The following is a 108,565-nucleotide window of genomic DNA, read 5'->3' as shown; positions in this document are numbered from 1 at the left end:
AAAATACAAGGCTTTCGCAAAGTCTGTGTGTTACTCAGAGTCCCTATATGTCTGCGCTGTGATTGAGCTCTAATCAGGAACAGGTGCACGGTAATTAGTCCTAATGGTGCTGCGTGTGGCCATGAAAGATGTAACCAGACAACTGTTTGACATATCAAGCTTGATATTGGATGGTAACTCTATAGTAATGATGTGAAGTGAAAGCACCCAGCAGAGTCACACCATAATAAAGTCGCCAGAGGTCCATAACCGGGGTCCGTACCATAGGATACGGACCCGCTCACCAGCCAATCAGAGCGCAGGATTTGATGGAAACCGCACCACGAAAAAAATAAAGTAGATTCATTGAAAGGACTTGATGTTACATATCCCTAGTATTTGCACCCTTTGTAGGACGGGTGGGTGCTACACAGCTTTTACAGCAGGACACATCGTCAGTTGTGTACCTGAGCGTCACCGGGTGTTTCGGCCACTTAACACAATACACCCTCTGCTGAGGCAGGCCCACCACAGGTTGATCAGGCCTGGTGTGTGTCCCGCTGCTAGCTGTTCCTAGCAGCCCAGATGGTATCGCCTCTCTTCAGCCATAACCAATGGCTTGTTCTCTCTGCAGTGTTGGCCAGTTCTTTGATGGCTTGTCTGTGCACCTGCCCCCTGACTCCAATCTCCCTAAGGAGCTTTGCTGTTGTGCTTGCCACAAAGCCCCTGCAGCCCACCTCCACTGGACGCACCCTTATCTTCTAACCTTTGTCCTCTGCCTCAGCTGCAAGGTCAGAATAATGCACCTTCTTGCGCTCAAAGGCTTCTTCAAGGGCATCCTCCCAGGGAACTGTTAGCTCAATGATGTAGGTGAGCCGGCAGGAATTAGACCAGAGGACGATGTCTGGACGAAGGGTTGTTATTGCAATCTCTGGAGGGAAGATGAGCCTCTGGTCTAGATCCACTCTCATCTGCCAGTCCCTGGCTGCATTCAATGGGGACAGATCCACGCTTGAGGGCCCCCCCCATGCTTATCTCCCTCCCGCACAAACAATGGCTGGTGACTGTGCGCATTCTGGATGCTGACGAGCTTGCTGTTAGTTGCTACTCTCTTGCACTCAAGTTTGTCGGCCAAACACTTGAGAACTTGGTTATGTCTCCAAGTGTATCTGCCTTGAGTGAGGCTAGTCTTGCAGCCAACCAGAATGTGTTTGAGTGTTGCAGGGGTTGTACACAGGGGGCAAGATGGGTCCTTTCCAAGCCACAGGTGCAGATTAGTGGGAGAGGGTAGGACATCATATGTAGCTCGGATGATGAAACTCAACCGGTTGGACTCCATGCCCCAAAGCTCGCTCCATGTTAGTTTCTTCCTCTCAACCCCCTCCCACCTCATCCAGCGGCCCTGTTTGGCTTGTGCCACAGCTTTGGAGCATCTGGCTGCTTCTTCCTGTCGTCCCACTTCCTCCACCACCAAAGTGTGACGCTCAGTTATAGATGCCTTCTGCCAGAGAGGTGTCATAGCTCCAAGGCCAAATCCTGCTCTTCCTTGTTGGACGTGGCCCACTACGTCCCGGTGCAGGAGGGCAGATTTGGCCTGTAGCACCACTGTGGCAGGGGTCCACTTCCTCCCAGTTGCTAGGGTAGGAGCGGCACCTCTTACCATGGGGTCCCGGGAGTCGGCAAGGGACATGTCCAGCCTCACCTTCGCACACTTAAAATCTTCCACCAGACTTGAGATAGGCAGTGACAGGGCTCCTTTACAGTACAGCCCAACACTGCTGACGCACTTCGGAAGCCCAAGCCATTTCCTCACATACGTGTTCACTAGCCTTTCCAAGCGATTGGCATGACTAAGTGAAACCTCGTACATGGTCAATGGCCACAGCAGCCTGGGTAGCAGCCCAAACTGGTAACACCACAGCTTCAGCTTCCCTGGCATTTATTGACGTGAAATACATGACACAACACAATTCAATGGTTCATTCATGGTGCTGTAATATTATTATTCTATTCAGGTTGATTTTCTGCCCTTGCAAATATTTTGCTCATAAACTCATCAGGAGCTCGGCTTTGAGGCAGTGACTAAATATATATATATTTCGCTAATAGCTTACCTGTACATTTCAGGGATGCTCTGGATCTTTCTCCACTGTCTCAGACATTGCTGCTAAATATTTGGCACCTGAAATGTAGACTTTGGGAAAATTGGAACTTGAATAATTTATAATGTACACAAACTGCATCTTAATTAGCCTACAGTCTTCTGGGGTTAAAGGCATTAGTCATTTTTTCCATACTCTGCAATGTAAGAGTGATCAAAAATAAAGCTAGCAAAGTTGAATATTATATATTAGATATATGGACGCGAGTGTTTTACTGGGAAATACACCATTCGTATTTTTCATCCGAGCTCCATCCGGGACATGGAGAACCAAAACCGGGACATAAATCTCTATATGTCAGTTGTGATTAAATTGATGAATTGTTTTGATAAATTTGGGCACTTTTTGTTTGTGAATGTGTTGATATAATAAAAAGAAAATCACGCGCTGGCTTGAAGATATGAAGTTTATCTTCTCGTGTTGATAAACTCACATTTTTCATATGAAATGCATCACAGAGATCTGAGTGACATTTAAATAATATTGGCTGGCTTTGAGTGGTATATCAGATATATTCCATTCAGCTAGCATGATACTGAACGAGTTGAAGACAAGTAGCTGAATGGAATATATCTGATAGACCACGAACAAAAGCCAGCCAATATTATTATTATTATTATTATAATCCATAGACACTCCTTTCGGGTGTTCAATGCACGTTTCTCTTTCAAAATTCTCTCAAAATCTTCCGTATTTTGTAACAAAGCAAACCTGGCGGCCACGTTTGTTTACGAATTGTCCCAGTCGCTCGCTAGCGTGGAAGTTTTACGTCTCAGACGTGTGACGTCATGATGTCTTGACAACCATGCAATATCGTAAACCATATTCAACGCTCATTCTCCATTGGATAGAGTGACGTAATACAGGTAGGATAAACGATATGCTAACAATATCGCATGCTATCGAACCAAATGAATGAAACCCGCTAGAAGGGAATAGAACGCATGTTTTTATTCCATCGATAAAGTGTCCTGTATGGATAATAATTCCTGATATTTCACTCCGATGATGTCACTCCCAGTGTTTTCCCACAGAAAACGTAAAGAACATTACACAGCGGTGTGAAGACATGAAGTTTATCTTCTTGTGTTGAAAAATATATCACTTGTTTGCTTTGCTCACTCGTGATATATACATTCACCACCCGAAGTTAGCTTCATAACTTTGCTCAACCGTGTAATGTCTTGTAAAATATAGAAAACTAAGTAACGGTTGAAGTCCTAGGATTTGAGTTATACTCAAAAAAGTACTGTTACGGTGATGGAAAGTAACAAACTCTCTCCACCGTGTCAGTATACTGTGGTCGATGTAGGTATGCGTGTAATTTCCAAGAGACCGTTATTTTTTTTTTTCTGCAGTAGTTTAAAGAGGTTGATTTTAATCGTGATCGCACACAACCCCGTCCTCTCATCACCTTTCTTCTCTTCACTGCCCTCAATTTCTCCCCTGTGAGAAGGCACTTGGGTTCTTACTATAGGCATAACCATTTGGCTAAACAGTAACTCAGGTTAATTGGCCGTTTCATAAGCAATGCACCTCAACAAATACGTATGTCATGTAAGCATCCTGACTCTTTCTGCCTTTATATCACAGCTGATTGGTTCATCCACATTTGAACTATTGTGTTAAACCTATTTTGGTTTGCATTCTCAGTTATAATGTTTAACAATTTGTTAAAGCACTGTAAGCCATTTGAAGATCTGTGACTGTGAGGTGACAACAGTGGTGCTAGCCATGCATGGCCCACTGCTTACACAGTATTGGTGCACATCTTGATTTCTTAAGCCTTTTCTTAAACATGGAAACAATGTCTGCCGTCTCACCCACCCACGGGGACAGGAGGATGGGGATGATTGCCCAGGGACATGCCTGATTCAGCGTTCCCTTCATCCCTCCCCCCTCGTTATAGGCAAATGGACTCTGCCCCCCTGCTGCTCCCTCTGAACCTCACGCTTGCCTGATCCGTCCTTCAGCTCAATCACACGTTTTCCCCTCATCTTCCTCTCCTCGATGCTCATCACCCTGCGTTTCTCTTTCACACCTCAGTGAACACGAGTTCTCCGGGGACAGAGTTCCAGCACACCGTCTTTGCCATGATAAGAGCTGAACGTGCTAAAACAACAAGTCAGTGAGTGGCAGAGTAGTTTTATATGACCTTCTGCCAAAACCCACAACGGTTCTGTAATCTTCACAACTTCCTTGTTGCCTACTGAGCCTGCAAGACTAAGTTTATTGCTGCTTTGCTATCAGCAGAGATTTCAGGCATTGTTTTCCTTCTGGCAGTCCAGAATCTCATTACACAGAAACTAAAGACGTGAACTTATGGCCTCTTAGAAAGCCTACACACACACACACACACACACACACACACACACACAGTGGAGTTCAAAAGTCTGGGACTAGATTTAAAATCTGAGGGAAACTATTTCCTTAAAAACTGGAAATAAGTTGAAATTATGAAGAAAAAATATCAAACGTCAGCAAATACGTCACACTGATCATGTTAATTTCCACTGAAGCACGTGTTCCACAGGTGACACTTAGATGGACACTGGGATGAAATTTCAGCATTTTCTGAATTTTCTGAAAGATTAGCTGTTGCAGATCAAATAATTATTAAAGCGAGACGGCCTTTCGATTTCATAAAATCGGTGAAATTTAGTTCCGTCTGAAATGTGGTCATTGTGATACATGTTTATTTCTGTAATATCTCACAAAATATCAGGCCGTTCTGTGGCTGGGAAGTTATTTAATTTGAGGGGATTAAAGCAAATAATGTGCATAAAATCGCTCGCTTCGCACAGACAGAGGAAGTCCGTGTGTGTGTGTGTGTGCGCATCTACATGTTTACCTTTGAGCGTGCGCTGACAGTTCCATCATTCTGTCGCTAAACGAACAGCTGATCACACCGAGGTGCTCGCTGACCGCCGATATTTATTAGTTTGATATTTCCTGCGTTTCCTTTCCTTCATATATAACATAACGTCTTTTCTTCTCGCTTTCTTTCCATTACTGTAGTCGGTCTTTTATGTTTCGTTCGCACACTCACGTCCTCCATTTTTCTCTCCTGTTTCAAATTTGTATCCCACAATGCCTTGTACGAACAGGGAAAGCCCACCACGTGATTCATGGCGTAGTATCTTGAATTGGGTCATGGTGAAGCAGGAAAAAATAGCGGAGAATTTAGGGCCACATGGACTTAAATTCATTAATTGTTCTGTTTTTTAAAAAATGAGTAAAATTAGAAGTCTGTGATTCGAATTCGGTAGCTTTCGATCCACTGAACAAAAATAGCTGGGTGTCGGGGAAAATTCTTTTTATGACCTGAATTTGAAAAATCTGAGAAGCAGTACAGCCTTAATTCAAGATGTAAATGTTATATAATAAGGCAAAAAAAAAAGAGTAATTAGTGAATAAATAGTTTTGCCATTTTCAGGGAAAGCCCATCATGTGATGGTGCATGATGTAGTATCTTGAATTGGGTCATGGTGAAGCAGGAAAAAATAGCGGAGAAATTAGGGCCATGTGGCCTTAAATTCATGAATTGTTCTATTTTGAAAAAAATACAATAAAATTGGAAGTCTGTGATTCGAATTCAGTAGCTTTCGGTCCACTAAAACAAAAATAATTGGGTGTCGGGGAAAATTATTTTTATGACCTATGCTTGAAAAATCTGAAAGGCAGTCTAGCTTTAATGAAAAATCTTGTATTAAATTTGAAAATAATGAGAAATAGAAACTATTTCATTTGTGTGCTCTGAATTTTGGACACGATAATTTAACAGTAATTCCACAAAATCAAGTCGTACATGAGCAGATAGCCAACGAGATGCGTAGCACTGAGCTGTCTATAATCCATGTACGACAAGATTAAGTGGAATAACGGTTTTATTCTATCCACATTCACTGGATTTTGAGAAACAGAGCATTTTAATTTTTTTTGCAAATTCAATAAATAAAAACTTTATACAAAACATCTGACAAAATCGTTTCTGCTTAGAATATAAACAAACCGGCGAAATGACAGGAGCAATTTGTGAAAAATGCTATAATAAAAATAAAAATAATAATCATAATAATTCTTGAAAAATAAAAAAGATACATTCTTACCATCAAATACTTTTCTTCTATTTTTTTTGTATTTTGGGAGGTTTTGTTTTTGAGTTTTTTTGTCCTCGGTTGGTTCAGCAACATGCGCCGCCATTTTCTACTTCTTTTTTTTTCTTTAAAGATATTTTTTTGGGCTTTTTTCACCTTTATTGGATAGGACAGTGTAGAGACAGGAAATGAGTGGGACAGAGAGACGGGGAGGGATCAGGAAATGACCTCGGGTCGGAATCGAACCCAGGTCCCCGGATTTATGGTATGGCGCCTTATCCACCTGAGCCACGACGCCCCCCATTTTCTTCTTCTTTAGGTTTTTTTTGTTTTGGCCATTGGCAAACCAACTTCAAGGTGCATTACTGCCACCAACTGGGCTGGAGTGTGGAACAGGAGATACTGGGGGGGCCTATATTCTTTTAGTTATTTCTGTTATAAAGTATTTAAAAGAAAGTGATATATCTGACTTGATGCGCTTCGCCATTTTGTTTTTCTCTACTCATGGTATATGAGCTGATATCCTTGTAGTAGAGTAGCCAATCAGAGCGTGCGATTGCTCATATCCAGTGGATGTGCATAGAATAATATTGGAATATATATTTTAAAGGAACTCTCAGAAACCCTCACGGTTTGGATTTTGAGAAACGGAGCATTTTTATTTTTAGCAAATTCGATGAATAAAAACTTTATACGAAACGTCTGACAAACTCATTTCTGCTTAGAATGTAAACAAACCGGTGAAATGACAGGAGCAATTTGTGAAAAATGCAATAATAATAATAATAATAATAATAATAATAATAATAATTCTTGAAAAATAAAAAAGATACGTTCTTACCATCACATCCTTTCATTCCATATTTTGTTGCCTTTTTTTGTGGTTTTGTTTTAGAGTTGAGTTTTTATTTCGCCCTCGGTTGGTTCAGCAACACGCTCCGCCATTTTGTTTTTCTCTACTCACGGTATATGAGCTGATATCCTAGCATTAGAGTAGCCAATCAGAGTGTGCGGTTGCTCATATCCAGTGAATGTGGATCAAATAAATATATATTAGTGAGAAGTGCTATTTATGAAGACAGGTACCTTAAATGAAGTAACTCAAAGTAAATGAATAGACTAACTTTAAAACACGGGTTTGTTATACTGCATCCAGGGACACATAAATGTAAAATAAATTCCAAGGACTCACAATTTGCAATTTTTTTTTTTTTTAATTGTCATCGGTAACTCAAAAAAGCTCATCAGTATTTCAGTGGAATTTAAAACGTATCACGTTATGAAGATTGGCATGGCTGATATACGCTCTACAGCAAGGCTCTGCTACACCTGCTCTTATTGCTGTTAGCTGAAAATGACCAATAATTCTATTCGTAGCTCTAATGCACAGGAAACACCTCCATCATTCAGCGTCTTAGTGTTCGGGCTTTTCTGGCGACATGAAAATGTCCTTAGGGCCTTTTAGTCTCTTATTAGTGGCGATTAAAATTCTAACACATCTTATAGTAGTAACTTATTGAACTCTTATTAGTTCCTAAATAATAAACTGAAGCAGTCACCTGACGCTACACAGGACATGAATGAACAATATGTCGCTAATTAGATATTAATAAGATGTGAATTTCGATGATTAAGCCATGCTCAGTCATTTTGCTGATCATTTTCTGATAACAGATACACAATTACGGACTAATACACAACATAAAAATTAATGCAGTCAGTCACTGTACTGTATACACTCACAGGCCACTTTATTAGGAACACCCATCCATCCATCCATCCACCTGCTGTTTGATGCAGTTCTCTAATCAGCCGATCCCTCGACAGCAGCACAATGCATCAAATAAAATCATGCAGATACAAATCAAGAGCTTCAGTTAATTAATGCTCACAACGTTCAAACATCAGAATGGGAAAAATTATGATCTCACAGAGAAGTGCGATTTTCTTTCACTGTGGTATGGGTGTTGGTTTGAGCATTTCAGAAACTGCTGATCTCCTTCCTGGGGTTTTCACACACAACAGTCTGTAGAGTTTACACAGAAAAACATGGTGCGAAAAACAAAAAACATCGAGTGAGTGAAAGAGTTCTGTGGGTGAAAACAAACGCCTTGTTGAACAGAGAGGTCAGAGGAAAATAGCCAGATTGGTTCAGGAAGGATATAGTAACTCATATAATCACTCTTTACAACCGTGGTGAGCAGAAAAGCATCTCAGCATGCAACAGAAAACAGAAGAACACACTGGGTTCCACTCCTGCAGCCAAGAACAGGGATCTTAGAACCAAGAACAAGTTCCTATTAAAGTGGCCGCTGAGTGTAAGTACGATTTGAAGAACATAATAATAAGAACTCAGTGTTGAAATCATGCAGACGTTTAATAAATGTAAAACTCATGTATGACCATTTTTGAAAGGCCCCGAATATCATTTTGTTTCATGGAATTCAGTTAAAGACTCTGTAGTCTGTGCACTTTGAGACGTGAATCTCCTAAACAATTTCCACCAACACACCTGAATTTACATTTTAAAAAAATGAAAATCATGTACGAAGAATATGAACGGTGTACAAATTTTAGTACTGACAACTCCTCACATGATATTACACGACACGTCCTATTTTCATCTCATCTCATTATCTCTAGCCGCTTTATCCTTCTACAGGGTCGCAGGCAAGCTGGAGCCTATCCCAGGTGACTACGGGCGAAAGGCGGGGTACACCCTGGACAAGTCGCCAGGTCATCACAGGGCTGACACATAGACACAGACAACCATTCACACTCACATTCACACCTACGGTCAATTTAGAGTCACCAGTTAACCTAACCTGCATGTCTTTGGACTGTGGGGGAAACCGGAGCACCCGGAGGAAACCCACGCGGACACGGGGAGAACATGCAAACTCCGCACAGAAAGGCCCTCGCCAGCCACGGGGCTCGAACCCAGGACCTTCTTGCTGTGAGGCGACAGCGCTAACCACTACACCACCGTGCCGCCCCTTCTCAGATTTTGCACTGGAATATATAAAACTATTTCTTGCACATACAATAAGGTTTTCCTGAATGTTTTGGTGTCTCCGATTCAACCAGCACAGCAACACAGATCATGATATTCCTATTTTGTTTAGAAATTCCAAGTAGTTAAAAATAAAAATTACAACAGCTTTTTAACAGAAAGGGCAAGGAGTGTGTTGGAGAGGTGTCCAAATATTAAATCTGGGAGGACACCAAAGTTAATAAAAGCCAGAGGAATATTTCCATCATGGTCATTCATACAGGGATAGACGACGGCGAATAAAGTTTTAACCAATCACACTAAATGTTCAGGTGGTCGCAGGAAACTGTTTTGTCTTCTTAATTCTGTTTTAAAGGAATTAGATTAGATAACTTTATTTGTACCCAAAGGTTTGGTGTGCAGCCAAGTTAACTCCACTCATACAAAACATTTAAAACAAAGGACACACTTAACATACAGTACAAACATTTGAAATATTACAGAAATGTTTAAAAACAGTAAACATTAGACAGTACCAGGGCTTTGAACCGGTTCAAGGAACGAAAACGAAAACCGGGAACTTTTTCTATTTCACATGGAACAGAAACGAAACCAGAAACTTTATTATTTTTTATGTTCTGGAACAGAAACGCTTATTAAAAATAATGGTAACCGGTTAATACCGGTTTTTATTTCGTTCCTCAAAGTTTCCGTAGCCTACAAATAAAAAAGTCATTCTTCTCCTGCGCAAGTTTCTATGACCCGCTGGGGTTCACTTCCTGTGTGACGTTCGCTGACTGAATGGAGAGAGCGGGAGGGTGGACTACTATCACGTCTCCACATCTTAAATAAGAGGTAAATATTGCAGTCTATCGTTATTCAAAAACGTCAATTTCAAACACGATATCAATATATTTGTCCACGTTAATGAGAGGCTCGCGAACATTAAATGACGTTAACCTCTGTTAGCCTATCAATGCATAGGGCCTGACTAGCCTTTGGTAACACACTAAACAAATTATCTTTCATTTTTGGCACTTTTTCTGTTTGTGTAGATGGGAAGACATACTGAGAATCCAAATCGCCAACATTTGAAATAATAATTGTTTTGAATTATTTCTTGTCTTATTTAATGACGGTTGTAATAGAATTAGCCTACATTTGGCTTAAGCTGGATGAGACAGAGACATAATTTTATAGCCATTTGTTAAACAGCTGACAGGGAACGTAATTAACCGTTCCGGGAACGAAATTTTTTTGTTCTAACCGGTTCGGGAACGTCTCTGTAACGGTGGAACCCAAAACCGGAAAAGTTAAAATTCCGTTTCTGTTCAGAACGAACCAATAGGAAAAAAGTTCTGGTTCAAAGCCCTGGACAGTACCAAAGTATCGCATCCTAGAGTGACATAGTGTCACATTGTGTAAAAAAAAAAAAAAGTGATATACCAGCCATGATAGATTGATGAATGTGTAATAAAATGAGACTGATAAGATCCTTAAATATATAAACAAATTAAAAATTAATTATAAAACAAATAAAATAAATTGGGGCGGCACGGTGGTGTAGTGGTTAGCACTGTCGCCTCACAGCAAGAAGGTCCTGGGTTCAAGCCCCGTGGCCGGCGAGGGCCTTTCTGTGCGGAGTTTGCATGTTCTCCCCGTGTCTGCGTGGGTTTCCCCCACAGTCCAAAGACATGCAGGTTAGGTTAACTGGTGACTCTAAATTGACCATAGGTGTGAATGTGAGTGTGAATGGTTGTCTGTGTCTATGTGTCAGCCCTGTGATGACCTGGCGACTTGTCCAGGGTGTACCCCGCCTTTCGCCCGTAGTCAGCTGGGATAGGCTCCAGCTTGCCTGCGACCCTGTAGAACAGGATAAAGCGGCTACAGATAATGAGATGAGATGAGATAAAATAAATTGTGCTATTACAGCCTATGTTTAGAAGTTATATTATTAATCTCTCTAATAGCAGAGGGGACAAAACTTCCTCTGAAAGGCTTTGTCTTGCAGACAGGTAGGTTGTATCTGTAACCAGATGGAAGGAGCTGAAATTCCTTATACAGCGGGTGAGAGCGATCTTCCAAGATGGAACCAGCTATCCTCTGCAACTGTCTGGTGTACAGGGTCTCAGGACTAAGGGCCTCTGCATGCTCTTGCGACAAGGCTTTCGCAGACAGCTTTTCGCAGACAGTTGTAATTTATCGTTGAGCGGGGAGTAATAGGCGTGCGCGATGTTATTCACCGCCACAACGCAAGGGGGCGCGAAGTCGCGAAATCGCTAGGAGTAGTTGGTGGGTGTGGTTAGTGGAGTGTTTATCCTCCGGTTACTTATAATGACTAGAACTGGAGTCGTATAGATGTACGTACTTCCTCACTTCCTCGATCAACCGCTCTTCGTGCTGCTCCATCTTCGCTCGTGTTTTTAAAAATGGCGGTCGTGAAAACAAACCAAACCGGGGAAGTAGGGAAGCCGAAGTGCGTGTACAGCGGATGTAGAGTGGACCGATCAGAGCCCTCTTGTCTGCGACGCTGTCTGCGAGGCTTCTGCGGTGGTCACAATTTTTGGGAGGTGCGTGCAGAGCGTCTGCGAAGGTGGGGAGGCTACGCAGACGCCATCTGCGAGGACTGCGTTGTCAGCATAAATTGGCCTTTAAGTTGTGGCTCTCCAATCAGCCTGCCAGACCACTTAACTATTTGAAAAAGGGAATTCTTGTTTTTAAAAGACAGGTTGTTGAACCAGCACGCCAAGCAGAAAGATAAGATAGATTCAATAAAAGCACGGTAAAAGATCAAAAGCAAGGTTCAATCGATGTGACAGCTTCACAGTTTACCTCAAATGTGAGCTTGTTGTCAGTAATGGTGCCAAGGTATTTGTACTTGTCTACACTCTCCACTTTCTGCTTTTTTTTTTTGCACAGTCGAAATGAAAGAAAGAAAGAAAGAAAGAAAGAAAGAAAGAAAGAAAGAAAGAAAGCACAACTTTATTCATCACACACTTGTGAAATTTCCTCTCTGCATTTAACCCATCTGAAGCAGTGAACACACACATGCACGTGAGCAATCAGCACACACACACACCCAGAGCAGTGGGCAGCCATGCTAACAGCGCCCGGGAAGCAGTCAGGAGTTCGGTGCCTCGCTCAAGGGCACCTCAGCCCAAGGCCGTCCCATATTAACCTAACCGCATGTCTTTGGGGGAAACCGGAGCACCCGGAGGAAACCCACGCAGACAACATGCAAACTCCGCACAGAAAGGACATCACCGGCTTCTGGGTTCGAACCCAGGACCTTCTTGCTGTGAGGCGACCGTGCCAACCACTACACCACCGTGCCGCCCAAGGCTGCCTTATTATATCTGTTTAAATCTATTTACGGTAACACTATATTTAGGGGATAATTATGTTTGTCAAATCATACTCACACTCACCGACCACTTTAATAGGAACCCAGTGTGTTCTGCTGTTGCAGGCTGAGATGCTTTTCTGCTCACCACGGTTGTAAAGAGTGATTATATGAGTTACTATATCCTTCCTGGAAAAAAAAGAAGCTCGAACCACCTAGAATCTGGCCATTTTGTGATCTCTGACCTCTCTTATCAACAAGGCATTTGTTTCCACCCACAGAACTGTCGCCCACTTTTTTTTTCACCATTCTGTATATAGACCGTCGTGTGTGAAAACCCCAGGAAGGAGATCAGCAGTTTCTGAAATACTCAAACCGTACAAAAACATCTGGCTCAAACCGACACCCATGCCACAGTGAAAGAAAGAAAGAAAGAAAGAAAGAAAGAAAGAAAGAAAGTCACACTTCACTGTGAGATCACAATTTTTCCCATTCTGATGTTTGAACATCGTGAACATTAACTGAAGCTCTTGCTTTGTCTCATCTCATCTCATTATCTGTAGCCGCTTTATCCTGTTCTACAGGGTCGCAGGCAAGCTGGAGCCTATCCCAGCTGACTACGGGCGAAAGGCGGGGTACACCCTGGACAAGTCGCCAGGTCATCACAGGGCTGACACATAGACACAGACAACCATTCACACTCACATTCACACCTACGGTCAATTTAGAGTCACCAGTTAACCTAACCTGCATGTCTTTGGACTGTGGGGGAAACCGGAGCACCCGGAGGAAACCCACGCGGACACGGGGAGAACATGCAAACTCCACACAGAAAGGCCCTCGCCGGCCACGGGGCTCGAACCCGGACCTTCTTGCTGTGAGGCGACAGCGCTAACCACTACACCACCGTGCCGCCCCTCTTGCTTTGTATCTGCATGATTTTATTTGATGCATTGTGCTGCTGTCGATGGATCGGCCGATTAAAGAACTGCATAAACAGCAGCTGGATGGCTGGGTGTTCCTAGTAAAGTGACTGGTGAATGTCTACAGTACATTGACTGACTACATGCTGCATTAATTTTTATGTTGTGTATTAGTCCATAATTGTGTATCTGTTATCAGAAAACAATCAACAAAATGACTGAGCATGACTTAATCATTTAAATTCACATCTTATTAATATATAATTCGCAAAATATTGTCCATTCATGTCAGTCAGGTGACCGCGTCAGTTTATTATTTGGGAAGTAATAAGAGTTCAATAAGTTACTACTATAAGGATATTTTATCACTAAAATCCAGCCTCGTATAGGGCTCCCGTCAACAAACAGGAACTTTTTGGTTACCGTTTTGCCAAATGAAGTGACATAAAGCACCGGAATGTTTTTCTCCAGCTCAGTTCTAGCTTTGACCCAATGTTGTTTTCCTGAATGTTGTCTCATCTCATCTCATCTCTAGCCGCTTTATCCTGTTCTACAGGGTCGCAGGCAAGCTGGAGCCTATCCCAGCTGACTACGGGTGAAAGGCGGTGTACACCCTGGACAAGTCGCCAGGTCATCACAGGGCTGACACATAGACACAGACAACCATTCACACTCACATTCACACCTACGCTCAATTTAGAGTCACCAGTTAACCTAACCTGCATGTCTTTGGACTGTGGGGGAAACCGGAGCACCCGGAGGAAACCCACGCGGACACGGGGAGAACATGCAAACTCCACACAGAAAGGCCTTCGCCGGCCACGGGGCTCGAACCCGGACCTTCTTGCTGTGAGGCGACAGCGCTAACCACTACACCACCAGGATAATAAATGTTAAGTGCCTGAGTAATAAACATTAAAACAAAGGTCTTCACAAATAGTCTGGAATACTAATAGAGGTAAACAAATGTTTATTTTTAATTCCTTATGATAAAACACATTAAATGAAAAACCTCGGCTTGAACTCATAGCTCTATATCGCCCTCTGCTGTTCACATCTCAGACACACAAACCAGTACCATAACCTTCACTTGAAAAAACTTTATTGTTCCTTCTATCTGGCTTCAGTCAAGCATTCCTGCTTCCACAAGTTTACACCGTTTCCTCACATTTCCATCTGAAGACGCATCAGGTTCCACTCCTGTCAGGAATCTGATGCTACAGAAACCGAAAATCAGGCAAAATGTCGTCTGGTCTTTTGTCATCAGTCTTGCCACGCAATTTGCTGACTGGATACGACTGCATGAACGGATGGGCGTGCAAGTGCTCCTAATAAAGTGCCAAATGTATGTTACATCTTGAATTCAACATTTTTTTTATTAAATCAAGCTCAAAGAGGCTCATTTGAATAAACCTGTAGCACAATACATTTTCTAAACATCTTATATAAACTGAGTTTCGTGTTTATGTATTTATGAGTGGCAGATCCACCAAAGCGGAAATTTGTTTCCGTTGCTATAACTGCGAAATGTACAGGATAGCTTCTACGGCGAGTTACTGTATCCGTGACGTGTCCGTTCCTTCGGACACCTTCAACCTTTTGCAAGTCTTCATAACTTCCTCTAAAAATCCAATCACTGTGTCAAGATCAGACCTGCTTCCAGTTTTATTAACATCCTCTTCCGGCTCCTTCAGTCTGATCAGGGTCTGATCCAGCAGCTTCAGTCTGTCTGTAGGCTCCGTCTGGCATCCTGTACCTTCTCCACCAATGACACCGTGTGCAGAAACCGAAGGAACGTCAGTGAGGTAATGAACCAAGAAGCCGTGCAGCGCAGGTCTCGACTGGCTGCTCAGCGATGCGCCGATTGAAGGCAGATCTCTAGTTTGGCACAGGGTCAGGAGGTGAAGCAGGGCGTGGCAGAGCTCCGAACGCAAGCTGGCGCAGTAGCGGTATTCAAGAAAGTCCTGGGTTTCTTCGCTATGTTCGAGAGCCTGGGCCAAGGCTCGCCACACTTCAGCGAACTGATGCTCGTTTCCATAGTGCTCCCGTTCAGCGGGGACAGACAGCGCGGCAGCGGATTTGATGCGGACTTTGAAGTTCTTGCAGGACGTGACGATGGACGAGAGAGCAGAGTACGCCTCTGTAGACCAGCTGGCAGTGCCTGAGGAAATGGTGATGAAAACAAGGATTAATGTAGCTGCATATTTCAAAAGTTTTCATTTTTTTGTTCCTGTTCCTCCCGACTCCCACTCTTGCCCCTTTTCCACCAAAGCAGTTCCAGGGCTGGTTCGGGGCTGGTTCTGACCCGAGGTCATTTCCCGATCCTTCCCCATCTCTCTCTCCCGCCCATTTCCTGTCTCTACACTGTCCTATCCAATAAAGGTGAAAAAAAATCTTTAAAAAAAAAAAAAAGGAGAACTGAAGGCAGATTTTTTTATCATCAAAATTCTATTTCTCATTTTATTAAATATCGGAATGCATTTCTGATCACTATTTTGTCGCTGCTAGAGCAAGTTATGAGTGTTTGAAATATGCTCTGTAATATATCAGTCCGTATGTCAAAGCGACGGCCGTAAACGAGATTCGTTGAGACCTGTACGAGACATCGTAGGACGGAAGTAATACGTACAGCGGAAATCAAAGTGACCGACATCTGACAACATTGTCAAAAGACGCGCGCGGCCTCTTTCGAACGCTGACGTAATCAAGCCGGAAGTTTTGTTTGTTTTGATAGCAATCAGGAAAGTTTGAAAAAGTAGGCAGTAATCGTCATTTAAACTCGTTTTTGTGCAATATTTCGTTTGGAAAACGGTTTTCAAAATGGCGGCGCTGACGCCTGGCTGACGCTTCACGTTTTGAAGTCTCGCACAAGTCTCGTGAAGATCGCGCGGATAAGCGACGCCTGCCGTGGACCAAACGAACTAAACTCAACACGGCTAAAAACCGAACAGGCCGATAAGTATAATATTTAATCGCAATTAGTTGCCGATACGAGTCACGATATAAGGTTACTAAAACCGAAAACGTAATTGAATAACACGTTAATTAAGAAATAAAGCAAGTTTAAATATGACTTCAGTTCTCCTTTAACTATAAAAGACACACGGTAATATGTAGAAGCCTTTTTGCTGAGTTTATCCGTCAATCGTTTATTTTGCTCTTAGATATTATGCTTAGTTTATCACGGGTTTACTGTCGACAGAACTGCTCATTGTAGCCGGATTTATTTAATTATTATTTCAGATTAATTCTGCACTCAAACGTTATACTAATAGCTTTATACGTTTAATAAACTGAAACCCTTTGAGGGTGATTCGTTAAAAGACGTAGCTGAGTGCCAAGTCTATTAATTGATCTTAAGACTTCATTAAATTAAAAAAAAAAGAACCCATGGACATCTCTTCAAAGAAGTTCTGCGCTAACGCAAGAACATACGGTATTTCCTGTTCTAGCATAACTCTTTAAGGGACGATCTCTTATGCCTCGGCTGAGCGTGATTTACCTTTCTACAGAAGGGTTTATCTGGTACTACTAGACTTAATTTGCACCAAGAATCATTCAACACTCACCAAGAGGCAAGGCAGGGTTTTGGAAAGCGTTCCCCAGAGCGTAACAGGCGTTCCAGCGCACCTTCATGGTAGCATCTCCTCTGGCTGTATTTATAAGCGCTCTCATGGCCTGATCAAGAGGCTGCACAAACGCTGGCTTGCTCAGGTGCACCGGCTGCAGGAAGTGCAGCAGGTTCCCCAGAGATCGCACTGCGTTACTCTTTACCTACAAAATAACAATAACATCATTACAACAGCAGCATCAAACAAGAGTGCTCTGACAGCACAATATCCCCCGCTGGCGACTGCGCCATAACTCTGGTAAAATGCGACTGAATTGAATGAAATTGCAATATGCGTATTACTGACATATAACAAAGAATCCTGATTGAGTTCAGAAGGCGAGTAGCCTTCCTGGGACAGACAGACGGACATCACCACGACATAATCCCCCTTCGGGCCTTTCGGCCAGCGGGGAATAAAAATCGTGAGGGAAGTTGATTTCAGAAAGCGAGCACACCTTGATGAAATTGCCAAAGTACAAGTTTGTTAATAATCAAGGGCATAACTCTGCCCAAATTAAACAAAATTTCAATATGTGTATAACTGTCATATAACAAAGCCTTTCGCCAAGTTTGGTGAAATTCCTCCACAAATTCTGAGAAGAGTTGACTTCAGAAGAACCTCATGAAATTGTCAAAGTACAAGTTATTTAATCAAAGGGTCCAGGCGCAGTTTTAAGGGGTGGCAAAAGGTGCCAGTTGCCACTGTAAAAATATGTCTTGCCACCCCAGTTGCCCCCCTATTTTAAAAAGAATTATTTATTAAAACACATTTTTGAAATTCAGTTATCTATCTACAGAGATACTAAGCCCTCATCTCATCTCTACCTACCGTTATTTGCGTTATGGGTTGTTTTACAATCAGGGTACGCAAGCTAAAAATCACATTTAACACTTATTATCTTCAATATCAAAAGGCTTGACTAAATAAACTTGGTTGTTTATTGTAGCCCTGTGATAGCTCTATTTACCATGCAAAAAAAAAATTGGTGATAACGTTATTTTTGGTGAATGTATGGCAATATGTGTCATATTTAGCAAAATTACTCGTGTCATTTAGAAAAAGTGCTTTTTTGACCACAGGTAGCTCCAAAAGGGATGCACTTACATCATTCTTTATACCATAAAACACATATTTGGTTCCATATCATTGGAAACATAGTTAAGTTTTAATGTTGAATGCCAGTAAGTTTTTGATCAAATTAGTATGTAATTGTGTCAAAAAAAGTCCTCTCCGAGACAGCTAATTTTTCAATATAAAATAACATATCTAAAATGATTATTTTCATCCTAAAATGTGGTCAAGATATTGGGACATAAATATTAGAGACAACTAACACAAAGCTTACAGCCTTATATTTAAAAGCACTATGGAAGTAGTGGATTCTGAATTGTCAAAAAAAAAAAATGTCCTCTCCGAGAATCACTTCATTTGTTTCTCCCAGCCCTGCTTAAAGCTACACTTAATCTTCTTTATCTTATAGCAGATTACACAAAACTACCATACACACACGTCAAAAAATTACCTGAAATCTGTTCTTTAACTTGCCCTTCACTTAAAAACTGGTACAAGAACCAGTTTGAATCAATTTGAATTTTGGACCCCTGTGACACAAACTTTGTACCCTGATTGTACAACCCCGATTCCAAAAAAGTTGGGACAAAGTACAAATTGTAAATAAAAACGGAATGCAATAATTTACAAATCTCAAAAACTGATATTGTATTCACAATAGAACATAGGCAACATATCAAATGTCAAAAGTGAGACATTTTGAAATTTCATGCCAAATATTGGCTCATTTGAAATTTCATGACAGCAACACATCTCAAAAAAGTTGGGACAGGGGCAATAAGAGGCTGGAAAAGTTAAAGGTACAAAAAAGGAACAGCTGGAGGACCAAATTGCAACTCATTAGGTCAATTGGCAATAGGTCATTAACATGACTGGGTATAAAAAGAGCATCTTGGAGTGGCAGCGGCTCTCAGAAGTAAAGATGGGAAGAGGATCACCAATCCCCCTAATTCTGCGCCGACAAATAGTGGAGCAATATCAGAAAGGAGTTCGACAGTGTAAAATTGCAAAGAGTTTGAACATATCATCATCTACAGTGCATAATATCATCAAAAGATTCAGAGAATCTGGAAGAATCTCTGTGCGTAAGGGTCAAGGCCGGAAAACCATACTGGGTGCCCGTGATCTGCATCACATACAGGCATGCTTCTGTATTGGAAATCACAAAATGGGCTCAGGAATATTTCCAGAGAACATTATCTGTGAACACAATTTACCGTGCCATCCGCCGTTGCCAGCTAAAACTCTATAGTTCAAAGAAGAAGCCGTATCTAAACATGATCCAGAAGCGCAGACGTCTTCTCTGGGCCAAGGCTCATTTAAAATGGACTGTGGCAAAGTGGAAAACTGTTCTGTGGTCAGACGAATCAAAATTTGAAGTTCTTTATGGAAATCAGGGACGCCGTGTCATTCGGACTAAAGAGGAGAAGGACGACCCAAGTTGTTATCAGCGCTCAGTTCAGAAGCCTGCATCTCTGATGGTATGGGGTTGCATTAGTGCGTGTGGCATGGGCAGCTTACACATCTGGAAAGACACCATCAATGCTGAAAGGTATATCCAGGTTCTAGAGCAACATATGCTCCCATCCAGACGACGTCTCTTTCAGGGAAGACCTTGCATTTTCCAACATGACAATGCCAAACCACATACTGCATCAATTACAGCATCATGGCTGCGTAGAAGAAGGGTCCGGGTACTGAACTGGCCAGCCTGCAGTCCAGATCTTTCACCCATAGAAAACATTTGGCGCATCATAAAACGGAAGATACGACAAAAAAGACCTAAGACAGTTGAGCAACTAGAATCCTACATTAGACAAGAATGGGTGAACATTCCTATCCCTAAACTTGAGCAACTTGTCTCCTCAGTCCCCAGACGTTTACAGACTGTTGTAAAGAGAAAAGGGGATGTCTCACAGTGGGAAACATGGCCTTGTCCCAACTTTTTTGAGATGTGTTGTTGTCATGAAATTTAAAATCACCTAATTTTTCTCTTTAAATGATACATTTTCTCAGTTTAAACATTTGATATGTCATCTATGTTCTATTCTGAATAAAATATGGAATTTTGAAACTTCCACATCATTGCATTCCGTTTTTATTTACAATTTGCACTTTGTCCCAACTTTTTTGGAATCGGGGTTGTAAAACAACCCTTATTTCACACCCCACCCCACCCCCGGAATTTTGAAATGGTTTCACCCAGAGAGAGACGTTCTGTTAGCATTACTAGCAGGTCAGCCTAGCTCGCGTTTTCGCCTGTGTGCTATTCAGTTTAGTGATGTACTTAATTTGTTTCTTTTAATTTTACGGAAATCGAGGATGAACGCACATACATGTCAACCTTTGGTCAATCAAACCTGTATAACCAACCTCCAAAATCCGTATTTCCCTTATAAAATCCGTATAAGATGCAAATTAAAATAATTTACCTAAAATATGAATGATAATTAACAATGATATATCCCAGTTACTTTTTATTCAATATTAATAACAATAAACCTTCAGAATGAATACAAAGCTCCAATGTTTGACAAAAAGTGTTATCAGCGTAGTTACGAAGGAAATACTTCATTGTTTGGAGACAGGTTTCACCGAGCGGCTATTATGCGCGAGACTTCATATTAGCCACAAAGTCAGGAAAATCTGTTCGTAAAATTACGTTATAATGACCAAATACAATGAAAAGTATTTTTCCAGTCTCACCTGTGAAAGGTAATCCCATGTGATCTCGTTTGGACGGTAAACCTGTTGGTACAGTTAAACGCAGCACATGAATGAGGCATTTTTATTCTCGGCCAGAGACGGTTGAAGAATCTCCACTTTGCCACATCCAATATGGCGGCGAGGATGACGTATGATTCTACGCAGAAGGCGGCGTCTATGTTTATATGTCTATGACTTCCCGGTTGGCGGGATTCTCGCAATGCGGTGTGCGCATGATCAAAAGTGGAACGAAGTCTCACTACCACAAGATAACACGCGATTTCATAAGACTCTTTCCTGGCTGTCTGTGGTGTACAGTACGTTTGTAAATGTTATGCGCTCTTTTATCATCATGGGAATTGATTATAGCTCTAAATAAATATTGAAGTTTTTTTTAAAGAATCCGTATAACTTTATTTATACGCCCGTATACTACGTTTATTGAATCAAATCTGTATAAAATACGGACATTCCGTATAGGTTGACATGTATGAACACATCTGTACAAGTTTGAAGTCTTCAGTAAAGATCCACAATCTAAACCGTTCGCTATCTGTCTATTTTTTGATACATCGCTAGGGCAGAATAGTTCCATTCATTGCTTGGGAATATACTTTCAGAAAAGATGGTTTAGATGGTTGAATCCGTTTTCCTTGATGGTACAATAGCTCAATATATATTTGACAAGATGACTTCTTGAGCGTAAGTAAAAATGATTTCTACGATCTGCTGCATCGACAACCTATGCCCCCCTCCTGGAACCTATGCCCCTCCTTTGCCACCCTAAGGAAAAATCTCTGGAGCCGCCACTGAAAGGGTCAAAACTCTGGGAAAATTTTCACAAACGAAATTAAAATCGCAAGATGCGTATTAACGTCATATAACAAGGCCTTTTGTCAAGCTTCGAGAAATTCGTCCGAAAATTGCGAGAGGAGTTGATGTCAGAAGGCGAGCGCACCTTCATGAAATTGTGAAAGTACAAGGATGTTAATCAAGGGCTGTAACTCTGGTAAAATGTGACCGAATTTTACGAAATTACAATATGTGTATTACCGACATATAACAATGCGTTTTACCAAGTTTGGTGAAATTCCTCCAAAAATTGAGAGGAGATGATTTCAGGGCGGCACGGTGGTGTAGTGGTTAGCGCTGTCGCCTCACAGCAAGAAGGTCCTGGGTTCAAGCCCCGGGGCCGGCGAGGGCCTTTCTGTGTGGAGTTTGCATGTTCTCCCCGTGTCCGCGTGGGTTTCCTCCGGGTGCTCCGGTTTCCCCCACAGTCCAAAGACATGCAGGTTAGGTTAACTGGTGACTCTAAATTGAGCGTAGGTGTGAATGTGAGTGTGAATGGTTGTCTGTGTCTATGTGTCAGCCCTGTGATGACCTGGCGACTTGTCCAGGGTGTACCCCGCCTTTCGCCCGTAGTCAGCTGGGATAGGCTCCAGCTTGCCTGCAACCCTGTAGAACAGGATAAAGCGGCTAGAGATAATGAGATGAGATGATTTCAGAAGGGGAGCACCCTTCCCTGGACGGACAGACGGACAGACATCGCCACGACATAATCCCGCTTCGGGCCTTTTGGCCAGCAGGGGATAAAAAAAACAAAACCCCTCATTAATCATTATCAACACTTCCTTGAAGGAACACGTTAGCATTTACATATTAATCTTGTCTCTACCGTATATGAAATTGAGATCACAATGAACAAGAACTGACAAAAGAACAGAAAACGCTTTTACGTTCGCACTATATATTTTTGATTTAATTAGCTTTGCCATAGCAAGATATATATACATGCATTATGGCTGGGAAAGCACTACAGCCTGCGCCAATTACAGTGTCTCCATTGGACTGAATCTGCATGTCTTTGGACTGTGGGGGAAACCGGAGCACCCGGAGAAAACCCACGCAGACACGGGGAGAACATCCACACAGAAAGGCCTCTGTCAGCCGTGAGGTTCGAACCCGGAACCTTCTCGCTGTGAGGCGACAGTGCTAACCACCACACCACCGTGCCACCCAAAAATCGTCACTAGCAAGTGACGTTCATTCCCTGTGTCCGAAATCGCTCCCTACTCACTATATAGGGCGCTATATAGCGAGGACGCCATTTTGTAGTGCTGTCCTTAGTGATTATTATTTACACCGATGGTCACTAACCAAAGCAATACATATTAATTGCGGTCACACTGAAAGAAATCAAATTAAAAGTCTCAAATGTGATTTAATAAAAGGCAGCGGAAAAGAAGAAAGTATTCAGCCTTGATTTAAAAAGAACTGAAAGCTGCAGGGACTTGGTACTGATTAATGTGGGAAATATGCTCAGTATAATATGGATTTATCACAAAACTACAAGCATTTATTTTTTTCGCGGTCCGCTTTCCATCAAATCCTGCGCTCTGATTGGCTGGCGAGCGGGTCCGTATCCTACGATACGGACCCCAGTTACGGACCCCGGTTACAGACCTCTGGCGACTTGCTCGTTCACAACAACAACAAACATAGTAGCATTTTTTTGTCAACATTTATCTTTTTTTTATAAGATTTATTTATAAGATGATCAAAAATCTTATAAATGTTTGCCAGCATTTCTCAGGAGAATAGCATTAATTTTACAGCATGAATAGCGATAATGACAGTGTTCACAGCGAAAGCGAGTTTTACTACCCTGAGGAAGAAGAAATAAAAGAAAACATTTCAGGAGAAAGCTAAAAACCTCTAACTGTTGCTAACGCCGAGCAAAAACGTGGCTGAATCCTGAATGACTCAATTTTGTATAAATAGGGGACTACATAGGCGGCAAAATGTAGTTTTTTTCCTGCCATGGAAGTGCACTTGTATACCGAGGAGGAAGCCATTTGCATTACAGCCGTGAATGAGGATTCAAAATGGCGTCTCGGCTCGGTTTTCCCTTTCGGGCGCTCTCGTTTTCTGTTCGAATTTGGTAAAGAAAAAAATAAATATATTATTTACCAGCTTAAGGTCGGTCCGTATGGTGAAATACCGTGACCTCGGCCTTGAATACTGACCTCGGCCCAGAGGGCCTCAGTCAGTACTTTCAAGACCTCGGTCACGGTATTTCACGACACAGACCTCCCAGCTGGGAAATAACATACATGTATTTATTATTTTGAAAACCCACCAGCCGACTGACCTGGCACATTTTAAATGTGCGACAGTAATGATGACAGTAAATACCAGCGTGACGGACTAGTGTCCGAAAGTGGTTTTTTTTTTTTCATTTTACCAATGAGCTCACTATTGGCCCTTTTCCACTACCCTTTTTCAGCTCGCTTCAGCTCACTTCAGCCCGACACGGCTCGCGTTTCGACTACCAAAAACCAGCACGACTCAGCTCGCTTCAGCCCTGCTTAGCCCCTAAAACTCGCACCGTTTTGGAGTGGGGCTGAAGCGAGCCAAACCGTGCCGAGTGAGGCTGGGGGCGTGAGCAGACACTCCCCTGTGCACTGATTGGTGAGGAGGAGTGTCCTCACATGCCCACACACGCCCCGCGAGCGCGCTGGGATCTGTAAACACCGCAAACCCGGAAGGAGAATAATTACGAATTACGAGAATTTCTGAAGCCTTATGCGCCTCGCCTCATCTATACGCTCTTGCCAGTATCTGTCCGCGTTGTCGGTGACAACAAGCCACAGCACCAAGACCAGCAACACTAACGACTCCATGTCCTCCATGTTTATTGTTTACTATCTGGGTCGTGAGACTACCGCTTAAAAGATCACTGATGTCACTGTTTGCGCTGCTTAACGACATCACCTGACGTCCACCCACTTTCACTAACTCCACCCAATGTGTCCACCCACTTCCAGCCAGCACGGTTCAGCGCGGTTGTAGTCGAAATGCAACTCCAGCAGCCCCGCTCAGCCCGACTCAGCACGGCACGGCTCAGCCCGACTCAGCCGCGTTTGTAGTGGAAAAGCGGCATTTATAGTCCTCTATACAGTAATTCCCTATATAGGGGGTAGGGAGTAGTGAACGAGGGAGTGATTTCGGACACAGGGATTGTCTATGTGCATGCAGGACACCGAGTCGAGATTTCAGTAAGAATGGGAAGTCACAAAGCAACAGCGCAACAAGTGACTGAGATTTTCTCAACTCTATGCAAATTAGTTATGACACAGTAAAACAGCAAATCCAAACGACTGGCCCGAATAATTACGACTCTCCGACATTTCTTCAGTTCCCGACTCACAACCGGAGTTCCTATCTGCAATTATTTTCCTGGTCCCTGCGAACAAAATGCATTCGCGCAACATAATGCTACCACCAACATGCTTCACTGGTGTTCTCAGGGTGATAGCTGTGTTGGGTTTCCACTTTGCACCAAGGCTAAAAAGTTCAAGTTTGATCTCAGAGCAGAGAACTTGCCAAGTCTCCAACAGGCATTTTAGCAAACTCCAAACGGGATCTCGATAATTGTTCTCTTCTAATGTCCACCCACCCTTCCATAACGTCCAGCTTTGGAGAGCGTCCTTGCTCTTGGCTGCTGGTATGACTAATGCGCCCTGCTTACCTAATCACTGAATTTTGGCAGAGTGACAGCTCTGCAATATCATTTCCATGGTTTATTAATGGATTTCATGGCGCCTTGATAGATGTTCAAAGTATCATAATTTTTTTTTTTTTTATACAACAAAACCAACTGTCCCAGACATGTTTAGAGACTTCGTTGGTATTCAGGATGCTTGTTTGTTGCGTAGCTATGTTTTCTCAAACAAACTCCCCCCCTCTGAAGGCAGTAATAAAGCTCAATGTATACCCTGTCCTTGTCATTGGATGCTTGGGTGGCAGATCTGAGCATCTTTAGAAGTAGCATGTCAGAGAGCTCTTCTTGAAACTCCAGTCCGACGGACGCCCTGGATGAAAAAAAACAAAAAGCTTACAGAAGTTAAAAGCTGTTGACGAAATCAAATTGCACAAAGCATACAAATGTATTAGTCTCCTACATGTTGACGATGAGTGTGTCAGTGAGATTGCCTAGTGACCAGGCAGCCTTGGCACGGACATTGGGTGAGCGATCGTCCAGAACGGTGAGGATGGCATTAGCTGTGTCTGCCACAAACATCACGTCCTGAGAACCAGAAAAGAAAAAAAAGAGTGCCAGATGATGTGCCAGGTCTGTCACAGCAGAGACTGAAGAGCTTACTGACTGGAGGAGGAAGGTTTCAGTGTCGCAAGTCACACATCATACCTCTCTGAGACAGGGGAAGAGAATGTAGACACCAAGAGCCCTCACTGCTGCTGCCTTCACCAAGGAGTTCTCGCTATACGTCAGCCCAAGCAATACTGTGATGCATAGAACCTGAGTCTTGTCCTTCAGAAAACAGGTACACTTCAGGAAACGTTCACTGAGCCGAGTTTTCCACTGCGGCAGCTGCTCCAATCAAATTCACAAACTTCTGTATTGCATACGAAGGTCAAAACCACTTTCGAAGCACTACAGAACTTTTTTATTTTATTTTATTTCTTTTTCTATTTTCATTTATTTATTTTTTTCTGTGTGTTTGTGTAGTTTGATGTTTGTTTGAAGGTTTTGTCTGCCGGTTGTGGTGTAGCTCCGGACCTAATTTGGGCGTCGGTTCCCTCCAGGCCTTGGTTCGCTGTGGGTGATGCCTGCGCTCCCAGCTATGGACTGCAGTGAGCTCGTTGCTCATTTTACATCGTGGTTGTCCAGCGATCTGTGCTTTAACGCTTGGCGTGATGTTCTGAGCGATGTTGCTCGATGGTGTCGCGGCGGCTGTGCAGGCAGCTTGGACATACCAGCGCTCTGCATGGCGGTGCTTCTGTGCTCGCTTTGTGGATCCATGGCGTGGTGTTCGAGCGATGTTGCTGACGGCGTCACGGCGGCGGTGCTGGAGATGTGGGACTCGTTTTCGTGCACCTTTTGGTGGGACTGTGGCTGCTACATCATGGGAATTATATCCTGACCCCTACTTGGTGGACTTTTTACTTTTTTTAATTAATTTATTTATTTATTTATTTTTTCCTTGTCTATATTGTAAAGCATCCTTTGGTTTCTTGAAAGGCGCTATATAAATTTAACATTATTATTATTATTATTATTATTATACGATTTCATCATCAACTTTAAAGGAGAACTGAAGTCATTTTTAAACTTGCTTTATTTCTTAATTAACGTGTTATTCAATTACGTTTTCGGTTTTAGTAACCTTATATCGTGACTCGTCTTGGCAACTAATTGCAATTAAATATTATACTTATCGGCCTATTCGGTTTTTACCCGTGCTGAATTTAGTTCGTTTGGTCCACGGCAGGCGTCGCTTATCCGTGCGATCTTCACGAGACTTGTGCGAGACTTCGAAACATGAAGTGTCAGTGCCGCCATTTTGAAAACTGCTTTCCAAACGAAACATTGCACAAAAACGAGTTTAAATGATGCCTACTTTTTTCAAACTTTCCTGATTGCTATCAAAACAAACAAAACTTCCGGCTTGATTACGTCAGCGTTCGAAAGAGGGCGCGCGTCTTTTGACAATGTTGGCAGATGTCGGTCACTTTGATTTCTGCTGTACGTTTTACTTCCGTCCTACGATGTCTCGTACAGGTCTCAACGAATCTCGTTTACGGCCGTCGCTTTGACATATGGACTGATATATTACAGAGCGTATTTCACTCGTAACTTGCTATAGCAGCGACAAAATAGCGATCAGAAATGCATTCCGACTTTTAATAAAATGAGATCAATAGAATTTTGATAATAAAAAATCTGCCTTCAGTTCAGATTCTTTTTATTTGTTTATTCACAAAAATATTCCTGATATTTATTCAGAAATCAACACACATACCCCTTTTCCACCAAATCAGTTCCAGGGCTGGTTCGGGGCTGGTGCTGGTGCTGGTTCACAACTCGTTCAACTTGCGAGCCAGCTGAGAACCAGTTTGCTTTTCCATAGCTCGCGGTGCTAAGGGAAGCCACATCATTACGTCGCTGTATACGTCAGTTACGTCGCTACGTTTGCATAAACCTTGGCGCGAATATCGAAGCAAAAACAACACAGAAGAAGCAGCAGCAGCAACAGCAACAATAATAATGGATGACTTCGCGTTTGTACAGCTGCTGCTTCTCGTCGCTTAAAAATGGCGATCTTTCGCGGTCTTGTTATTGTTGTTGGTCTGTTGTTGTTAGTCGCCCCCCCGCTGACGTAAGCGGTTCTTTCCTCTGGCCCAGCAGAGAGTTGGTGCTAGCCTGGAACCGGTTTTTCTGGCCCCAGAGCCAGTTCTTTGTCAGTGGAAACAGAAAACCCGGTTCCAAACTAAGCACCGGCCCCGAACCAGCCCTGGAACTGCTTTGGTGGAAAAGGGGCAACAGTCAGAAACCCAAACCCTTTTTCTATGGTCACTACATAGGGTATGACGTAACGTACAGTATTTTGCAGTACACGACTAGTAGGATGCATTTTAAGATTTATTAAATAAATTAGTTAATTCTTGAGGCTGATGAATGATTTCCATCGTATTACTCTTCCTCTAATGATGTTTTTGAATACTTTGTGCTCTATTAACTATACATGCTTATCACATAGGGTACAACATAACATGTACGTTATATAATTAACAATTACTCTACGAAACTGAGTCGTACACGATCTGATAGCCGGCTATAATCCCTGTACGACGAGACTGAGTGGAATAACTGTTTTATTCAATCCACACTCACTGGCTTTTGAAAAAGAGAGCGTTTTTATTTTTATTTTTTTGCAAATGTGATAAATACAAACTATATACTAAACGTCCAACCAAACCATTTCCTCTTAAGCGGACTTCTTAAAAACGTATCGATGGCGGAACGAATTGACTTGAGTGTTGTTTTTTTGTAGAAAGTGCCGTCTTGCCGAGGCACAGAATAGCTTTAGACGTTTATTTAATTCTTCTTTGGACATTTCAGTTCTGTAATTTTCAAACTTCTTTGAGCTTTTGAACCAGTCTAAAAAAAAAAATTCAAAAATTTTAATGCTTAAATATGAAGCATGTAAACAAACCAGCGGAATTACGGGAGCAATTTGTGAAAAATGCGATAATAATAATAATAATAATTCTTGAAAAAAATTTTTTTTTTAAAAGATACGCTCTTACCATCAGACACTTTTATCCCATATTTTGTTGCTTTTTTTGTACTTTGTTTTCAAGTAGTTTTTATTTCGTCCTCGGTTGGTTCGGCAACACGCGCCGCCATTTTGTTTTTCTCTACTCACGGTATATGAGCCGATATCTTGGTAGTAGAGTAGCCAATCAGAGCATGCGATTGCTCATATCCAGTGAATGTCGATAGACTATATGTAAATATTTAAAAATGCCCTAAATTAATATGTATAAAAATAAAATAATAATTTAGGGCATTTTTAAATATTTATATTTATTCTATCCACATTCACTGGATATGAGCAATCCTGTGCTCTGATTGGCTACTCTACTACTAGGCTATCAGCTCATATACCGTGAGTAGAGAAAAACAAAATGGCGGGGCGTTTTGCTGAACCAACCGAGGATGAAAATGCATAAATGTACTTTTTTTCCTACATCAGGGCACCAACAGTCATTTAAACAAATACATTTTTTAGGAAACATGTTTCTAAGATGACATGTTTAAACATTTGAACATAGGTTTTTGATTTTGAGTACATAAATATCATATAAACATTCTACAATCGCAGTCAAATTGTACAAATACTTCTGACAGCCCGAACAGCACTAATACAGCGCACGCTCTTACCGGAAGCTGACTGAAGGCCTGTGGTAAGATGGAGGACAGCGTGTCGCATGCGCTAGTCTGTAAAGTCGGATGTTGCTCATTCTGTAAGGCTCCGACCAACGGACCAGTCAGAACCTCAGACCAGAACTGTACCACCTGTACCAAACACCCACGATGCTTATTACCATATTAACGCTAACATTATGACTTCTTATGCCATTTCTAGACCCTTCCTGTGCGAACTTACCAGGCTCACTGGCACAGGACTGACGCTCTCAGAAGTCGAGGGATCAGCTCTGTACTGCTGGATGATTCCAGTACCCAGTTCCTCCAACAGCTACAAGAACACACGGAAAATTAGAGCTTTACTGCGCTGGAGAGAGAAATGGACCAAGGAGGAGCCAGAGAGAGAACGGTGGAGAAGTAGACAGATGGTTATGAGTAGAGTGAGTGGATATAATAGTGTCAATGATTCATATTGTACCAATACGAAGCCGAATTAAAAGTCGTTATCTTTACGCAGGTCGCGTTCAGGGTGTATTTCCGGCTCGCCTCATGACACTGTTCCCAGGATTGGATCAGGATAAAAGTCCTTACTGATGAAGATGAATGAATGAATGAATGAATTTTTACACTCTTTGCAAGATTTCATTCTATTTACTAAAGACAAATTTTGTGTGACAGCAAAGCCGTAGCCATGGAGGCACAATATTTTCCCGAACTATATCGTAAGAAGGTATGGATACACATTTTGGGAATGAAGTGAAGTCTTTGGCGACATCCCTTGGAGGTCCTTGGAATTGAGAGAAGTGGGCGGGCCTACCAAATGAGTAGGTGTACCCGACTCTCACTCCAAATTTGAGAACATGGCGGAGCAATTTTGGCTTCATTTCTATAGACAGGGATCCCAGCAGTAATTGAAAAAAATAGAGGAATGTAAGAAACTATCACCGGGCGGCACGGTGGTGTAGGCTAGTGGTTAGCGCTGTCGCCTCACAGCAAGAAGGTCCGGGTTCGAGCCCCGGGGCTGGCGAGGGCCTTTCTGTGTGGAGTTTGCATGTTCTCCCCGTGTCCACGTGGGTTTCCTCCGGGTGCTCCGGTTTCCCCCACAGTCCAAAGACATGCAGGTTAGGTTAACTGGTGACTCTAAATTGAGCGTAGGTGTGAATGTGAGTGTGAATGGTTGTCTGTGTCTGTGTGTCAGCCCTGTGATGACCTGGCGACTTGTCCAGGGTGTACCCCGCCTTTCGCCCGTAGTCAGCTGGGATAGGCTCCAGCTTGCCTGCGACCCTGTAGAAGGATAAAGCGGCTAGAGATAATGAGATGAGATGAGAAACTATCAGCAGGGGTCAAGGGGGCTGCCTGAAGCTGTTGAGATTTTAACATTTAAAGATGCTATAGAACACATTTTTTACATAGATTTAACATAGAAAAGCAACAGAATTTAACCATAATGTGTATCTATTTGATGCCATATTTTGTAATCAATGACATAAGTGGCAAAAAAAAAAATTATAAAAAATTAGACGAAAATGTAGCTTTGAAGAATATACTTGCCTAAATATTCCACTGATTTTGTTATAACAATAGTATCCATAGTTCATCTCATTTGTTTTTTTTTTTTGTTTCAAGTTAATGTCAAAACTAATCTAATATAAGCCACATTCATTTTTCAAAAATCATGAATATGAGCAGAAATCAATGATTCAGTAATATTAGATATAGACATATGTACAGCAAATACTGGAGATATTTGATTTAAACCAGGGGCGATTCTAGCATCTGATCTTTGGGGGTGCTTAGCCCCCAGAGCTGACAGAGGCACCTGGCTTGAACGACAGTGTTTCCACGTTTATTCCGCATTTAGACTAGACTTAACTAGACAAGAAGACTAGACTTATGCAATGTTTTAACAGAAGCTGACCCAATAAACTATGATATCTACACATTTACGACCACTGACACAAATATTTACGTTATATTTTTAACTAAACAAGACCTACTACTGCATTTGTAATGTTGGAGCTATTCATTTTGAACAGTGGTAATTGTTAATGTGTTTTTGTGTATTGTGTAATAATAGTATGTATTATTATGATTTTACATTAGTTTACATTAGTAAACGCTATGTTACATTAAATAAAATTGACTAACACACGATGGTCTAGCACCGTAGCACTTGTACAGCTCTGCACAAAAGTATCTCGATATGGATGATAAATGTCGTTTTTATCATTCTGTTCATAGACCAGGGAACATCAATATTGCATTATGCATATTATTGTGTTGTGTTTAACAACTGTAACTCCAGTCCGTACCTTCACATCTCGCTATGCCAGTAATACTCAGGTGCTATTCGAGTTCCTCATCGGCGTGGAATCCAGTTAAAAAAAACACCATGTCGTAGCAAGCGCTCGCGCGGACAGGCAACCCAATCAGAGGGGACGCAAGGAGGAGAGGTATTTTACTGCTCATAGAACTATCACGTAATAGGTGAATTCAAGAACACACACACGGCCGCGCACACATTCATTGCGCAGTGCGCAAGGGCACTTATTTCTGAAAATTACGTCCAAAAGCAGTGTTTTTGAGGGTGCTGAGCTAGGGGGTGCTCAGCTCGTTTTTGGGGGTGCTTGAGCACCCCCAAAAATAGGCTAAACACGCCCCTGATTTAAACCTCTCTTTTTGAAAGGTTTCACTGCAAAGGAATTTAATGCTCTTTTCTGGGGTGCATTCTGTCTTTCCTCCAGTTTTCTCTGCTTTTGTTTCTCTGATCTTTCCTTCTGCTTTTCTGATGTTCCTGCAGTGCTCTGAATTAAGTTCAACGCATTAGAAACAAAAGCATGAACGGAGTTAAAACATGTTTTCTAGCAAATGGGCGCAGCCATATTGTTTTCTTGTTCTATCGCGTACAGTCTCGCGGTCAGTGTTGCCAGATACTCCTGACGTTTTCCAGCCCAAAATATGTTCAAAACCCGCCAAAATGCACTTGAAACCCCCCAACTGGGCGGAGAACCGCGCAATCTGGCAACACTGCTCGCGGTATTTACATCAATTTAACTTCCGAGTGTTCCCGAATGTCAACGAGAACAAACGAAGCCGACGAAAACGTCGATAAACAAGCAAACCAAATCAGAACGTATTCTGCTGGTCATTTTACTTAAACATATATTTTTAATGGATATACAAGAGATTTAAAAAAAAAAAAAACACTTCCGCTAGAAAATAGTGGAATTCCGCTAAATAGCGGACGTCTGGGATCCCTGTATAGAACAGAAGGGCACGGAGCCACGCCTTCCATACTTTCTCCAGCCATCGTTACCTACCAAAGCAGTCGCGCACTGGCTTCTCACCTTCGCTCCGTGTAGCTGCACAGACGGGTCCTGTTCTCGGAGACAGCGAGCACCGAGCTGACCCAACTCCAGCAGAGACACCTGAGCCAGACAGAAGTAGCCCTTCACTAGATGCGCCAGGACCTGAGGACCACACACAAACGATAAACACCATCCCAAACCATTCGACCATCTCTTCAATAATCTAGTACTCCGTCCTCACCTGAAGTGCCTCGAGCCGGACGGGTGAAGGCTCCAGCGAACCAGAGGTGGCTGCTGTCGTATCACTGTCGGAGCAGGAATCCTCTCTCGGCTGAGTAACCAGAGCCACACACACCTGCAGCAGCCAGCACGGAGCCTCCTCTGCCCCCGTCACGTCTGCAGAAGCGTTTGCATCTCTCTCTCTGCTTCCAGAAAACGGTTGTTTCAGGAGGAGCTGCACTTCGGGCAGTGGGGCCTGAGACGAGAGCATGGCTCCCAGCAGAGTGAGGCTGGACACCCGCACGTTCACATCTGCAGAGAAGACGCGAAGAACGAGTTTTACAGTAACCACACTGGATTTGAGCGAGCAATGCTTTTAAATTACAGTACTTCATAATGATCATCTCATCTCATTATCTGTAGCCGCTTTATCCTGTTCTACAGGGTCGCAGGCGAGCTGGAGCCTATCCCAGCTGACTACGGGCGAAAGGCGGGGTACACCCTGGACAAGTCGCCAGGTCATCACAGGGCTGACACACAGACACAGACAACCATTCACACTCACATTCACACCTACGCTCAATTTAGAGTCACCAGTTAACCTAACCTGCATGTCTTTGGACTGTGGGGGAAACCGGAGCACCCGGAGGAAACCCACGCGGACACGGGGAGAACATGCAAACTCCGCACAGAAAGGCCCTCGCCGGCCACGGGGCTCGAACCCGGACCTTCTTGCTGTGAGGCGACAGCGCTAACCACTACACCACCGTGCCGCCCCTGATTATGAGTGTTAAAATGAGTTTGAGTTCTAAAGTGTTACGTCTGACACATCGCCGTAGGCCGAGTCATTCTTGACGTCTTTTGGGCTGAAATGTTTCAGTGGCGTCTCTAATAAATATAGCTCAGTGCTGAGCGTAAATGAGTGCACCCCCTTTGAAAAGTAACATTTTAAACAATATCTCAATGAACACAAACAATTTCCAAAATGTTGACAAGACAAAGTTTAATATAACATCTGTTTAACTTATAACGGGAAAGTAAGGTTAATAATATAAACTTAGATTACACATTTTTTAGTTTTACTCAAATTAGGGTGGTGCAAAAATGAGTACACCCCACAACAAAAACTACTACATCTAGTACTTTGTATGGCCTCCATGATTTTTAATGACAGCACCAAGTCTTCTAGGCATGGAATGAACAAGTCGGCGACATTTTGCAACATCAATCTTTTTCCATTCTTCAACAATGACCTCTTTTAGTGACTGGATGCTGGATGGAGAGTGATGCTCAACTTGTCTCTTCAGAATTCCCCAAAGAAAATAATTTATTTCCGCCACAAAGGTGAAGGCTACAAGAAGATCAGCAAAGCTTTACTTATCAGTCAGAATACTGTAGCAAAAGTGGTACAAAAATTTAAGAAAGATAGAACTGCGACCATCTCACAGAGACGTCCAGGTCGTCCACGGAAGTTAACACCTCGACAGGAGCGTCTTCTGATGAGAAGGGTTGAAGAAAATCGGCATGCAAGTTCACTGCAGTTATCTAAAGAAGTACAAAGCCAAACTGGGGCGACTTTTTCCCGTGACACAATACGGCGTACACTGCAGAGGAATGGCACGCCGTCCACGAAAGAAGCCTTTCCTAAAGCCCAGGCACAAAAAAGCCCACCTAGAGTTTGCCAGGGCCCATGCTGACAAAGATGAAGACTACTGGGACTCTATACTCTGGAGTAATGAGACCAAGATAGATGTTTTTGGAACTGATGGCTTCAAAACTGTATGGCGTCGCAAAGGTGAGGAATACAAAGAAAAATGCCTGGTGCCTACAGTGGAACATGGTGGTGGCAGTGTCCTTATGTGGGGCTGCATGAGTGCTGCTGGTGTCGGGGAGCTGCATTTCATTGACGGCATCATGAATTCACAGACGTATTGCTCTATACTGAAAGAGAAGATGCTACCATCACTCCATGCCCTTGGTCGTTGTGCACTTTTCCAACATGACTAAACACACATCTAAGGCCACTGTTGGATTCCTGAAGAAGAACAGGGTGAAAGTGATTCAGTGGCCAAGTATGTCTCCTGATCTGAACCCAATCGAACGCCTATGGGGAATTCTGAAGAGACAAGTTGAGCATCACTCTCCATCCAGCATCCAGTCACTAAAAGAGGTCATTGTTGAAGAATGGAAAAAGATTGATGTTGCAAAATGTCGCCAGCTTGTTCCTTCCATGCCTAGAAGACTTGGTGCCGTCATTAAAAATCATGGAGGCCATACAAAGTACTAGATGGAGGAGTTTTTGTTGTGGGGTGTACTCATTTTTGCACCAGAGTAAAACTGAAAAATGTGTAATCTAAGGGTGTATTCAGACCAGGATAGTTCGATAGTTCACTTGCTTTGGTCCGAACCAAATGTTTTTTTTATTTTGGTGCGGTTCGCTTTCACACTGTACATTTTAGTAAGCGGACCAAAATCTGTCAACAAAGCCACGCGCCCTGAGGTCGTTCAGCTATTGGTCAGAGACGACACGCGCACAAAGCGTTAAGTTCAAAAGTAGTCATGGAGGCTTTCCGTGCTGTTATTCTTTTTAATGTCATCAAAGCTATATGTTTTTTCCAGTTTTTACTGTTTTCACAATTGTGCGATTACTATGCTGTTGTACAAGTAATTTATCAACGACGACTTCAAAGGGCAAGGCGGCTACGGAGGATAGCGCTGATGAGCGCACATCATGTTGTGACAGTTCTGGCTCTTCACGCAAGACGGAGGAGGTATGTGTCGGGATATTCGCCTTATCCATCGTAATAGATGAATTTCTTTTTTGCGTCGCTAGTACCGCCACTTTTTGAAAGAATGTCCCTGATTTTAATGTAGGTCTGACGGAGTTTCTTCACTTTTAGCCGACATTGTTCTGGGGAGCGCGTGAACCCCTTCTCCTTCATTTTCTCACTGAATACAGCAAACACGTCGGCATTTTTGTGTGTTCTCTCCAAAAGCTCAGATATGTGGACATCTGCCCATATATCCGCAAGGGTACGCGTTTCTTCCTCGGCCCACGTTTGCCCCCTACTCATTTTTTGTACTCTGTAGTCTAGCCTACCACTGGTCTGAATGACTGAACGACTGTTGTAAGGTTCCCTTGACAACCGAAACAGTGTTTGCACTTTGCGGTGGAGTGTCAAGACTCTGTTTCCCATAATGCTCGACAAACGACGGAAGCTCCCGAGGTACAAAAAAAGCAAAACTGTCGGATTAGGTCCGGTCTGCTTTCACACCTCCAAAAGATCCGCACCAGGGTTCCTTTGGTCCGGACCGAGTCCGACCTTGCAGCTCGGTCTCGGTCCGCTTGTTTGGTCCGGACCAGAGTTCGGTGGTTTGTATTCAGACCAACCCAAAAGGTCCGGACCAAGGGAAATTTGGTTCGTGTGGTCCGGACCAAACAACGTAGGTGTGAATACGTCCTAAGTTTATATTATTAACCTTACTTTCCCGTTATAAGTTAAACAGATGTTATATTAAACTTTGTCTTGTCAACATTTTGGAAATTGTTTGTGTTCACTGATATATTGTTTAAAATGTTACTTTTCAAAGGGGGTGCACTCATTTACGCTGAGCACTGTAGCTACCCAAGTCAAACATACTCTGCGAGATTTTATTTCACGTTAATAAACTCGCAATTTATCTCAACACGATACGATCCTGGGTCACTATCCTTGACTTGCAAGTGACATCAAAGCAAAACAGAAACCCGGATGTCGGTGGATATAAATACAAATGCGGGGTCAAGCGAAATGCCATACAAAACATAGTCACGCGTTCGCAACTCTCGTTGTTTTTCCGCTGCTTTAAGCGTTCTTTTAGCTATTCCGTATCTTTATGCTGTATAAGGTTGTGGTCACAGCAGGACTCGTGACCGTGGCACGTTCCGATTTTTTAGAATTCCGTCTGTGATTCGGAAAGAGGGCGAGGAAACTCTGAGGCTTAGTACGGAGAGGAGACGAGGGGATCAGGACACTTCGTCCGATAGTTAAGACATTCCGTCCGAAGCCTTTTTCATACGCACGATCAATTATTTTATATTTCAGGTATTCCTGCGTTCGCGAATGAAAGCCCTGCTGTTCCGCGCCTAAAGATTTAACACGATCCAGCCGGCTTTAAAAATTAATAAGTCTGCTAACAGAGCTCACAGCGAAGCCAAATTTGACAGGCACCTCCCTCTAAGCCGCCCCCTTGGAAAGAGCACGGTCTCAGGTCGGTAGGACCGCGCCTCGGCTTGGGATTAACGAACACAGCCGCCGCGAGAGCATTCCTCGGCACCTAAAGATTTAATATGATCCATACTATGGCACTCATTTGCTTGACAAAAATGTGTTTTGCTTCGGTCAAATTCCATTCAGAATTCCTTCTTTTTTCGAACAAACAAGTACCTGAAATATAAAATAACCGATCGTACGTATGAAAAAGGCTTTGGACGAAATGACCTGTACGGTATTTGTACTCGATGGTCAGTAGAAGCGTCTTATCTTCAGAAAAGTCTGACTTTTTAAAAATAATACGGGTCAAAACGACACATCTATCTTCGCTCGATCGTTCAAATCGTAGTAATATTGAGAAAATTCAGCATTGTTTACAGACGCGCTTTCAGCGGCTGCCGTCCTGGTTGCTTTGTATATCCACCATCCAGTGACGTGCGGTCAGGGGCGGCAGGTGAGGCAGGGCCTCACTGGTCATCATCCAGCCATCATGAGATGTAATGAATGTAAATAATGATAACAATAAAGATTTGTCCAATCATCTGTGGTATATATGCCATTTCTGTATGATTCAAATAATTTCAATCATTTTTGTGATCAAAATCGCGGTATTTGCCTATTTCCTATTCAATTGCAGCGACTATGCAGCGACGTGAGGCAGCACCAAGCCGTGCCTCACGTCAGATTGCGCAATCCCTTGTTAACTGGGTTGAGCGCGTGCCTTTTGCTTACTCTGTGTATGCTACCAACGTAATGCTATATTAAAATGTTTTTTATACATTGTAGACATTAGGGCTGTAACGATACACCCAACTCACAATTCGATTCGTATCGCGATTTTTGACCCACTTTTTGATACACCCACGATTTTTTGCGGAAAACAGATGGAAATTACAGAATTTTTATGGTGAAACATTGCTCGCGTGTCAAAATGTAACTGCCGCAGAAGGCTTCTGCCCAAGCAGATGCTCAGTGTTGCCAGATACTGTAACGTTTTCCACCCAAAAATATGTTCAAAACCAGCCAAAAAGCACCTAAAACCGCCCAATCTGGCAACACTGCATGCCTTTCCGGTCAAGTGATTGTGATTGGCTTGTGGCACACCTAGCCAGCCAATGAGCTGCTTGTTTACAGATTCGCTCCCCGCGTCGCAACCAGAATGGCGACCGCTTAAAAGAAATGAATGCTCTGCCAGTGGCAAGTGTGGACGTTGCGTGACTCGCAGAAGATTGTCGCAGGTCGGTGAAAAAACGACTTACTAATAGATATAAAAAATAAAAGTAATTTAAGTAAGTTTAAAATGTAATTTAAATAAAAAGTATTCATAAATTGAAGTTTGGAAGCACCTCTGTTTTTGGGCTGAGGAGTTTGAAAGGGTGTACCGCGATTCTGCCTTCTTGTATCGCGACACGGATCGTGGCTCTGCGTATCGCGATTTCGATTTCGATACGCATATTGTTACAGCCCTAGTAGACATGTGTATAATATGTCATGTTTTCTACGTACGTGTATCACTTATTTAGTGTTAACAATTTGACATAAAGCCGCACTGAAAAGACATGAGGTGAGGCAGGCAGTAGCTCTGCCGCATTGCAGAGGGCGTACGTGAGCTCAGTTATTCTTGTTTGGTGGTTGCTTCTTCTCTACGTCGTCACGTAAAGTTTAATTTGGACTGTTGTTGGCTTGTTCCGATTGACTGCAACAATGGAGGATGTAATAGCTCAACTGAAAAGTTTCTCAAAGTTGGACTTTCAAGGAAAACGGGACGTGATAAAGAATGGACGGCCGACGCCGGAGCTAAAGGAATTACTTCAAAGGACTGGGCAGAAGATAACCCGATCGTTTCAAAGTGAGTGGTACAACCGAAAAGATTGGCTGTGTGGCTGTGCTACAAGAAACCGCCTTTTCTGTTATCCCTATTTTGAAAATCTGATTTTGAAAAAGTCAGTGCCTCACTAGCCACAAACCTCACCGCACGTCACTGCCACCATCATGGCGGACGCTCATGACGTAGCACGTTTTGATCACGTGGTTGCAAGTCATCGATTACTGATTTCTTTTTGTTGTTGCTGTTCTCCCTCCCTCCAAACGATTATGAAAATCAAAAATCCCTAGGATAACTTTTGTGTGGCTTACTCCAAAGATGTTATGCAGTGAGTTTGGGAAAAAAATGGTCCAAAATTGAGGGGGGAGTAGCAATTTAATTGATTTTAACAAAATTCAAAATGGCGGAAAATCTACCGGGTGGAATATGACGCCATAGGGCGCGTTGGATTCGTTTTGACCAAAGGATTCCAGCGAAACTAAGATTTTGATGATCAGACGTATGGTTCAAAAGTAACAAGCAGAAATGTACTTCCAAATTTGACCTGTTGGTGGCGCTAGAGAGTTTGAGGTGGTGAGTTGAAATTTGCTGACAAGAACCTTGAGGCAGCCTAGAATCAGTGTGCCAAATTTCACAACCTCTCGTCAGATGGTTCTATGGGTTGCCATAGAATTTCATTGATTTTAACAAAATTCAAAATGGCGGAAAATCCTCAAGGCAGAATATGACGTCATAGGGTGCGATGGATTCATCTTGACCCAAGGATTCCAGAGATAGTGGAATTTTGCTTCTACCCAAAACGCATCATGAGATATGAGCCAAAAGTCATTTTTCCTAGTTATAGCGCCCCCCAGCGGCCAATTTGTTCCAAATTTTTTGTGGGCCTTTTTGGAGGGGTGGGGCATAATGCCACCAAGTTTCGTTAAGATATGCCAAAGGGCGGCCGAGATATGAGCACACTTCCTGTTTCGCGTCTGTGCAGCCAAATTTGATTGGCTGCCATGGCCAAACGCTTATGAAATTCAAAACACCGGGTAATGCCCTTGTGCAGCTTAGTCCAAAGTTGCTATGTACCAAGTTTGGGAGAAATTGGTCAAAAATTGAGGGAGGGGAAGCATTTTAATTGATTTTCACAAAATTCAAAATGGCGGGAAAACTATCCTGGCAGAAAATGACGTCATAGGGTGCGTTGGATTTGTCTTGGCCCAAGGATATCAAGTTTTTGAAAATTGGACCAACGGTTCAAAGTTACAAGCAGAAATGTACCTGCGACTTTGAGCTGCTGGTGGCGCTAGAGAGTTTAAGGTGGTGACTTGAAACTTGCTGAGAAGAACCTTGAGTTTGTCAAGAATCAGTGTGCAAAATTTCACAACTTTTCGCCAGACGGTTCTAGGGGTTGCCATAGAGACGCAAAGGCGGAAGAACGTTGAATAATAAGAAACAGTAGAATCCCTATGGGTGCCTGCGCAGCTTTGCTGCTTGGCCCCCAATAATTTGGTTAACTGGCAACAGGTCAGTAAGATGACTGGGTATAAAAAGAGCATCCCAGAGAGGCGGAGTCTCTCAGAAGTAAAGATGGGGAGGGGTTCACCGCTCTGTGAAAGACTGCGTGGGCAAACAGTGCAACAATTTAAGAATAACGTTCCTCAATGTTAAACCACAAAGCATTTGTGGATCACATCATCTGTGGTCCATAATATCATTAAAGGCGTCACGCAGTGGCGATAAAAGTCGCATTATTCTGCACCAGAATGCTTTCGAGATTCGAAATAAATTGACCGTCGATTTTTCAAAAGCTTCCCGCGGTTGTAATCGGTCCTTATTTGGTAATGACCATCACTTGAAATTTCCCGCGTTCGCAGCGCCCCCTCTCGGTCAATGGAACAGCTGCGTGACGTCATACTAGTAACCACTCGGTGCAGTTGCAATGGCGGACACACCAGAAAATAGGAGCGATGCTGAGGAAATTAGCTTTGATTTTACCGATACAGAAGAAGAAAATGGCCCACAAGTAGAGATTTTGACAGCTGAATGTCCTGGTGGTATCCAGCCTTACAGATTTGAACCTGAGCGCTCATCTTCAGAAGAAAATGAGGACAGTTCTGACGACGACAGAAACGAAGACGAGAATGAAGAAGACCGGCGACTTGAAGACTTGTTTTGGTTGGTTTCTCTGACTAAATCGCTACTTGTGTGTATTTTTAAAGACCATTTTCACTTGAATTAGAATGCTGTGTGATTAATCTATGATTTATGTGTAATACTGATAGCTGTAGGGGGTGAAAGTATAGCTAGAAAGATTGAATTCTAGTAACTTGACAGCTTGCGATCTCGCGAAATGCAGTGGGCCTTCTGATACAGTAGACCCCTTGATATTCCAGTTTTCATCATTTTCCTTTTATTGCGGTTGATTTTAACTTGATATTCAGTATGTTATAGGCTGGGAGTATTGAGCTTTGTATGGTATTGTTTAGTAAACGTACAATCGTCAGTAATAAGTGATAATTATTAGTTAAAGGCAGTTCTGTAGCATAAATCTTTCAATTAATCTTCTGTCATCCATTTGCTAAAATTATGTGCCACATGTGTTATCAAGACAACACTTCATGTGACAAAGAAAGATATGACAAATACATAAATGTATGAAAATCATTTTGTACAATTAATGATTGATACATAGAAACACTTAAAACATGTGTTTTTTAAAAAATATTTTTTTTCTATCAGTACCTAGCCATGACCTTGAAATCAGATCCATTGATAACAACAGTCACAAATAGTGTTCAGTGTTCGTTGTTACAGCCAAACACAATACACCGATTAGGCATTTTGTATCACAGAATATTAATACATCATTTCATAGTGTTTTGAGTGTTCAAAACTATCCACAAACTGAATAAATCCACAAAATCCGCAATGTAAACAACTCTGGTAAACGCACGCTATAGAGAAAACATGGCAACAGGCCAGCATCACCCAAGGGAGGTTACTGGTATGACGTCACACATAAGTTGACCTAGTTAACGGCTGGCTGCCTAAATTTGGCTGTGCGCGTCAACTTTAAATGCTTGTAGCGGGCAGATCGTGACACTGAGATCGCGGGAAACCGAGGGGCTTGAATAACCCACCAAACCTGACATTTTGACACATGATATAGCCTAATTGCTGAAATTACCGCACGACGCCTTTAAAAGATTCAGAGAATCCGGAGAAATCTCTGTATGCAAGAGACAAGGCTGAAAACTGACATTGGATGCCTGTGATCTTCAGGCCCTCAGGAGACACTGCATTAAAAGCAGACACGTGTCTATAGTGGAAATCACTGTATGGGCTCAGGAACACTTCAGAAAATCATCGTCTGAGAAAACACTTCAGTACTGCATCCACAAATGCAAGTTAAAACCCGATATAAACAATATCCAGAAACACCTCCACCTTCTCTGGGCCCGAGCTCTTTTACGATGGACTGAGGCGAAGTGGAAAATTGTCCCGAGGTCTGACGAATCAAAAGTAGAAATTCTTTTTAGAAATCACGGACACCACGTCCTCCAGGCTAAAGAGGAGAGGGACCATCCGGCTTGTTATCAGTGCACAGTTCAAAAGCCAGCATCTGTGATGGTATGAGGGGGCATTAGTGCACATGACATGGGGAGCTTGTACATCTGGGAAGGCATCATTAATTCTGAATGATATAAACACGTTTCAGAGCAACATGCTGCCATCCAGACTAAATCTTTTTCAGAGAAGGCCTTCCTTCTTTCAGCAAGATAACGACAAACTGCTTTCTGCACATATTACAACTGCATGGCTCTGTAGTAAGAGAGTCCAGGTGCGAAACTGGCCTGCTGTAGTCCAGACCTGTCTCCCTTTTAAAACATTTGGCGCATTATGAAGTGCAAAATACAACAAAGGAGACCCCGAACTGTTGAGCAGCTGAAATTGTATATCAGCAAAGAATGGGACAACATTTCTCTTTCAGATCTACAGCAATTGGTCTCCTCAGTTCCCAAATGTTTACAGAGTGTTGTTAAAAATAGAGGTGATGCAACACAGTGGTAAACACGCCTCTGCCCCAACTTTTCTGAAATGTGTTGCTGACATCAAATTCAAAATGAGCACATATTTTTCAAAAAGCAATAACATTTCTCAGTTCCAACACTTGATATGTTGTCTTTGTACTATTTTCAATGAACTATAGGGCTTTCATGATTTGCAAATTATCGCATTCTGTTTTTATTTACAGTTTACACAGCGTCCCAACATTTTTGGAATTGGGGTTGTAAAACAGGGTGCCCACTCACACCTGATTGTCATCCCAGTGGTTGAAAACACCTGACTCTAATTTCACCTTCAAATTAGCTGCTAATCCTAGAGGTTCACATACTTTTGCCACTCACAGATATGTAACATTGGATCATTTCCCTCAATAAATAAATGACCAAGTATAATATTTTTGTCTCATTTGTTTAACTGGGTTCTCTTTATCTACTTTTAAGACTTGTGTGAAAATCTGATGATGTTTTAGGTCATATTTATGCAGAAATACAGAAAATTCTAGAGGGTTCACAAACTTTCAAGCACCATTGTACATACAAAAGTGTCAATCATTACAGATTTACATTGGTCGACTCTTGTCTCATCTTTACAATGGGGAAAAAAAAATAAAGAACTTTCCTTTTTGACCTGTCTGAGCGATGACTTGTCGCTACGTCGTCTGATTTTAAAACGTCCAGTTCCTACATATAACGCATAAAGGCTGGCAGGTGTCCGAGTTTACCCGCTGTTAATCCTTTAAGCTTAAACAGACCCTGTGTCTAAATTCATACATTAGTATTTTTCTCTCCATTTTTATTATCGGGTGACGTCGGCAAAAGTTTTGTCCTCAGCGTAAAGTGTGTAGCGTCGGCTGAAGTTTCTGTCGTCGGATAGTTTTGTGCACGAAGAGACGGCGCACACTGAGCTCTCGTTTGAAAGCAGTGCCAACATGCTGGGTTTAATTCTTTATACTGTGATAGTATTAGCATTCTTATTTAAGTCGTAGCAACATGGCTAGAGCATATTAGCCTGGGCCCGCCCATCCTAAGCGTGACGCAACACGAGGGCCTGTTGCGAGCTTAAGGCCTCTGCATGCTCGTGCGACAAGGCTTTCGCAGATAGCTTTTCGCAGACAGTTGTAATTTATTGTTGAGCGGGGGAATAGGCGTGCGCGATGTTATTCACCGGCACAACGCAAGGGGGCGAGAAGTCGCTAGGAGTAGTTGGTGGGTGTGGTTAATGGAGTGTTTATCCTCCGGTTACTTATAATGACTAGAACTTTTTTATAATGACTAGAACTGGAGTCGTATAGATGTCCGTACTTCTTCACTTCCTCAATCAACCGCTCTTCATGCTGCTCCATCTTCGCTCGTGTTTTTAAAAATGCCGGTCGTGAAAACAAAACAAACCAGGAAAGTAGGGAAGCGGAAGTGCGTGTACAGCGGGTAGAGTGGACCAATCAGAGCCCTCTTGTCTGCGAGGCTTCTGCGGTGGTCACAATTTTTGGGAGGTGCACGCAGAGCGTCTGCGAAGGTGGGGGGGCTACGCAGACACTGTCTGCGACACCGTCTGCGAGGACTGGGTTGTCAGCATAAATTGGCCTTTAGTCTGGCCAGGCAAGCTATCTACAGCTCTTCCAAGCTCCCGAAAAATCGGGAACCAATCAACTTTGAGCATCTCCAACGGCCCTGGGTAGAGGCGTGTTCGAGGCAGTGACGTAGTACTTAGAACTGCGACTAGAAGCCATAGATTGTTTACAGAATTTATGCTGGAAGCGCTTCATTCACATCACGAACATGGAGCAGCGGCAAGCCTTTGACACAGCGGTAGATGCTGTATTGAAAGCATTCAACGGGAAGTTCTCATTGAAAACAGAGCAAAGAGCAGCCCTGGAGGTATTTATTGAAAGGAAGGACGTTTTCGCCTTGCTCCCGACCGGCTTCGCTAAGAGTTTAATCTACCAGTTAGCCCCGTCGCGTCGCATACGTCAGAGGAAAGAGTGATGTGATTGGTTTAAGCTTCGTCACAGCCTTTTCTGGCTTCGACCAGTAGCAAACTGAGGCATTTCAGGGAGGCGGGTCAACCACGGGCTCTGGGAAACGGTTGGGCTTAATATCTTGGCCAGACCAATAGCTCGGAGAGCTCTGAAGTCGCGTTAGCCAGACTAAGAGCATATAAGAATAATTACATATAAATTCTGTAAAAACATTGTTCAGCTGCATCTTTAAACACATTATTCATGATGTGACCTTTTGTTTCTGTTTTTCGGTTACTGGATGGTACTTGTACTGCACTCCGCACGCTGTGTGAGTGGGTGAAGGCGGCTGACTCACCCCTGTGCCGGATGTATGGGCGAATCTGTTTCCACAGGGGGCTGAGCAAACCTGGCCGTAAGCGCCTGTAGGGCACGTTCGACACCAAGTGAGCAAGGCACTGGAACACACACACAACATGACATCATTATACACTTGCTATGATTTGAAGAAACGTGTCGTACTCATTACCTGACATCACCTTTATGACCTGCGTGAGGGTCTGAGATGAAGACTCGGCGAGGAGTGCGAGTAGAAGGCAGCGGTGCAGCTCCCTCAAGCTGGCAGCCAGCGTGGCTGAGAACGGCGTGAAGGCTTGCCGGGGTGCGCTGGTATCCTCAGCTGCTGAGAGAAACTGCCGAGAGCCTTCTAGAAGCGCGGACAGCACCTGCAGCGACGCTGCTCTCACCTGTGCACGGCACAGAATTTGATAAGCATTTACAGTAACTTCTTTATATCTAGCACATCACTGCTTTGGTCATCTCCAAACCCCAGATTAGCTCCAAGTCGCTACCTTCGGGGACGGGTCTTTAAGAGCGATGGTGACGAGGGTAAGCGAAGGAGGACTTCCGATGCCTGGAGCGTCAGGGATGAAGGAGGACCAGTAGCCATACAAAACCCTTTTTTCCACACACTTCACTACGGCCAGGAAACAGTGCAGAGCGCTCTGTCGCACTCGAGCCAGGTACAGCCTACACGAGAAAATCATTTTATACTCATAACTATCATACTATGTACAACTACATACTGTACGTAACTTATTATTATTTCTTTACAGATTTAAAACACCAGCTTGTAATTCTCAGACCTCTCTCCTGTCTGTCAGGATCGACATTTTTCTGGAGCGGCAAAATGTAAACAAATAAATCCAGATCTACTGCATGGCAAAGTCCAATTTTTTTTTTTTTTAATCGGTCAGCTTCATTCATCATTCTAATAAACACTTTTCCCTTTATTTTGGTCACCAACCATATCTTTTCGACCTGCTGTTCATACTGGGCACCGTAACGCACTCGGAGGAAAGCGCTATCCGCCGTCTTCTGCATCCATGAACTCAATGACGCCTACGATTGCCTGGTTTCGCTGTGGCTGACAGGGGACTGAGACAGTCAGCCGTCCCTTCCCACCTTCCTTCCTTTGGCTCCTAGCCTTCGTAGAAATGATTTTAATCATTACAAATTGCATCTTTAAACAATTCTCGGGATCCTTCTTCTTCCTGTCAATTTTATTTATGTTAGTTTTTTTAAGTACAAGTCTTCCATTGGGTTATGAGACTATTTCAGTAAAAATGCTACATATTTGTTAGCTATATTCCTCAGCTATTGTTTGATGATTTAAACATGCAGTTTACACAGTGCTATAAACGTACCTTACATAAACGTACCCCTTGTTAAAAATGATCACATTTACAGGAACGGCTATTTTTTTACCTCGCCCAGGACGGAGTCCACCAGGGGGCGAGGTATTGTTTTCGGTCGGGTTTCTTTGTTTTGTTTTTTTGTAAACGATATTATGGGAAAACAGCCGGACCAATCATCATGAAACTTTCATGATAGATCGGCATTAGTCTCAAATAGGGTAGCCTGGGCCCGCCCATCCTAAGCGTGATGCAACACGAGGGCCTGTTCCGAGCTTAGTCTGGCCAGGCAGGCTATCTACAGCAGGGGTGTCCAAACTGATCCATGAAGGGCCATGTGGTTGCAGGTTTTCATTCCAGCCATGCAGCAGCACACCTGACTTGGCTCATTCAATCAACTGAACTGTCTTCACACAGTCAAATACTTGCAGCCACACCCACCCTTGATTAAAGGGTGGGTGTGTCAGTTGATTGAATAAGCCAAATCAGGTGTGCTGCTGCATGGCTGGAATGAAAACCTGCAGCCACACGGCCCTTCATGGATCAGTTTGGACACCCCTGCTCTACAGCATTTCCAAGCTCCCGAAAAATCGGGAACCAACCAACTTTGAGCATCTCCAACGGCCCTGGGTAGAGGCGTGTTCAAGGCACTGACGTAGTAGAACTGCGACCGGAAGCCATAGATTGTTTACAGCGGTAGATGCTGTATTGAAAGCATTCAACGGGAAGTTCTCATTGAAAACGGAGCAAAGAGCAGCCCTGGAGGTATTTATTGAAAGGAAGGACATTTTCGCCTTGCTCCCGACCAGCTTCGGTAAGAGTTTAATATACCAGTTACTCAAGCAGTTTCCGTCGCGTCACATACGTCAGAGGAAAGAGTGATGTGATTGGTTTAAGCTTCGTCACAGCCTTTTCTGGCTTCAACCAGTAGCAAACTGAGGCATTTCAGGGAGGCGGGTCAACCACGGGCTCTGGGAAACGGTTTGGCTTAATAGCTTGGCCAGACCAAATGTTCGGAGAGCTTTGAAGTCACGTTAGCCAGGCTACAAATAGGGTACCGCGAGTTGGCCTAGTGGTTAGTGTGTCCGCCTCTTGATCGGAAGATCGCGAGTTCTACTCACGGTCGGGTCATACCAAAGAACATCATAAAAATGGTACCTACTGCCGTCTGGCAAGGCACGCTGCAATACAGGTGCGAGTGGGGAGTCAAACTCTCGCAGTTACCAGAGGACTAGCCCCCCGCTGTAACCCGAGGCCGAGGGCTACGGAAACGGGGATTGGCTGCGCCACGTGGCATGGGAAGGACTTTGATTTTTGATTTTGAGTCTCAAATAGAACCTCCAACATTTTGGGGGTCATCCGGTCAAGGTTTTTGTGGTTACTGCCTCATATAGAGGCGCTAGCCACTACGTCATCGTGCTGTAAGAGTGTAACAATCATGCACTGCGCGTGCGCATACACGTGTTCCGATTAAACTGGCTGGTGAGTATAAACAATTCGGTTCACCATTCGAAATAAATGGACTAAAGAAATCGCTTTCAGACATGCTTATGCTTATTACCGAGGGAAAGTGTGTTACTATTTTAAAATATACTCCAGGTCGTCCCCCCTTTCCTCGCCTTCTTCGTCCGGTGGTCCCATGTGTGATGGAGATGCGACACACTTCCGAGTTGTTACAGGAAGTTGTCGAAAAGAGTATTGAGACCACTGAGCTCTAGCGCCGGGCCATTTCCGGGAAATAAGAGTTTGGGTCATGGCGACAGCGTGTGTATGTCAGCTTCGGTACGGAGGTTTCAGTTTCGAAAATTATAAAAGGTAAGAGTAGAATAATATAAAGTACAAACATTTGGTATATTTTACTTCTTCTTCTTTTGGCTGCTCCCGATTAGAGGTCGCCACAGCGGATCTTTCGTCTCCATTGCTCCCTGTCTTCAGCATCCTTCTCTACCACACCTGCCACTTTCATGTCCTCTCTCACCACATCCATGTATCTCCTCTTTGGCCTTCCTCGTTTTCATTTGCCTGGCAGCTCCATCCTCAACATTCTCCTTCCAACATGCTCTGCATCTCTTCTCAGGATGTGCCCGTACCATCTCAGTCTCGTCTTTCTTAGCTTCATTCCCAAGCTCTCCACATGTGCTGTCCCTCTGATGTGCTCGTTCCTTATCCTGTCCAACCTCCCATCGCAAACCTTAACATCCTCAACTCCGCCACCTCCAACTTTGCCTCCTGTCTCTTCGTTAAGGGTACGGTCTCCAATCCATACATCACAGCTGGTCTCACTACTGTCTTATACATCTTACCTTTCACTTTGTTGGGACTTTCCTATCACAAACGACTCCCGAAATCCTTCTCCACCCTGCCTGCACTCGCTTTCTCACCTCACTATCGCAGCCCCCGTTTTCCTGCACAGTTGACCCCAGGTACTTGAATTCACCAAGTCTACTCCTTGCATCTTCACTCCACTCTCATCCCCATTCTCAGTGATGCACATTTAAAAATCACAAGTAAAATAATACTTGGTATATTTTACTTCTGTGATTTTTTTTTTAAATTGCTCATTTTTGGATTACACTTCATTTTTGTGTCTACTGCCTCATAGAGTAAATACACTACCGTTCAAAAGTTTGGGGTCACCCAGACAATTTTGTGTTTTCCATTAAAAGTCACACTTTTATTTACCACCATAAGTTGTAAAATGAATAGAAAATATAGTCAAGACGTTTTTCTGGCCATTTTGAGCATTTAATCGACCCCACAAATGTGATGCTCCAGAAACTCAATCTGCTCAAAGGAAGGTCAGTTTTATAGCTTCTCTAAAGAGCTCAACTGTTTTCAGCTGTGCTAACATGATTGTACAAGGGTTTTCTAATCATCCATTAGCCTTCTGAGGCAATGAGCAAACACATTGTACCATTAGAACACTGGAGTGAGAGTTGCTGGAAATGGGCCTCTATACACCTATGGAGATATTGCACCAAAAACCAGACATTTGCAGCTAGAATAGTCATTTACCACATTAGCAATGTATAGAGTGGATTTCTGATTAGTTTAAAGTGATCTTCATTGAAAAGAACAGTGCTTTTCTTTCAAAAATAAGGACATTTCAAAGTGACCCCAAACTTTTGAACGGTAGTGTATATATATATATGTTATTGCTGCGTTCATGTGCTATGGGAATTATGGTAAATACCAAACGCCGACATGGAAAGCACACACATGAACGCCCCCTCTTGTGGTCTTTTCCACTGGGCAACTCGTAGAAAATTTTGATACACGAGTTGCCGAGATGAGATGAACTTTAACCTTTTCAACATGGCGGCGAGCGGTACAAGACACTTGAATGTTAAGCATTGTACGCTACTAAAGTTTTTTTTTACTAGTACTAGCGGGTAGTTTTTTGTGTCTATGCAATGTTGCGTCATTAACAAGTGTAATATAATACGTTAGAAATCCGTTTCCTTTAAAAATGTGTTATGGTTTGTTTTTACCTATCCAGAGCAGATGCTATTGCTAACGATAGCTAACTAACTATTGCTAACTTGAATCTGGTCCACCATCTTTAATTTGTCAACAACAACAAAAGCATGTGAACACAACACACTGGTAAATACCACTTCCCAACTGGAAAATATCATCTTCCCATAGCACATGAACGCAGCATATATTTACTGTATGGACACGAGATCAGAAAACTATTTAATTTATAAGCAGTAGCCACGTGTGCCCATAGGGTACCTATTTTTTTCACGATATCTTCCTTCATGTTCATCATAAGTGCTACCGGGAGAGGTTTGTTTTGCCTGGTGACACTTGTTTTTTAACTGATTTGACTGGAACAAACCTGAGTTTGGACATCATTCCTCCTTCAGGATCGGAGAACTCCGAGTCAGAGCTCCCTTTCTTCCAGGACGGGTAGAGTTGGGGGCTTGGTCTTGGCTGCAGAGGCGGATTAAGTTCAGTCGAAGTTTGAGGCCAGACAGTCTGGAGATCCCGTCGTCCTGGTCCTTCACTCGCTCCGTTCCTGACAGGCCTGGTATTCGGCTCCTCATCCTCACCCTCGCCCTCGTCCGCTGCTTCATCCGTCGTCTTCTCTTCTCGGGCTTTCTTCCCTTTCCCGCGAGACTTTCGCTTTTTGTTCTGTTGGGACTATAATGTAATGTAATGTCAGAGTACAGGGATGAGAATGGGAAATTTAAAAAAAACTCTGAAATGTCTGCCAAGGGGCACGCAAAGCGTGCATGGGGGGGTTTCAAAGGGGGGTGTGCCTTATATATATATATATATATATATATAAATTTTTCAAATTCAGTGATGGTTTAAAACGTTTATAAACTTTAAGATAATAAATATATCTCGTGCGCGATAATGGAGGTAACCGTAACGATATATTAGATTCCTCCTGACTCTATCTTTGACAATTTAAGTAAAACGTACCTTTGTGCTTTTTTGTTTTGATGTGCTCCTGGATGTTTTTAGCTCCTCCGTTTCCATAATTGATCATATCTGAGCACAGAATACACAGAACCTTTCCTGGCACGTCCACTTTTCGGATATGTTCCGTCAGGCACGTCGTCACAGTTTGTGTCCCTATCTGCACAGTAACGCTACTATCGAGCCATGCCCATCGGAAACAGTTCTTTATCCTGTTCGATTTATCGATTTCCCTGGCAGAGCCCCGGTGGGGGTCCAGGGGGCGGGAGCTAATTATTTTGGGCTATTTTTTTTTTTTTACCCCAAAACCATTAATTTTATCAGCAAAAAGTTGCAATTTATTTGGAAATAAATTCCCCTTCTCGGTGGACTCCCAGGTGAAAACGATTAATATGGGACAAGAGACTTGTTTTTAATCAATTCACATTTGATGATTTCAAAAAAGTGCAAACCAGAAAAAAGTTCTATCATATAATTCTCTTAAGCTTTCTTCTGATGTCATCATGGTAGCAGGAGGTCCTGCATATTAACCAGGCAACATTCAACATCACTTATCACTTCCCTTTCAACTGCTGTGTGAACTAACGAGGTTTTATCTGGACAGGATGTTGTGGAATGTAATACAGATACCATATGGTCAATCTGAAGATCAAGATGGTGATTTTGAATTAAAGAACAGGCATGTACAATTGGCATTACATATTGGAAATTTTTTTAAATCAAAAACTAAGTTAACCTCGGCCTAAAAAACTTGGGCAGACGCTCCCGCGTGGCACACGCCAGCAATTCCCCCCCTATGAAATGAGCAATAAGTAGGAGAGTTATACACGGTATCATACCTAAAATTTTATCAGAAATATAGATGATACTATGATTCTCCCCAACATGCTATATTAGATAAGCTAACCCCATTTATAAAAGATACACACTTATATATGACGTGTATTTGATATATATGATGTATATTCATACATTGTTACTTTACGGAAATCTTCAGTAAGTTTGGTCTTTTTATGCCAGCCTGTTGTCGACCTAAATATAATGCACATGAACTGACACTCCTCACCTCAACATGTCCTTTACAATCATTTAAGCCACCATAGGCAATGCTGAAACCACTGCTGCAAACAGTACATCGTGCGAAACTGTCATTATTGTTGACCCTTATTAGACACGGAGATTCTTTTGTGTAATCTGAGCTGAAGTGGGTTTTGTATTTTGGTTTTTTTGGGGCGCGCTCTCTCTCTCTCTGCCATGCCGATCCTGTAGGCTGCACTGACTCAACTGAAAACGTCGGTCCTCAAGAAAAGAGATAAAAGCCCGCCCATACTGAAAGCTGATTGGCTTATTTTGCTGAGTAACCCAATCAGGATGCTCTTTGTCTAGCATGCGCTAAATGAACAGGCACACGCGCAGTCTCTCTCTCGCGCTCCGTCATATGCGCACATTCTAAGATGCGCGAGGTAGACAATGTTGCGCGTGCACGCTCTTGCTCCCTTGCTCTAGATTCCGGGAGATATTCTCCAATTTGCGGGCATCAGGGAGCCGCTATCAATATGCGGGAGACTCCCGGAACTTCCGGGAGACTTGGGATGTCTGCGTTATAAGGTGACCACAGATCGTTAACCATACACACACACCCCGACCCCCCCCCCCCCAAAAAAAAAATTTTCTCAACGGATTTACACGTTTCACAAAAATGACATTTTCAGTGGGAAAAACTCGGAATTCCGCGGATCCGCGGAAAATTCTCATCCCTGAGAGTAGACAGGGCGAAGATTAGAACTAGGACTATGTAGGACTGACTCTGGTTCCCATTTTAAAGCCAAGCAATAATTACAGACAGGAAGGTCTCCAACATACCGCTGGTGTTTTCCTCTGAGCTGGCGTGTCCTGTGCAGGTTCGGGTTCGGCCACAGGAACAGCGTCGTATTGAGGGAGAGGCGCTGGATACAGAACCGGAGGCATTTCTACATTTATCCCTGGCAGTCCATGAAACATGAATTTCTAGCAGAGAAATAAATTCACGGTTATCTATATACAGTATGACATTCACAAAACAGACACAATGATAAAGGGACTTCTTACAGTAGCAGTGTGCTTTTTAAATGACCAATGCGATCATTTTAAACAGAGGAAACGTGATTAAAGTAATAGTTTAGAAATAAATGCTACACGGTGTCATGTAGACAAATGCTACGTGGTGTCTTTTGTTCGCACTGAGCAAACTGCATGCTTAAATCATCACACACTCGCCTCAAAGCATGTTTCATGGTTATGTAATGTAATGTTATGTAATCTCAGGCAGACTCGCTGACGTGCCTTCTGACACTTATCCATGAACATAAACGTGAACGTTGCAGAGGTAAAAATAATCACAGCACACAACCTGACGCAGAATCACTTTCTTCCTCGATACACAGTCCTGTGTAAGCGTTAGATTCAGGTCGAGGAGGTTTAAAGTTTGCTTACACATTGGTTTAAAATGTGTAATGTGCTCCTTAGAGATGAACTACACCTTTCAAGTTTTAACAGTTGTACAAACCAGACTTTACAATCGTCAAGCTTAATTTGTTTCCGAGTCAAAATTAGAGCAACATTTATGTTTTGGATTTATTTGCTGTTTGATTTGGTTCGGTTTTCAGCAATTAAAGGTATGTATGTATGTATGTATGTATGTATAAATAAATAAATAAATAAATAAATAAATAAATGATGAATATGTAGAGCTGAAAACGTGTTTGTAAAATTTGTTCATTCATTGGCTGGAAACACGATGGTGCAAAAAAGGAAAACAAACCTTTTTATCGAGGGCATGAAGAGCTCACAAATTTCACCCAAGCTTAAAAAACACGGTGGGGATGCGAAATAAATAACTAGATAATTATCTAAAATATAAGTAGTTATAGTTAATTTATGTCTGTATATCACATCCAGCATTTATTTATTTATCTATCTATTTCTTTATTTATTTCAGTTCTGCCACTGTGGCAACTCATATCTACCTAAAAAAAAACCACCCTGTCACCTGTACGGAAGCCGAGAGAGGCTTTTCATATAATCCTTTTTTTTATTCACCTTGTTATCCCGAGATAACGACATAATTAATTCAGGATCTCGAGAAAACAACACAACTAATTCGAGATCTCGCGAAAACAAAACCGTTATTCCGAGATAACGACATAATTAATTCAGGATCTCGAGAAAACAACACAACTAATTCGAGATCTCGCGAAAACAAAACCGTTATTCCGAGATAACGACATAATTAATTCAGGATCTCGAGAAAACAACACAACTAATTCGAGATCTCGCGAAAACAAAACCGTTATTCCGAGATAACGACATAATTAATTCAGGATCTCGAGAAAACAACACAACTAATTCGAGATCTCGAGAAAACAAAACCGTTATTCCGAGATAACGACATAATTAATTCAGGATCTCGAGAAAACAACACAACTAATTCAAGATCTCGAGAAAACAAAACCGTTATTCCGAGATAACGACATAATTAATTCAGGATCTCGAGAAAACAACACAACTAATTCGAGATCTCGAGAAAACAAAACCGTTATTCCGAGATAACGACATAATTAATTCAGGATCTCGAGAAAACAACACAACTAATTCGAGATCTCGCGAAAACAAAACCGTTATTCCGAGATAACGACATAATTAATTCAGGATCTCGAGAAAACAACACAACTAATTCGAGATCTCGAGAAAACAAAACCGTTATTACGAGATAACGATATAATTAATTCAGGATCTCGAGAAAACAACACAACTAATTCGAGATCTCGAGAAAACAAAACCGTTATTCCGAGATAACGACATAATTAATTCAGGATCTCGAGAAAACAACACAACTAATTCGAGATCTCGAGAAAACAAAACCGTTATTCCGAGATAACGACATAATTAATTCAGGATCTCGAGAAAACAACACAACTAATTCGAGATCTCGAGAAAACAAAACCGTTATTCCGAGATAACGACATAATTAATTCAGGATCTCGAGAAAACAACACAACTAATTCGAGATCTCGAGAAAACAAAACCGTTATTCCGAGATAACGACATAATTAATTCAGGATCTCGAGAAAACAACACAACTAATTCGAGATCTCGAGAAAACAAAACCGTTATTCCGAGATAACGACATAATTAATTCAGGATCTCGAGAAAACAACACAATTAATTCGAGATCTCGAGAAAACAAAACCGTTATTCCGAGATAACGACATAATTAATTCAGGATCTCGAGAAAACAACACAACTAATTCGAGATCTCGAGAAAACAAAACCGTTATTCCGTGATCTCTAGTAAACAGCTGAGAAATGGTTCATTCAGGTGCGCCAAGAGACTTGTGATATGCTGACTTTGGGGCTATTTCTCATTCTGTATAGACGCAACTTTGGTCATTAGAATGTCTGGAATAATCGATCACCTAATAAGGCAATATTTTGATCAGGGGTTGACTCGAGATCATGAAATAATTGTTTTGTTTTTTCGAGATCACGGAATAACGTTTTTTTCTCGAGATCTCAAATTAGTTGTGTTGTTTTCTTGACATCCTGAATTAATTATGTCGTTATCTTGGAATAACGGTTTTGTTTTCTCGAGATCTCGAATTAGTTGTGTTGTTTTTTCGACATCCTGAATTAATTATGTCGTTATCTCGGGATAACAAGGTGAATAAAAAAAGATTATATGAAGGTCCTCTCGTGGCTTCCGTACACCTGCAACCCAATGTACTTAACATATCAAGTTCATTTCCTGTAATTCGAATCATAACAGACTAAACACTGCATGTGTGAAAGAATGCCTTTTCATTTCAGTAGAGTGCCCACCAAAATTATTGGCACCCCTATTAGCCCAAAAAAAAAAAAAAAGGTAGGAAAAAAAAATTCACCTTTTTACCGAAGTTGCTTCATCTCACACTGAAAAAATGAAAAAAAATCCAACCTTTAATTGAAATATATTTATCCAGAGTGACATACAACATACCCATAGCAGCCTGGGAATCAGTTGGGGGTTAGGTGCCTTGTTTAAGAGCACTTCAGTCATTCCTGCTGGTCCAGGGAATCGAACTGGCAACCTTTTGGTTCCAAAGCTGCTTCTCTAACCATTAGACTTCCTCTGTGATACAAAGCAGGACATCTGAGACCATTCCTCTTTACACAATCTCTCCAGATCATCCGGGGTCCTCGGCCCTCTCATCTTCAGCGTGAGATGAAGCTACTTCACCAAAACCTGCTAATCTAAACCTGCTAAGGAGTGCCGATAATTTTGGATGACTCCGTATATCGTGCTCACGGTTTGGTTTCCTTTCAGAACAGGATTACAGATTGCACCTTGAAGATTCGTAAGCCAGAATAGTGTCCAAAATACAGTATATGAGACACTCCATGACCCACACAGGGAGAATCTCATACGAACTGTTTAATAAATGGATGAAAGAGCTCAGTTTGTGTTGTGTTACCTTGAGCACAGCCAACAGGGAGCCCAGGTCCTGATCAGGACCAGCCTTCCACTTTCCACCATTCAGGAAACACTGCATCCCCTTCAGGGCACTTTGTAACAACTGAGGTGGGGGGAAAAAAAAAAAGACAGACAAGTAACAAAAATGGTTTAAACCGAGTTTTATAAAATCTTCAGCAGCTGTATGGAAAGTACTAACCGTACAGAAGACGAGATCTTCCACGTTGGGTGGCTTTCGTGACTGAAGAGTCTGTAGGAACATTCTGTAACACACTCCTTTGTACGGTTCTTCCAAAAAGGGATGACCAGGAACACTAACACAGACACACAAGTAACTATACCTTATTATTATTATTATTATTATTATTAATAAACAGAATCTATATTATCCCCATGTTTTAACCAGGCTCGTTAGGTTGATCATGTCCTAGACAGGGCTCATCTCTTAATCATTCCACTCAGGAAGTCCAGAGCAAGACGATTAAGACATTTGAAGACTAGAAGGATCTTAAAATTGATTCTAAAGGCTAGTGACGTGATATAAGGGCTCATGTAGTGTAACGTAACCCCTTTTTCTGGTGTGTGTTAAAATTCTAGCTTAAACAGTTTACGACAGTGTCCTTGGGTAAACGAGATACTCACTTGACATGAAGTCATGTACAAGCAGTTCGATCGATTGAAGTTCAAAGGTGTTAGCAATCTGTTTCGGTCACTAATTCCTAGATTCTTGAGAGACAGAGCTTATAATGTACATTCTTTACAGGTTATTTCCAATAACATGAACTTCTGTTTAGCCACAGAATATTTTAAGACCGCTGTTTCATCTAATATTTATTTTTCCGGGTGCAAAACTAAAGAGCAGCAGCAGACCCAGAACTGAGCCCTGAGGGACACCATGTGATAAAGTATGAGGAATATGTTACAGGTCAAAAAATTTCAACCTAGGTGATTTCCTTTGACCTGGGTTAAAATTTTAACCTAGTTCATCATTGGCAAAATTTTGGATTATCTAAGGTTCTTGAAAGGGATTTTATATCACTTCTTTCATCTCCCTTTCTTTCATCCACTTCCTCTCTGTCTACATCTACCGAGTATTTCCTCTGGTCTGTCTGTCTACCTATTCCTATCTACCCAAGTAGCATTTTTTACATATCTTTTTTCATACTCAACCAGGATTTGAACTTATAACCTTCTGATTCCTAACCCAACACTTTAACCACTAGACCAGTGACAAATGCGATGGAAAGAATGATATATATTTTCAATTTATGAATGAGTCCAGTCTTAAAATACAAAGTCTTCCCAAATCCTAACCTTAAACTGAACCCGAGATATCGCAAGTCTCCCTAATACAAGTAGCAAATTATGAACTGGGTTAAAAATTCAAACCTAGGTTGAAAAATTTCACCTGACCTACAACATATATCGATGTAGGAATTTTATTAGGAATACAGCCATATGTCAGCTTTGCTTTTGGATAAAATAAATCTCTGAACTTGAAGTTACTAACCTGATACAAAGGTTGGCCACGCAGTGTACAGCAGAGCGTCTGAGCTCGACATCACTCTGACCAGGGTCACCATACTTCAGAAGAATACCATTCTGCCCAAGAAGATCTGGAAGGTGCTGAAGAAACAAGAGCGAGCTAAAGCTAACAGGCCAGACAGACAGACGAAATCAAGAGACTCCATGTCTGAATGAGCCTTACCCGGTGACACCTGGCTCCGTTGGCGTACAGCACTGAGGAGAGCGCGAGCAAGACCTCGGTGTGTGTCCATGGGCTGCATGTGTGCAGAGCGCGTATACAGTATGACACAAGTGCATCCAATGCCTGTTCATCCACAATAACCTACAAACAAACAAAAGTCTAAGACTTCAAACAATGGATGAACTTAATCTCATCTCATCTCATGTAGCCGCTTTATCCTTCTACAGGGTCGCAGGCAAGCTGGAGCCTATCCCAGCTGACTACGGGCGAAAGGTGGGGTACACCCTGGACAAGTCGCCAGGTCATCACAGGGCTGACACATAGACACAGACAACCATTCACACTCACATTCACACCTACGCTCAATTTAGAGTCACCAGTTAACCTAACCTGCATGTCTTTGGACTGTGGGGGAAACCGGAGCACCCGGAGGAAACCCACGCGGACACGGGGAGAACATGCAAACTCCACACAGAAAGGCCCTCGCCGGCCACGGGGCTCGAACCCGGACCTTCTTGCTGTGAGGCGACAGCGCTAACCACTACACCACTGTGCCGCCTGAACTTAATATCGATGTTTATTAATTTGCGCTAGCAGCGCTGCGGCAAATTGTTCCCTTCACTCAGGATCTTTCTACTTTATTCTTCTTCTTATTATTATTATTCTCCTAATGTTTTTAGGATGCTATTTCTCCTTTAGTTTTCAACCAATCATCACCAAATTTCACATGAAGAATACCTCTGGGCTGAATTACTTTGCTGACTTTTGGTGCTGATCTGGATCACTGATCCGGAATGATCCATGAAAAACAGGATTTTTTTAACGAAGCGTTATTCTCTATCTCTTACCGTTCCAGATCTATAGGGTACGGTGACCAGACGTCCTGGTTTGTAACAGCTAGCGCAACTTACTGTGATTTTAGTCAGAGTTTCCATCTACAGTGCCTTCAAAAAGTATTCATACCCCTTGAACTTTTTCACATTTTTCCACCTTACAACCACAAACTTAAAAGTTTTTTATTGAGATTTTATGTGATAGACCAACACAGAGTAGCACATAATTGTGAAGTGAAACGAAAATTATAAATGGTCTTCAAAATTTTAAATAAATAAAAATCTGAAAAATATGGTGTGCATTAGTATTCAGCCCCCCTGCGTCAATACTTTGTAGAGCCACCTTTTGCTGCAATTACAGCTGCAAGTCTTTTGTGGTATGTCTCTACCAGCTTCGCACATCTAGACACTGAAATTTTTGCCCATTCTTCTTTGCAAAATAGCTCAAGCTCATGCCAGATTGGATGGAGAGCGTCTGTGAACAGCAATTTTCAAGTCTTGCCACAGATGCTCAATGGGATTTAGGTCTGGACTTTGACTGGGTCATTCTAACACATGAATATTCTTTGATCTAAACCATTCCATTGTAGCTCTGGCTGTATGTTTAGGGTCATTGTCTTGCTGGAAGGTGAATCTCCTTCCCAGTCTCAAGTCTTTTGCAGCCTCCAACAGGTTTTCTTCCAGGATTGCCCTGTATTTAGCTCCATCCATCTTCCCATCAACTCTGACCAGCTTCCCTGTCCCTGCTGAAGAAAAGCATCCCCACAGCATGATGCTGCCACCACCATGTTTCACAGTGGGGATGGTGTGTGCAGGGTGATGAGCAGTGTTAGTTTTCTGCCACACATAGCGCTTTGCATTTAGGCCAAAAAGTTCAACTTTGGTCTCATCTGACCAAAGCACCTTCTTCCACATGTTTGCTGTGTCCCCTACATGGCTTCTTATGCCTGTCTTTCAACAATGGCTTTCTTCTTGCCACTCTTCCAAAAAGGCCAGATTTGTGGAGTGTACGACTTATAGTTGTCCTGTGCACAGATTCTCCCACCTGAGCTGTGGATTTCTGCAGCTCCTCCAGAGTGATCATGGGCCTCTTGGCTTCTTCTCTGACCAGTGCTCTCCTTGCTCGCTCTGTCAGTTTAGGTGGACGGCCATGTCTTGGTAGGTTTGCAGTTGTTCCATACTTTTTTCCATCTTTGAATGATGGATTGAACAGTGCTTCTTGAGATGTTCAGAGCTTGGGATATTTTTTTATAACCTAACCCTGCTTTAAACTTCTCCAGAACTTTATCCCTGACCTGTCTGGTGAGTTCTTTGGTCTTCATGATGCTGTTTGTTCTTCAGTGTTCTCTAACAAACCACTGAGGCCTTCACAGAACAAGTGTATTTATGCTGAGAGTAAATTACACACAGTAGGACTCTATTAACTAATTAGATGACTTCTGAAGGCAGTTGATTGCACTGGATCGTATTTAGAGGTATCAGAGTACAGGGGGCTGAATACTAACGCACACCACATTTTTCAGATTTTTATTTGTTTAAAATTTTGAAGACCATTTATCATTTTCGTTTCACTTCACAATTACGTGCTACTCTGTGTTGGTCTGTCACAGAAAATCTCAGTAAAAAACTTTTAAGTTCGTGGTTGTAAGGTGGAAAAATGTGAAAAAGTTCAAGGGGTATGAATACTTTTGCAAGGCACTGTAGTTTATTAGTTCCTGCAGGGTCAGTAGCTGCTTTATCCTGGTCGATCCATGGAACATTAGGCACGAGAAAGGAATTTGCACACGTTCACGGAAATGGAGAACACCTACAGAACCTCATTTGGACACATGAAAGTGGACACAGACAGTAACGTGATCTCAGGATTGCTGTGATCCGGCAACGATGTTCCCCGCACCACCACGGCACCCAGAGCGACGTTTGTCTCTTTACAATCATGACATACCTGTAGCTGGTTCAGAAGCTGGTGAATCAACTGGCACAGTTTGACAACGAGGTGTTCTTGGCTGTGATTCACCAATTGGCTTGCGTGCACAAGCAGCGCACACACATCCTGTAAAAAAAATTAAAAGAAAAATTAAATCCTTTACATTGAATGATTTGATAAAGACGGATGGCTTACACATGAGACACTCCAAACCACTATTTCAGAAATATGTTTTAGCATAATCTTGCCAAATAAACAGAATGTAGAAATCTTTCTTTTCTAGTAGCGTTAGCTACCCAATATGATTTTGAGTTTGAAAAGAGTTTGCTAGCATTTTTTCTCTCCGTGCTTCCACGGAAGGCGGTCGCATTTTCTGCTCTCCCTCTCCCTCATTTTTTTCCCTGCTTGTGCTTCTGTGTCTTGTCTCGTCTGCTGTACTTTTGAAGAGACTCTCCCTGCATTACTTTCTAAACTAAAAAGTATGGAATTGATAAACTGGTCTCCTAACGAAATTGATACAGTTTTTGGGTTCGGGGGAACCCGTTTGTCCTGCCGGAACATTTGCAGCTGGTTACACGATGGACGCGTGGGAGCGGTGGCGGGTCATGTGCCTGGCGATTCTTTCTGTGGAGGACATTGAAGATATCTACCTATTCGGAACCATGATTACAGGACTTTTGCTGATTGGATTAGGCATTGCCCTGGTATATCGAGGAAATCAGACAACAGTGACAGCTGTTCAAAGCCCCACCAAGCTGCCCTATATGATTGGAGTGGTGGGCAAAGCTGTTGGCACTCAGACTGTGGACATTCAGAACTTTAACCACAAAATGGTTATCATCTCGGAGCAGCTTTCAGCTTTGCAAGGAATACGTTTTTCGGAGATCAATTTGAATTTGAATAGAATGGACGGAATGGACCGATATGGATGAGCGGTGTGGACGTGCAAAGACTGCGTCTGGAAAGACCAAACAATTCATATCTTATCGAGATTCGGCGCCCTGAGACAGCTCCGGCCTTGGTTTAGGCCGTTGCTGAGAAAACATTTCCCCCTGAAGGTCACTGCCGGCTGCTTGCTTACACTGGATTACCTCCTCCCCTCCCCCCTCACCTCCCCTTACCCCTGATTCCCCCCCTCAAGTCCCATGTTTAAAGTGTACTTGTGTTGTTGTGTGCTTATGCAAAGGTTTTTTAAATGTTCCCACACTGTACTCCTGACAGGAGCATAGTGGGGGGTGTTCTTTTTTTTCCTTATCTCTCCTCATGTTGTGTTTCCTTTTTATCTTCATCCCTGTCTTCCTGTCCTGTCTACCCTATGTCAATTGTATGTTGTATATGTACGGACAGGTTGACGGCTAATTTCGCTGGTACATGTGACTAGTAGTGACAATAAAGGGCATCATCAGATCAGATCAGATCAGCATGTCAGGTGGAGTTTCACTGACTAGCTAGCTTAACGTTAAACCACCATGATGGCACAGCATGCATTCATTTTAAGAATTCACAAAATAATCCAGTAGGTTGCTTCAGAGGCATGAGGTATTATAAGCGTTGTGGGAATAATACAACAATGCGGTGACAGAAAATGTACTTTTAATACTTAAGTATTTTTAAAAGCAAGTACTTCAGTACTTTAACTTAAGTAACAATTTGACTGGAGAACTTTCACTTGTATCGGAGTAACATTTGACCAGAGGGATCTGTACTTTGACTTAAGTAATGAAGTTGGGTTCTTTGTCCACCTCTGTCAGTTTTAGAAATACACTGTACGCCTCTTCTCACCGCAGTAACACACCCAGTATACATACAGTACGACCTGTAGCTCTGAAATTCTGTGCAGTTCATTTCCAGTTCAAAAGATCCTGATTGTGAAACGGCACAAATACTGTCCCGTCTGTACTCTGAAATAAATTAGCTCTGGTATTTTACAGGGTGACAAACACATGAACAGCTCGAGACAAAACAATTGACTTTTAAATACTTGTAAATAGCCGATACGACACAAACCAGTCAACGTTTCTGTGCTATAATTTACAATAACCAGATAAAACCGATGATTCCTTAATACTAAGAGCTCTACTTCATTGTTTTAATATGAAATCTGATCAATTTTGAAAAGCTAGCCTCGGTCGGGGGAAAAAAAAAATGCTCTGTAAAATATCGTGATACGACTTTATATTATATAACATAGACGCGAGTGTTTTACTCGGAAATACGCATCTCCCAGAACAGAACGGGACGGAACAGTACCGTCACGTATTTTAATGTGGTGTCACGTATTTTCTTATATTTGCCTTCCGGGTTTTTATATGCCGTTCCGTCCGATGTATAACACGTGTTCCGTCCGTCCCGCAATACGATTTTTGTGACATTTATTTACATAATGTATAATAGGGTGCATCAGTTGCCCCCTAAAAATGAAAAGTTCCTCCGATCATGATGCATTTTTGTTTTTATGTTCCTTTTGGTAAGAAAACACACTGGGTGAAATATTTTGACAAAATTCTAAAGTTTAATGGTGGCACCAGGAGCTCAAAGTTATGGAAAAAGCTGCTATTTTATGACTTTTATGACAAAATTTCGATCACTTTTCATGATGGCACCTTATAGAGTATACCAAATATCTTAGATCCACATTTTTAGTACATATTCTAAATATATTATCAAGCACAGTTTGAGTTTTAGCTGTTCATTGAATCATTGTTCAACTACTTTTAAACAATACAAATGTATTATGAATCACATTAATGCTTCTCAATCCCTTGCAAAGGTTCTTAACATGATCTCTGGCTCACAAGAAATCAATAAATGGAGTCCAACATTGTGATTCAAACCTTACGCGAAAACATAAAATGAGCATTTTTTGGCAAAAAATGAACCTCATGGTGCCACCATTAGACTTTTGAATACGGTCAAAAAATTTTACAGGATGTCTTTATTGGTGAAAAGGAACACCCAAACAAAAATGCATCAGATTTTATGAAAGTGAGGGCAACTGATGCACCCTACTGTATAATCTTAAAGTGCCATTCCACCATTGGATGTATTCTTTGGCATAAAATACAATATATTTTGACAACATATATAAACGGTATCACTAGATAGAGAAATCTTTCAGCTTCAAAATGATATATCAAACATCATTTTTTGACAACGACAAGTATATTAATTTTGCGACCAAAGTCACCTACCCTTTTAATTTCCGCACGTGATGTCATCGGCAGGTTCCCCTTCTTGTGTACCACGTGACGTGTGACGTGGCACACATTATCAGCAATGGCGGATAGAACGCAATAAAAATAATACCAATAAATCTAGCTAACTGAAAGACTAACTCAAAATTTTTCGCAATTTTTTTGGCCCCCATATACGAGGAGAAATGACTCTCTCACTTTGGGGGTTTCCTGGTCTAAAAATAGACCGACACGTGGTACACAAGAAGGGGAACCTGCCGATGACATCACGTTTCACTACCGCGCGGAAATTAAAAGGGTAGGTGACTTTGGTCGCAAAATGAATATACTTGTCGTTGTCAAAAAATTATGTTTGATATATCATTTTGAAGCTAAAAGATTTCTCTGTCTAGTCATGTTGTCATAAAATATATTGTATTTTATGCCAAAGAATACATCCAATGGTGGAATGGCACTTTAACTTTGTTGTTCCAGTTTCACAGAGACATCCGTCATGTCCACCATTTTATTAATCGGTACTTACATTAATCATCCTGCCTTTATAGATGAACCCGTCCCGTCATGTATGATAAATAAAGTTAGAAGAAAACAAAATATATTGTTTAGCTGTTTCATTGTCAAAACATATAAACACGGATTTCAGTGTGATGTCACGCCGAGGTATATTCCGTAATTGGAGTTCCGGGCTTTTAGATCAATTTCGATTGAAAATATCGTGAATATAACGTTAATACGATGTGAAGGGATATAATAATACTGGATAATCAAAGAATACATGAGTGATACGTGTGAGTACAAGAAGTTAAGTATGAAACCCTTGAATATTTAGAAAAGGTAATGTTATTGTAATGGACCGTCCCGTTCCGGTTCATACTTTCCGTACCGGGTAATGGGAGACACCCGGAAATACACCACTCGTATTTTTCATACGAGCTCCATCCGGAACACGGAGAACCAAAACCGTGATATAAATCTCTACATGTCAGTCGTGATTACATTGATGAACTGTTTTGATAAATTTGGGCACTTTTTGTTTGTGAATGTGTCAATATAATAAAAAGAAAATCACATGTTGGCTTGAAGATAGGAAGTTTATCTTGTCGTGTTGATAAACTCACATTTTTCAAATGAAATACATCGCGGATCTGAGTGATATATTTAAATAATATTGGCTGGCTTTGAGTGGTATATCAGATATATTCCATTCAGCTAGCATGATACTGAACGAGTCGAAGACGAGTAGCTGAATGGAATATATCTGATATACCACGTAAAAAAGCCAGCCAATATTATTATTATTATTATACATACACATTCCTTTCGGGTGTTCAACGCGTCTTTCTCTTTCAAAATTCTCTCAACATCTTCCGTATTTTGTAACAAAGCAAACCTGGCGGCCATGCTTGTTTACAAATTGTCCCGGTCGCTCAAGTGCGAAAGTTTTACGTCCCTGACGTATGACGTCATGTTGTCTTGACGACCATGCAATATCGTAAACCATATTCAATGCTCATTCTCCATTGGATAGAGTGACGTACCGTAATACATGTAGGATAAGCGATATGCTGACAATATCGCATGCTGTCAAACCAAATGAACGAAACCTGCTAGAAGGGAATAGAACACGTTTTTATTCCATAGAAAAAGTGTCCTGGATGTACAGTGGCATGCAAAAGTTTGGGCACCCTTGCTGAAAATGTCTGTGAGCAGAAGATGAACTGATCACCAAAAGGCATAAAGGTAAAGACGACACATTTCTTTTCAGCGTTTTATGTAAGATTTGTGTATTATTTTTGTTTTGTACAATTGGAGAGTGAAAAAAGAAAAGGAACACCATGCGAAAGTTTGGGCACCCCAATACATTTAAGTTCTCAAGTAACTTTTACCAAGGTTCCAGACCTTAATTAGCTTCTTGAGCTGGGGCTTGTTCAAATTCTTCGTTAGGAAAGGTCAGATGATGCAGATTTCAAAGCTGTATAGATTCTCTGACTCCTCAAACTTGTCCCTAAAATCAACAGCCATGGGCTCCTCTAAGCAACTCCGTCACATTCTGAATAATAAAATAATTGATGCTCACACAGCAGGAGAAGGCTACAAGAACGTAGCAAAGTGTTTTCAGGTAGCCGTTTCCTCAGATCGTAATGTTATTAAGAAATGGCAGTTAACAGAAACAGTGGAGATCAAGGTGAGGTCTGGAAGATGAAGAAAAGTTTCTGAAAGAACTGCTCGTTGGATTGCTAGAAAGGCAAATAAAAACCCCTGTTTGACTGCAAAAGACCTTCAGAAAGATTTAGCAGACCCTGGAGTGGTGGTGCACTGTTCTACTATGCAGCGACACCTGAACAAATATGACCTTCATGAGAGAGTCATCAGAAGAAAACCGTTCCTGCGTCCTAGCCACAAAATTCAGTGTCTGAAGTTTGCAAATGAACACCTAAGCAAGCCTGATGCATTTTGGAAACAAGTCCTGTGGACTGATGAAATCAAAATAGAACTTTTTGGCCACAATGTGCAAAGGTACGTTTGGAGAAAAAAGGGTGGCAAATTCCAGGAAAAGAACACCTCTCCGACTCTGAAGCATGGGTGTGGATCGATCATGCTTTGGGGTTGTGTTGCAGCCAGTGGCACAGGGCACATTTCACTGGTCGAGGGAAGCATGGATTCGAATAAATACCAGCAAACTCTGGAAGCAAACATCACACCATCTGTAAAAAAGTTGAAGTTAAAAAGAGGATGGGTCCTACAATAAGACGATGATCCAAAACACACCTCAAAATCTACAATGGAATACCTCAAGAGGCCCAAGCTGAAGGTTTTGCCCTGGCCCTCACAGTCCCCTGACCTAAACATCATTGAAAATCTGTGGATGGATCTCAAAAGAGCAGTGCATGCAAGACAGCCCAGGAAACTTGTAGAACTGGAAGCCTTTTGCAAGGACGAATGTGTGAAAATCCCCCAGGTAAGAACTGAAAGATTATTAGCTGGCTACAAAAAGTGTTTACAAGCTGTGATACTTGCCAAAGGAGGCGTTACTAGGTACTGACCATGCAGGGTGCCCAAACTTTTGCCTCAGGTCCTTTTCATTTTTTGGTATTTTACACCTGTAAAATGGGGCGGTACAGTACAGTGGTGTAGTGATTAGTACGGTCGCCTCACAGGGCAACCATTCATTCGAACCCAGCAGCCGGCGAGGACCTTTCTGTGTGGAGTTTGCATGTTCTCCCCGTGTCCGCGTGGGTTTCCTCCGGGTGCTCCGGTTTCCCCCACAATCCAAAGACATGCAGTTAGGTTAACGTGGGGCGGCCTTGGGCTGAGGTGCCCTTGAGCAAGGTACCTGACCCCTGACTGCTCCCCGGGCGCTGTAGTGTGGGGCTGCCCACTGCTCTGAGTGTGTGCGTGTGTTCACTGCTTCAGATGGGTTAAATACAGAGGATGAATTTCACTGTGCTTGAAGTGTGCATGTGACAAATAAACGTTTCTTCTTCTTTAAATGATGGAAATAAAAATGTAATATTGTGGAAAATATTAAAGAAATGTCTCGTCTTTACCTTTATGCCTTTTGGTGATCAGTTCATCTTCTGCTCACTTAACTATTCACAGTAACAGACATTTTCACCAAGGGTGCCCAAACTTTTGCATGCCACTGAATAATAATTCCTGATATTTCACTCCCAGTGTTTTGCCACTGACTGGACGCGAGTTGTCAAAATGGTGAAGCGGGTCAAAATGAAGGCGGCGCGGCGGTGTAGCGGTTAGCGCTGTCGCCTCACAGCAAGAAGGTCCGGGTTCGAGCCCCGTGGCCGGCGAGGGCCTTTCTGTGCGGAGTTTGCATGTTCTCCCCGTGTCCACGTGGGTTTCCTCCGGGTGCTCCGGTTTCCCCCACAGTCCAAAGACATGCAGGTTAGGTTAACTGGTGACTCTAAATTGAGCGTAGGTGTGAATGTGAGTGTGAATGGTTGTCTGTGTCTATGTGTCAGCCCTGTGATGACCTGGCGACTTGTCCAGGGTGTACCCCGCCTTTCACCCGTAGTCAGCTGGGATAGGCTCCTGCGACCCTGTAGGACAGGATAAAGCGGCTAGAGATAATGAGATGAGATGGGTCCAAATGAAAATTCTTCTGATTAACTTGTGTCTAGACGATGTAAAGAACATTACACAGTGGTGCGAAGATATGAAGTTTATCTTCTCGTGCTGAAAAATGCATCACTCATGAAATATCCATTCAGCACTCGAAGATAAATTTCATATCTATTTTCACACAACTGTGTAACATCCTCTGTGTACACGATATAATTGCAAAGGCACCTTCTAGTCCAGATTTGCTTTAATGTTAAGAAATTATTTTATGAAATGTGAATGTAAGCTTCAGAAATATCTCTGGTAGGTTGGTATTTAAGTCTAACTGGAGTTTATGGAAGGGAGGAGGATAATATTACAGAAAACGAGGAAGTGATGGAAAAATTCAGCCACATGATGTTTTAACAGCAGATGGAGGCCCTGTTTCAAATCACCAGCTAGTGAGTGAGTGAGTTAAACAAAACATAAAGTGAGTGAGTGAAATATTGAAGTACTTGTGGTCGTATGTTTTCATTTGTGAAGCTGCTGCTGTAGTTTTCAGAGATCAGCTGGTCGAACAGCAGGTTCAGCTCGGTTCTGAAACCCGGACTGTCGGAGGCTCTCAGGACTTTTAGTTTGTTGAAGCAGCGACTGAACTGAACTTCCGCCGACACTAAAGTGCTCCGTGCCGCCTGAGTGGAAGAAGATGCGGGCTGAAATCCTGGTAAATCTTTATCACAACCTCCAAATGAGCTCGAGTCAAATGAAGTTACTCCAGCAGCCATTTTGAAAAGGACACAAATAGCGGGTTTGCTATGGTAACTGCAATCTACTTCCGGTGTAAACCGGAAGTGCATCATTTTCAAACTAAAAGTCGGTAAAATAAAACACCAAATTATGGATATAATTTGTCCTGGCTAGTGTTATCTCGTCTCATTATCTCTAGCCGCTTTATCCTTCTACAGGGTCGCAGGAGCCTATCCCAGCTGACTACGGGCGAAAGGCGGGGTACACCCTGGACAAGTCGCCAGGTCATCACAGGGCTGACACATAGACACAGACAACCATTCACACTCACATTCACACCTACGCTCAATTTAGAGTCACCAGTTAACCTAACCTGCATGTCTTTGGACTGTGGGGGAAACCGGAGCACCCGGAGGAAACCCACGCGGACAACATGCAAACTCCGCACAGAAAGGCCCTCGCCGGCCATGGGGCTCGAACCCGGACCTTCTTGCTGTGCCTCCCTGTCCTAGCTAGTGTTATCCTTTAATTTAAACTTTTTTGTTTTCATGATTGTACTGGATATTTCCCATTATGGCCAAAAGTTTGTGCACACCTGACCAAATGTGCTTTTTTTTTTTTTTTTGAACATCCTATTAAGCACAACTTTATTCATCACAGACTTGTGAAATTCCTCTCCCCATCTGAAGCAGTGAACACACACACACACATTAGGGTGGCATGGTGGTGTAGTGGTTAGCACAGTTGCCTCACAGCAAGAAGATTCTGGGTTCAAACCCAGCAGCTGGCAAGGGCCTTTCTGTGTAGAGTTTGCATGTTCTCTGCATGGGTTTCCCCCACAGTTCAAAGACATGTGGTTAGGTTAACATGGCCTGGGGTGCCTTTGAACGAGGCACCTGGGTGCTGTTAGCATGGCTGCCCACTGCTCTGGGTGTGTGTTCACTGCTTCAGATGGGTTAAATGCAGAGAGGAAATTTCACAAGTGTGTGATGAATAAAGTTGTGCTTTCTTTTTCCTTTCTTACCCAGAGCAGCGGGCAGCCATGCTAACAGCGCCCGGGGAGCAGTTGGGAGTTAGGTGCCTCGCTCAAGGGCACCTCAGCCCAAGGCCGTCCCATATTAACCTAACCGCATGTCTTTGGGGGAAACGCACGCAGACACGTGCCTCATCCCTGTACCGAAGAAGCCGCGTCCCAGTGACCTCAAAGACTACAGGCCCGTGGCATTGACGTCACACATCATGAAGACCCTTGAGAGACTCATCCTGGAGCAGATCCGGCCTATGGTCCAACCATTTCTTGACCCCCTTCAGTTCGCCTACCAGCCCCGTCTTGGAGTAGAGGACGCAATCATCTACCTGCTCAACAAAGTCTACGGCCACCTGGACAAGCCAGCCAGCACTGTGAGGATCATGTTTTTTTATTTCTCCAGTGCTTTTGACACCATCTGGCCGGCTCTGCTGGGTGAGAAGTTGACAGCGATGCAGGTGGATGCCCCACTGGTGTCCTGGATTGTGGATTATTTGACTGGCAGACCACAGCACGTGCGCTTGCAGTGCTGTGTGTCGGACAGAGTGATCAGCAACACCGGGGCTCAGCAAGGGACTGTCCTTTCTCCTTTCCTTTTCACTCTCTACACCACTGATTTCAACTACTGCACGGAGACCTGCCACCTCCACAAATTTTCTGATGACTCTGCAGTGGTTGGACGTATTACCGGTGGTGATGAGAGCGCATACAGGATGGTGGTGGACAACTTTGTCACATGGAGCAGGAAGAAAAGAACTGGTGGTCGATCTGAAGAGAATCGGGGCTCCGGTGACCCCTGTTAACATCCAAGGGGTCAGTGTGGACGTGGTGGAGGAATATAAGTACCTGGGGGTGTACTTGGATAATAAACTGGACTGGTCCAAAAACGTGGACACTGTATACAAAAAGGGTCAGAGCCGTCTCTATTTTCTGAGATGGCTGAGATCCTTCAACATCTGCCGAACGATGCTGCGGATGTTCTATGAGACTGTGGTGGCCAGCGCCATCCTGTACTCTGTTGTCTGCTGGGGCAGCGGCTTGAAGGTGAAGGACACTAACACTACGTTCAGACTGCAACCTGAAACGACCCATATCCGATTTGTTGTGAAATCCGATTTTTTTGTTAGGCCGTTCACATTACCAATTATATGAGACTTGTATGCGATCTCCAATATGAACGGAAAACGACCCAAAAGTGTCCCGCATGCGCAAATTGACACGTAATAAGCACATCTACGTAATACGTAAACAAAAAAAAGCGCACTCTTCAAGTTTGCAAGTAAAGCATGGAGATGAGGCGAGACCTGGCGATGTGGTTTTTGTGGCGGCGGCGAAACTCACACAATAATCTGATTAATGTGGGCAGCAGACTAATGAGACCGAAGGTGTCAAATTACTGGAAATTTCCAGAACAATCTTATAATCTTGTAATACAGGATGGTTTAAGTTATAAATCAGTTATAGAAACTGTTTTATTTAATCAGGCTAACAGATCAACATCCAGGTCCCTACCAAATCCACCATTAGCTTGATCAATTCTATAAAAGTCTATTTAAATTCTGAAAACTGTACAAATGTTGTTGTTTTCCACCAAAGAGGCGGGATTAGCCAACGCAGAATAGTGACGTTTGTCTCTTGTTGATGACGTGTAGGTCGCATGAATGCGACCTGTCCGGTCAGACTGCAGTCGCATGTGAAAATAGCGGATATGCATCGGAATTAGGACCACATATCCAAGCGGCCTGGGTCGCATGTGAAAAAATCGGATGTGTGTCGTTCAGATTGTCAATAACAAATCGGATACAGGTCGCATATGGGCAAAAAAATCGGATATGGGTCGTTTCAGGGTGCGGTCTGAACGTAGTCTTTGATCATCAGGAAGGCCGGCCATGTTGTAGGCGTGGAACTGGACTCTCTGACAGTGGTGTTGGAGAAGAGGACACTGTCCAAAATAAACACAATCTGTCCTTCCCACCCTCTACATGAGGAGCTGATCAGCCACAGGAGCACGTTCAGTAAACGGCTGATTCTTCCACGCTGCGAGACACGGGAAATCATTCCTACCTGTTGCACTCAAGCTGTACAATGCCACTGTATAACTGTGGTACACTGTCTTACCACGTATCCTTAACTCAGGTGCAATATACAGTGCTCAGCATAAATGAGTGCACCCCCTTTGAAAAGTAACATTTTAAACAATATCTCAATGAACACAAACAATTTTCAAAATGTTGACAAGACAAAGTTTAATATAACATCTGTTTAACTTATAACGTGAAAGTAAGGTTAATAATATAAACTTAGATTACACATTTTTCAGTTTTACTCAAATTAGGGTGGTGCAAAAATGAGTACACCCCACAACAAAAACTACTACATCTAGTACTTTGTATGGCCTCTATGAATTTTAATGACAGCACCAAGTCTTCTAGGCATGGAACGAACAAGTTGGCGACATTTTGCAATGTCAATCTTTTTCCATTCTTCAACAACGACCTCTTTTAGTGACTGGATGCTGGATGGAGAGTGATGCTCAACTTGGCTCTTCAGAATTCCCCATAGGTGTTCGACTGGGTTCAGATCAGGAGACGTACTTGGCCACTGAATCACTTTCACCCTGTTCTTCTTCAGAAATCCAACAGTGGCCTTAGATGTGTGTTTAGTCATGTTGGAAAAGTGCACGACGACCAAGGGCACGGAGTGATGGTAGCATCTTCTCTTTCAGTATAGAGCAATACATCTGTGAATTCATGATGCCATCAATGAAATGCAGCTCCCTGACACCAGCAGCACTCATGCAGCCCCACATAAGGACGCTGCCACCACCATGTTTCACTGTAGGGACCAGGCATTTTTCTTTGTATTCCTCACCTTTGCGACACCATACAGTTTTGAAGCCATCAGTTCCAAAAACATCTATCTTGGTCTCATTACTCCAGAGTATAGAGTCCCAGTAGTCTTCATCTTTGTCAGCATGGGCCCTGGCAAACTCTAGGTGGGCTTTTTTGTGCCTGGGCTTTAGGAAAGGCTTCTTTCGTGGACGGCGTGCCATTCCTCTGCAGTGTACGCCGTATTGTGTCACGGGAAAAAGTCGCCCCAGTTTGGCTTTCTACTTCTTTAGATAACTGCAGTGAACTTGCATGCCAATTTTCTTCAACCCTTCTCATCAGAAGACGCTCCTGTCGAGGTGTTAACTTCCGTGGACGACCTGGACGTCTCTGTGAGATGGTCGCAGTTCTATCTTTCTTAAATTTTTGTACCACTTTTGCTACAGTATTCTGACTGATAAGTAAAGCTTTGCTGATCTTCTTGTAGCCTTCACCTTTGTGGTGGAAAGAAATTATTTTCTTTGGGGAATTCTGAAGAGACAAGTTGAGCATCGCTCTCCATCCAGCATCCAGTCACTAAAAGAGGTCATTGTTGAAGAATGGAAAAAGATTGACGTTGCAAAATGTCGCCAACTTGTTCATTCCATGCCTAGAAGACTTGGTGCTGTCATTAAAAATCATGGAGGCCATACAAAATACTAGATGTAGTAGTTTTTGTTGTGGGGTGTACTCATTTTTGCACCACCCTAATTTGAGTAAAACTGAAAAATGTGTAATCTAAGTTTATATTATTAACCTTACTTTCACGTTATAAGTTAAACAGATGTTATATTAAACTTTGTCTTGTCAACGTTTTGGAAATTGTTTGTGTTCATTGATATATTGTTTAAAATGTTACTTTTCAAAGGGGGTGCACTCATTTACGCTGAGCACTGTATGTATATAGGAATCATTGTATATAAAATCACTTCATTTTGCTTTTACTTAAGTTATTGAACTTATTTAAATTGTTTTTATTTATTCTTTTTTTTTTCAGATGATTTTATCTTCTATTTTTAGACATTCGTTGATTCAGGAGCTTGGTAGCAAATTTGAATTTCCCTCCGGGGATTAATAAAGTAATTCTGAACATGCAAACTCCACACAGAAAGGCCCCCGCCGGCCTCGAACCCAGAACCTTCTTGCTGTTCGGCAACTGTGCTAACCACTTACACCACCGTGCCGCCCCGTATTCCAGATTTATTCTCCCATTTGCTGTTATAAAAGGCTTTCCAGTAGATTTTGAGGTGTGGCTGTGGGGATTGGTACTTATTCAACCACAAGAGCATTAGTGAAATCTGGTACTGATGATGGATAAGGAGGTCTGGGTGCACTTGGTGTCGAAGTCAGGGTTCTATACAGGACACTCGAATTCTTCCAGTCCAACCTTGGCAAACCATATCTTCATGGAGCTCACTTTGTGTCCAGAGGCGTTATCATGCTGGAACAGGTTTTAGTTCCAGTGAAGAGTGATTGTAAAACTATAGCCTGCTATACACGTGTGTGCTTCAAACTTAGTGTATTTTATGACCATTACTTTTGGAAAGTCTTGGTATCACTATGCATCTTCTCCAGGTTCTACAAGGATAACTTTGACAGATCTGCAGGTTCCTCATGGAATACACGTTGATATTTTCAGTCCCCGTTACACTTTGTAGAACCACCAGGGCTCCTTTTCATTTCAGACTGATCGTAGACCTGGCAAGAAATTGGCACAAAGTTGTCAGTGAAAATGGCTGCGTAGCAGTGGTATACTGTATTGTATGTCAAAAATAACACACCATACATCGTGATGTTGTTGCCTTGAACAAGGAATCTAGGCGATTTTCACAGCAATTTGTGGTTATTGAGGGTTCACCGAACCACAGATACATGTATAAATAGCATGTTTATCTAGTTTGTATCAAAAGAAAGACAAAAAAAAAAAAACATACGCACACGTACATTAAGCCATGAGTAAATATCAGCTGCAGTATATTTTAAACAAGAATGCTCGGAGAGCACAATATCCCCCGCTGGAAACTATATCTATGCTATAAGGCCATAACTCTGGGAAAATGCAACTGAATTGAACAAAATTGCAATATGCGTATTACTGACATATACAGTGGCATGCAAAAGTTTGGGCACCCTTGCTGAAAATGTCTGTTACTGTGAATAGTTAAGTGAGCAGAAGATGAACTGATCACCAAAAGGCATAAAGGTAAAGACGACACATTTCTTTAATATTTTCCACAATATTACATTTTCATTTCCATCATTTACAGGCGTAAAATACCAAAAAATGAAAAGGACATGAAGCAAAAATTTGGGCACCTGACATGGTCAGTACTTAGTAACACCCCCTTTGGCAAGTATCACAGCTTGTAAACACTTTTTGTAGCCAGCTAATAATCTTTCAGTTCTTACCTGGGGGATTTTTGCGCACTCATCCTTGCAAAAGGCTTCCAGTTCTACAACTTTCCTGGGCTGTCTTGCATGCACTGCTCTTTTGAGATCCATCCACAGATTTTCAATGATGTTTAGGTCAGGGGACTGTGAGGGCCCGGGCAAAACCTTCAGCTTGTGCGTCTTGAGGGATTCCATTGTAGATTTTGAGGTGTGTTTTGGATCATCATCTTATTGTAGGACCCATCCTCTTTTTAACTTCGACTTTTTTACAGATGGTGTGATGTTTGCTTCCAGAGTTTGCTGGTATTTATTCGAATCCATGCTTCCCTCGACCAATGAAATGTGCCCTGTGCCACTGGCTGCAACACAACCCCAAAGCATGATCGATCCACACCCATGCTTCAGAGTCGGAGAGGTGTTCTTTTCCTGGAATTTGGCCCCCTTTTTTCTCCAAACATACCTTTGCACATTGTGGCCAAAAAGTTCTATTTTGATTTCATCAGTCCACAGGACTTGTTTCCAAAATGCATCAGGCTTGCTTAGGTGTTCATTTGCAAACTTCAGACGCTGAATTTTGTGGCTCGGACGCAGGAACGGTTTTCTTCTGATGACTCTCTCATGAAGGTCATATTTGTTCAGGTGTCGCTGCATAGTAGAACAGTGCACCACCACTCCAGGGTCTGCTAAATCTTTCTGAAGGTCTTTTGCAGTCAAACAGGGGTTTTTATTTGCCTTTCTAGCAATCCAACGAGCAGTTCTTTCAGAAAGTTTTCTTCATCTTCCAGACCTCACCTTGATCTCCACTGTTTCTGTTAACTGCCATTTCTTAATAACATTACAATCTGAGGAAGCAGCTACCTGAAAACACTTTGCTACATTCTTGTAGCCTTCTCCTGCTGTGTGAGCATCAATTTTATTATTCAGAATGCGACGGAGTTGCTTAGAGGAGCCCATGGCTGTTGATTTTAGGGACAAGTTTGAGGAGTCAAGAGAATTTATACAGCTTTGAAATCTGCATCATCTGACCTTTCCGAACGAAGAATTTGAACAAGCCACAGCTCAGTAAGCTCATTAAGGTCTGGAACCTTGGTAAAAGTTACCGGAGAACTCAAATGCATTGGGGTGCCCAAACTTTTGCATGGTGTTCCTTTTCTTTTTTCACTCTCCAATTGTACAAAAAAAAAAAAAAAACACACAAATCTTGCATAAAACACTGAAAAGAAATGTCTTGTCTTTACCTTTATGCCTTTTGATGATCAGTTCATCTTCTGCTCACAGACATTTTCAGCAAGGGTGCCCAAGCTTTTGCATGCCACTGTAACAATCAAGTGTTTCACGAAATTCATCCAAAAATTGAGAGTTGATTTCAGAAGGCAAGTACCCTTCCCAGGACAGATGGACATCACCATGACATAATCCCCCTTTGGGCCTTTCAGGCAGTGGGGAATTTAAAAAAAAAAAAAGAAAAGAAAAAAAAGCACTAGGATGAGCACATTTATTAAGCCATAAGCAAGTCATGTTCATGCCTGTATGAGTGAACATGTGAACCCCCTGGAGAGCACTGAAGGATACATCACAGACACATGGTACACTGAAATTCTTTGCATTGCTAAGGTTAGGATCAGTCATGAAGCAGAGAAGTCTTGCTCCAAGGCCCAACAGGGACAATACTGGCATTTGAACTCATTACATTCTGGGGAGAGTTTCCCCAAAAGCATCGCAGCACAAAGATGCTCTTTAAACGGCAGAGTGAGCATCACAATGAACACACGCTCCTAGTTAAGATGCTCTCAGCATTAAGAGGCTTTTAGGAAACCCACCCCTGATCAGTACAACGTCATCGCTGTCTCCAAAAGCTGAAGCCAGCAATCAAATTTAAATTAGACAAAATAAGCCACAAACCTTAAAATGGGAGGAAGGAAAAAGGGACACGATGTAGGATGTACTGTTCTTTATTACTTAAAGGCAGCAAAGCATTTTATACAACTTTAGTGCAAAAACAAAATTCAAACACTGCAAAAATACTCAGCAAAAGAAGTTGCTTTAACTCAAGAGCAACTACAGAAAAGCAACATATACAAATTAAATATTGTACATGGTCCATGCACTTATGCACAGCCTCCATAGCTATTTTCTCAAGGTGAGCAAGTGTATGGTTATGTTTACATGTGTGTGTGTGCCCACATGTACGTGCGCATGTGTGTGTGTGTTGTGGCATCAGTCATCAGTGCATCACAGTCCAGGTTTGGAGCTTAAGCTCAGAATTTGTGCAATGGAACATTGAAAGCCTTCCTCAGCCCGATTTGAAGAGCAGGATGGCTACTTGACCAAGATAGAAGTAGATAAAGTGCTTCGTTTCATGCGTCACGTAGCTACCGAAGTTCCTTCCCACGATGCAATGCCACGTGGGGTTGTACTTCTTGTCAAACTCCTGTTGGTGAAATGGGGAAGGGGAGTAATCAATCAAATCAAATCATTAAGGCTTATATATTTCTCATAAAAATTGCTCCAAAATACCGTTAAGCCCTTTTTCATCATAACCCACTACCTGCAGGAACATTTTGAGGAACTAAACTAAACTTGAAATACCAGTCAAGACTCCATCCAGTGTTGCCACATTGGGTGGTTTTAAGTGCATTTTGGCGGGTTTTGAACATATTTTGGGCTGGAAAACGTCAGCAATATCTGGCAACACTGACTCCGTCACCCAGAGCCACATCTCCATCAAATCGCTTCTACGGGAAACACAAAGCTGCCCGTCATTAGATAACGTGTACGTCAGGCAACATCTCCGATTACCTTTTTGATATAAGCTGCAATGTCTTTCTCGATGTTGTACTTCTCCATGGCCTGTGTAGCACAATCCACAGCATCCTGCTGCATGTCCTCGGTCATGTCAGCGTTCTTGATCACGGCCTTTCGGTCAGTCATGATGTCTGAAAGACAAAGGAAGTCAGTTAACGTTACAGAAACAGAGGTCGGCGTAAACACAAGATGAAGAAATAAAAAAAAAAAAAGCATCAGGACAGTACAGGATTTCTTTATGATAGAATGCATATGTGCGTCTATTAGAAGAGAAGGAGGCTATTTTTGAAATCAGCAAAGAACCATTTTCTCTCCTTCACCTCCCAATTTAGAACTCACCAGCTCTCAGGTCCAAAATCACAGAACATGGCTATTCTTTGAAAGTCAATGATGCACAGTGCATATAAAAAGGCACCCCATTCTTCACACACATGGATATGTTATATATTATATATGCATGCATGCATGCAAGCATTTCTATAGACACACACCTACCTATTTAATTTGCTCTTCTTACTACTTGTTGTTTTATAGTCAATGCACACCTCACCAATGTCGTTGTACTCTGTGCAATGACAATTAAAAAAAAAAAAGAGTTCTGGTTCTGGTTCTGATTCTGAGCTGCCATGTCATGCTCTCTCTCTCTCTCACGCGCTTCTCTAATAAACTTGTCCGGGTTAAAATGCCGGATAAATTAAACACCACACAACACCCAACCCAAACTCACCGTGTTCTGACAAGTTCTGTACCAGTGAGCTGTTTTGCTTCAGGTGTGAATCTTTTAAACCACCAGACTCCACGTTTCTCCCACAAAACGCTTCACTCGTATTCAACTACGTCACCAGAAGGGGCGGGGAATAAAAGCGAAGCCCCGCCCACAACACTGGACTTGCCCTCTGATTGGCTAGCGCGCCGTCTCGACCAGCACCTTCCATGCGTTTTCCACTCGCTTCCTACTGCCTGCGTTTTATTTCATCCCATAATGCATTGCGCTGGGGGAGGAGAATCAGGCGAGCTCGCGCCCTCTAATGTTGTTGTTTTTTTGTTTTTTTTCTCCCCCCTCAGGCCTGGTTTACCTCAGGCTGTGGAAATTCCTCTCCTGCACATTAACACGATTTATTAATGTTCAAATTATTTTATGAATGGTTGACTTACTATATCATAGATTTACAAATTTAATAATGCTGTATTTCCTCTCATAATAGCTCATTTAGCCACACCAATCACCCAAGTTTTGCTTATTCATATTGGTCAGGAAGGGCGGCACGGTGGTGTAGTGGTTAGCGCTGTCGCCTCACAGCAAGAAGGTCCTGGGTTCGAGCCCCGGGGCCGGCGAGGGCCTTTCTGTGTGGAGTTTGCATGTTCTCCCTGTGTCCGCGTGGGTTTCCTCCGGGTGCTCCGGTTTCCTCCACAGTCCAAAGACATGCAGGTTAGGTTAACTGGTGACTCTAAATTGGCCGTAGGTGTCTGTGTCTATGTGTCAGCCCTGTGATGACCTGGCGACTTGTCCAGGGTGTACCCCGCCTTTCGCCCGTAGTCAGCTGGGATAGGCTCCAGCTTGCCTGCGACCCTGTAGAAGGATAAAGCGGCTAGAGATAATGAGATGAGATGAGATATTGGTCAGGATTGCGCTAAACATATCAAGAAGGTTCTGGGTTCGAACCCAGCGGTTCTGTGTGGAGCCTGCATGTTCTCCTTGTGTCTGCGTGGGTTTATCCTGTTCTACAGGGAAGCTGGAGCCTATCCCAGCTGACTACGGGCGAAAGGCGGGGTACACCCTGGACAAGTCGCCAGGTCATCACATTCACACCTACGGTCAATTTAGAGTCACCAGTTAACCTAACCTGCATGTCTTTGGACTGGGGGGGAAACCGGAGCACCCGGAGGAAACCCACGGGGAGAACATGCAAACTCCGCACAGAAAGGCCCTCGCCAGCCACGGGGCTCGAACCCGGACCTTCTTGCCACCCCATGGGTTAAATGCAGAGGATGAATTTCACTGTGCTTGAAGTGTGCATGTTTCTTCTTCTTAAATCCAGAGCCTATCCTGGGAACCCTGGCCACAAGGTGGGCGAATTCACCCAGGATGGGATGGGTTTCCAGTTCATTTCAGCAGACCATTCGTAAGAACATGTACACCTAGGTGGTGTAGTGGTTAGCAGTGTCGCCTCACAGTAAGAAGGTCCTGGGTTCGAGCCCACTGTCTGCGTGGGTTTGCTCCGGTTTCCCCTACAGTCCGAAGACGTGCAGGTTAGGATAATTGGCAGCTCTAAATTGACCGTAGGTGTGAATGCGAGTGTGAACGGTTGTCTGTGTCTATGTGTCAGCCTTGCGGTAACCTGGCGACTTGTCCAGGGTGTACCCCGCCTCTCGCCCATAGTCAGCTGGGATAGGCTCCAGCTTGCCTGCAACCCTGTAGAACAAAGATAAGCGGCTACAGATAATGGATGGATGGATACCTAGGGCCAATCGGGCATAGCCAAATCCACCTTGGATAGAAGGATGACACCAGAGAACTCATAAGAAACACAAACACAAGCAGACCATGGAAAATTCCATACACTGTAACCAGGGATCAGAACCCTGGAGCAACACCATCAACATGCAGCCTTGATCATACCAAATATACATACAGCACATCAGTGGAATGGTGGGATAGATTACTTATAGGTGCTAAACTGAGAAAACCACCAAAGGGCTTGAATTAAAAGTTTAAAAATATGGTAACATGGTACAACTATGCTGTATGACCATAAGTACATGCCCTGGTTGAACATTCCGTTCCAAAGTTGGTCCTCTAACTTTTATTGCTTCAACTGCGTCCGATCTTTTAGGAAGGCTTTGTACTAGATTTTGGAGCATGGCTGGATTTTTTTTTTTAAATTTGACTCTTTGGAAAGTGAAAGCATGCTAGGATGAGTGTGTTTGTTAGGCCAGGAGCAATCACGTTCATGCCTGTATGGGTAAATATATGAACCCTCTGTAGAGCATTGAAAGATAAAACAGTGGCATCAGAAACTCATAGCACACTGAAATTTTCTTTGCATTGCTAAGAAGGTTAGGCTCAGCTATGAAGTGAAGTCTTGCTCCAAGGCCCAACAGTGGCAATACTGGCATTTGAACTCATTGCATTCTGATCAGTAGAACTTCATCACAGAACTTTATTGTTACAGACCTGCTACCTTTGGGGGGAAGCTATGGCCTAATGGTTAAAGAAGCAGCTTTGGGACCAAAAGGTGACCGGTTCAGGAATGGCTTCAGTGCCCTTGAGCAAGGCACCTAACCCCCAACTGCTTTGGCAAGAGTGTTGGCATACATGGTGTCTGATTAGCTAAAGAAAAACTGATGGTAATTATCAGGACAGGCAGTGCCCAGCCAAAACTTAAAAGAAAAAAAGCCCCAACCTTATTATCCATCTTCACACCTACAAGAGTTGCATAAGGCCTCAACATCCATCCTAAATTTACTCTTATTCCTTGTTGTGGACCATACTTCATCCCAGGACTTCCATCCAGCTCTTGTTCTTCCTTTCTCAACTGTTCGGTGCCATGCTGTTCTAAACTTTATTACTGTCCCCAAAAGCTGAAGTCAGCAATAAAATTTGAATAAAAATTCACAAACTGAAGTAAGATGGGAGAGGGGAAAAAAAGGGGGGGGGGGGGCATACTCAATGGAGGATGTATTGTTCTTTATTACTTAAAGGCAGCAAAGCATTTTATACAATTTTAGTGCAAAAACAAATTCTACACTACAAAAAAAGAAATTGCTTTAACTCAAGAGCAACTACAGAAAAGCAACATACAGAAATTAAATATTGTACATGGTCCATGCACTTGTGCACAGCCTCCATAACTATTTTCTCAGGGTGAGCAAGTGTATGGTTATGTTTACATGTGTGTGTGCCCACATGTGTGTTGTGGCATCAGTCATCAGTGCATCACAGTCCAGGTTTGGAGCTTAAGCTCAGAATTTGTGCGATGGAAAGTTGAAAGTCTTCCTCAGCCCGATTTGAAGAGCAGGATGGCTACTTGACCAAGATAGAAGTAGATAAAGTGCTTCGTTTCATGCGTCACGTAGCTACCGAAGTTCCTTCCCACGATGCAATGCCACGTGGGGTTGTACTTCTTGTCGAACTCCTGTTGGTGAAACGGGAAAGGGGGGGCACCCCAAATCATTATGGCTCACGCTATTTTTACCGAACATTGCTCCAAAATGCTGTTTAGATCTTTTTTTTTTTATTGTAACAGAAAACATCATTTGCAGGAACATTTTGAGGAACTGAATTAAACTTGATGGCCAAATACGCCAATCAAGACTCCGTCACCCAGAACCACATCTCCATCAATCACTTCTACGGGAAACGCAAAGCTGCCCGTCATTAGATAACGTGTACGTAGGGCAACATCTCCGATTACCTTTTTGATATAAGCTGCAATGTCTTTCTCGATGTTGTACTTCTCCATGGCCTGTGTGGCACAATCCACAGCATCCTGCTGCATGTCCTCGGTCATGTCAGCGTTCTTGATCACGGCCTTTCGGTCAGTCATGATGTCTGAAAGACAAAGGAAGGGAAGAAGTTAAACACTGCAAAAACATCAGGTCACGTTGGTGCAAATGTAAGTCAAATAACTCAGAAATGGTAAATCAGGACAGTGTGGAATTTCATTTCTTTATTATAGAAAAAAAAATATGCAGCACATCTGTTCAGTTAAAAAAAAAAAAGTTCCTCTATTACAAAAGAACAAGGCTATTTTTAAAAGCAGCAAAGGACCATTTTCTCCCTTTCACCTCCCAATTTAGAACTCGCCAGTTCTCAGCTCATTAGGTCCAATCACAGAACATGGCTATTCTTTGAAAGTCAAGGCTGCACACTGCATATAAAAAGACACCACATCCTTTCCCCCCACCACCACCACCACAGACTGGTGCATTGCTTAGCGACAGGCTTGAACAGAACTCTGCTGTTTTCCTCCCAGTGAAAAGTGCAGCCAGTTATGACCATCCAAATGCGCCACATGGTGCAGCTTTGACTCAGACATTAGCCATCGTTCTCGGTCTGAGGCCTGTTCCTGCAACAAATGACTCCACTAAATGGAAGAGGAACATTCCTATAGTTAATCTACAAACAGTTTAGCAGGCCTATTTGTGGTCCTGTAATTCTATTACCAAGTTGAAGCGACAGGGAACACGAGCTTTGGTCACCTGCCAATTCCCATGCACAGGTCGGCTCTCCCAGTAGGGGAGTGTGAAATCCAACACGTGCTTCCTCCGAGACACGTGAAGCCACCAGCCAACCCGGTCTTTTCTAAACTCCTTCTCATGATGCTGTGCTACAGGCTTGCATAACACACACAGATAAAACCTCCATCAGCCCTCTTCCACATACACGAGCCTACAGACACCCAATGATTGGCTAGTGGGGGCGTCGTGGCTCAGGTGGATAAGGCGCCACACCATAAATCCGGGGTCCCGGGTTCGATTCCGACCCGAGGTCATTTCTCGATCCCTCCCTCTCCCTCTCCTGCTCATTTCCTGTCTCTACACTGTTCTATCCAATAAAGGTGAAATAAGCCCAAAAAATATCTTAAAAAAAAAAAAAAAAAAAGATTGGCTAGTATCATTTTTCGTACGCATTTTGGTCAAGCACCAATTCACGATGACTAAATTATAGCGAGCAAACGCCATCCCATCCAATGATCAAAGCCATTATTGGCTTTACACACCAATCTAAGGCTGTGGTACCCCGTTGTCTGGGGTTTGACTAGTCATATAAACACAACAAAACGAAAGAAAGCACAACTTTATTCATCACACACTTGTGAAATTCCTCTCTGCATTTAACCCATCTGAAGCAGTGAACACACACGTGCACGTGAGCAATGAGCACACACACACACACACACACACACACCCAGAGCAGTGGGCAGCCATGCTAACAGCGCCCGGGGAGCAGTTGAGAGTTAGGTGCCTCGCTCAAGGGCACCTCAGCCCAAGGCCGTCCCATATTAACCTAACCGCATGTCTTTGGACTGTAGGGGAAACCGGAGCACCCGGAGGAAACCCACGCAGACACAGGGAGAACATGCAAACTCCACACAAAGGCCCTCGCCGGCCGCTGGGCTCGAACCCAGAACCTTCTTGCTGTGAGGCGACCGTGCTAACCACTTACACCACCGTGCCGCCCTACTAAATGAAAGGGTGTGGTCTGGAAAGTTAATTATTCTTGTTATAAAGGCAACAAAGGTGATACATTTCTGAAAACATGCTACTCAGCTTACTCAGGCTCTGTCCACACGCGTGTATAATTTTATATCTCATCTCATTATCTCTAGCCGCTTTATCCTGTTCTACAGGGTCGCAGGCAAGCTGGAGCCTATCCCAGCTGACTACGGGTGAAAGGCGGGGTACACCCTGGACAAGTCGCCAGGTCATCACAGGGCTGACACATAGACACAGACAACCATTCACACTCACATTCACACCTACGCTCAATTTAGAGTCACCAGTTAACCTAACCTGCATGTCTTTGGACTGTGGGGGAAACCGGAGCACCCGGAGGAAACCCACGCGGACACGGGGAGAACATGCAAACTCCACACAGAAAGGCCCTCGCCGGCCACAGGGCTCGAACCCGGACCTTCTTGCTGTGAGGCGACAGCGCTAACCACTACACCACCATGCCGCCCCGCCCTAATTTTATATTATAATCAAAAAACATTTTTGGAAATGTGGTTCTTGGTTTTCCAAAAAAAATAAATAAATAAAACCCATGCACAAATTATTTTTTGCACGGAAAGCATCAAAAATACAGTTTATAGTACTATACATAAAATCCAGGCCAGCAAGGTTGTATAATGGCACGATAACAACACCCAGATGTTATCTGGATGCAAAGTGGAATCTCATCTCATTATCTCAAGCCGCTTTATCCTCCTACAGGGTCGCAGGCAAGCTGGAGCCTATCCCAGCTGACTACGGGCGAAAGGCGGGGTACACCCTGGACAAGTCACCAGGTCATCACAGGGCTGACACATAGACACAGACAACCATTCACACTCACATTCACACCTACGGTCAATTTAGAGTCACCAGTTAACCTAACCTGCATGTCTTTGGACTGTGGGGGAAACCGGAGCACCCGGAGGAAACCCACGCGGACACGGGGAGAACATGCAAACTCCACACAGAAAGGCCCTCGCCGGCCCCAGAGCTCGAACCCAGGACCTTCTTGCTGTGAGGCGACAGCGCTAACCACTACACCACCGTGCCGCCGCAAAGTGGAATATTTTAGAAATTAACTACCATTTCTATATAGAGAACACATTTCATGCAATTAATAACTTCACAATCAACAAAAGTAAAACCCAATGCTTTGCAAAACACATGATTTTTTTTCCCCCCCATTTCTAAACCTAGTCCAGTAATTATTTGGAGAGTTCAATTAATTTATATATATGATGTCAGCATTCGATTAGTGCTGAAATTGGCATGTAAACTAAAGGTTTTTCGTTCCTTGACTGTTTGGAGTAATTAATACCAACAAGTAAAATTTATATCTATGTGCCATCTAAACCAAACATTCACACTTTAGATTAATTTCAAATCAATTAGTTCTTTTTCTTATTTTATTAGACAAAAGTATTGATATGCATGTTCCCCCCTCCATTTTTGCAGAACACCTTTCGAGTTGCATATATTGAACTGGATAAACTGTCATGTTCTGCATCTTGTCTACAGTCATACGAAACGTAAAGCCGGTGTTCTGATAAACGGTCCTACATCCGCGAAGCGTCCTACGGTAGGAGGGGATGTCAGACATGTCTGTCGAGCAGTCCTACATTGCAGGAAAGCCTACAGTGTGATTCAATTTTAACTTTTAGTCATAGTTCGCGGTTTTTCCCTCTGCAAAGAACATGCTTCTACACTGATACAACGTCCACCAACCCTGTCAGAATTCATATGAATGTAGGACGTCCTGACAATTCAAACGACTCCGTCAGAATATGCTTTTACATTCATATGAATCTAGGAAGTACCATTTGCTCTATTAAAATGAGTGTAGGACGTTACGCAGGACGGTCTCACAACTCGTATGACCCCATCAGAATATGCTTCTACATTAATAAATGAATGTAGGATGTTCTGACAATTCAAACGACCCCTTCAGAATATGCTTCTACATTAAAATATGAGTGTAGGACATTCTTACAATTCAAATGACGCCGCAGGACGTTCTGACGACTCGTATGACCCCGTCAGAATATGCTTCTACAGTAAGTAGGACGTTCTGACTATTCAAATGACCATCGGAATATGTTTTTACAATATATGAATGTAGGGTGTTCTGACATATGCTTCTACATTAAAATAGGAGTGTAGGACGTTCTGACAGTTCAAACGACCTCGTCAGAATATTCTTTTACTTTAATATATGAACGCAGGACTTTCTGACAACTCAATGACCATCAGAATACACCTTTACATTAACATATGAATGTAGGAAGTTTTGACAATTCAAATGACCCCACCAGAATATACTGCACTCACTGTAAAAAAGAATAAGTTAAGCTTACTTGGAAAAAAAAAAGGTGGAAACTCGTTGCCTCAAATAAATGAAGTAATATAACTTGTTCTCTTTCAAGTTATCTTTACGTTTAAAAGTAATCTCCACTGAAAATATTTGTTATCCTTACTTGGAACTTGAATGTTGAGGTTGCTTAAAACCAACTAGTAATGTTTACTTCATGCCAGCTAGTAAAGGTTACTTGGAGCAAAGTTGTGTCTACTGGGTTTCTCTTACTTTCAGCTGTGTAACGGGGACCTAATTCCTGATTGTAAGGTTTACTTGCAGAATCTACAGCTTACTCATAGTTTGTAAGTATCAGCAACTTGAACAATTCATGTCTCACTTACACAATGTAATGTAATTAAATGTTATTTTTATTGCAAGACATAAAATGGCATAACATATTGGAGCATCAATACAGTTTTCATTCAGTCAATAATTTTTTTTTTTTAAAGCTTACTTTCATTTAACACATCCAACCCAGAGAAGCATAACATTCCACTTAAAGTGTCAGTCCACCATTTCTGGAATTAAACTCATTTTCTCCACCTCCACTCGAGTTAAATAACCGAGTTTTACCTTTCTCCTGTTCATCCAGCCGTTCTCCTTGTCTGGCGACGCAACAGCACACAGAAAACAAACTTCCACAACTAATTTTGAATGATTTCATTTTATTGGAACACTTCAAGGCACGGTGGTGTAGTGGTTAGCACTGTCGCCTCACAGCAAGAAGGTCCGGGTTCGAGCCCCGTGGCCGGCGAGGGCCTTTCTGTGTGGAGTTTGCATGTTCTCCCCGTGTCCGCGTGGGTTTCCTCCGGTTTCCCCCACAGTCCAAAGACATGCAGGTTAGGTTAACTGGTGACTCTAAGGCCAAGTTTACATTAGACCGTATCTGTCTCGTTTTCTTCGCGGATGCACTGTCCGTTTACATTAAAACGCCTGGAAACAGGAATCCGCCAGGGTCCACGTATTCAATCCAGATCGTGTCTGGTCCGGTGCTGTGTAAACATTGAGAATACGCGGATACGCTGTGCTGAGCTCTAGCTGACGTCATCATTGGGCAACGTCACTGTGACATCCACCTTCCTGATTCGCTGGCATTGGTCATGTGACGCGACTGCTGAAAAACGGCGCGGACTTCCGCCTTGTATCACCTTTCATTAAAGAGTATAAAAGTATGAAAATACTGCAAATACTGATGCAAATACTGCCCATTGTGTAGTTATGATGGTCTTTAGGCTTGCCATCCTTCCACTTGCAAGTGGTAAGTGATTTGCGCACAGCGGCTCAGTCCCGAATCACTGCTCGTGCACTACACTCGCGCGCTCTGTGAGCTGCGCAGGGCCGGAGTGCGCACCCTCCAGAGGGCACTCGCTGTTCAGGGCGGAGTGATTTGGAGCGCAGCTGCTGAGGAGGAAGCGATGAGCCGCACTGACACATTTCTCAACTTACGTGCCGAATTAGTCATGTGATTAGCGTATCCATGTATTGGCGTTGCTGTGTGCACGCGAATCGTGTATTGGTGTTGCTGTGTGCACGCTAATCGTTTTTAAAAAAGTTAATCTGATGATCCGCTGATACGGTCTAATGTAAACCCCACCTAAATTGAGCGTAGGTGTGAATGTGAGTGTGAATGGTTGTCTGTGTCTATGTGTCAGCCCTGTGATGACCTGGCGACTTGTCCAGGGTGTACCCCGCCTTTCACCCGTAGTCAGCTGGGATAGGCTCCAGCTTGCCTGCGACCCTGTAGAACAGGATAAAGCGGCTACAGATAATGAGATGAGACACTTCAAGATGGCCGACTCTTTGTTTTGAACAGGCTTACGGATTAAGTAGTAAAGATTGAATGCACGCCGTTAATCTGGACCGTTTATAGCACAGCTGATGTAGGACAAAAATCTGTTCAAATGCCAAGAAATGACGTTTTGTGCTCTGCGCATGCGCAGTGGGGCTTTGTAGGACAGTTTATCAGAACACCGGGCAAAACGCACCGTTTCTTAGCCAAGCTTCAAAAGGCGAAACCATTTACACTCATCACAACCACATTTGGGCCCAAGGCAGCAAGCAAGAGTGTGTAGTTTTTACAAATTGAAAAAAAATAAGGAAAGAAGTCTGGGGTATGGTCAGTACGTTGGTTAGTGCGGTCAAAGGTTAAAAAGGCCACCTTAAATCACAAATCCGAGATTCCTCCATTTTCCACCCAGGAGAGGAAAAGAAAACCAAAAACCTCACCCTAAATCAGTGCTGCCTGACAGCACAGGAAATGGCATACTGTATTTCCTGGAGAGTAAAATACTCAATGCGATACACCAAGTGTGGTCCAGGGACAAATACAATAGCCTGATAATGAATCGGAGTGGGTAGTTTGAGCTGCTGTGGGCAGTACAAGGCCGTGTCCTGTTCGAGCAGACAGATTTAAATGTCATTCAGTGCAAGAGGAGCATGCACAGTCGTAAAATTCTTGTATGACGTTTATGCAAATGGATCCAGGACGAGCCGAGGTCACTGATGCAGACCATGAGAAATGATAAGGAGGAATTTGTGTTTGGACAGGGTTACCATTATTGAGTTTAGCGAGAAATAAACCAGGTTTAAGGAACTTGCATTGTGGTTTTGTTCAGAAAGCAGCAAATTAGGCCTTTCAAATTGTGCATTTCTGACCAAAAAAAAAAAGGTGTTGAAACAAACAGCACGTTACGCTGCTGTAAAGAAATCTCACAATTCACATAAATCTATCCAGCTTGATTTATGAAAATCTATAGATCCCTTCGCAGTAAACGTCATTCATACGCAAGAGGAAATTGCATGCGCAGCCTGGACCCAAAAAAGACTCAGCGACGGTAGAGACGAGAAGAAATATTTGGAAGAAATGCCTAGCTGTTGTCTTGTCGGGGGTCAGAATCGTAGCAGTGATGGGGTTAAAATGTACAGAATTCCAACAGGATCTCACCCATTCAAAAAAAAATAAATAAATAAATAAAAAAATAAATAAATTGCTAGCGATAAACCTAGATCTATATCTGGATATCTGGAATACCGGGCTCAGATTACACCATATATATATTTTTTTCTCTTTCCCGATGGTCACCATGTCAGATTAGGTGATCCGAGGGCCAGAAATTCTCACCGTGTCTTGGTTGGGAAACAAGTTTGACCCACACCAAATAATCGTTCATGTCCTTAAAGGAACAGTCCACCGTACTTCCATAATGAAATGTGCTCTTATCTGAATTGAGACGAGCTGCTCCGTACCTCTCCGAGCTTTGCGCGACCTCCCAGTCAGTCAGACGCAGTCAGACGCGCTGTCACTCCTGTTAGCAATGTAGCTAGGCTCAGTATGGCCAATGGTATTTTTTTGGGGCTGTAGTTAGATGCGACCAAACTCTTCCGCATTTTTCCTGTTTACATAGGTTTATATGACCAGTGATATGAAACAAGTTCAGTTACACAAATTGAAACGTAGCGATTTTCTATGCTATGGAAAGTCCGCACTATAATGACAGGCGTACTAACAACTTCTGCACGCTTCGGCAGCGCATTGATATCTGAGCTCTGTATCAATGCGCTGTCGAAGCGTGCAGAAGGTGTTAGTACGCCTGTCATTATAGTGCGGACTTTCCATAGCATAGAAAATCGCTACGTTTCAATTTGTGTAACTGAACTTGTTTCATGTCACTGGTCATATAAACCTATGTAAACAGGAAAAATGCGGAAGAGTTTGGTCGCATCTAACTGCAGCCCCAAAAGATATCATTGGCCATACTGAGCCTAGCTACATTGCTAACAGGAGTGACAGCGCGTCGGACTGCGTCTGACTGACTGGGAGGTCGCGCAAAGCTCGGAGAGGTACGGAGCAGCTCGTCTCAATTCAGATAAGAGCATATTTCATTATGGAAGTACGGTGGACTGTTCCTTTAAGGAGGAGGGTCAAGAAATTGTCAAACATGGCAATCAGGGAGCACGTTGTAGGAAGTTTCAAACTAGGCAAGAAAATACAAGAGAAAAAAAAAATCCTGACATGATAGACTTTGTCAGGGTGTCGCTGGACAAACATCCCAGACGCCACATCGCTGTTCTTTGCGTCACATTACAAGATCTGTTCACTAGAACGGTCAATTATGACAAAATCAGGTTGAATTTACGTCATCTGATCCGAACGTAAAGCTGATGCGTCAAAGTGCTATATAAATAAAACTGAATTGAATAATTTTGTGGAAAGCCATTTGTTCAACACGTGCATGAGCTGAGCAAATTATAGGCAGATAGGAAGGACACCCGTAACTAGATTTTTTTTTTTTTAAAGAAAGTTAATAATTGAACTCATTTTCATGAGGAAGATCTCATCTCATCTCATTATCTGTAGCCGCTTTATCCTTCTACAGGGTCGCAGGCAAGCCGGAGCCTATCCCAGCTGACTACGGGCGAAAGGCGGGGTACACCCTGGACAAGTCGCCAGGTCATCACAGGGCTGACACATAGACACAGACAACCATTCACACTCACATTCACACCTACGCTCAATTTAGAGTCACCAGTTAACCTAACCTGCATGTCTTTGGACTGTGGGGGAAACCGGAGCACCCGGAGGAAACCCACGCGGACACGGGGAGAACATGCAAACTCCACACAGAAAGGCCCTCGCCGGCCACGGGGCTCGAACCCAGACCTTCTTGCTGTGAGGCGACAGCGCTAACCACTACACCACCGTGCCGCCCCATGAGGAAGATGTTTTTAAATAAAACAAACCTCTGCCTAGGAGTAAACCCACCTGGTTACTTATGATGGATGTTTTGGTGAATGATATGTTCTTTGCGGAAAGTTGTGGCCACTGAGGGGCATCGGTAAGAATGCACAATTGAAGATGTGGAAGATAAGGTTCTTGGGGATTTATTAATAAGAACTCAATAATGACATTAATTAGTTTGTGGGGTGTGTGTGTGTGTGGTCGTTCTGAAAGGGAAATAGAAATGACATAGAGGAAAACAATTACTCCTAAGCATAATGACATAAGAAATTAGCATCCATAGCTTTACAGAGAAATATGAATAGCCTGACCTACAGTGAGCTAAACACAAAATGCTCTACTACAAGTTATAAACACAGTAAGTCAAAACGGTACTGTTCCCCCCATACTCTGCCAAATAATTACTACGAAAGTCCGTTTTACACATATATCAACAGCATAAGCATGAATATACACAATATCAAGATGTTAGATAAAACATTAAAGACTATAACCTCGCGGTTAACTCGCGCTAAATTCCGCGGTAGAAATTTACCTCCGCGAATTATATGAAGCCATGTTTAAACAGAATATCTGGCTTATAAACAGCAAATAAGTAAGTGTACTTACATTTCTGAACGCACACAAGAAACCAATGGCATAAATCAAGGCACTAAGTAAACCTAGAAACACTGCTGACTCATCAGTCTAAAGTGGCGACCTCACCCCGAACTTTTTTCTGGAATATTAAAGTGGCAGGCGTCCTTCACATGCCTGCGCGGGAGGAGGCGCTCTCTGATTGGCTAATAATAATAATAATAATAATAATAATAATAATAATAGAATAGGTACTCTGGCACAGGTCAGCCCTTTGTAACAGCCGCCCCCAAATTTGTCCCATCAAATTTGTCACTTGCGGAAGGGCTGACAGGGTCCATGTCCTGAAGGTCAGGGAGGGCGATGAGGCGTGCCACGGGCCTGGTGTAGGTCTTCTCCTTCACCTGGACGACAGCAGTGCGGACTCGTCCGTCTATGCCTGGGATGACGCTGGTGACACGACCCACAGGCCACAGGGCCCTTGGCAGTTGGGGGTCCACCACCATCACAACAGTTCCTGGCTGCAGCTGCAGTGGGTCCCTGTGCCACTTGGACCTGGTCTGCAGTGACGGGAGGTAACGCTGGATGAAGTGGGTCCAGAACTGATCTGCTAACACCTGAGCATGCTTCCAGCGGCGGCGGCTCAGCAGATCAGACTCTGTGTAGACTGCTTGGGGGAGTGAGGGATCCAGCCGCCCCATGAGGAGCAGATTGGGTGTCACGGGGTCCACATCAGCTACGTCTGTGGAAACATAGCCTAGAGGCTTCGAATTCAATACCCCCTCCACTTCTATCAGCACTGTCCTAAGAACCTCTTCAGGGACAGGCTGAAGCTGAATAGTGGAGTATAGTGCTGCCTTGACGGATCTCACTTCCCGCTCCCAAACACCTCCGAAATGTGGAGCGCTGGGAGGATTGAACTGGAACTGGATCTGGTACTTCCTCAGGTGATCTTGAAGAGTGGCATGCATGGCTCTGAAGGCTTCTTGCAGCTCTCGATCCCCACCACGGAAGTTTGTCCCCTGATCTGATAGGAGTTCTGCAGGCTTGCCTCTCCGTGCAATGAACCTGCGGAGGGCCATTAGGAAGGAGTCTGTGTCGAGGCTGGACAGGATGTCCAGGTGTACTGCCCGGGTTGTGAGGCACTTAAACAGGATACCCCACCTCTTTTCATGACGGCGGCCCATCTTCACTGTAAAGGGGCCAAAGCAGTCCATTCCCGTTGAGAAGAATGGGGGCTTCATCAGTCGCAGCCTTGCTGGTGGGAGGTCCGCCATTTTGGGCACAGAGGGAGTAGCTCTCCACTGCTGGCAATCTGTGCAGGCATGCTGATGACGCTTGACAGCTTCACGGCCTTGTAGGATCCAGTATTTGCGACGCAGCTCTGCAAACAAGCGCTCTGATCCAGGGTGGTGCAGTCTCCTGTCTGTGTCTTGAATGATGAGGCGGGTGACTTCATGCTGGGGGTCGAGGACCACTGGGTGGATGGCATCCAGGTCCAGCTGTTCACTGCGGCGAAGCCTCCCTCCAACCCGAATGAGACACACGGTGTCATCGTACTCTGGGGCTAGAGTACGTAGCCGACTGGTCATAGACACTGGCTTGCCAGCACATAGTAGGTCGAACTCCTCCGGGAAGCTCTCCTGCTGGGCTTGTCTCAGGACTTCTCGCTCCGCATCCCTGTAGTCCTCAGCCGAGACATTGGCCTGGTCAGTGGCTGCCTCATGGCGGGATCGCACAACAGTTTCGACCATGTCTTTGAAGGAGGAGAACCGAGCGGCCGGAGGCGATGAGCTCTGAGTAGTTGTGTTGAGGCAGCAGACTGTAGGTTTCCGCACCTCAACAGTGTCTTCCAGCTCTGCTGTGGCAGGTGTTGTAGGCCAGAAGTCAGCCGACTGCTGTAAGAAACCTGGGCCTTCGCTCCATCTGTTGTTGCCGCTCAGCTCTAGCAGCGTCTTGCCTCGCGTGATGTCATCAGCTGGGTTATTGGCCGAATCCACATACCTCCACACCTGGACATCAGTCAGGTCCTGGATCTCGGCTACCCGCGTCCCCACAAACACTTTGTAGCGGCAGGAGTCAGAACGGAGCCAGGTAAGGACTGTGGTGGAATCGGTCCACAGCACAACTTCATTGATGGGCAATGTGAGCTCTCGCTGCAGAAGTGAAGCCAACTGAGCTGCTGTCAGTGCAGCACACAACTCGAGCCTGGGCATCGACAGCTGTTTCTTTGGGGCTACTCGCGATCTTGCAGACAAGAAGGACACCTCCACACGGCCATCAGGACTCTTTGTTCTCAGGTAGGCTACAGAACCGTAGGCCCTTTCGGACGCATCGGCAAAGACATGCAGGTCTCTTTGGCAGCTTGAGATGTCCAGCTCACGGCTCACGTAACAACGGGGTAGGGAGATCTCTGAGAGATGCTGCAGCTCCTCTTCCCATGCCAGCCAGGGTTGCAGCACATCCTCCGGAAGTGAGGGATCATCCCACTCCCTTCGCTTGTCCCACAAGTGCTGCACTAGGACTTTGGCTCGTGTTGTGAAAGGGACAATGAATCCCAAGGGATCATACAAGCGGGCCAGGACTCTGTAGATGTTCCGCATCGTGGGTATGGGATGGTCTGGCATCCGGTACTTGTACCTCAAGGTGTCCGAGTTGCAGAGCCAACGGAGCCCTAGAGCTAGCTCCTGCGGGTCGGCACTGGACTCATTGAGCCATAGCTCGCTGCTCTCCGACCTGGCTTCCCTGGGCAAGTGGCTGATCGAGTCAGGGACGTTACTAGCCCACTGACGCAGCTCGAATCCTCCCGAAGCCAGCAGTGAGGTGATCTTGTCCACGAACTGTTGAGCTTCGTCCACAGAGGCAATACTCTGGAGGCAGTTATCCACATAGAATGACCTCTCTATGGCCACCCGAACATCATCGTCTTGCTGGCTGTGGTCAAGGACGTGCTTCTGCAGCGCGAAGGTAGCACAGCAGGGGCTACATGTTGTGCCGAAGGGCAAGACTTGCCAGACATAGGTGTTCGGTGGTTTCTCTGTTTCCAGGTTGCGCCACAGAAAGCGAAGCAAGGGCTTGTCTTTGGGGAGTAGCCTCACCTGATGAAACATGCCCTTGATATCGCTGCTGACTGCAACGGCATGCTCTCGGAAGCGCAGTAGGATACCAATTAGGCTGGAGCTTAGAGTGGGCCCTGGCAGCAGCAGCTCGTTCAGGTTGTCTCCCTTGTACACAAATGAACAGTTAAAGACAATCCTGTTCTTGCCGTTGTGGGACACCATGTGGTGCGGCACGTACCACGATTCTGCGGCACTCTTGAGGTCCTCTTCTGGCACCTTGACTGCGTAGCCGGCTGTCTCCAGCTTGGCGATCTCTGCACAGTATGCCACTGCGCGCTCTGTGTCTTTCAGTAGGCGCCTTTCTGTGCTGCGGAGGTTAGCCAGCACGGCCTCTTTGGGTGCATGCAGCTGTGGCATATTCTTCACCCGTAGGAGTGGAGCAGCGTATCGTTGGATACCATCTACATCGATGCGTGTGGTCTTCTCTTCCAACAGGTGGATAGCATCCTGATCCTGCCTGGAGCGGGTGACCAGCTTCTCACTCCTGTAGGGGAGAACATCCAACTGCCACAATCTCTCGACACTATGCAGGAGCTCAGCAGTGGGGGAGAAGGTTGACAGATGCATGCAGCTCTGTTCAGACGGCTGTGGCTTCCTCTGCAGAACTGGCCCTTGTAGTGTCCAGCCTAACCTCGTCTTCACTGCTGCTGGAGTTCCGGGTGGTCCCAGGCGCACTGGTTCCACTGGAGTGACGAGGTGAGGGTGGTCGGACCCAATTAGAAGCAGCGGGTGCACTCCATCTAGAGCCTTGAATGGGATACCTCTCAGGTGCTTGTGCTTTCGTTGAAGAGCCTTCACCGGGTATGAATGCTCTGCCAGACTCAACTGCTCAGCTGTAAAGGCCCGCTGTATCTTGAAGGACTGCTTTGGCTGGTCCACTGGCGAGATGGAGAACGACACGGTAGTGCCATGCAGGACTCTGAGATCTTGGCGGACTGTCCTCAAGGCCAGGTCCTCAGGCTGGCCTGTGAGCTTAAGGCTGTGGGCAGCTGCTGGGAGTAGAATGGTCCTCTCTGAACCATCATCGAGAATGGCATATGTCTCCAGGGTGTGAGGGCCATTCCGCAGTAACACTCGACTCACTTTCAGGAGTACCTGATTGCAGCCTGACCGCCTGTCCAAGTACAAGACGTCATTGACACTGGGTGTGCTAACAAAGCAGGCTAGGTTCTTTGTATCGGTTTCAGACTTGGCATTCACATCATGTAAGGCATGCAGATGTTTGCCTTTACACCTTTGGCACAGCATCTTCAGACGACACTGGGCGGCCTGGTGCAGTCTGCCACAACGCCAGCATCTTCTGTTGGTCTTGATCCACGCCGTCTTCTGTTCCACAGTGAGCAGCTTAAAGTTAGCACAGTGATCAAGGAAGTGCTGGTTGTTGTTGCAGTAGGGGCAATATGAGGTTTTGTCCAACTGCTTGGCATTGGAGGGTGGCGTAGCTGCTACTGGGGCACTTTCAGGCTGATCCGTAGTGTGCAAAACGCTAGTGACTTTGGCACCCTTGCTGTCTTGGCGACGGTCAGTCCTAGACTTTGCCTTGCTCTTCTCATCATGGTCCCGAGGGTCACACATAGACTGCTGCATCTTCAACTCGTAATTGAGCCAGTCAGAGAAGTGCAGAAGGGTAGGTATGGTGACTCGCTGTGGGTACAGGAACCTCTTGAACTCTGCCCTCATGTCATGGGGCAACTTAGACAAGAGTCGGGATACGTGTGAGCCACAACAGAGTTCGGTCTGTCCACTCGTCCCAAGCTGATTCAGTAGGCCCACCAGTGATCTTACTTGGAGTGCGAACCTCTTGAAGCCTTTAGTGTCGCCATGTGCAATGCTCTGGGCGTCCATCAGGTCCGCGATGTACCTGAGTGCCAGCTGGTGTGGCTGTCCGTAGTGCTCTGTAAGGCTGGCCATTGTATCGGTGTAGGGCTGAGGGGAGTTGGTGTATGAATCGGCGATGAGCAGAGCGTCTTCATACTTTAGGTGATCGACCAGTATCTGGAACTTAAAGCGCTCTGTTGCGTCCCTTGGCAGCAGATTCTCCAGTGCATCCTTCAGCCTCGCGAACTCCCTTGGATCTCCTTTGGTGAATGGAGGGATTTTTGCCTTGGGCCCACGATACACTCTCTCCCTCTGGGGGGCAGATATTGGCTCACCAAACTCTGACGCTGATGGCGTGTATGGTAGACAATACTCTGGTGTTAGTACCCTGGGTACTGGCGGTGGAGGTTGAGGCAGCACTGGGCGCGGCTGAACTGGGTGCAATGCCCTCAGGCGTGCTGTAAGCTCTTCCATTAAGTCCTTTACCGGAGAGGCTGGCTGCTCCGCTTCCTCTGCTACGGGAGGTGGAGGCAGTGGCCAGTCACCGTCATCTCCTGGAGGCAACATGTATGCACTGGGTTGAGCAGATGGTGGCGGTGGCGGTCCAAAGGACTGGGACCACTCCCTTTCCTGCTTAATAGGACGCAGTTGTGGATATGGTGCAGGCATATGAAGAGAAGGAGGAGGGGCAGATGGCGGTTGAGACGGTGAGTGTGGCAGTGCAGCGTTAGTGTCGAGTCGCCTGTGCAGGTCCAACATCTGTTGTTGCATTCTCTGGTTATCCTCCACTATCCTATGCAGAACAGCCATGACATCAGGCGCAGCTTCAGTGATGGGCTTACTTCGTGGCACAGCAGGTGTGCTCTGGTAAAGGGGGGCGACAGGTTCAGGTAAGTAGACTGAGTGCTGAATTCCTGCTACCTGTGCTGCACCACGCTCTTCCCCCAGAGCTGGAGGTGTGAGAGGCGTCATCCTGGCGTATCTCTCTGAAGCTCCCTCCATGCTATGATAGCGCTGTTGTCCGGGTAAGTAAGCTGCATCATGAGGGGGGTAGTTGGACCGCTGCAGGGCTGGAAGAGAGACGGCATAGTCCTCCAGCCAGGCTGGCTGCCGCACTGCACGGCGGGGACGCACATCTGCAGGCGGAGGGCTCCTTCTCTGATCTGGGAACATCTTCAATAAATCCACAATGACCACTCAATCCTCGCTGGGGCCTCCAATTTGTTTTGGTGAATGATATGTTCTTTGCGGAAAGTTGTGGCCACTGAGGGGCATCGGTAAGAATGCACAATTGAAGATGTGGAAGATAAGGTTCTTGGGGATTTATTAATAAGAACTCAATAATGACATTAATTAGTTTGTGGGGTGTGTGTGTGTGTGTGGTCGTTCTGAAAGGGAAATAGAAATGACATAGAGGAAAACAATTACTCCTAAGCATAATGACATAAGAAATTAGCATCCATAGCTTTACAGAGAAATATGAATAGCCTGACCTACAGTGAGCTAAACACAAAATGCTCTACTACAAGTTATAAACACAGTAAGTCAAAACGGTACTGTTCCCCCCATACTCTGCCAAATAATTACTACGAAAGTCCGTTTTACACATATATCAACAGCATAAGCATGAATATACACAATATCAAGATGTTAGATAAAACATTAAAGACTATAACCTCGCGGTTAACTCGCGCTAAATTCCGCGGTAGAAATTTACCTCCGCGAATTATATGAAGCCATGTTTAAACAGAATATCTGGCTTATAAACAGCAAATAAGTAAGTGTACTTACATTTCTGAACGCACACAAGAAACCAATGGCATAAATCAAGGCACTAAGTAAACCTAGAAACACTGCTGACTCATCAGTCTAAAGTGGCGACCTCACCCCGAACTTTTTTCTGGAATATTAAAGTGGCAGGCGTCCTTCACATGCCTGCGCGGGAGGAGGCGCTCTCTGATTGGCTAATAATAATAATAATAATAATAATAATAATAGAATAGGTACTCTGGCACAGGTCAGCCCTTTGTAACAATGGATTTGCATTAGAAAAAGTCAAATTGAGAAAAATTATCCAGATTAATCATCATTTTAACTAAACCTGCGATTTACAAAACAGCCATGTGTCATGAATTGCTGTGTGGTCAACCTTTCTAAAGGATGTTCTATAAAACTAACAACCTGAAACGCAAAATCAAATGTCACTCGAAACATGAATATAAACCGTAATAAACTTGCGTTCAGCACAAAGCTGAACGTGAACGGGTTCAGAAGGCCCGGCAACGACGCCACTTCCTGAGAACCTTCAGGAAAAACATCCTGTAGAAGAAGCTGCTGGTCTCCTATTGCTGCTCCATTCAGAGCGCGCTGCACCTCCACGTGGTATGCCAGTTGCTCAGCTGCGGACAGGAAGGCCCTTCAGAGGGTCATCAACACCGCACAGAAGATGATCACCAGCTGTGCACTACCTTCCCTAGAGGACACTTTCTCCTCCTACCATCTCAGCAGAGCAGCCAACATACTGGAAGACCCTTCTCACCCCGGACATCACCCGCTGTTTAAACCGCTGCCCTCTGGAAAACGTTTCAGGTCCATCAAACCTCATACAAGCAGACTTGAAAACGGCTCCTACCCTACAGCCACATGGGAACCGAACACTGCCAATCAATCAATCTCTACTTGCACTACTGCACACTGAATGTAGAGATCTACGTGCATGACCTCATTCTTTTACAATCCAACATCTCAGCTGCTAATAACTCTACAGTTGCCTACTCATGTTGCACAATTCCTTCCTTGCACACGTGTGGAAAGTGTAATGTAATATAAAAATCGCACACATCTACAGTACTGTGCAAAAGTCTTAGCCCCCCCATACCAACTTTATGATCGATTTTATCTTATGATTTCTACATTATCGAGTCAAAACATTACAAAAAGTTCCAAATGTTTGTGGGCTTTTTTTTTTTTCCCTAAGCACAAAATTTAAGTTACAGGGGGAAAGTTTGTATCTGAGCAGCAGGTTACACAAGAGAGCACTTTGTTTTTCAGATTAAAAAAAGAAACATAATGAAGGCTACTGGGTTTTGGTGCAAAATTAAGAAGCAAGTGTGAGAGTCAAAGTGTCCAGAAGAACTGTGGCTGGTTCTGTAACGCTACGTTCACACTGCAAGGCTTAATGCTCAATTCCGATTTTTTTGTGAAATCTGATTTTTTTGTGAGGTCGTTCACATTAAGAGCAATTCCAGCGTTATGGACGTGACACTTGAACTCAAAATGGCAACAAATGACCCAGTGCATGTTTTATTGTCTCCCAGTATTTAAACAGGTGTTGCATATTTTAAGGCTGTACCATACTGGAGAAGTGATAGAACAAGAACAATTCCCATAGTACATCTAGGGCATGCCAGAAAGCGCCAATAAAAGATGCGTTATGGATGTGACAGAAAAAGTATCACTTTTCTTGGGTGACTGTACATTTTTATCAAACTCTGTGAAACTGTAAACCTAATGTCGAAATGGAGAGATCCATTTGATAGAGGGGTCCAAGGTGAATATTAAAAAATCTTTGTTTAAAATATTTTGTATTTCATGCAGAGTTTCGGAAGGAAAAGTCAGCGTTATGGATGTGACGAAATTCCGTTATGGATGTGACGCGTCTGAAATAGACATGGCATATGTTTAGAAAATCAGCAATTTAACCACCATAACCCTTTGAAAAACTCTCTAAATATCAGCTAAAACTATCAAAGTTCTTAAATAATATTTAGGATGGCTATTGTTTTGCTGTTTTGTGGATTTTAGCATACATTTCTGTGGCTTGTGGCAATAATATAGAATTGTACATGATCAAAGTTGATTTTAGCTTGGGTTTTACATTATAAGAAAGAAAGACTGACAGTGACATATTAGGTTGGTTACAAATTGGTTCAACTTATTCACATCTGTAAAATACAGGCCTAGGTGATATCTCTGGGAGTGGTTTTGATGTATTACATGTTGCTTTATTTTTGCATGGTGAGGTTGACATTTACATGGAATTGCCCTTAACAAATATATGCGACTTGTATGTGATCCTCAGTATGAACGAAAAGCGACCTAAAAGTGTTCCGCATGCGCATTGCAGGATACGACGACGTCACACGCAGTGAGCATGGCCAGTGTTTACGGAAGTAAAACCGCCCGGTTGCGGTATGACTCATCCAATCTAGCTTGAATAGCTGCATCCCCCCAAATGGAAATCAGCTCCCTAACCTCTGCGTCCTTCCATTGAGAAGATTCAGAACCTTCACAGTCCGAAGCGTCCCTCGCATTGATGTCATGCGCAGGGGCGCAGATACGTTTTTTGAACTGGGGGGGACAAAAAACTGGGGGGGACAAAGCTGCCAGCAAACCAACCCCAACCCCGATATGCCTGTCAAACTTGTTGTTAGTAACCATAGCAACCAAGCTCGAGCTCACAACCTGTGCAGTCTGCGCAGCTCAACCAACCGAATATCAGTCTTTGTTTTGTTTTATGTGAGTTGTTGCAACTATGTATGCACTGCTGTGCACCTCAATAAACCGAATGGTAATTAGTCTTTTGATTTTTCCGTGAGGTTTGCCTTATGCAAAGAAAGACAGCATAGACGTTTTTTCCTCCCTATAAGTGGGGGGGACCGAGCGAGGTGAATTTAAATCTGGGTGGGACGAATCCCACCCGTCCCACCCTCTATCTGCGCCCATGATTATGCGCCATGTTGTTGTAACTTTTTTTGAGAGACCCGCCGCCTACTTCAGCGCAGAATAGTGACATTTGTGGCTTGTTGATGACGTGTAAGTCGGATGAATGCGACCTGGCGGTTCAGACTGAAGTCGCATATGAAAAGAGCGGATAGGGATCGGAATTAGGACCACATATCCAAACGGCCTGGGTCGGATTTGAAAAAATCGGATCCGTGTCGTTCATATTGTCAATAAAAGATCGGATACAGGTCACATATGGGCGAAAAGATCGGATTTGAGTCACTTCAGCCTGCAGTGTGAACGTAGCCTAAGATGCTCAGTAAAACCTACAGCTCATTTCTTTATAAAACTGCACTCGCTGGACCTAAGAATAATATTAATTTGATCTCCATTGCTCCCTGTCTTCAGCATCCTTCTCTACCACACCTGCCACTTTCATGTCCTCTCTCACCACATCCATGTATCTCCTCTTTGGCCTTCCACATTTTCGTGTGCCTGGCAGCTCCATCCTCAACATTCTCCTTCCCACATGCTCTGCATCTCTTCTCAGGATGTGCCCGTACCATCTCAGTCTCGTCTTTCTTAGCTTCATTCCCAAGCTCTCCACATGTGCTGTCCCTCTGATGTGCTCGTTCCTTATCCTGTCCAACCTCCCATCGCAAACCTTAACATCCTCAACTCCACCACCTCCAACTTTGCCTCCTGTCTCTTCGTTAAGGGTACGGTCTCCAATCCATACATCACAGCTGGTCTCACTACTGTCTTAGGGTGTATTCAGACCAGGATAGTTCGATAGTTCACTCGCTTTGGTCCGAACCAAATGTTTTTTTTATTTTGGTGCGGTTCGCTTTCACACTGTACATTTTAGTAAGCGGACCAAAATCTGTCAACAAAGCCACGCGCCCTGAGGTCGTTCAGCTATTGGTCAGAGACGACACGCGCACAAAGCGTTAAGTTCAAAAGTAGTCATGGAGGCTTTCCGTGCTGTTATTCTTTTTAATGTCATCAAAGCTATATGTTTTTTCCAGTTTTTACTGTTTTCACAATTGTGCGATTACTATGCTGTTGTACAAGTAATTTATCAACGATGACGACAAAGGGCAAGGCGGCTACGGAGGATAGCGCTGATGAGCGCACATCATGTTGTGACAGTTCTGGCTCTTCACGCAATAGATGAATTTCTTTTTTGCGTCGCTAGTACCGCCACTTTTTGAAAGAATGTCCCTGATTTTAATGTAGGTCTGACGGAGTTTCTTCACTTTTAGCCGACATTGTTTTGGGGAGCGCGTGAACCCCTTCTTCATTTTCTCACTGAATACAGCAAACACGTCGGCATTTTTGTGTGTTCTCTCCAAAAGCTCAGATATGTGGACATCTGCCCATATATCCACAAGGGTACGTGTTTCTTCCTCGGCCCACGTTTGCCCCCTACTCATTTTTTGTACTCGCCTACCACTGGTGACTGAACGACCCTTGACAACCGAAACAGTGTTTGCACTTTGCGGTGGAGTGCCAAGACTCTGTTTCCCATAATGCTCGACAAACGACGGAAGCTCCCGAGGTACAAAAAAGCAAAACTGTTGGATTAGGTCCAGTCTGCTTTCACACCTCCAAAAGATCCGCACCAGGGTTCCTTTGGTCCGGACCGAGTCTGACCTTGCAGCTCGGTCTCGGTCCGCTTGTTTGGTCCGGACCAGAGTTCGGTGGTTTGTATTCAGACCAACCCAAAAGGTCCGGACCAAGGGAAATTTGGTTCGTTTGGTCCGGACCAAACAACGTAGGTGTGAATACGCCCTTATACATCTTACCTTTCACTTTGTTGGGACTTTCCGATCACAAATGACTCCCGAAATCCTTCTCCACCCTGCCTGCACTCGTTTTCTCACCTCACTATCGCAGCCCCCATTTTCCTGCATAGCTGACCCCAGGCACTTGAATTCACCAAGTCTACTCCTTGCATCTTCACTCCACTCTCATCCCCATTCTCAGTGATGCACACGTATTCTGTTTTGCTACTGCTCACCTTCATTCCTCTTCGTTCCAATACAGTGCCTTGCAAAAGTATTCATACCCCTTGAACTTTCACATTTTTCCACCTAACAACCACGAACTTAAAAGTTTTTTATTGAGATTTTGTGTGACAGACCAACACAGAGTAGCACATAATTATGAAGTGAAACGAAAATGATAAATGGTTTTCAAAATTTTAAACAAATAAAAATCTGAAAAATGTGTGGTATGCATTAGTATTCAGCCCCCTGTACTCTGATACCTCTAAATACAATCCAGTGCAATCAACTGCCTTCAGAAGTCATCTAATTAGCCCTACTGTGTGTAATTTACTCTCTGCATAAATCTAATATTTCCCCTTGCGGGATAATAAAAGGCTATCTTAAACATTATGTAGGTTATGTATATTATTTCATGGTTTTCCCCAAAGCGTTTGAGCATATCGGGCCTGATACGCTTGCTCTGCCTGCCGTTGCTTTAGTTAAAATCCAATACGCTTAGATTTATACCGATACGTTAAATTTCCTACCCACAAGTAACCAGATACATAGGAGAGCAAATAACAGATCCATTTACATACTGACTGATATTCGTGTTAAACAAGCGGTCTTTTTTTCCCCCCAACGTTTGTGTCGATTCTGTCAAAGTAATATGTCCGCATGGTACGATGTAAACAAACTAATCTGTTGGCTGTGTCAAGATCATGTTCAAACCATCCAGTAAAAACATCGAAAGAAAACGTCAGACATCCCGGAATTTTCCGATTCATTACAAGCGATCTCATTGGCTGCCGATGTCGTCCCCCACAGACGGACAAAGCCAGCTGATTTATTTGATAGACTATTCTGTTTAGATTGTGAACGAGGCTTCTCCTGCCGAAAGAGAATAAAGACTCCAGCGAGGAATAAGCTGCATAAGGTGGCAGTTCTTAAAGTGCCATTCCACCATTGGATGTATTCTTTGGCATAAAATACAATATATGACAACATGACTAGACAGAGAAATCTTTTAGCTTCAAAATGATATATCAAACATAATTTTTTGACAACGACAAGTATATTAATTTTGCGACCAAAGTCACATACCCTTTTAATTTCTGCGCGGTAGTGAAATGTGATGTCATCGGCAGGTTCCCCTTCTTGTGTACCACGTGTCGGTCTATTGTTAGACCAGGAAACCCCCAAAGTGAGAGAGTCATTTCTCCTCGTATATGGGGGCCAAAAAAATTGCGAAAAATTTTGAGTTAATCTTTCAGTTAGCTAGATTTATTGGTATTAGCTAGATTTATTGGTATTATTTTTATCGTGTTCTATCCACCATTGCTGATAATATGTGCCACGTCACGTGGTACACAAGAAGGGGAACCTGCCGATGACATCACGTGCGGAAATTAAAAGGGTAGGTGACTTTGGTCGCAAAATTAATATACTTGTCGTTGTCAAAAAATTATGTTTGATATATCATTTTGAAGCTGAAAGATTTCTCTATCTAGTGATACCGTTTATATATGTTGTCAAAATGTATTGTATTTTATGCCAAAGAATACATCCAATGGTGGAATGGCACTTTAAGTTCAGATCCCCTTGTGATCAACAGGAGGTCGCGACGATCGATTCTCTTCACTGGATTGCATAAGACGGAGCAAACCACTGGTCATATTTTCATGCATATTTTTGTTACAACACAACTTGATCACAGATAATTAAGGAATCCCCGTAGATTTTCAATCCATCATAGACCTCCGTAATCTATAGCAAAACAGTTTAACTTGCATGTTGAACTTTAAGGTGAAATTTCAAGTGTGTATACATTAATACTATTTAGGTCAGAAATCATTGAAACACTGGTAAAACTTATCCTATAATCATGGCTCTAAAACCTCTCAGAGACCCTGAAAACGCACCTGAGAGCATCAATTTTCAAAACATTTTCCAGGGTGGGGGGGTATATGCCCCTGGACCCCCCTAGTTTCGCTTCAATTGTCTGTGTATCATGCCAGAATTTAGGGCTTTACAGTAATTTTTTTCTGGGAAAACACTTATTTATTCTTTTTTTTTTATTTAAAGGTTATGTATATTACTTATTTAATTTTTTTTGATATGCTGCTGTGATCTGAGCCCTCAAACAGTGTTTCGTTGTATAGTAATGTGCAATGACGATAAAGAATCTGACTGTGTTTCATTTATTATCCCATCATCTCTAGCCGCTTTATCCTGTTCTACAGGGTCGCAGGCAAGCTGGAGCCTATCCCAGCTGACTACGGGCGAAAGGCGGGGTACACCCTGGACAAGTCGCCAGATCATCACAGGGTTTCTATTATTATTATTATTATTATGTCTTATTTATTATTCTCTCTTTCTTTCCCTTTATTTAACCAGGAACAATCCCATTGAGGCAGCACGGTAGTGTAGTGGTTAGCGCTGTCGCCTCACAGCAAGAAGGTCCGGGTTCGAGCCCCGTGGCCGGCGAGGGCCTTTCTGTGTGGAGTTTGCATGTTCTCCCCGTGTCCGCGTGGGTTTCCTCCGGGTGCTCCGGTTTCTCCCACAGTCCAAAGACATGCAGGTTAGGTTAACTGGTGACTCTAAATTGAGCGTAGGTGTGAATGTGAGTGTGAATGGTTGTCTGTGTCTATGTGTCAGCCCTGTGATGACCTGGCGACTTGTCCAGGGTGTACCCCGCCTTTCGCCCGTAGTCAGCTGGGATAGGCTCCAGCTTGCCTGCGACCCTGTAGGACAGGATAAAGTGGCTAGAGATAAATGAGAACGAGGGGATGGAATAATCCCACGGAGATTCAGAATCTCTTTTGCAGGGGGATCCTGGCCAAGACAGCAGCACAGTAGATCCACATAAAAACCATGCTATTATTTACAGTATCTATCTATCTGACTGTGTTTCATTTATTATGTCTTATTGATTATTATTTATAGTATCTCTCATTTATTATGGCTTATTGATTTATTTATAGTATCCGTGTTTCATTTATTATGGCTTATTGATTTTTATTTATAGCATCCATCCATCTATCTATTTCATTTATTATAGAATAATAATATTTCTTCTTTCCCTTTATTTAACCAGGAATAATCCCACTGAGATTCAGAATCTCTTTTGCAGGGGGATCCTGGCCAAGAGAGCAGCACAGCAGATCCACATAAAGACATACTATTATTTATAGCATCTATCTATCTATCTATCTATCTATCTATCTATCTATCTATCTATCCATGTTTCATTTATTATGGCTTATTGATTATTTATAGTATTTTTTTAAAATGTTGAAACACTTCATTTCATTATTATGTAAGCCTTTTTTTGTCTACAGTATTTACTTACAAGTGAATAAAAGAGTTCTGGTTCTGGTTCTGATTCTGAGCTGCCATGTCATGCTCTCTCTCTCTCACGCGCTTCTCTAATAAACTTGTCCGGGTTAAAATGCCGGATAAATTAAACACCACACAACACCCAACCCAACCCAACCCAAACTCACCGTGTTCTGACAAGTTCTGTACCAGTGAGCTGTTTTGCTTCAGGTGTGAATCTTTTAAACCACCAGACTCCACGTTTCTCCCACAAAACGCTTCACTCGTATTCAACTACGTCACCAGAAGGGGCGGGGAATAAAAGCGAAGCCCCGCCCACAACACTGGACTTGCCCTCTGATTGGCTAGCGCGCCGTCTCGACCAGCACCTTCCATGCGTTTTCCACTCGCTTCCTACTGCCTGCGTTTTATTTCATCCCAACAACAAAATGGTTTCTCATCTGTCTGGAGTTTAAAAACACGATCCCAAAACTTCTCCCAAAACGAGAGTCACATTTGCAAATTAGTTAAAGTGTTAATGACGAGATTTGATGCCAGGATTCAATTCAAACAGCAGCAAATACCCTTCAAAATTCACAGAACTTGTACCTAACAGAGGGAAATGACAAAATAACCATCAAAATCCGAATAATAGAGTTACTGAACATATAGCATTCAAATCAAACCAAATCAAGTTTATTTGTACAGCGCTTTTAACAATAAACACTGTCGCAAAGCAGCTTTACAGAATTTGAACGACTTAAAACATGAGCTAATTTTATCCCTAATCTATCCCCAATGAGCAAGCCTGTGGCGACGGTGGCAAGGAAAAACTCCCTCAGACGACATGAGGAAGAAACCTCGAGAGGAACCAGACTCAAAAGGGAACCCATCCTCATTTGGGCAACAACAGACAACATGACTATAATATTAACAGTTTTAACAGGTATAACCCTCAACTGTCCTCATGGGGCCGTCCTTCACAGGAGCGGTGCGATAAAACTCCGACCAGACACAGGGCACCAGGATGGATCAAGCAGGTCCGAGGGGCAGAAGAGGCCAGCATCTCAATCCCAGGATCAACATGTAACTCAGAGGGACAGATGGGGGGGAAGAGAGAGAGAAAGAAAACACGTTGTTAGGTATGCCCTAAAAATGACAAGTATTAAATCTGTGTGGGGCGGCACGGTGGTGTAGTGGTTAGCGCTGTCGCCTCACAGCAAGAAGGTCCTGGGTTCGAGCCCCGGGGCCGGCGAAGGCCCTTCCGTGTGGAGTTTGCATGTTCTCCCCGTGTCCGCGTG

General features: G+C 43.4%; 3 protein-coding genes across 6 annotated transcripts; all 3 read right to left on the bottom strand.

Moving 5' to 3' along the window:
- Nucleotides 1-14,456: 14,456 nt before the first annotated feature.
- On the bottom strand, nucleotides 14,457-69,371 carry heatr6 (HEAT repeat containing 6). 2 transcript variants are annotated; one of them, XM_060936427.1, is made up of 20 exons: nucleotides 69,086-69,371; nucleotides 61,339-61,446; nucleotides 58,561-58,701; nucleotides 58,363-58,478; nucleotides 57,052-57,166; nucleotides 56,854-56,955; nucleotides 53,228-53,371; nucleotides 50,775-51,079; nucleotides 46,088-46,265; nucleotides 45,776-45,982; nucleotides 45,595-45,694; nucleotides 33,171-33,460; nucleotides 32,969-33,091; nucleotides 29,863-29,952; nucleotides 29,637-29,771; nucleotides 26,097-26,219; nucleotides 25,852-25,976; nucleotides 25,665-25,761; nucleotides 17,066-17,270; nucleotides 14,457-15,657 (listed from the first exon to the last, which is right to left on the bottom strand). In XM_060936427.1, the coding sequence occupies exons 1-20, from the start codon at nucleotides 69,353-69,355 to the stop codon at nucleotides 15,050-15,052; spliced, it is 3,582 nt and encodes a 1,193-aa protein (XP_060792410.1). In that variant the 5' UTR covers nucleotides 69,356-69,371; the 3' UTR covers nucleotides 14,457-15,049. The 2 variants fall into 2 exon arrangements, with proteins under 2 accessions (XP_060792410.1, XP_060792411.1); XM_060936428.1 differs by lacking the exon at nucleotides 26,097-26,219.
- Nucleotides 69,372-77,538: 8,167 nt separating this feature from the next.
- LOC132895056 (dynein light chain 2, cytoplasmic-like) lies at nucleotides 77,539-79,245 on the bottom strand. 2 transcript variants are annotated; one of them, XM_060935234.1, is made up of 3 exons: nucleotides 79,135-79,245; nucleotides 78,402-78,538; nucleotides 77,539-78,033 (listed from the first exon to the last, which is right to left on the bottom strand). In XM_060935234.1, exons 2-3 carry the CDS (start codon nucleotides 78,531-78,533, stop codon nucleotides 77,896-77,898), a joined length of 270 nt encoding a protein of 89 aa, XP_060791217.1. In that variant the 5' UTR covers nucleotides 78,534-78,538; nucleotides 79,135-79,245; the 3' UTR covers nucleotides 77,539-77,895. The 2 variants fall into 2 exon arrangements, with proteins under 2 accessions (XP_060791217.1, XP_060791218.1); XM_060935235.1 differs by lacking the exon at nucleotides 79,135-79,245 and adding an exon at nucleotides 78,903-79,080.
- A 2,829-nt stretch (nucleotides 79,246-82,074) lies between these two features.
- On the bottom strand, nucleotides 82,075-107,563 carry LOC132895642 (dynein light chain 2, cytoplasmic-like). 2 transcript variants are annotated; one of them, XM_060936425.1, is made up of 3 exons: nucleotides 107,453-107,563; nucleotides 82,823-82,959; nucleotides 82,075-82,543 (listed from the first exon to the last, which is right to left on the bottom strand). In XM_060936425.1, the coding sequence occupies exons 2-3, from the start codon at nucleotides 82,952-82,954 to the stop codon at nucleotides 82,406-82,408; spliced, it is 270 nt and encodes an 89-aa protein (XP_060792408.1). In that variant the 5' UTR covers nucleotides 82,955-82,959; nucleotides 107,453-107,563; the 3' UTR covers nucleotides 82,075-82,405. The 2 variants fall into 2 exon arrangements, with proteins under 2 accessions (XP_060792408.1, XP_060792409.1); XM_060936426.1 differs by lacking the exon at nucleotides 107,453-107,563 and adding an exon at nucleotides 91,742-92,291.
- Between the last annotated feature and the right edge of the window lie 1,002 nt (nucleotides 107,564-108,565).

Source organism: Neoarius graeffei, chromosome 12 (assembly GCF_027579695.1).
Source record: "Neoarius graeffei isolate fNeoGra1 chromosome 12, fNeoGra1.pri, whole genome shotgun sequence".
Lineage (NCBI taxonomy): Eukaryota > Metazoa > Chordata > Actinopteri > Siluriformes > Ariidae > Neoarius > Neoarius graeffei.
Note: the sequence above shows the minus strand (reverse complement) of the source record. Positions and strands in the feature narration are given on the sequence as shown.

Excerpts from the sequence above, each read along its gene's own strand:
- heatr6 (XM_060936427.1), bottom strand. The coding sequence starts at position 69,355 with ATGGCTGCTGGAGTAACTTCATTTGACTCGAGCTCATTTGGAGGTTGT. Across the intron at positions 45,695-45,775 it reads CCCTCACGCAGGTCATAAAG|TGCCTTGCTCACTTGGTGTC; the intron begins GTGATGTCAGGT and ends TGTGTGTTCCAG. Across the intron at positions 17,271-25,664 it reads CATCCAATGACAAGGACAGG|GTAAAGAGTAACGCAGTGCG; the intron begins GTATACATTGAG and ends GTTATTTTGTAG.
- LOC132895056 (XM_060935234.1), bottom strand. The coding sequence starts at position 78,533 with ATGACTGACCGAAAGGCCGTGATCAAGAACGCTGACATGACCGAGGAC. Across the intron at positions 78,034-78,401 it reads TTGCAGCTTATATCAAAAAG|GAGTTTGACAAGAAGTACAA; the intron begins GTAATCGGAGAT and ends TTTCACCAACAG.
- LOC132895642 (XM_060936425.1), bottom strand. The coding sequence starts at position 82,954 with ATGACTGACCGAAAGGCCGTGATCAAGAACGCTGACATGACCGAGGAC. Across the intron at positions 82,544-82,822 it reads TTGCAGCTTATATCAAAAAG|GAGTTCGACAAGAAGTACAA; the intron begins GTAATCGGAGAT and ends TTTCACCAACAG.